This window comes from Xyrauchen texanus, chromosome 4 (genome assembly GCF_025860055.1).
Source record: "Xyrauchen texanus isolate HMW12.3.18 chromosome 4, RBS_HiC_50CHRs, whole genome shotgun sequence".
Taxonomy (NCBI): domain Eukaryota; kingdom Metazoa; phylum Chordata; class Actinopteri; order Cypriniformes; family Catostomidae; genus Xyrauchen; species Xyrauchen texanus.
This window is the reverse complement of record NC_068279.1, coordinates 2,885,679-3,028,376: the sequence shown is the minus strand read 5'-3', so window position 1 is coordinate 3,028,376 and position 142,698 is coordinate 2,885,679. Positions and strand designations below refer to the sequence as shown.

Genomic DNA, 142,698 nt, shown 5'->3' with positions numbered 1-142,698 from the left:
GGGTAGGGGGGTGAGTTTTTTTTGTTGTTACTGACATTCACTCTGATAAGTTGATAACCTGTAACCATGGTTACACCGGTGGTACTCAAGCCATCAGATTCATCAGTGCCGAAGAGCAGAGTCAAAGCCCGACTGGCGTAATTACCAAAACAGTGTTCCTCCGCAAGTAACTTGCAGTTCTATGCTTAAACCACTAGAGGGCCAAATTTAAGTCAACATTTGTAAAAAAAATATATAACACTAAATGTGAAAAATGTTGAACAGTTTAATGGGGGAAAATATTGACCGATTTATAATACCAGTATTGACTAACAGCATCAGAACCGTTTAGTCGACTAGTCTTTGCACATCCCTATTGAAAAGATATTTCTGGAGATTTGCATGTAGAAATGAGATCGTCTATCCCACAGGAGATATTCTAGTATTTTTTTTCTCCTGAGTATTCCATTTAGTTGTCCCATCTGAATGTTCATTGGCTGGCTGAATCTGGTCACCTGCCCCTAGCAGTAAACGTTATTAAAGGGCTCCTGGGGGTTGAGAGGGGCCCATTCTCTTTGACTCATTTAAGGGCAAAGGGAACTGGAATGGGCCCTAACATGGGCTGAAAAAACAAATCCACACATCTCACAGCCGACAGGAGGCAGCGATCATTCAGTGCAGACTCAGACTTGGCATCAGAAAACACAATGATGAACTGCAGTCTCTGAGTAATGCTTTGAAAGGGGGATTGAACTGCCTCCTGGGGCTTTGCTGCCAGAGTTCTGTTTCTACTGTAGTAGTGCTTGTTAAGACAAGCACTATTAACATTGCTTATACTTAGGCTTATTGATTTTAAACAAACCCATAACTATAAGTATTAAACTTGTTGCATAATTGGTTCTGCAACATTTGAGCTACAGACATGAATGATACCTCAATATATGTGGCTTGTTGAGGAGAGATGTGCTGTTGCATTTCTAAGTGATCAAACTCATGATTTTTGCCTGCTGCAAAATAACACATGTAAAAATAAATCGCAAATACTTAAATTGAAATCAAGGGGGAAATTCTCTCTCTCTCTCTCTCTCTCTCTCTCACACACACACACACACACACACACACACACACACACACACACACACACACACACACACACACACACACACACACACACACACACACACACACACACACACACACACACACACATCTCTCTATCTCTATCTCTACTGTGTGTTGGTGGCATAGTGGTCTAAAGCACATAACTGGTAATCTGGTAATCAGAGCTCGCTGGTTCGATCCCCACAGCCACCACCATTGTGTCCTTGAGCAAGGCACTTAACTCCAGGTTGCTCTGGGGGGATTGTCCCTGTAATAAGTGCACTGTAAGTTGCTTTGGATAAAAGCGTCTGCCAAATGCATAAATGTAAATGTAAATATCACCCATGTGAAAAACTGCCCCCTTAAACTTAATAGCTGGTTGTGCCACATTTAGCAGCAACAACTGTAACCAAACGCTTCTGATAACTGGAGATCAGTCTTTCACAACGCTGTTGGGGAATTTTGGCCCACTCTTCTTTGCAGAACTGTTTTAGCTCAGCCACATTGGAGGGTTTTCGAGCATGAACTTTTTGTTTAAGGTCCTGCCACAAGCATCTCAATTGGGTTCAAGTCAGGACTTTGACTAAGACACTCCAAAACTTTAATTTAGCTTCTTTTGAGTCATTCAGAGGTGGACTTACTCCTATGCTTTTGATCATTGTCTTGATGCATAATCCAGTTGCGCTTGAGCTTCAACTCACCGACTGATGACGGGACGTTCTCCTTTAGTATTTTCTGGTCGAGAGCAGAATTCATGTTTCTCTCAATTATTGCAAGTCGCCCTGAAGCAGCAAAGCATCCCGACACCATCACACTACCACCAGATGTAATGGGACCCCTGTCTTCCAAACAGTTCCACTTTGGACTCATCAGTCCACAGAACATTCTCCCAAAAGTTTTGAGAACCATTAAGTTGTGTTTTGGTAAAATTCAGACGAGTCTTAATGTTCTTCTGGGTTAGCGGTGGTATTTGCCTCGCCACTCTTCCATGGATGGCATTTTTGCCCCGTGTCTTTCTGATAGTGGAGTCATGAACAGTGACCTTTATGCGAGAGATGCCTGCAGTTCCTTGGATGTTGTCCTTGGCTTTTTTGTGACTTCCTGGATGAGTCTGGATGCTCTTGGAGGAATTTTGGAAGGACGGCCACTTCTGGGAAGGTTCACTACTGTGCCAAATGTTCTCCATTTGGAGATAATGGCTATCACTGGTGTTCTTCAGAGTCCCAGATCCTTTAAAATAGCTTGTAACACTTCCCAGACTGATGTATTTCAATCACCTTTTCCTCATCATTTCTGGGATTACTTTCGACCTTGGCATAGTGTGCTACTGGGTAAGACTTTTTGCCAACTTCATGCAGCTGAAAAAGTTGTATTTAGGTGTTGATTTGATTGAACAGGGCTGTCAGTAATCAGGTCTGGGTGTGTCTAGCCCAGCTGAACCCCATTATGAATGCAGTTTCTTATGCAGTTAGATTTGGGGATTTATATATTTAAAAACTGTATTTTGTGTTTACGCAGATTGCCATTGTTTTAATATCATCACCAGATGATCTGACTAAATGTAATATAACACAATGGTCTGGAATATTGGTAGTATTTGGCTTTTTATTAGTCATGTCCACATATCGTACCCTTTTCACTTTCTTATCAACTGTATGTACTTAGTTGAACTAATATCAACTTTATTTGGCATATGTAAAATATTTTTCCTACATATGCACTACCTGTCAAAAGTTTGGACACACTTGACTAAACTTATGTTTCTCACGATCATAAAAGAATAGTTCACCCTCAAGTGGGAATTGTATAATTTATTCACACTCATGTCGTTCCAAACCCTCATAACTTTCTTCACTGCAATACAAAAAGCTTAAATATAAGATGGATGATTCTTACGAAACCTGCCAAGACAATGTCTGGTTCTTATTTTACTCCAAAATCAAAAGAAACAATAAAAAATTATATTTTGTATATAGAAAATAAAGCCTATTTTAGGGCCATAAAGATTTTTACATTGTGACATTATTATCATGACAGTTGCGCACATTTTACTCCCCAGTCCTCATTACTGCAATGCAAAAAAAGAGCGTGATATTCTCATTACCGCAACATGAATAAAAATGTATTATTGAAATCGAACATTGTGACATTATTTTCATAACAGTTATACACATTTTACCCCCAATCCTCTTTACGGCAGCACGAAAAAAAGATGGCCATTATTATATTCTCATTACCGAAACATCAAAAAATGTATTATTCAAGTTGGACATTGTGACATTATTTTTATTGTTAAGCACATTTAACCCCAAATTGTCATTACCAAAATGTGAAAAAGATATATTCTTTAAACTGTACATTGACATAATTTTCATGGCAGTTACACACATTTTAACCCCTCATCCTCATTACCGCAGCACAAAAAAAGATGGTCATTATGATATTTTCATTACAGCAACACAAAAAAATATTATTTATTAAGTCATACATTGTGAATAATTTCATGACAGTTTCGCACATTTTTCCCCAATCCTCATTACCACTACGTGAACAAAATTGAATTATATAAATCATTATATAAATCATTATATAAATCAAAAGATGGTCATTATGATATTCTCATTACCGCAACATGAAAAAAGATGGTCATTATGATATTCTCATTACAGCAACATGAAAAAAGATGGTTATTATGATATTCTCATTACCGCAACATGAAAAAAGATGGTCATTATGATATTCTCATTACCGCAACATGAAAAAAGATGGTCATTATGATATTCTCATTACCGCAACATGAAAAAAGATGGTCATTATGATATTCCCATTACCGCAACATGAAAAGAGATGGTCATTATGATATTCTCATTACCGCAACATGAAAAGAGATGGTCATTATGATATTCTCATTACCGCAACATGAAAAGAGATGGTCATTATGATATTCTCATTACCACAACATGAAAAGAGATGGTCATTATGATATTCTCATTACCGCAACATGAAAAAAGATGGTCATTATGATATTCTCCTTTAACACTTGTGCCGAAATCCGGGAAGGAGGAGGGATACGTCGTAGTAGAGTTCTCGCTACTACCGTCCACCCCAATGGAGCAGCCGCGGGGGACGAAGAGCCCGGCCGCCTGGAAGCGGAGGAATGGCCGCCGACCGTGAGGGGAGAAGGTGCTCCTAACCGACTGCTTGGAGTGGTCAGGGCCGCTGCCAGGGGCGGAGGAGTCCCCTACCAGCCGCTGAAACGGGGAGGGGCTCGATGCCGACCACCAGGGGTGGGAGAAACGCTGCCAGGGGCGGGGAGACCCCTTCTGTTTTCCAAGAACGTGGCGAGGCATTCTGTCCACAAGGGGCTGGAGGACTGCCTCCGATCCGCCCGGGGAGGTGCGGCTGTCGTCCATTGGAGGGTGGAGGAGTGGACGGGGACCAAGCTACGGCGTATCGGAGCACTGGCGAGTAAGTGTTTTTTTTTTGGGGGGGTGTACTACACTGTTTCTGGAAGGGAAAGGGGGGGTGTACATCATGCCGGGGGCTCCCCAGCCTGAGAGAGCGAGGGAGGAATATGACAGGGCGGAGGGTGGGGCCGGGTCGTGATTATACACACCCGGTCCCTTATCGGGCTAACTGAGCCTCGGAGAGGGATAAAGGCTGATTGCGGACGGTGGTGCGGGAGAAACCGAAAGATCGGTTACGACCAGCAAAACACACGTCATGTGTGTGTTTTGTCTTTTGTTTAAGTTTATCATCAAAATATTATTGTTCTCGCCGCCTCCTTTCCATAGAACTGCGTTACACACTACTAATTCTCTGATTTTATCACACTGAAATCATGTTAACAAGTTTAATGTTTACATCTTTTAATGTTTTTGGACTGACCCCATTCACTTCTATTGCTATGGCAAAGGGGAGGTTATTTCAGTGAGTAATGAAGCAAGTTCATGTGAACTAACCCCTTTAATGACATGTTTTACTTTTAAAAGGTTTGACGTGGTAAATGCTTGTGGAAACTGTGTATTAGATTATTAGAGAAATAATTATAAATAGGCTACAAAGCAGATCTGAAACAAACCAGACTTTCCTTTCAAAGTGACAAGACAAATGACCGACCTTTAATGGCCTCCGTCAATTGTGCTAACAGATTCTTCTAAGAGTTTCGTAAAAAGAGTCGTAAAGGGTGAAAATATACTCTTCTCTTTCCAGAGGAGCCTGCATAATATCATCATATCTCAGTAATCTGACTGCAGTTAGTAGAGGACGTCATTGACAGTGAATGGTGATTTGACCAATTGACACAGCTGGACTGTTCTCGCCCCAAATGCAATCAGCACATTTTTCCATAACGCTCCAAACGTTCCCTGAAAATGATGTGTGATGGTGTGGAAAACACGTGAGATGATTGCACAAACGTTTTGGCCCTCTAAAGTAATTTTGCCATTTTTTAGATGTTAACATACTTTCACCTCTCATCAGTTTTAAAGGGGTCATGACACGAGGAGTTTAATTTTCCTAGTTATTTTAACATATAATAGGTAATTGTACTATAAAAACATACTGTAAGTTTCAGAACTCAAAACTTCCTCCTCACTGCCAAAAGAGCATTTATTGAAGCCAAGCTGCCAAAATGATTCGTTCTACTTCCTCCACATTGTGATGTCACACTGTGGTAAACATTTGCATCTGACCGACTCAACAACAACACATCACCACCTACTTTAGCAGAGATTCTTTTATATATATGGAGATAACAACCTTCGTGGCTCTATCATAGGAGAGAACGGCCTCTTGTTTCCTCACCAGTGTACCGCCATTAGAACGTACATGGGAGCGCCAATGTTACGTCCCTTTTTATGTTGTCTAGGGAATAAGGGAATAACACTTTTAAAAATAGTGTGTGTGTGTATCTCAATGGGCAGGACAAGGTCAAGACGCTCTAACCAAAACTACGCTAACTATATTATAACAAAACTTACAAGATGGGCACTCTCCTAAACTAGAGTTTCTAACATTCAAAACATCCTAAATAGTGCAAAGTGTATATCGCGCGACCTACTAACCCGCTCCCTCCTTCCCAGCCTTACACGCTCCGTGTTAACTGAGCGGGACGAACAGTATAATGACAACACTTAACACCATTTGAGAATAGATTGAACAAACAATAGACACACAGACTGTCAGTGACAGCGAGTCAAACAAGTATGCCAAAGTGAGCAAAAAGCTGTCGACATGGAAGTGATCACGGGTATTTGAATGAAGTGGTGAGATGTGATTGGATAAGTTGAACCGAAACGTCATCGTCCTTCATGAAGATTGACAGGTGGTAGATTGAACCAACGAACACCTGAAACACACGCACCACAACAACAACAACAACCCCACATTTCCATATTGCAACACTTTGAATACGTACGAGTACGTAACAGCCAAGTAATGCTATTTAAGGCTAAGCTTGTAGGCTCCCCTATTAGAAGAGTTCTTGCTTTACCTTATCACCTCCGTCACCCCACCCAGTAGCAGTGGGCAATAAGATGGTATGTCAGTCAATGAAGAGAGCCAATCAGAACAGTGAGCATTTAGTGTCAAATCTTAAAGGAGAAGCAGCACCAAAACCGAGCGCTTCTGACATAGAATCATGGTCAGAATGAGTCTGGGAAATTAACATTTTCTACAAATATATGACTGTTTATGTGCACAAAAAACTTGACTAATATTATAAGTGAACTTCAAGAAACATTTTAAATTAATAAAAAAAAACAAAGCATGTCATGACCCCTTTAAGACTGGTTTAATCCATGTCTTCTGAAGAAATCTAATCAGTTTTGGGTGAGAACAGACCAAAGTATAACTCCCTTTTCACTATTAACCTTGACATTAGCAGTCTCCTTGGTGATCATGCCGTCTCAATATTTTTTATTTCTCAAAAGCACATTTAGCCCATTTACAGCTTGCTATCTTCTAAACTAACTTAAAACACACAGCAAACCATTAGTAGGCTTCAAAATTGTCAACTGAACACGAAAGGGACAAAAACTGCCTTTCTATATTCAATGCTATATATTGGACAACATTACTCTCCATGTTTTTTCTCTCACTGGACCAAATACATTAAAATTTTACACTTATGCATTTGGCAGATGCTTTTATCCAAAGCGACTTACAGTGCACTTATTACAGGGACAATCCCCCCGGAGCAACCTGGAGTTAAGTGTCTTACTCAAGGACTCTCTCTCTTCGGGAGGTTTAATCGATGGCCCACATGCCTGATGCCACTGTGGGGGTCCATCTAATAATTGTTTTGAGTAAACAGACAGTGCTGTGTAGATTACTTCTGAATTGTAATCTGATACCGATTACAAATTACAGGACTAAAATTGGAGTTAGTAATCGTAGTCTTTTGGAATACATTTGAAATGTAATCTAATCTGATTGCTTTGTATTACTTATGGATTACTTGTGGATTACTTATGACCTAATTTACATCAATTTGAGTAGGATTAGTTTGGACAGTTTGTTGCTTAAATACATTAACGAAAACTTAAAAGAATATCTGTTCAATACAAGTTCATCTTAATCAACAACATTTGTGGCATAATGTTGACTACCACAAAAATGTATTTCTACTTCTCCTTCATTTTATTAAAAGAAAACAAAAAGAGCAAAAACTGGTGATACAGTAAAGTATTAAAATGAATTAAGTAAATACTGTGTCAAAAGTATAGCCACAAGACATCCACAAAACACATGTTAACATGATTTTAGTGTTATAAAATCGCTTACTAACTGTTTCTGTATAAAGTTTTTGCCAATTTGACTTTGTTGGCATGACGACGTAATGCTGTAAACCCTAAAACAATCGTAAAAATTACGTTTTAAACAACTTATTTATACATCTTAAATAATACACAAGTTTTAACAGAATATTTAATGTAAGTGCTTTTATTCAATTATAAGCTTTGAAAAAGGGAGACGGTGGGCCTGGGTAGCTCAGCGAGTAAAGACGCTGACTGTCACACCTGGAGTCGCGAGTTTGAATCCAGGGCGTGCTGAGTGACTCCAGCCAGGTCTCCTAAGCAACCAAATTGGCCCGGTTGCTAGGGAGGGTAGAGACACATGGGGTAACCTCCTCGTGTTCGCTATAATGTGTGGTTCCCTCTTGGTGGGGCGTGTGGTGAGTTGTGTGTGGATGCCGCGGAGAATAGCGTGAAACCTCCACACGTACTACGTCTCCGCGGTAACACGCTCAACAAGCCACATGATAAGATGCACGGATTGACGGTCTCAGACGCAGAGGCAACTGAGATTCATCCTCCGCCACCCGGATTGAGGCGAGTCACTACGTCACTCCAAATTGGGGAGAAAAGAAAAAAAAGAAGAGACGATTAATTTTTTGTGGTAATCAACACTATACCACAAATACCCTTGATTGAGCTCAACTTGGATTGAACCCGGTATTTTCCTATAAGTGTTAGTTTTCTTTAATGTGGAATATACCTTTAAATTATCAAAATATGCGAATTGATATGATTTTTGGTTTTTCTATTCGCTTTTTGTCTATTCCTCTATTTGAAAACACTCTAAGACTTATCAAATGTATATCAGCTGTAGGCTGAAACATTTTAAATATTTAAAAAGAAGAATTTGAAGGTTTAAATAAATTATGAAAAATGTTCTGCCTTTGCTTGATTAATATGCAATCATGTAATCCATAAAAAAGTCCATTTAATCTAACTAAATTCTTAATTGTTGTAATCTGTTACATATTTCAGATTACATGTAATCTGTTACTATCCAGCACTGAGTACCGACAGATCAATTCATTTTCACTGATCAGGACACTTTTTACCCTATCTAAAACATAATGATGGATGTCTGATTCTCTTTCAGGATGATGGGACAGTTTGGTTTGGTGGAGAGTAAAAGTGCAACATTTCCCACAGAGGAACCTCGCCATCTGCTGGACGACAGCTTCTTTGAGTCACAGAGTCCAGCCCGGAACAATCCACACACTTCGTCTGTGTCTAAGGGCATATCTATAGGTACCAGCACAACCTTTAGGATTTTACTGATGTCCAGGGTCAGATATATAGTTACAGCTTTGTTGTAAAACACCTGTTGTGTATATCACTGCACAGCACGCATAGAGACCAATTGTTAGTTCACATGTCAGAGACTAAATATCTTAGTGGAAGAATGCCACTTATGAATTTTCATAAATATTGTTTTAACGAAAATTGGTGCCTTTAAAATTTGTATTATGCACTAAAGAGTTTATAAAAGCATTTGAGGTTGTGATATATTGTGCACAGGGTCTCTCCGCTGTGTGTCGCCCTTTAGCTGTGACTATATTCACAATAGAGCACAATGTATTGAGTGTATTTTAATTAATTACATTGGCTATCACTATAAATGATGAAAAAATAATTTGGTAGATTTGGATAGAAGTAAACGTTGTTGAAAGGTTTATGTGATTTCTCTTTTGTCAGGCAGAATTCATACTGTGATGACCTTTCTCCAGGGGTCGAGAGGTGAGACTGTCTCCTTTGCATATAGTTGTGTCTATATAACACCTGCACAACATTGCAACTTTTTTATTGGTTTCTCAGGTGATTCTATTGAAGAACCGTTTTGGAGATTTTTAAATCATCTGCTCAATTAGAAATACAATGTATTGTAAATTAGGAAAAAATAATGACTGGGTTGTTTTTTCATTTATCATTATAACATTGTTCTTGGCATGTTTTGTTATAAATGTTTAACATATATATGTGTCCATTTCACTGCAAAACATCTAGACTGAATGCATAAACATAACTGAAACGAAGAGTCGTACCAGAACATTTTAAGCTGTAGAGGAGTAATGCACCCCAAAATGTACATTTTATCATCTATTTTTAACCCTCTCTTTGTTCCAAACCTTCATGACTTTTCTTCTTCCTTGGAAAACCTTGTGTTTTCAGTCTGCTTTCATTGTATTTGATATTGGAATATTCTGTTAAATGAATATTCTGGGTTCAAAACATGGTTAGCAAAATCAAAAGCATTTGTGGCACAATGTTGATTACCACAAGAAATTGTTTAGACTCCTCCCTCATTTTCTTAAAAAAAAAGGTACAAATCGAGGTAACTATTTGGTTTAGTCTAGACCAGGGGTTTTCAAATTGGGTGAAGGTGAGCCTCCCCCTAGATAACTTGAAAACTCTCTGTCACCCCCCAGGGGAGGCGCAACTCATCAACTGAAAACCTCTGGTTTAGACTAAATCTGACCCTATTTAATAGACCTCGAATTTAGACTAAGGTTCCAATCAGTTTCTGATCATCATTAGATATAATCATAATTTGGTTTTTAAAACAATAGTGCATTATAATAGTAATAATAACTTTTTTTTTGGTATAATGGAGTGGTGGTGGCATAGTGGGCTAAAGCACATAACTGGTAATCGGAAGGTTGCTAGGTTCAATCCCCACAGCCACCACCATTGTGTCCTTGAGTAAGGCACTTAACTCCAGGTTGCTCCGGGGGGGATTGTCCCTGTAATAAGTGCAATAAATTTGAATAAAAGCGTCTGCCAAATGCATAAATGTAAATTTTGTATAGCACCTTTTAGCAACTTAAGCAAAACGTAATTTAAAATATAAAATTAAATAAAAAACACTTAATAAAATATAACACATTCACATAGTAGTAATAAAAGCAACATGTAATGCTTTATAAATGAGTTAAGCAACACTTAAAAACAGACACAGATTCAGCAGATATGGGACTCGTGAGCGCGGAATGCACAGCGCTATGCGCAACATCTTATCCAATTTTCGTGAGAACGCTAATTCTAATCTATTTTATCGTGCCAGTGCAAAGCGCAAGTGGCCGTGGGTGGGAGTGTTTGCGCTATTGTGGGTGTATGCCTGCAGACAGTGCGTGTATTGTTTGTTAATGAAGTGTCGCAAACGCAATTTGCTATATTCCTGAGAAATATGTCGATGAGCTAAGACGTTTGAAAACCACAACTTAACTCTGCAGTTTGGACATTCCAAAAGCAGGTGATAATAAAGTTCATGTCCAACATGCTTGCCTGGGCCGCCGTTCAGTGCATGGCGTGATTTAAATTGGACCCCTAGTGTCACTTCTTCGACACATCGTCGAAGTGAGCGACAGACGGGGAATGTCTAGGTTAATATTGTAACCTCCATTCCCTGATGGCGGGAACGAGACGTTGTGTCCTCCCGGCCACGTCGCTGAAATAAGTGGCCGAACCTCATCGTCGGCTCCTCAGACAAATCCTGAATGAAACGCATGATGCATTTCCCTCCCTTTTTACCCATATGTCCAGGGTCGGGACATGCAAATTCTGTCTGCCAATTTCTCATTGGCCTATTCTCAAAGTTCAGAGATGCAAAAGGCTCTCAAGAGAGACCCCTAGTGTCGCTTCTTCGATGCAACGTCTCGTTCCCTCCATCAGGGAACAGAGGTTACAACAGTAACCTAGATGTTTCCATGTGTAACATATCTTTAAAAAATTTACACCAAGGGGTCAGGAAAGGCCTACCCATTAGTATTTCAAATGGAGAGATTAACAACAGAGGATGGTGACATTCTGAGTTCAGTCAACACAGCCGGTGGAACATCAACCCATGTTCTTCCAGTTTTGGTGCAGGCTTTGTTTAAGTGGCAGTGGTGGCTCAGTGGTTGAGGCTCAGGATTACTGACCAGAAGGTCAGGGGTTCAAGCCCCAGCACCACCAAGATGCCACTGTTGGGCCCTTGAGTAAGGCACTTAACTCCAGGTTGCTCCGGGGGGATAGTGCACTGAAAGTCGCTTTGGATAAAAGTATCTGCCAAATGTAAATGTAAGTGCTCTTTTAATATTCGATTTGTCCGTTCAACCACGCTTGCCAACTGTGGGTGATACAGTATGTTGAAATGCCAATTTATGTTCAATTCCTTTGCGAGTAGTTGCGTAACTTTGGATGCTAACAGAGTGCCATTGTCACTTTCAATAATGGTTGGAATGCCGAATCTCTGTATTATTTATTTTGCCAGAATTTTCACCACGGTTTTAGCATTTTCCCTCACACACAGGAAAGCTTATGTCCATTTAGAAAAACGGTCCACAATCATGAGCAATAATTTGTTATTCCTGCATGGCACCATATATGTAAAATCTATTTGCTGGTGTTGGAACGGCAGTTCCGAGTGTGGTAATGAGTCGTGCTTCGTAGACTTGTGTCTGTTATTATGTGCGCACATTAGACATGAGTTCAGGATTAGTTTTACTGCATTTCGTACCCCATTTATGCAATAAGTGTGATTTATTGACTGAGTAACTTTTTCATTTGAAACGTGTGAAATACCGTGATAATGTCAACAGAGTATTACTATTGCGGACTTACGCCCTTGTTTATCCTTTAACAAATTATTCTAGTCTGGTTTCATTTCATTTGAGGCCCAATGTTGAATGTCAGCTTCAGATGGATTTGCCTGTAACAATTTAATGTAAGTGTATTTTACTAGTGTTGATTTTATCATGGGAAAATCTCTTCAACTTGATTCTCTTCAGAAGGTCTGGGCTTAACACAACTTCCTTTGCAGCCTACTTTGCTACTTCATCAGCATACTTCGAGTCTGTGCATATATTGATTGATTTAACTTTAGCCAATTGGCATGGTTCGATAAATGCAAACAATTCATCAGCTTGTGCAGACTTATATGGGAAAGAATAAACTTAATTCGATTCGGGAGTTCCGTTACAGCATAACAAAACCAGTATAGGGAATCATTTGGCTTGGAACAGGACCCGTCAAGTCAATGTATTAATGGTCCCCCTCCTCCAGGTTGGATGATAAAACATCCAGCCTGCATAAAGTGATATGATTTTTAGGTGATCGATGCAATCATGTGATTCATTGTAAAATTCACCTTTAGTTAGTAGTTTGTGTAATGATAAAGTTGGGGCATGTACAACGGAGGTTGGTTTAATGGTCAGATTAGCAGTAGCCAATAAAATAACTTCATACCACAATCGACGTTGTGCTGTCATGTGTTGTGTGGTAATGTTGTGCATGATTGCTCCTACCTGTTGAGAAGTGTGCTCGAGCAATGGATGTGAGAGAACAATACGTTCTGCAAGCCGTCAACGCCGCAGCGGTCACTGCTCGCAAATATGCAGGGAGGCCTTTGGTGACTGCATCTAAAAAACAATTACAATTACACCATTGGTCTATATGTTCAGCCATGGGACTGATCGAGGATCGCTGCTGCTGTGACTGCCGCCTCATGCAGGTACAGATGAAAGGGTTCACCATAATTGGATAGCCATGTCCAATTCAGCAGTCCACTTGATAGGTTCCTCAGCCCTTGAGAGCGTTGCTTCTCTCAGGATTTTGTCATATAACGAGCAGTTTGGCACCCATGCTCGACAATAGTTCACTAAACCCAAGAAGCTTTGCATTTGAGTCTTTGTTTCAGGGTGTTGGAAAGTAGTAATCATCTTCACTCTGTCTGTGGAAAGATGAACTGCTCCTCTCTGTAGCTCTTGACCCAGATAGTTAACTTTCAGTTTCACCCATTGCAGCTTTTCTTTTGATGCCTTGAAGCCAGCCTTCGCTAATATATTGCATAATTACATATATACTGTTTGCAGTATACTGGCAAGTTAGGGCGGAGTTTGGCAACATATGGTCTTACGTCAATGAGGCCCGCCTCATCTTTGTGGGCGGCCCATTGCGCTGGGTCGACATTGAGCATTTCCTGTTTTGCAGCAGAAGTGTTGACAGACGTTGAGCTGAAAACTTCTCAGGAATGTCCTGTATACACAGACTGACAGTATACTGAGGGAAACAGTAATTGTAGTAAGTTAGAATCAAGTTATTTTTGCCCCAATTTTATGCATCGGATTATGACCCAATAGGCCAAACGGAGAGTCAGGCAAAATTACAAAATCATGCATTTTAAACAAGTTTGGGTTATCTGGAGGTGCCACAGGCAACATTGTTGTCACATGACACCCAACGGGAACACCACCGATTCCCACAGAGTTTAAAGTGCGTCCCATAATATAGCCCTCATAACGATGCACTGTTAATTTACTTTTAGATGTGCCAGTGTCGATGATAAAGGTTTGCCGTTTATATATGGTAATTTTTTGCATATAGCCAGTGCCTCTGACAATGTTAGTGAAATGATTTTATATCTGTCTGGGCACTGGCTAAAAGGAAATGCAGCTGTTGTACCTTCGCTCGTATCTTTCTTTCACTCTGAATCAGATACGGCAATGGCTGCAGCGAATGTGCTGCCTTTAAATTGTGTTAAGTCGGGATATAATAGTGTGCGTGGTGTCGTTGGGGTATTAGGGGTTAAAGCTCTGTTCACGACAATATCATATTTAGGCGGTTGGTCTTTTCATTCAGGACCTTTGTTCCAGAATGTGTTCATTTTCTTCCACACCTCGTATGACTCTTTTATGTATTTATAATCCCACTGAGGGTTTTTACCCTTTTTAACCATAGATTTGGATTTGAATAGGGCAAAAATCATCTCAATGAAGAGGCCCCCGCTTGCAGAGTTATAAACAATACTGAGCCAAATTAAACTACATTCTCTTCAATCTCTCATCAGACAGGTAAAACTTGATAATGAAATCAGTCTTATCCGTCTGGAGAAATCCCACTTCTGACACCATATCTCTAGGGAATTTTAGAATTGGCCCTAAGTATCAAGTCAGGTCTGCAGTCGCTGTCTCAATCCGGATACTCGCGAGGGAAGAAAGAAGTGACACACCAGAGCATGTCAGATCATTCTTCAATGTGTATTGTACAGCACTTCATTATATGGTCCATTATAACAACGTTCCATTATACCCTCCAATGAAATAGTTCTTTACAATATATGGGGTAACAGATATGTTTGAGCTATGTGTGAAACGTGAGAGTACTGACACAGAAATACATTCATATAGATACATTCTACAGCTGTGCTTTGTGATGACACAGCAAGCTAAACCACCCAGAGAAGAAGTTGTTGAGAGGCCTTTATTATTTTACACAATGTAAACAATAATAATATGTTGCCACAAAACATGCAGACCAAATTTAGAGATAATGAGAGGAAATGATAACAGGTGATAAAAAGATAATGAGATTTATACAGGATTAAGTCACTCTAAGAAGAGATATTGAGGTCACCTGTTGAATTCCAGGGTGATTCTTAATGCGGCTCACAGTCAGACCCCATGTTAAATATGAGCTGGTGTTGCTCAGTGGGATATTTCTTGCCTGAAAGCTGCATTGTGTAATTTCTCCACCATATGCGTCAAAATACCGAATTGCAAAAATAAACATTATTTTCAAACAGCTTACCTGAATTTTTTCCTCCATCTTTCATTGGTTAAACAAATAGCCACTCCCCAAACTCACACCATTGGTTTGACAACAACAAATCAAGTCACTGTACTCAAAATGTATTGAGCTGAAGCAGCTGAACATGGACAGCATTAGTCCAAAAGAAAAGAAAATCACACATATTTCAACACACTGGACTCTTTTATGAAACTTGTATTCTCCTGCAATGTTTTTAAAGATTTGTTTAAAAGTCTTTAGCTCTTTTGTTTTCCTCCTTTTAGGAGATTTACCTTCTAAGTCAGTTACTTTTATAAGTTATAAGGTTTGCTTTGAGGGGTGATCCATGAACTAATATTGTCCATTTAACGTGCTTAGGTGTAGAAGTGAATATTTTTTCCTACTGTAATTGCTAAACTATTAAATAGACATAAATGAATAGTATTTTTGAAAAACATGTTTAAAATGATGTACTCACATGAGATGAAGCCTCAAGTCATATCAGTCTTAAAGAAAAAGCTGCTTTATTCATTCATTCATGTTGAGATGAGATCACACGACCAGCTGAATATTGTCGGCTTTATCTCAATAATCCACTGTAATTAAACACTTTTACTCATGGAATAAATTGATCATGACTGACTGTGAATAAAGCATTTTTTCAATGACATAATATATGACATTATAACTTTTGCTCTTGTGTGACGCTGCATCTACACCACCTGTAGATGTCAGCACAACTTAAACTAAAATATTACAGACTGCACCTTTAAGCCCATTCAGACTGTTCCATGACGACCTGCTCTCACACCCAAGGTGTAAAATACTGCTACTTGGGAACATTGAAACTAAAGGTTTTAATCTCTTAAAATCTTCCCCCACTGTGAAGGCAGTCTCATCTCATTCAAAAGATACGTCCCAAATATAGAACATATGGTAACAAAATGCACAAGAGCTTTTACGAGTATTTATCCCCAAGCAACAGAAAGTTTTATCCAAAAGTTTGTGTCCAGGAGTGGTGATTATACATGGTTTTTGAGATGTTACAGACATTACAGCTTATTTTCTATAAAGCTGAATAAATCTTATTCAAATTAATGTCCAGCATCATCCAATCACAGCCAACCATGTTAAGATTAAAATGATACATTATGAATTCTGAATCTATGTACTGATTATCATTGTCCCATGTCTGCCAAACATGTTGAGTGATCCAAACATCATCTGCAGCCTGAAACTGAACTTTTGATCAGATTTTAGGAGTGAATGCCCTTCGCTGCAAAGAAAGCTATAGGATGCTCCCTATTTAGTGAATGACTTAACCTCTAGTGTGCTGTCTATCTGCACTGGTCTCAGAACAGTTCGAAATGCCCCTTACTTTAATCTTAACTCCATATAAATCATCTGAAAACAACATTTTTAATCTTTTGGATGAATACATTTATTCTCAAAGTGAAAATACACAGTGAATATATAGACACGCATTTACTTAATGAACAGAACCGTATTGTACAGTGATAACAACATAGAGTATAAGAGAATTATAAGTATAAGTAATAAAAGTATAACTCCAAAAGGCAGATTAGGTGGAATGTGATATGCTTTAAAGTTTAAGTAAATAACAAAGAGAGATGTGATAACGAGCAGGAAAGAGATTCCAAGTAAGAAAAGGGCAGATGATTGACATAAGATAACGACACTCCTTTGTGTTCAGGCATTACATTTAGTTGCATTTAACGGACAAAAAATATGGATTGATAAAACATGATTCAGAGTTCCAAGGTATTCGAATATGAAGTTGTCCTTATTGTCATTGCCAAAAACCAAACTGTAAGCCATTTATAAATCACAAATCATCTTGTTATTGTAGGGCAAGTATATATGCGATCAGGTGGTTCACAGAAATGATCATGTAAGGGAGATTGGGGAAAGATGAGCTGATTTTTAACACAGTCGTCTGTAGGCAAAAAGAAATAAAACTAGTACATCTAATATATCAGGGTGTTTTCTATAAGGCCACAATGAGTCAGCATATATTTACAAATAAATGATAATTTTGCAATGAATTACTGCAAAACAAAATTACAAAATCGTATTTATAACAATTCTACGTTTTAAAAATTGTTGATTAGAGGATATAAAATGTGAAGATATAAAACTTAAGAAACATACAGATCACCACTTAAAGTATATTTAGGTCACTGCTTAAGACAGGATTTAACCAGTTAAAATGACAATTGGGGGCTTCTGACACTAACATCAGGGCTGTGTTGAAAAAAATCGATTCACCAATTCTGAATCGATTTTCATTTTAATTTCAAAAGATCGATCCATAACTCAGAGGATCGATTTTTTATTTTTTTTATTTTTTTTTCACAAAATCACAGTTATAATAGGCCTACATTTTCCCCGTGAACTTTAACTTGAATTCACGCATGCGCTGAGGTGGAAGGACATTAAAACAACGAATATGGCGGTCAGTGACGTTAAGCAAGCGGTTGCTTTGAAAACTCCTGAAACGCTCAAAGCTCCGATCTGGCACCATTTCGGGTTCAGAACAAGAAATACAGAGAACGAGCTTGACAAAAGCAAAGCAATTTGCAAAGCCTGCCAAATGGAGGTGAAGTATTGTGGAAATACTACTAATCTCAGGAACCACATGATGCGACATCATCAAGACATCATATTATCCAAGCCTGCCACCGGACCGCAACAGATGACGCTGAAAAAAACTCTACAACTGCCAACTAATTCTGCTCGCTCTGTCAAAATAACTGAGGCGATTGCGGGCTTCATTTGTAAAGATATGCGCCCGTATTCTGTTGTTGAGAACGTGGGATTCAGGCGGCTAATGAAGGTAATGGAACCAAATTATGTCATTGTGTCTCGCAAACGTCTGTCTGAAGAAGTGATCCCCAACATGTACCAGACAGTAAAAGATGGTGTAATGTGTAAGCTTAAGACCGCAGAGAGGGTGGGCATTACGAGTGACACATGGACATCTGTAGCTACGGAATCTTACATGAGTGTGACAGTACACTACATAGACGAGCTCTGGAACCTCGTGTCTTACGTGCTGCAGACAACAGAAGTTGAAACGAACCATCGCTCTGTCTGTTTAGCTGAAATGTTAACCAAAGCTATGGAGGAGTGGGGGCTGATGAGTAAAGACCCAGCCATAGTCACTGACAACGCGGCGAATATGGTCCGTGCGGTTGAGATTACGGGGCTAACCCACGTCGGCTGCTTCGCGCACATAATCAACCTGGCCTCGCAAGCCGGTCTCAAACTGCCGAATGTTGCACGACTTCTTGGGAGAGTAAGGCACATCGCAAAGTTCTTTCATCGCAGTACAACTGCCACCCGTATCCTCAAAGAAATGCAGAAGCTACTGCAGCTGAATGCACACAAGCTCAAAATTGATGTGGTGACTCGTTGGAACAGTGCACTAGAAATGCTTGAGCGCTTTTTAGAGCAGCAACCCACGATCTCTGCCGCTCTGCTCTCACCTGATGTGCGGAGAAATGAAAAGGATCTTTGCAGCCTGAAGGAAGAGGACATAACAGATGCAGAAGATGTGGTTAGAGCTCTAAAGCCAATGAAGACAGCCACTCAAGTAATGTCAGAAGAAAAGTGCCCAACTCTCTCAGTGATAGCACCTCTGCATGCTCAGCTGCTGAAAGAGATGACCAGTCTCCCAGAAGACTCCAGAGTTGTTAAGGACATGAAGGATGAGATCAAGAAAAACTTAAGCACAAGGTAGGCCTGTGTGTGTGTGTGTGTGTGTGTGTGAGTGTCTGAGTGAGTGTGTCTGTTTGTGTGTGTGAGAGTGTGAGTGATATGAGACTATTTTACTGTGTATAAATATATATATATATATATATAAGGACACTTCATTATAGAAAGACATTGTCCTCCTCAGGGGGATAAATTGATCAAAATGTGTGAAATTTTAATTCCAGGTATGTAAACCAGAAGGACATGCTGTACATAGCTTCAGCTATTGATCCACGCTTCAAAGCTCTGCCATTCCTGAATGAGGAGGAGCGAGACAAGACCTTCTCCAGACTCCAGACTGAAGCAGTGTGTGGGATGGAGGAAGATCCATGTAATGTAAGTAATCATTTTAAAAAGAAACTCAGTGGAAAAAGTCCACTCTCTCTTTCACTCACACACACACAAATTCTCTTTCTCTTTTTACACAGCAAGATGATGCTGCTGATGAAGTTGATGGAGTGGAGGAAGAGGTGGAACCCCAACCTCCGGCACCCAAGCAATTCAAGCAATCCAGTGCTTTGGAGTCTCTCCTTGGGGAAGCCTACAGACCACAACAGGAAGTAGGACCACAGAAAACTAAAGCGGCAGAGGCAGAAGACGAGATCAAAAGGTACAGGGAAAGGAGACCTGCAGGACTGCAGGACAATCCTCTCATCTGGTGGCGGGAGAATGAAAAGGAGTATCCTCTTTTGGCTTGCATGGCAAAGCGATATCTCTGTGTCCCAGGAACCAGTGTCACATCTGAGAGGGTTTTTTCAACTGCAGGTGACATCATTACTGCCAAAAGAAGTTGCCTTACACCTGGGCATGTCAATGAGCTACTGTTCCTGCAGAAGAATCTTTCTATTCCTGATCCTGAGTGATGGTAGTTCATACTCTGGGTTAAGACAAGTTTAATTTCCAGTTTTATTTTTATTTGCACTTTAATAGGCAAGGCCTTTTCCAGTTTTTATTTATTTTTGTATCTACTATTTTAGTTTTAAATGACCAGTTTACACAAATACACTTTAAAGGCAATTTAATGTCTTATACCTGGAGTACTTGAAGGTTTTACACACTACTGTGACACACTTGTGTTTTCTAAAGGTTTTTAAGTTCAAATTTTATTTACATTCTGTGTAATGTTGTCTGTTTACTGTGAAGCCAAGCCAGTAACAAACAATCTGTTTACATTTGCACAGGCTTAGAACAAAAGTGTTCTTAAATGTTGAAATGTTAAAATAAAAAATAAAGGTGCATCTGAACTGTAGGAACTTTTTGGAAAATTCTTAATGTCATTTTAATAATACTTCAGGTTCAGCGTCTAAATAATCGGTCTACTGCTGCTGATATACCTCTGCGCCTTCTGTCGTCTACACCAGTACAAGTTTGTGAAAGCAGTTGTATCAACACTCTGGAAGGGGATTGTTCTTTACAAAGATCAGTACTCCATTAATTTGCAGTTGAATGTCTATAATAATAGTATCAATATGTTGCATAACTACAGTCCTGTAATTCAGGTAACAGCTGGAAAAAAAATGCTTTTTTCAAAAACGCTTATCTAAATCTCGAAGATCAGATCGGATCGAATCGAATAATGATAATCGATTCAAGATATTGAGAATCGGAATCGAATCGATTCTTGAAATTTGAATCGAAACCCAGCACTAACTAACATCCAGACACATTTAGGGCAGAAAAAGAATAATTATAAGAATATCAGTACAAATACAAGAGGGTTTCAGCTCCTTCAGTGCTTGGACTCTTAATTGGGCAGTGGTGGCTCAGTGGTTGAGGCTCAGGGTTACTGATCAGAAGGTCAGGGGTTCAAGCCCCATCACTGCCAAGATGCCACTGTTGTGTCCTTGAGCAAGGCACTTAACTCCAGGTTGCTCTGGGGGGATTATCCCTGTAAATTGCTTTGGATAAAAGTGTCTGCCAAATGCATAAATGTAAATGTAAACTTGGTACATTCCAGTGACGGCTCAGGTCATGTGTTCTTGGCCACATAAATAGTGCAGTAGTGTCATTGTGAGAGTTAGTCTGATTGATGACACATTGATATTTCATCTACTCATGGATCAACAGCTGCCAGGAGGATGGAGTGTGGTGGAGCCCGCCACACCAGAGGTGCAGAACATCTGTGATGTGGTAGGAGATTATTTATTAACTTTTCATGGTTTTAGCAGCCACCTTTACAGTATTTAATCAGTTTACAAGCATTAAAGGCATACATTTTTAAATAAGTATGTATAATCCCTGAGAACTGAATATAAAATATCAAATGTGCTGTCTGTTTATTCAGGTAAAGACACAAGTTGAAGCGTTCATACCTGGAGCCAACTTTGAAGTTTTCACTGCTGTAAGCTTTGCTTATCAGACTGGGAACAGAATGAATTATGTAATCAAGGTAAGTTAGTGGGTAATATAAGATATATATATATTTAAGATTTTGTTTGTTTGTTTGTTTTTAAAAACATTTTTTAAAGATATAACAGATTAGGGTAGTTGATATATGGACATGGGTCCAAAAGTATTTCATGTAAACTAAGTTCTTGCAAAGTGCTTAACATGTATTGTTGTTCATTATCTCTCTCTCTCTCTCTCTCTCTCTCTCTCTCTCTCTCTCTCTCTCTCTCTCTCTCTCTCTCTCTCTCAGGTGGATGTCAAAGGAAATGTAAGTGTTCATGTGATGGTAGCAGCAGCTCTACCTTGCTATCCAGAGGATCTGAAGGTGCTGAGAATCCAGTACCCTAAAAGCTCCAGTGACCCTCTGCAACCCTTTTGAATAAGCACATACAAACATCTACAGGCGCTCTGTTTGATAGTGTAACAACACCGTAACAATATTAAACATTCTGACACTCCAGTGCCTGTGTAAATGTGTATTAGTGTGAACAACAAATCAAGTCACTGTACTCAAAATGTATTGAGCTGAAGCAGCTGAACATGGACAGCATTAGTCCAAAAGAAAAGAAAATCACATATTTCAACACACTGGACTCTTTTATGAAACTTGTATTCTCCTGCAATGTTTTTTAAGATATATTTAATATTTAGTCTTTAGCTCTTTTGTTTTGCTCCTTTTAGGAGATTTACCTTTTAATCAGGTACTTTTATAAGTTATAAGGTTTGCTTTGAGAGTAGATCCATGAACTACTTTTGCACATTTTGAGGCACTTAGAAGTGCATTAAGTGATGTGTTTTCCTTCTTTATGCCCCAGCACTCTACTGAACCTGTACATTGATATTTATTAGGAAATGTAAGCTGTTTTTTACCAGCGGCATGTTGTGGGAGCAGTTTTTATTGACCTGAAAAAGGCATTTGACACAGTTATCCACGCTATTCTTTTCTCGAAATTGACTGATTTTAATTGTAATAAACAAACATCTGAGTGGTTTGCATCTTACCTACAAAAAAAAGTGTGTTATATTTGAGCAGGAAAAATGAGGGAATACCCCAAGGTTCAAATTTAGGTCCATTTGATTTTTAGTTCATTTATAAATTATTTGCCAAGTTGCTGCCCAGATATTAAGTGTCAGCTTTATGCTGATGACACCGATATTTATACATCAGTTATGTCACCAGGAAAGGCAGCTGAGATTTTAAAAGCTAACTTTGGGAATATCTCAGAGGCTCTAAAATAACCATCATTGAACGTCAGAAAAACAGTTTGTGTTTCTCTAATAGAAAACAAAAAGGAACATCACAAATGAAGATTCTCAGGAATAATTTTAGATTCTCATCTCACATTTCATAGACATGTAAAGAAACTTAAAAAAAAAGATTAACATACATTATTTCAAATGAATTAGACATTTTCAAACATTTAAAAGCAGGCGGCTCAGCTTTATATGCATGCAATAATTTTGTCTCATTTCATATTGAATTACAGTTTGGGCTCAAACAAGCGAATCCACCGTAAATCATATAATGTCACTTTACAATCAGACTTTAAAAATCATGGACAAAAATACCAAATCATGTGCATCATTGCAATATATATATATATACATATATTTGGTGTTTAAATGTCTGCACAATAAAGCCCCACGGGTGTTGTGTAAATTGCCAAATAGACAGGATGGTATGAGAACATTAAGGAGTAGTGAATGTATCTGTAGGGTTGACTATCACAGAACAACTCAAAGTTTTTTTCTGTGAAGGGTTCCCAACTCTGGAACATGCCACCATCTGAAATAAAATCAATAAAATCTTTTAATTTAATTTAAAAATGTTATTTCTCAATGACTTTTTGGTCTAATCTTTTATACAATATGTTACCAGGGTTGTGAGCAACCTTAGTATTTATTTAGCCATTTACGTGTCTTTTTTCCCTTATACGATTAATTTATTTTCTGTGACATTACCGACTGGAGGGAAACGCAAATCAAAATTAAACCCGACTACGCCACCCTGGGGGAGAGCCAGGGAAATACTCCCAATAAAGGGCACACAGGTAAGTTGTAACAATTGAAGGCAAAGAAATAAGCAAAAGGGAGACGCGAGTACAAAAATATAGCTTTTATTGACACTTCAGCATTACTAAAAAAAATAAAAAATAGGTTTTCTCTCCCTTGAAGCACAATAAATATTTAAAAACAACCAACAATTCTCCAGGGCCAGGCTTAGGAGCAAGGCAGGCCAGCCGACTCGGGAGATCATCAAAACTAAGGGTGCTCCGATCGATCGACCGCCGATCGTTATACAAACCACTTGACTTAAGGGATAATGCCAAGAACATGGTAAAGGCCATGAGGGATGCGGATCTACCCAGTCTGCCGTGCATGGCTCATACACTCCAGCTCGCCGTGGCCAATGGAGTTGTCACAACGCAGCATCGCTGATATAATAGCCTCTGGAAGGCACATCGGTCATTTTAAACACTCCCAGCTAGCCTACTCCCGACTTCAAAGTATTCAGAAACAACTTGGCCAGCCTATCAATAGGCTACAGCAAGATGTACCTACAAGGTGGAACAGTACTGTATATAGGTTACAGAGTCTGCTGGAACAGAAATGTGCCCGGTGTGCTTATGGAGCCACCTATGACTTGCCTTCCATGTTCACCGGTAGCCAGTGGAAAAATATGATTTCTCTACTCGCCCCATTTGAAGAGTTCACGCAACAGAACAGCTCATCAACCGCATCGGCTGCAGATGTTATACCGTCCATCAGAGCTTTAACTCGCCTTCTTGAGAAAACGGCAGAGACTGATCATGGTGTAAAAACTTCGAAAGCCACGTTGTTGGAAGCGGTCCAGAACAGATTCAGAGACATTGAATCCGAGCGCCTATATACCATCGCTACAGTGCTCGATCCAAGGTGAGAAAAATTCATTCACACATTCCTATGTGTGTGTGTGTGTCGCTGTCAGAGCGAATTAAATCGAGAACGAAGGCAAATGAGTATTGAAAACACTAAATTCAGAATCGATATAAATTGAAAAATCTATATCTATAATCTATATTTTTGACAGCTCTAGTATGGCTCCCCAATTCATATCACAAGATTATCTAACATGGCCTAAATGATTGATAAAAGGAGCTTTTGCTGAAATGAATACGGTGTTGTTGTGCTATTCTATTGTGTAGGTATTAGGCTGGTTGGCATTTCCTTTAAATACAGCTAAATGTTCAGTAAAAACAAGCATTTGGAATAGTTTCAAATAAGACTACAGAATAAAAATGCAAATTTTGAGTACGCTATGGGGCCAAGACTATGACTAATCACAACAAGAGCCAAGCATAACCTATGAAATGCATTAAATAATAGAACATTTCTTATAATCAGTTTTGTTTTTTCTTATAATTTCTCTATGCTGTTACATGTTTCCCATCAGGGATCAATCAAGTATTTCTGATTCTGAATTTTTTTAAATAAATAAATTCATTAATGTTTTGTTTTTCCTGTTAATAAAGACAGATAGTTCCCTGATGCACTCGAGCCCCAGATACGTGGGCTGCTTTATGATGTCCTGGCCACTGGACTGGAGCAGCAGAATGGTGAGGTGAGTCCGGCAGCGAGCGGATCCGAGCCCCAAGAGGAAGTACCATGAGCTGGCTCCTTGCATGCCATGTATGCAGAGTTGTTGGATGAAGATGGGGAACATGGTGGCGGTGACATCAGCAGCTCAACAACATTGCATATGAACCTCTACCTATCGGAGCCAGTTATTCCACGGAGCGGACAGCAGCTTGTGTTTTGGCAGGACAATAAAAGCTGTTTTCCCGCTCTCGCACAAGCAGCACGAGCCTACCTCTGTGCACCGTGCACAAGTGTAGATAGCGAGCGACTTTTTAGCACAGCAGGGAATATTGTAGATGAGAAGAGGAACAAGCTGTCTGCCAAAAATGCGGAGATGCTTATATTTATAAAGAAAAACCTGCCATTGATGCTTAAGAAGTAACCTTTGGGAGATCTGAACCTACTAATCTCTACCTGTCAGTTCATGATACTTTATCATCTCTTAATTTTAATACTTAATATACATTTTTGTTAAGAATAGTTAAATAAATAATGCTACATGATAAATAGAAGGCTCTAGAAATAGACTCTGTGATCGGTATCGGCCAATACTGATTCCAGCGATCGGCCCCCAAAATCCTGATCGGAGCACCCTTAATCAAAACCCACTTCAAATTCATGCCAAATCATCAAACACCACACGCACCATAAAGTTGTGCCGGCACACTTAACACACTTGTGAAGCACACCACTGAATCAAGACAGCTAGCCTCCCATGCTCCCCACAAAGAACTTACTGGCTCCTGGAGAAAAGAGAAACACAAATTATACCAAGATTATACAGGAATAACAATATACAATAACACGACATACACCACATCAGGTATAAAGTGACAGTGTGGGAAATACCAACCTGAAATAACAGGTTGGAGGCGGAGACATGCATCAATTTAACAAACCGCCTCCCACAATATATGTGGTCACAAAACAAATGTACTCAACTTAAATATCAAAACAATAGCCACAAGATAATGTAACACTATAACAACAATAGAGATTGCTAATGTGACGTCATCGTGACGTATTACCAGTGGTGAACGCAAAGCATTTTGGGAATCCGCGGCACAAACAGAAGGTGCCAGACTTGATTGCACGGAGGGAAGAACGCAGTGTTCAAGATGCCGTCTACCTGCTGTGTTATAAACTGCAATAGTCGTTCTCACGATAGAAGTGGCATAAAGCTTAAGAACGGAAAATCCTTTTATCGTTTTCCAGAGTGGAAAAATAATAGTACAAGCCATGTTTCAGAGGCGACAAAAAGGTGACGAATGGCATGGATAGCAGCAGTAAATGAAAACCAATGCGATATGATTAATGTCCAAAAGATGGAACCCACAGACTGTTTTGAAATGGGGTTGGATATATATGTTTTGCTTTTAAAACTGTGTGTGTGTGTGTGTGTGTGTGTGTGTGTGTGTGTGGTTGGGTGACAGTTGTAGGTTACAGTTTGACAAGAGTTTAGAGTGTGACAAAAGCACAATGTTGTGTTCTATTACGAGTGTACACAAATATAAGTAAACACTTTGCAGTTTGAATGATGTCCTCTATGAACAAAATGACCGAGTATGTTTTTATGTTTCCACTGTTCGATCGCGCCCGCGCGCCTCCCTCTCTCTCTCTCTCTCTCTCTCACACACACACACACACACACACACACACTCCAGCATTACAATCTTGACATGAATTCTGTTGAATTCTGACTGCATGCAGATAGATGAGAGAGAGCGAGGAGTGTGGTGCTTAAAACATTAGCATACCGTTGAACGGACAACAGTTCCCTTATCGAGAGGTCTCTCCTATTGCGTAAGTAGCTTACGCTATGGGAAAACTCCGTTTCTCGAGAAATATTGAAGTCTTTATGTAAAACGCATTGCAGCTGCACAGCAGACAGTGATGAGCGAGGCAGCTCGGTCATTGGCTGTGCTGCGGCAACTGCTCGAACCAATGACGGGGCGATTTAGAACGCGCCACCAATGGGGGCGCGCCCAGCTTTCGCACGCTCATAGCCTGCTGAAATTAGCATATGAGGGCTATATAATGAGCGTCCCGTCATTCCGGTTCTTTAGATTTAATCTCCTTCAGCGAAGACCTTTTCTTCGCTGGATCCTCCGGATTGTTGGAGTCTTTCGCCGCCATTGAAAAGCTACAGCGGGACTGCTAAGAGGACACCGGCACCTTCAGCCGCCTTCGAAGCCTTCTGCTACGCCATCCGGCGCGCATCCCATATCCTTTTACTAAGCATATCCTTTTACTGCAAGCGCTCACCCCCGCGACGCTTTTTTAAGTAAAAGAGTGATGTTTCTAAGGCGTTGTTTCAGATGCCTTCAGCCTGCGCCTCGTGCAGAGGCCCTCTTCCTGACGGGGATCATCACATCATTTGCACTCGCTGCCTGGGACCAGACCACTCAGAAGCTGCACTCATTCAGGGCGGATGCCCCGAATGCGACTCACTGGGCCTCGCCGGGCTGCGCGTTCGCTTTGCCGTTTTCACCGCAAGCGAGCCGGCTGCCACCGTGCTGCCACCTCTGTTCGAGCCGCGCAAGAAAAAGCGCCGCTCACAGAGGCTGCCAGAGCACGTAGACTTCGGTGACCAAATCACCAAAAGAGTCACCAAAAGAGTCATTTTCTGCCTGTGTCACTAAGGGTTCACATGTCCACACTAAAGTGCGCATTCCCACATATCAATACTGTCCAAACAGTGCCAAACACCTCCCCAGCTCAGGCTGGATGTCTCAAATATGTAGATCGTGTGCCTATTGTCATGTATGCACCACTACACACAAGCACTGTTCCCACAGTTATAAACACTTCCCCAGTAAAAACGGGAAGTGCTATAAGTGTAGCGCGTGTGCCTGCTGTATTGCACGCACCCCTACACACAGCTACCCACACAGTTTCAAACAGCTATGCCGCAAACATCACAGATGTAATGCGCGAGCTAAGAAACTCCCCGCTAAATGCGGAAAGCTTTATGAACGTGGCACGCATGCCCATAATGATGAATGCACCCCCACTTCAAAACACTGTTCATACAGTTTCAAGCACTCACGCTGTCAGCATTTCGGAAATAGCGCATGTGCCTGTACTCTCACACGCACCTCTGCACTTGGCACTCAATACAGCTGCTCAGCGCGCACCTGCGCCTCTGAGAGCCGTAGATTCTGTGTTAGCACAAAGCAATTTGCCGGCGGGGCCCATACGTCACTGCGACACAACCCCAGCCAGCATTCAGCCCATATCTGTGCGAGCAGAAGCCTGGGAAAAAATCCCCGACATGCCGAAATGGGTTTTTGAACATAATAAAACACGGATACTCACTTCAATTCGCTCGCAGACCACCCCGCTTTTCAGCGGTGGTCGAGACGAAAGTGAGGAAAGATGTGTCACATGTTCTACGCACCGAGGTGCTCAAACTGATAGAGAAGGGCTATAGAAACTGTTCCTCCCTCTTTGAGCGAGGCGGTTTTTACAGCCACTATTTTCTCGTCCGAAAAGGACGGTGGCCTTCGCCCCATCCTGGATCTCAGACATCTGAACAAAGCGTTAATGATTCTCTCGTTCAGAATGTTAACAACCAAACACATCCTCGCGCAAGTTCGCCCGGGATTGGTTTCTATCAGTGGATTTGAAAGACGCTTACTTTCACATCCCGATAGCGCTCATCACAGGCCCTTTCTGAGATTCGCCTGAGGGACAGTCATACCAGTACACAGTACTACCATTCGCCTATCATTGGCCCCCGTACATTCACGAAATGTATGGATGCAGCACTTTCCCCTGAGACAGCGGGAGTGCGGATACTGAATTACCTCGACGATTGGCTAATCATAGCACAATCAGAGGTTCAGTTAATGACACACAGATCTTGGACTATCAGCCATTTACAATGCCTGGGTCTGAGAATAAATTTTGCAAAGAGCATGCTATCCCCCAGCCAGAATATTTCTTTTCTGGGAATAGTGCTAGACTCTCATCAGAGCGCGCGCTTTCTATTCGACGCCTTGCAACATCGTTCAGAACGGGCGCGCACGCCCCCGTCAAACGATTTCAGAGAATGCGCGGCCTCATGGCCTCGGCATCAGCTGTACTCCAGCTAGGATTGTTGCACATGCGTCCTCTCCAGCGCTGGCTCAAGAGCCGCGTCCCCACTCACGCGTGGCGCTCAGGCCACTTTTTGATCAGAGCGAATCACGGCTGTATAAAAGCCCTGACGCCCTGGAACACAACACCACCTGCGCTCGCTAAGAGCAGCGCACGTGCCAGGCGTCCTGAACCAAGGAGCGGACATGCTATCCAGAGACAAAGTTCTCCCAGGAGAATGGTCTCTCCACCCTCTGACGGTTCAGTGGTTATGGCGAACCTTTGGCGAGGCGGAGGTTCGCCTCCAAGGAAAACGCGCACTGCCCTCTCTTCTCAAAAGCACGGATGCGCTCGCCCAAGTTTGGCCGAGCCGCCCCTTGTATGCTTTTCCCCGATCGCGATGCTGCCTCAGGTCATCAGTCGGATCAGGGAGGTGAAATGTGCAGTGCTCCTGGTAGCCCCACTCTGGAAAAACCAGGCGTGGTTTCCAGAGCTGGTACAGATGATGCAATCTGCCCCATGGCCGATTCCGCTGAGGCAAGACCTCCTTGGACAGGCCAGCGGGATGATTCTTCATCCCGCCCGATCTGTGGGCCCTCCATGCATGGCCCCTCAGCGGGTTCCGAGAACCTCCCCAGTGGAGTTCTGAAAACCATTGCTGAGGCACGAGCCCCCTCTGAGGCTTGTATGCCCAAAAGTGGAAAGTGTTCAGTGACTGGTGTGATACCAAGAGCTTGAACCCCAAAGCGTCGCGAGATACCGGCGTGCTACGCCTTTTGCAGGAGCTGCTGGAGGCGGGCCGCACACCCTCCACGCTCAAAGTCTATGTGGCTGCCATAGCGGCGTCACACAGTCCTGATAAAGGACATTCATTAGGAAAAAGCGATCTGATCGTTCGTTTCCTAAGAGGCTAGGAGGATGAACCCTCCTCGCCCACCTTCGGTGCCAATCTGGGACCTGGCCACGGTCCTGGCGCACTCAAAGGTGCCCCGTTCGAACCTCTCCAAACCGTGCACCTCAAGCAGCTCTCGCTCAAAACCACGCTCTTGCTGGCACTTCGCTTCAGTTAAAAGAGTGGGCGACCTGCAGCGCTGTCATCAAGCGCTGCTTGCCTGGAATTTGGACCTAACAACTGCAGAGTTGTCCTTAGGCCAAAGCACGGGTATATTCCTAAGGTGCTCTCCACTCCCTTCAGAGCACAGGTGATATCTCTGGCAGCTTATCGTCCTCAGCAGACGAAGGCGACGCAAATTTACTCTGCCCGGTCAGGGCGCTCAGAGTATATTTGGAATGTTCTGCCCTGTTCAGACAGACGGAACAATTATTCGTATGCTTTGGCGGCCGAACTAAGGGTCTCGCTGTTTCAAAGCAACGAATATCAGCTGGATAGTGGATGCTATAGCGCTAGCTTATGAAGCCAAGGGCCTTCAATGCCCCTTAGGCGTCAGAGCTCACTCTACGAGGAGCATGGCCTCCTCGTGGGCATGGTCGAGTGGGATACCCATTTAAGATATTTGTGCAGCGGCAGGCTGGGCCTCGCTTCGACATTTATCAGGTTTTATAACCTACAGGTCCCTCACTACATTCCAACATTCTATCAGTCTGACTGTGGAATGAGCTGGAGTATGTACATGCTGGGCATTATCTCCTCCCTTATAAGGTCCGTCTCTGACCGACTTAGAGGGTTTATTATGCGTACCAGTACACAAAAAACTCAGTACATAAGATGTGTACTTGTGTTTGTACAAAGAGCGCCCCACCTTGTAGGTAAGGGTGCCCTGTCATACCCCACTAAATAGCTCGCCTCTGGCCGGCTCGTGGAATAATCACTTTGCTTTAAGGCTCAGGCACCTGCCTCTGGCTTTATACAGCGAAGTCAGCACGCACGGCGTTTTACATGGGGTTCCCATAGCGTAAGCTACTTACGCAATAGGACAGACCTCTCGATAAGGGAACGACTCGGTTACTAATGTAACCTCGGTTCCCTGAGAGAGGGAACGACTATTGCGTAAGCTGCCGTGCCTGTGCTTGATCAGTCGCTTCAGTCGATTGAACCTAAAGAACCGGAATGACGGGATGCTCATTATATAGCCCTCATATGCTAATTTCAGCAGGCTATGAGCGCCTGAAGCGGGCGCACCCCATTGGTGGCGCGTTCTAAATCGCCCGTCATTGGTTCGAGCAGTTGCCGCAGCACAGCCAATGACCGAGCTGCCTTCGCTCATCACTGTCTGCTGTGCAGCTGCAATGCGTTTTACATAAAGACTTCAATATTTCTTGAGAAACGGAGTTTTCCCATAGCGTAAGCTACTTACGCAATAGTCGTTCCCTCTCTCAGGGAACCGAGGTTACATTAGTAACCGAGTCGTTTTCTGCCCCACTTTTACAATCTCCAGGTCCTGGACCCATCCATCTGTAAAAAAGACCTGGGCCTGCTGCAGCGAATTGAAGTTACTGAAAACTTCGTGTGTGTATGCACTAACAGTTAATATCATGTAGTTGTGTGTGTGTGTGTGTGATATATATATATATATATATATATATATATATATATATATATATATATGTATATATATATATATATATATATATAGGTGCTGGAAGTTGGGCAACAGGTTGACGTCCCCTGACCAGTCACTATGCTCGTAAGGATCCAGTCCTTTGATTCCCTTTATTTTCTCGTCATATCTCGTCTTTGCATTAGGATTTAGTTTTAGGGCGGTATGGTCCGACAATGTTTTCTTCAGCCCGCTGCATTTTGTAGGATTATATTCTGTTTTTCACACTAATTTTTTATTATTTTCATGCCAGAACAGACTGCTATGCGATGCCAGCCCATGTAAACGGGCCAAACATACCCATAATTCTTTGCGTTCTGATGACGTTGCAGCCCAGTTGGTCACATGTCTTAGCGATCTCTATAAAGACAACAAAAGACAAAACACAGCACAAAGCGGGAAACAAACTACACAAACAGGAGCTGATATGCAGCACAGCAAACGCGAGACGCTTAACCGGAGAGCCCAAGCGAGCAGCAAAGCAAAACAAAAGACATAAAATGCCAGTAAGCGAAACAAAAGAGATCAAATGCCAGTAAGCGAAACAAAAGAGATCAAATGCCCCGTAAGCAAAACAGCAGCAGCGTCACATGTAGCGATTTGTTTTAGGGTTAAAGGATCAACTCATGCTTACCTTAACAAAAAAGACAGCGTTAAATGACATCTAACGAGCCCCGATGTGGAAAAGGGAGAGGCGTACTTACAATTTGGTTGAGTAACCACCGACGCAAAGTTGTATGATTGTTCACAACCTCTGTGTACAGACCATCATTCACCCACCTGCTAAGGCTGCTGTTACTGTGAACATAATACAATAAATATCTCCGCAATATCAATATACAAACATAATATGTAAAGAAAATACTAGCTCCACTCTGAATGGAAACGAAACAAAAATGCCAGGAAGTGAGCAACCCAGACTCACCAGGACATGTCAAAATAAGGGTCCTTAAACGGTACGGTAGCACCCACCTCATTGGGCTGCCAAAACCATACTTCAACCAGGCCAATAGGATGGTAAAATCACTTATCCCGTCACATTTGCTTGATTTATGTAATTTGGTAATGAAACAAGCATGTACAATGCATCTTTTTTTAATTTGTGTGCTGCAACTTAAACCAAAATATTATAACCTTTAAACCCAGGTTGCTCTAGGACGGGGTGTCCACACTTTTTTGCGTGGTGATCTACTTTTAAATTACGAACTCAATAAGATCTACCAACTAAAAAAACTGTTTAATTAAAAAAAAAATGCTTGTTGGGAATACTGCGTGTAGTATCTGTCTGACCAGACGAGATTTTTGTTTATTCAGTTGCCGTGACAACTAGGTTCGCGCCTTCCAAGGGCTTCTGAGAAAAGAACGCGAAATTGCGATGCTAGCAGTGTTTGAGACTAGCTACCAGCAGCTACTGCCCGGATTATGCCAAACTGTCTGATTCATTCAGTGCAAATCATCAGAATAAGGTAAATGCCCTGGCTATTGTAATCTATTGTGCTGTTGGTGTGTTTGGGTTTAGTGTTAAAACTGAATGATATCAACATTGAACATTATTAAATATTGTTTAATTAATTAGAAGATGAATTCCATGTACGGCAGGGGTGTCCACAGTTTTTTGCGTGATGATCTACTTTTAAATGACCAACTCAATAAGATCTACCTTAGTTGTTTTTAATGAAACAGTTTCATTAAAAATAAATGCTTGTTGGGACTACTGCATGTATCCCTACATGGAATTCATCTTCTAATGAATTAAACAATATTTAATAATGTTCAATGTTGATTGGGCTTATTGTGTCCTTCCTTGTAACTCACTGTTCAGGGCTTCCGTAGAACAGAACTAAAAAGTTCATAAATGTGTATTTGCTCATGACATGCAGATAATCAGAGAACAGCCAGAAAAGAACGACACTCCCCTTACCTTCCACGACTTTATTCCACATCATGGCCGCCAAGCCAGAGTTCCTATAGAAACTATAGAATATGGGCACACAATTTATGAGAGCCAATCGCACATCACATCACTGACACAAATCGGGCTCAGCGGTTGAGGCTCTGGGTTACTGACCAGAATGTCAGAGGTTCAAGCCCCAGCATCGCCAAGGTGCCACTGTTGGGCCCTTGAGCAAGGCCCTTAACCCTATCTGCTCCAGGGGTGCCGTATCATGGCTGACTCTGCGCTCTGACCCCAGCTTAGCTGGGATATGTGAAAACAAATACATTTCACTGTATATATGCAAAAATGTATGTATAATGTGTGACCAAAATTAAGGCTTCTACAAATCTGTTTTAAATCTTATTTTGGTTTTAAATCAAAATTTTTGAATCTTTAAAAGATTGTGGGATTTGTTACGTCAGACGCTGGAGGAACATGATCATTGAAGAAAGCTTACATTTGGGTTTCTTCTTCATATTAACCGATCGGAAGACTTGGAATACAGCCGGAACAAACCGTCACTTTATCAGAGTGAGCCCAGAAAATCCCAGATTAAACATTAAACACTGCAGAATAATCCCACACTTTTATTATTATTATTTTTAGCACTTTCACAAGTCAATCTCTTAAGAGACGAGACAGTCTCTTAAAGCCTGGATATACTTCGTTTTTCACCATTCTGGATCGAATCTCACCAGGTCAACCCCAGAAGCTTTTCAAAGTATAATCTTGATGGTTAATGGATACAAGCGTGTTTGATGCATGCACAATACGATGGCTTTGTGATACACTTTATACAATCAACGGCAGGCATATGCACTAAACTATTTACAGTTTCTAACATCCAGACACATTTAAGGCAGAAAAAGAATAATTATAAGAATATCAGTACAAATACAATAGGGTTTCAGCTCCTTCAGAGCTTGGACTCTTAATTCATACTCTCACTTTATGTATATTTAATTTGCACCCTTTGTTATAATAACTTGGTACATTCCAGTGATGGCTCAGGTCATGTGTTCTTGACCACATAAATAGTGCAGTAGTGTCATTGTGAGAGTTAGTCTGATTGATGACACATTGTTATTTCATCTACTCATGGATCAACAGCAGAATGGAGGATGGAGTGTGGTGGAGTCTGCCACACCAGAGGTGCAGAACATCTGCAATAAGGTAGGAGTTTATTAAATGTTTATGGATATGGCAGCCACTTTTACAGTATCTAAAACAATTTACAGTGTGTTCAAGGTATACATTTTTTTTAAAGTATATATATTCCCTAAATTTAACCCATTATGAGTTGTGTGACTTGTAACTCCCTAGATTTACCACTTATTGTAGATGTAATGTATGCAAATTTAATAACAAATAAATGACTAATAATTCATCTGAATAATCAATTGTTTCTCATGGAGTTTTTAACATAGAATCTGAACAAATCAAATACTGTGTATAATCACTTTTTAACCAACTGAATCTACTCAATCTATTTTTATTTTCAAAACATTCCTACTAGTGTGACAACTACAACTAATAAAATATAGACAATATAAAATGTGCTGTCTGTTTATTCAGGTAAAGACACAAGTTGAAGCGTTCATACCTGAAGTTGCATTCGATCATTTCACTGCTGTAAGCTTTGCTCATCAGACTGGGAAGAGAATGAATTTTGTAATCAAGGTAAGTTAGTGGTTTTGTTTGTTTGTTTTGGCAAGCTTAAGATATCTGGGTTGTTGATGTATGTCGATGTACTGTATTTTATTTATTTTTTTACAGATATAACATAGTTTGGAAGTTGATATATGGGCATGAACTTCTCTTTTTTTACATCAAGATTTTAGGTGAAAATCTAAATATTTAAATTAGGGAAAGTGTAGATTTTTAGATGTCATCATTTACGTTTTTCACCACTTTTAACCAACTTTATTATTTCACTTGATCATTTTAAATGGTTCGGCAGTTCTAAATTAATATGAATTTGTAAAAGCTGCATGCATAATAATTACAAAATAATGAGCAAAATGTGTTTTAAAATGTTTTAGATTAGAGTACAGCAGGACATGTCAACTTTCCAAAAGTATTTCATGTCAAGCACGTATCTAGATCTTAACATGTATTGTTGTTCATTATGTCTCTCTCTCTATCTCTCTCTCTCTCTCTCTCTCTCTCTCTCTCTCTCTCTCTTCTCAGGTGGATGTAGAAACGAGTGTAAGTGTTCATGTGATGGTATCAGCAGCTCTACCTGGCTATCCAGAGGATCTGAAGGTGCTGAGAATCCAGTACCCTAAAAGCTCCAGTGACCCTCTGCAACCCTTTTGAATAAGCACATACAAACATCTACAGGCGCTCTGTTTGATAGTGTAACAACACCGTAACAATATTAAACATTCTGACACTCCAGTGCCTGTGTAAATGTGTATTAGTGTGAACAACAAATCAAGTCACTGTACTCAAAATGTATTGAGCTGAAGCAGCTGAACATGGACAGCTTTAGTCCAAAAGAAAAGAAAATCACACATATTTCAACACACTGGACTCTTTTATGAAACTTGTATTCTCCTGCAATGTTTTTAAAGATATATTTAATATTTAGTCTTTAGCTCTTTTGTTTTGCTCCTTTTAGGAGATTTACCTTTTAATCAGGTACTTTTATAAGTTATAAGGTTTGCTTTGAGAGTAGATCCATGAACTACTTTTGCACATTTTGAGGCACTTAGAAGTGCATTAAGTGATATGTTTTCCTTCTTTATGCCCCAGCACTCTACTGAATCTGTACATTGATATATATTGGGAAACGTAAGCCGTTTTTTAGACCAGCGGCATGTTGTGGGAGCAGTTTTTATTGACCTGAAAAAGGCATTCGACATTATCCATGCTATTCTTTTCTCGAAATTGACTGATTTTAATTATAGTAAACAAACATCTGAGTGGTTTGCATCTTACCTACAAAAAAAAGAGTGTTATATTTGAGCAGGAAAAATGAGGGAATACACCAAGGTTCATCTTTAGGTCCATTTGATTTTTAGTTCATTTATAAATGATTTGCCAAGTTGCTGCCCAGATATTAAGTGTCAGCTTTATGATGATGACACCGATTTTTATTATTAGCACTTTATTTTATTACCTTTATTTAGGCTCCAAAATAACCACCTCACATTGAACGTCAGAAAAACAGTTTGTGTTTCTCTAATAGAAAACAAAAAGGAACATCACAAATGAAGATTCTTAGGAATAATTTTAGATTCTCATCTCACATTTCATAGACATGTAAAGAAACTTAAAAAAAAAGATTAACATACATTATTTCAAATGAATTAGACATTTTCAAACATTTAAAAGCAGGCGGCTCAGCTTTATATGCATGCAATAATTTTGTCTCATTTCATATTGAATTACAGTTTGGGCTCAAACAAGCGAATCCACCGTAAATCATATAATGTCACTTTACAATCAGACTTTAAAAATCATGGACAAAAATACCAAATCATGTGCATCATTGCAATATGTATATATATATATATATATATATATATATATATATATATATATATATATATATATATATATATACATATATTTGGTGTTTAAATGTCTGCACAATAAAGCCCCACGGGTGTTGTGTAAATTGCCAAATAGACAGGATGGTATGAGAACATTAAGGAGTAGTGAATGTATCTGTAGGGTTGACTATCACAGAACAACTCAAAGTTTTTTTCTGTGACGGATTCCCAACTCTGGAACATGCCACCATCTGAAATAAAATCAAAAGACATGAAATCTTTCATAATATTGGTTAAGCGCTGGTTTAAAAGAAAATAGAGCTGTACTTATTTTTAATTCTCAATGAGTTTTTGGTCTAATCTTTTATACAATATGTTACCAGGGTTGGGAGCAACCTTAGTATTTATTTACTTTATTATTATAGTATTATTTACTTTTTTTCTTATATGATTAGTTTATATTGCTTGATTTATGTAAAAAGCTAGTCTAGGGAACCGATATGCAAAACATTCTATTATCTCTCAATTATCAACTTTGCATCCGAGACTGTTTTCTGTTTCAATTAAGGTCCTAGAGAGGCTGATATTTCAGTATAAAAGAATCTCTGATTTAAATGTTGCAGTTAGTCACATGACATGTGAGAGCTAATGGCATGAGCCAATGGCAATGGACATATCTGACATGAAGGCTGCAATAATGCTTGTTGAGGCAGACATTTTTTATGTTTAAATTAGACTTGGGTAAAGTATTGAAAGACTTCAGACTGATATTTAAAATATCAACCTAGTGTAACGGTTACCCTCTCTTGTCCCTCTGTTGCCCTTTGTTTGTGATTTTGTCACTTTTGGTATTTCTTAGTTTTCACTTTAGTCCCTTATTTAACTCCACAGTCCTCTGTTAGCGTTCGTGTTCACTGTTCATTGTTTACACCTGCCCTTGTTAATTTGCCTTTGGTTTCTGTTAATCACCTCGTTATCTTGTTTGAGTTCTGTTCTTTCATTGGCCCCTTTTCCCATGTTTTGTGTATTTATACCCCGTGTCTTTGTTCAGTCTTTGTCGATCGTCGTTTGATGTTTAACCTGATGTTTCTTTCCTTCCCGAGTTCCCTGTTCGTGTCAACCTTGGTCAGCTCATTCAGTTTATGTTTCATTTCCCCATCGTGGGTTGTTGCTTTGTGTTTTTGCCCTGTTTATTCAGTTAAATAAAGTTCAACTGCGTTTGGATCCGCACCTCCTCGTCAGCCTCATTACTCAAGCGTAACACCTAGTCTCATAGAATACGCCAGGAGCAATGTTAGGCTTGGAAGAGATAATTGTCTTAGCCCCTTGTTCAAAATATAAACTTATCAGGTCACATTGTAAACTGTGAACAATTGTTAAGCATAGAAGATCTGAATTTCACTGAACAGTACCTGGATAAGCAATCATATAACCTGGTTAATTCTTTGAAACAATGACAGTTAGTTGAAACCTGCCCAGTGAAAACAGTCCCTAACATATGCTGTCCATAACATGTAGTGTTAAACAGCTGACTATAAATGTGTGGGCTTTAAAATCCAATTGATGGTCATTTCTGCAGTGATCTTGAATGGACACCCAAGCAGAAATCTACAATTGCCAGTGCCTGTTCCTGTTCCTTTTCATTATTTTCATTATAATGTATCTATTAGGATAACCTTACATTTCATTTAAGTTAGAATAACTAGAATACATTTAGAATAAAAGGTCAATCGTATTAATTAATTAATATAAAAAATTCATAGAATTGATATGTTCATGCTGTTCAGGTCTGAAAACTTGCCTTCCAGTGTGCAGAGCAATTTAATTGCACATACCCAGAGTCTTGGAAGGCATCTGAGATGACAGGAAAGAACTGGATGACATCTTTTCTTAAGCATAACATTTTGGCTTCCCCACATTGTCCATCAGGAAGCCAAAAGCAACCAGTCTGGCCAAGGCCTCAATACGGTCAATACGCAGGGGAATCCTATTCCACCTTTCTTTATCTTCCCTCGGAAGAAATGTCATGCACATTTCATCCGTGATGGACTCACTGGATCTGTTGGTGTAGCCAGTAGTTCAGGATGGATGCAGGAGGAGTAGTTTTTAGTTTTCCGACACAATTTTGCCCACCACACAAAGCCATCTGTAACCCGCACAAGAAGAGACAGTCACAATGTCGATGAAAACTGCTTTTATTTATTAGCAGCTAAAAGTACAACAGGGTAAATCCAGAAGAAGAGTGGTCAGGGGGAGCGCAAGGTCGAGGCCAGGATATGGTAAAGGGCAAATCTACGAAAGAGTGGTCGAGGAAAGCGGAGGGTCGAAGCCGGGGAAGTCAGAATAGTAGAACGGGTAAACAAGCGAGTTGAATAGACAGGGGAGCTAGGGGAACACTAGAGCTGGCAAAGCGAAAGGGTAAACTAAACAATAACCAACAAGCGTGAAACGAAAGGGTTGTGATATATATAGGGGAAAAACGAGTGGTGCAGGTGACACGAATAACCTAGTGATTGGGATGAGTGCGGGTGAAACTAATACTCTGGTGATTGGGAGCGAGCGTGAGAGCCCGAGGGGGGTGATTGGGAGCGAGCGTGTGAGCTCGAGGAAGCGGAGCGAACTAGAGGAGCGGGGTTCGTTACAGTACTCCCCCCTCTGCTCCGGACGGCCGCGCTCGGTTGCGAGGAGCGCGACCTCTGGGAAGCGGTGCGGGACGATTGGGATGCTGGCGATGGTAGTCTAGCTTGAGAGTTTGATCCAGGACATCTCTCGACTGTACCCACGACTGTTCCTCAGGTCCGTAGCCCTCCCAGTCGACCAGATACTGCAGCTCGCCCCCCCGACGTCGGAAGTCTAGCAAGGCCCGGACCGTATAGGCGGGTTGACCTCTGACATCGAGTGGTGGAGGAGGTGTTTGGGCTGCCGTGGGCGGGAACATGGGGCTATAGAACACGGGCTTCAAAAGGGAAACATGAAACACAGAACAGATTTTGTAGCGGGGTGGCAAAAGTAATTGGTAAGTGACTGGGTTAATACGTTTAATAATTTTAAAAGGGCCGACATATTTGGGGCTTAGCTTCTTACACGGGAGACGGAGGCGGATGTCTCGGGTCGAGACATAATTGTCTCTGACTCAGAAGATTCCGAGCCATGGTTGAAAAGGCGAGAGAGTGCGTCCGCCTTGAGGTTCTGGGAGCCCGGACGAAAAGTAACGGAAAAGTTAAACCGGGTAAAGAACATCGCCCACCTGGCCTGTCGAGGGTTCAACCTCTTGGCTGCGCGGAGGTACTCTAGGTTCTTGTGGTCGGTGAAAACGACAAAGGGGAACCTAGAGCCCTCCAGCCAATGGCGCCATTCCTCTAGGGCCAGCTTGATGGCCAGCAGCTCTCTATTCCCGACGTCGTAGTTCTGTTCGGGGGAGGACAGCTTATGGGAGTAGAATGCACATGGGTATAGTTTAGTGGGTGTCCTGTGTGGTTGGGAGAGTACAGCTCCCACCCCTACCTCTGAGGCATCTACCTCTACCACGAACGTGAGAGTGGGGTCGGGCTGCCGAAGGACTGGGGAGGTCGTGAAGGCCTCCTTTAGGGCCTGGAAGACCTGCTGGGCGGGTGCGTTCCAGGTGAGGAACTTCGGGTTGCCTCGTGTGAGAGACGTGAGGGGCGCGGCGATCTTGCCTAAGTCTCTAATGAAACGCCGGTAATAATTGGCGAAACCCAGGAACCGTTGGAGCTCCTTGAGCATACTTGGCTCGGGCCAGGATAGGACTGTGGCGACTTTGTCGGTCTCCATCTCCATTGTTCCCGCAGACAGGACGTAGCCCAAGAAGGAGACGGAGGGGCGGTGAAAGGCACACTTCTCTGCCTTCATGAACAGGTCGTGCTCTCGCAGTCTCTGTAACACCTTTGAGACGTGGATGGTGTGTTCAGAGAGTGTGGCGGAGTAAATTAAAAGGTCGTCTATGTAGACGACGAGGAAGAGGTCCAGCATGTCTCGGAAGACGTCGTTCATAAATGACTGGAACACTGAAAGGGAGTTGGCGAGGCCGTACGGCATCACCAAATACTCGTAGTGCCCCCTGGTGGTGATGAACGCAGTCTTCCATTCGTCCCCCTTGCGGATGCTTACAAGGTTGTACGCACTCCTGAGGTCGAGCTTGGTGAAGATCTTCGCCTTACTGACCTGCTCGAGGGACGGTTGGATGAGAGGTAGTGGGTAGGCGAACTTCACCGTGGCCTTATTTAGGGCCCGGTAATCGATGCAGGGGCGAAGCCCGCTGTCCTTTTTGCCCACGAAAAAGAAGCCGGACGCCACTGGGGAGGTGGACGGCCGGATGATGCCTAGACTGAGTGCCTCGTCAATGTAGTCCTCCATGGCCTTGGTTTCGGGTAATGTTAAGTGGTACACTCGGCTCTTGGGGAGTGGGGACCCCGGAAGGAGATCGATGGCGCAGTCCACGCTACGATGGGGGGGAAGACTAACCTGGGTCTTCTCGAACACATCAGCGTAGGAAGAGTACTCAGGAGGGATGGAGACAGGGGAACTCACTTCGGGGCTCTCTACGGAGGTGGAGGACACCGGAAGGGAAATACAGTGTGATAAACAGTGGTTGGTCCAGCGCAACAGCTCCCCCATGCACCAGGAAATGTGGGGGTCATGAAGCGCTAACCAGGGGTGGCCTAAAACCACAGGGTCTCTGGGTGAGTGCACTATAAAAAACTGGATGAGCTCCGTGTGAAACAAGCCCACTTGGAGGGACAATGGCATGGTCCAGAAGGAAATGAGACCCGATCCAAGAGGTGCCCCATCTAGAGAGTTAACTCTGAGAGGTGGCACGACAGGACTGAGTGGGATGGATAGTTTCTGGACCAAGCCATCGTCTAAAAAATTTCCCGCTGCCCCGGAATCCACTAGGGCTGGGGTAGAAAAAGAGACATTGTTAAAAGTCAACATTACTGGGAGGCAGACCTGTTTCTGGGTAACGTTGAGAAAGACAGATGTTCTCACTTGACTTTTGGAGAGGGAAGGCCGGGGACCGGCTGGGCATGAGTCAATTCGGTGACCCGGGGTGCCACAGTATAGGCAGAGGCTCTGTGTCAACCGTCTAGCTCGTTCTGCTTGGGTTAGTGGAGCGCGACCAAGTTGCATGGGCTCGGATGTGGAAGAGCGCTCGGGAGTAACGAGTTTGGGCGGGTTGAGACCCGTAGAAGGCTCGTGGACGACAGAGGGGCTCCGACAAGCACGGTCCTGAAGCAGGTTATCCACAGTGATGGAGAGCTGAATATAGTCCTCCAGTGACAGCGATTCTCCTCGGCATGCCAATTCCATTTGGAGCCGGTCATTCAAACCCAGGCGGTATACAGTCAACAAAGCGGGGTCGCTCCACCCGCTACCCGCGGCAAGGGTGCGGAAATCTAGTGCGTAGGCAGCGGCTGTGCGTGACGCCTGTTTTAAAAACACGAGGCGGCTGCCTACATCTCTGCCAGCTGCCGGGTGATTAAAAACCACGGCAATCTGGTGACAAAACAGATCATATGACATCAAAAGGGGGCTGTCGGCGGTCCATAATGCAGTGGCCCATTGCCGTGCCTTGCCCGAGAGCAGGGAGATAACAAAGTGTACTCTCTCACTGTCAGTGCGCAAAAGGGGGTGGTATGTCATATAAACAGTGCATTGCATTAAAAACCCCTGACAAGCTTCCGACGAATTGTCAAACCGCTCGGGGGGTTGAAAGCTTGGGCGCTGGGAAATGCGGTGGAAACATCAACGGGCACAGGGACAGACACAGGAGGAACTGGTAAAAACTGATCGGAAATAGTACATACCGTATGCAGTATTTCTTGTATTTGCTGTCCCTGAGCCGTGAGTGCCTGGTCGTGTTTCCCAACCGTAGATCCTTGGGCAGAAAGCGCCGTGCAAATCCGCTCTAGCGAGCTGCGGAAATCCTCCGTGGCTTCCATTGTGACTGTCTTCTGTAGGGTTGGTTATTCTGTAACCCGCACAAGAAGAGACAGTCACAATGTCGATGAAAACTGCTTTTATTTATTAGCAGGCAAATACAACAGGGTAAATCCAGAAGAAGAGTGGTCAGGGGGAGCGCAAGGTCGAGGCCGGGGAATCAGGATATGGTAAAGGGCAAATCTACGAAAGAGTGGTCGAGGAAAGCGGAGGGTCGAAGCCGGGGAAGTCAGAATAGTAGAACGGGTAAACAAGCAAGTTGAATAGACAGGGGAGCTAGGGGAACACTAGAGCTGGCAAAGCGAAGGGGTAAACTAAACAATAACCAACAAGAGTGAAACGAAAGGGTTGTGATATATATAGGGGAAAAAACGAGTGGTGCAGGTGACACGAATAACCTAGTGATTGGGACGAGTGCGGGTGAAACTAATACTCTGGTGATTGGGAGCGAGCGTGAGAGCCCGAGGGGGGTGATTGGGAGCGAGCGTGTGAGCTCGAGGAAGCGGAGCGAACTAGAGGAGCGGGGTTCGTTACACCATCGCAGCAGTCCAAGGTCTTCCTTTTGTTAGATAACCATGCTGCCCATGTGACCTTCCCCGCTCACTGCACTCAAGTCAAGTCAACCTTTATTTATAGAGAACATTTAAAAACAACAGAAGTTGACCCAAGGTGCTTTACAGATCAAACAAACAAAATATATAAAAACAGACAGATTTAAATATATATAACATAATAAATAACAAAAAAGAAACATTTAAATACAACATCATATATTTATCCACTTCAACTAATTCAATTATCTATTTAAAAGCCATAGAGTAAAAATACATTTTCAAAGAATATTTAAAAATTGTTAATGATGAAGCTGACCTCACATGTAAAGGGAGACGATTCCATAGATAGGGCCTTGTGGCAGGGTGGGTCGTGATCCTACACACCCGGTCCCGTATTAGACTAATCAAGATGGGATAAAGGTCGATATTTTGGTCTAGCTCCGCAGTACTTAAGTGACCTTCTGTCACGCTATATTCCATCATGTTCATTACGATTGCAAAATTCTGGCCTGTTAAAAGTTCCTAGAATATCAAAATCCACAAAAGGAGGAAGATCATTTTCATATTTGGCTCCTAAACTATGGAATACTCCCTCAGTTTAAGTCTAGACTAAAGACTCATCTATTTAGCCAAGCATACACCTAATTTATCCTCCAACCCACAATTAGGCTACTTATTTACCTCTTACATAAATCCTTAAGTCATTTAGAGACCCCGGACTTCAGTTAGAATTACATTCTTTGATTTCCCTAGTGCATTTAACACTATTCAGCCTTCACTTCTATGAAGTAAGATGGAAAATGTTGCAGTACATCAGGGTATGGTCAATTGGACAACTGATTATCTCTCTAATAGACCACAGTATGTGAGGATGCAGGACTGTGTGTCTCAAATAGTGAAGTGCAGCACTGGAGTCCCTCAAGGAACGGTTTTAGCACCATTTTTGTTCACGTTTTATACATCAGATTTTCAGTATAATTCTAAATCTTGTCATCTCCAGAAATTTTCAGATGATTCTGTAATAGTTGGCTGTATAAAGCACCATGACGTGAGTGAATATAGGGAGCTAATAAAGAGTTTTGTGGACTGGTGTGATAAAAATGGCCTCAGGCTAAATGCTAGTAAGACAAAGTAAATAGTGGTTGATTTTAGTAGACTTCCCCAGAAAGCCGTACCAGTAAATTTAAGAGAGTCAGAAGTTGAGATTGTAACAACTTACAAGTATTTGGGTGTATATCTCAACAACAAGCTCAACTGGTCTGATAATATGATGTATGTTTATAAGAAGGGTCAGAGTCGTATCCATTTGTTAAGACGACTGAGATCCTTTGGGGTACGTCAGGTACTACTTAAGATATTCTATGATTCTGTAGTCTCATCTGTGATTTTGTACTCTATCACATGTTGGGGAGGGGGATTGTTGGAAAAGGAGAAGAATAAGTTAAATAAACTCATTAAGAAGGCAGGCTCTGTCGTGGGGTGTGTTACCCACTTTAGAGGAGATAGTGCAGGATAAAATGATTGAGAAACTTTCTCTTATGATTAATCATGACTGTCATCCTCTTAATGAAATATTTGGAGCTTTTGTGAGTACCTACAGCTCAAGATTAATTCATCCACGCTGCTACAAAGAGCATTTTAGAAAGTATTTTTTCCCAACTGCAATTAGATTTTATAATCAGTGTTATATAAGATGATATACAGATAATGGTCGTATATAATCATAATCATAATGCTTTGAAGAAATTGATATTTGAGAACAAGAATTGTTGTTGTTGTGTATGTTGTCTGTTGTTGTTGTTGTTGCTTATTTATTCATTGTATTTTTGTGCTGTTGTGACATATAAATTTCCCCTTGGGGATTAATAAAGTAAATCAAATCAAATCAAATTTAGTTGGGTCTGCCGGAACCACAAACAGTGATCATGATCTAGATCTCTGCAATAAATTTAATGGCATCTACGCTAATATTATTTTATTTGTTTCCCTGTCTCAAATTCTGGACTCCTATCCTGAGGTCACCAGAACCGGCTGGATCCAGCACCATTCCTGCTTCATATTGGTCTCCACTGCTACGTGTCGCTGAGTGATGATGACTAACTGCAGCCTGTGCCAGCCAAACATCACTTCAGTCTATTACGATGGACTTCAGAGGATGAATTGATGCTAGCACCAACCGCAAGACATGGGATACTTCATATTCCATTGCCTGAACCTTGGACTTAGGATAGATTAAATATAAATCCTAATATTTAGATGCATTAACAGGCTCCCCACCTCCATTGATTAAATTGCCATTCATTTGTTTAAGTCACACAAGGCTAAAAAGTATTTAGAGCTGAAAAGAAATTCATGTGCTTCAAGTTTTCCCTTGGGACACCCAAAGACTGGTTCTGGATATGCCACTGATGTAAACAAAGAAAAAGCATGTTGAATTTTCAATGTTTTGTAAAATGTATAGACCGCCTTCAAAAATGATTGTCCTATAGCTCCAAATGTTTAACAAATCATTGAGTTTGTTGGAAAAACAAATAACTTATAGCCTATAGCACATCATCATCTTAATTTTAGATTGGTTCATTGCTATGGAATTTATGGTGACAAAGTCATCATCTGAAGATTGAGGGTAGCAGAGGTGTGCCTGTTTTTGGATAATATATTTCAATTGCCTGCACTTTGCTTTCATGGAATTAAGACAACCACTCAGTATCATAAACAATGCAATATTTACTGCGCTTTTGCAAAAAATATATAGAGACGACATATGAAATATTATGTATAACACATCTTTGGTTTGTGTTGTCATTTTAACACTTTTGCTGTTTGCATTCCTTCACTGAGCTGAAACAGGCTTAATGTCGCTGGATTGGTGAATTGTTGTGACGTTTCAGGTTGTTTGAAGTTTCCGTCTTGACCCTCGTCGCTTATTGACCTTCACGCTGAAGCCACTCGTTATATCCGCCTGCGTAATGACGAGCCCTGAGAGACACAAAAAGAGACTCTGTAAAACATAGATTTGTATAGAAATTGCTCTTACAAAGAGCAACTTCTAGCCATGAAATATTGTAGTTCATCAAGTGCATTTCCTTGACATTGCCTTGAAATCAACATTTTAAAATGTAACTATATTGCCAGCTGCCAGCACTGATGTGTCACGCCATTGGTTCCCATTTAGCACGCTCCATTGACGGCACGCCATTTCTATTAAGTGGGATAAAAAAGTTTTTTAGAGCAGCAGGGGAGGGGAAGATTTTCTGTGAATAACAACTTAAATTTTGATCAGTTCCTCACACAAAGCTGGGTTATTCTAAGTAATCGGTGCTGTTTCCATTTCAAAACGGGGATTTGAAATTAAAGTTCTTAAAGACAAAGATGTCTTTAATTGTACACATTACTAAATTGCACTGTGCCATTTAAAATTTATATATATATATATATATATATATATATATATATATATATATATATATATATATATATATATATTTGTTTTTTATATATATATGTTGTGATATACTGTAGCTATACCTTTAAAAAGGTAACAGGCTTGCCCAGTTTTACTCTTCATTAGGAGGTACTAGATGTACGCTCAAAGTGTTTTAAGAAAGAGAATTTAATGCAGATATTTCTACAAACTTCCCCTATTTAATTATCAGTTTAAATGTATCCATTAATCACAATTCTCTGCACAAAATCACAGTAACAGGGTTAACTATTTATGACCGTACCCTATTGACAAACCTAACAAAATATAAGATAAAGTGATAAAAACAGAGGAGAGACTTCTAATGTTGATTACCACAAAAATAATTTTGACTCACCCTTTTTTTCCAAGCAAAAATCGAGGTTCCAGTAAAGCACTTTCAATGGAAGTGAATGGGAAATCTGAAGCTTATAAATTACTAAAAGCACTTACATTGATTCATCTGTTAAAACTCGTGTGTTATTTGAGATGTAAAGTTGTTTACATGGCAACTTTACACTGAAAAGGTTGGTAGGCCATTTTATCACACTAAATAATGTTAACATGCACATTGTTTACATCTTGTGGCTATACTTTTAAAACAGTGAGTATTTTAATGTTTGCATATTGGTCCCATTGACTTCCATTGTCTGTGCCTCACTAGAACACCAATTTTTACTTAGAAAAGGAGGGAGAGAACATATAATTAACGTGGTACTCAATATTATGCCACAGATGCTGATGATTGAGCTTAAATAGTATTGAACCTGGAATATTCCTTAAATAAATTCCAAGATGGCAGCGCGGTAGCACGCAGCGGCCACTCCGGATCCACAATGGTGCTATTTTTGTTAAAAAAGCCCGACTTTTGCAACACATGGACATCGGAGCAACCGGTGTTCGTGTCTACCATCGCCAGACACTACTGAAATATAAGACTCATGCAAAAACCAAGCTGCATGATGACCTGCAGGAGGCGCTACGCGTACTCGGCTTGCTGCGGAGACCAGTCCTCCAGCCCTCGGCGTCGCCTGATGCCGGTGGCCGGGAGAGGACGTCGTAGCGGTGTCGTGAAAGCGAAGCGGAAAGAGGGCGGGGTCCATGCTAGGCTAAAACAAACCCTAGCCGGCCGGCTCTCCCGCCTATCCTGCTCTCAAATGTTTGCTCCTGGACAATAAACTGGACTATATCCGACTCCAGCAGGCTACGCAGCGTGAGTTTAGAGACTGCTGCGTCTTTGTTTTCACGGAGACGTGGCTCAGCGACAGAGTTCCGGATGCCGCCATTCAGCTAGACGGGCTCGCCTCATTTCGTGCCGACAGAAATACAGCTCTCTGCGGTAAGACTCGCGGTGGTGGCTTGTGTGTTTACATCAACACGGAATGGTGCAAGAACTCTATGCAGAACGCTCACCCCGACGGACTGTTTATTGTCGCCGGAGATTTCAACCATGCGAATCTCAAGACAGTGCTCCCTAAATTCCATCAGTATGTGGACTTTGCAACGAGAGGGGCGAACACGCTTGATCTTGTTTACACAAACATCCCAGGCGTGTACTGGGCGGAGCCCCGCCCCCACCTCGCTACTCAGACCACATCTCTGTTATGTTAATTCCAGCATACAGACCGCTCGTCAGATGCACAAAACCGCTTCAGAAGCAGGTGAAAACCTGGCCAGCAGGAGCCATCTCTGCTCTTCAGGACTGTTTTGAGTGTACTGACTGGCACATGTTCAGGGAGGCTGCAACATATGGCGATTCTACCAACTTGGAGGAATACACAGCATCAGTGACCAGCTACATCAGCAAGTGCATTGATGATGTCACTTTCTCCAAGACCATCACCACACGCCCAACCAGAAGCCGTGGATGACTGCGGAGGTGCGCACGCTGCTGAGGTCCCGAGACTCCGCCTTCAGAGTAGGCGATAAGGCAGCCCTAAAACAGCTAGGGCCAAACTGTCACGGGCAATCAGAGAGGCAAAGCGCACGCACGCCCAGAGAATCCACAGTCACTTCCAGGACAGCGGTGACACGCGCGCATGTGGCAGGGCATCCAGGCCATCACCAACTTCAGGACAACATCAGTTGCCTGTGACAAAGATGCCTCCCTTCCAGATGTGCTGAACGACTTCTACGCTCGGTTTGAAGTGCAGAACGACGTGATGGCGAGGAAGACCACCCCTCCTCCCAACGACCAGGTGCTCTGTCTTACCACGGCAGATGTGAGGAAAACTCTACGTAGAGTCAACCCACGGAAGGCTGCTGGACCAGACAACATTCCTGGCAGAGTGCTCAGAGGATGTGCAGACCAGCTAGCAGAAGTTCTTACCGACATCTTCAACATCTCTCTGAGCAGCGCCGACGTTCCAACGTGCTTCAAGGCCACCACCATCATCCCCATGCCAAAGAAGTCTTCAGTGTCCTGCCTCAACGACTACCGTCCCGTCGCACTTACACCCATCAAGAGGCTCGAGAGGCTCGTCATGAGGCACATTAAGACCCAGCTGCCCCCCTCACTAGACCCACTGCAGTTTGCGTATCGTTCAAACCGTTCAACGGACGATGCCATCGCCACAACACTCCATCTGGCCCTCACCCACCTAGACAATAAGGACTCATACGTTCGAATGCTGTTCATAGATTTCAGCTCAGCATTCAACACAATCATTCCCCAGCACCTGATTGGAAAGCTGAACCTGCTGGGCCTGGACACCTCCCTCTGCAACTGGATCCTGGACTTCCTGACTGGGAGACCTCAGTCAGTCCGGATCGGGAACAGCATCTCCACCACCACCACACTGAGCACTGGGGCCCCCCAGGGCTGTGTGCTCAGTCCAAGTCAAGTCAAGTCAAGTCAGTTTTATTTGTATAGCGCCTTTCACAACACACATCGTTTCAAAGCAGCTTTACAGAATATCAGCATTAACAGACGATTAAAAACTGTAATTTCTATAAAGTCGATTAATCATCATTGTGTAATTTCGACAAAATACGATTTTTAATAGTGTTTAAAAATAATTAAATGATAATTGTATTAATAACCCCAGTGAGCAACTGTAGGCGACTGTGGCAAGGAACACAAAAATCCATAAGATGTTGATTAATGGAGAAAAATAACCTTGGGAGAAACCAGACTCACTGTGGGGGCCAGTTCCCCTCTGGCTAACATTTTGAATGTAATGTAAATATTAATTATGTATAGTTAAAATCATGGTTTAAAATTATTAAACTAAGTGTTAAGGGTCAGTGATTAAACATCGATTGTGTTTGAACTGTAAGATTAATGACAAAAGTCTTTGAAGTCCATCTTGATTAATTGCAGAAGTTCACATAGATGCAATTGTCCTTGTTAATTGGCTGATGAAGGCTTTTGTTGGCAATAGTTAGTCTATGCATTCCATTTCAAGATCGTAGTCCATCTATAATCCGAGGTGATGCAGGTTGGAGTTGGCATCATTTCATCCTCTGAAGTCCGTCATAATAGATTGAAGTGATGTTTGGCTGACACCGGCTGCATTTAGTCATCATCATTCTGCGACATGTAGCAGTGGAGTCCAACATGAAGGCAGGAGGGTGTAGCAGTGGAGTCCAACAATGGTGCTGGATCCAGCCGGTTCTGGTGACCTCAGGATAGGAGTCCCGAGGTTGAGACAGGGAAACAAATAAAAAGATGTAAGCGTAGATGCCATTTAATTTATTGCAGAGTAAGAGATCATGCTCAATGTTTCTGGTTTCTGGTTCCGGCAGACCCAACTAAAGCAGCCTAATTGTGGGTTGGAGGATAAATTAGGTGTATGCCTGGCTAAATAGATGAGTCTTTAGTCTAGACTTAAACTGAGAGAGTGTGTCTGCATCTCGAACAGTGTTTGGGAGACTATTCCATAGTTTAGGAGCCAAATATGAAAAGGATCTTCCTCCTTTAGTGGATTTTGATATTCTAGGAACTATTAATAGGCCAGAATTTTGCGATCTTAATGAACGTGTTGGAATATAGTGTGTTAGAAGATCACTTAAGTACTGCAGAGCTAGACCATTCAAAGCTTTGTACGTAGTTAACAGAATTTTAAAATCAATACGGAATTTAACAGGTAGCCAGTGTAATGATGATAAAATGGGGCTAATATGATCATATATCTTGGTTCTCGTCAGCACTCTGGCTGCTGCATTTTGAACCAATTGAAGTTTATTTATTGATCTTGCTGGACATCCTCCCAGTAATGCATTACAATAATGTAGTCTTGAGGTCATGAACGCATGAATTAGTTTTTCGGCATCAGCAACCGAGAGCATATGCCTTAATTTAGCAATATTTCTTAGGTGGAAGAATGCTGTTCTACAAACATTTGTAATTTGATTTTCAAAGGACAGATTGGTATCAAATATAACACCTAAGTTCTTCGCTGTTGAAGATGATGTAACAGTACATCCATCTAGAGACAAATTATATTTTAGTGGCTTATTTTGAGAGTTTTTGGTCCAATAATTAGAACCTCTGTTTTGTCAGAATTGAGTAGAAGGAAATTTCTGGCCATCCAATCTTTTATTTCATTAATACACTCTGCTAATTTTGAGAATTGTGAAATCTCATCAGGTTTTGAAGAAATATAAAGTTGTGTATCGTCAGCATAGCAGTGGAAACTTATTTCACGATTCCTGATAATATCTCCCAGGGGAAGCATATACATGAAGAAAAGCAGAGGCCCTAAAACTGATCCCTGTGGCACTCCATATTTTACTTTTGTTTGGTTTGACAATTCCTCATTTACATAGACAATGTGGTAGCGGTCTGCTAAATATGACCTAAACCATGCTAATGCCACTCCACAAATTCCAACATAATTCTCCAGCCTATTCAAGAGAATGTCGTGATCTATCGTGTCGAATGCAGCACTAAGATCTAAAAGCACTAGAAGAGAAATGCAGCCGCGATCAGATGATAAGAGCAAGTCATTTGTAACTCTGATAAGTGCAGTCTCTGTACTGTGATGAGGCCTAAATCCTAATTGAAATTCTTCATATATACTATTTCTCTGTAGAAATGAACATATTTGGTAGGATACTACATTTTCTAGTATTTTTGACATAAACAGGAGATTTGAAATCGGTCTATAATTAGCAAGTTCTCCAGGATTAAGTTGTGGCTTCTTAATTAGCGGTTTGATAATTGCCATTTTAAAGTTTCTTGGGACATGTCCTAAGCATAGCGAGGAGTTAATGATATTAAGAAGAGGTTCTGATATTACAGGAGATACCTCTTTTAAGAGCTTAGTTGGTATAGGATCTAACAAACAAGTTGTGGCTTTTGATGTTTCGATAAGATTTGTTAGCTCTTCATGACCTATGATAGCGAAGGATTGAAGTTGCACATGAGGGAAATTATTCGACATTGTTTTCTGGGGTGCTATGACAGATGATTGCATAATTTCAATTTTATTTCTGATTATTTCAATTTTATCTGTGAAGAAATTCATGAAGTCATTATTCTTGAGCTGTGACGTAATATCTGGTTCGGTTGAGGCTTTATTCCTAACCAATTTAGCCACAGTACTGAATAAACATCTAGGATTGTTGTGGTTATTTTCTATGAGTTTACTAAAATATGCTGACCTGGCAGCTTTGAGTGCCTGTTTGTAGCTACAGACACTATCCTTCCATGCACCCTGAAATAGTCCACATGCGCTCCATTTTCCGAGCTGCTCTCTTGAGAGCATGAGTGTGATCATTGTACCATGGTGCAGGGCTTATTTCTTTAATTTTCTTTAATCGAAGTGGGGCGACAACATCAAGGGTGCTAGAGAAGACTGCATTTAAATTTTTTGTTATTTCATCAAGTTCTTCTGGGCTTTGGGGTTTATTGAGTATATGAGATAGATCTGGAAGAGTATTAGTGAAGCTATCTTTAGTGGTCGAAAGAATGGTTCTACCTGAACGATAGCGTGGTGTAGATTAAGTAACATTAGCTGATTGCAGCATGCAAGAGACGAGGTAATGATCCGAGATGTCATTCGAGGTAAGGATCCGAGTCCATTGCTGTTCACTCTGCTGACTCACGACTGTGCAGCAATGCACAGCTCGAACCACATCATCAAGTTCGCCGATGACACGACCGTGGTGGGTCTCATCAGCAAGAACGACGAGTCAGCATACAGAGAGGAGGTGCAGCGGCTGACGAACTGGTGTAGAGCCAACAACCTGTCCCTGAATGTTGACAAAACAAAAGAGATGGTTGTTGACGTTAGGAGAGCACAAGGTGAACAAACTCCGCTGAACATCGACGGCTCCTCTGTGGAGATCGTCAAGAGCACCAAATTCCTTGGTGTTCACCTGGCGGAGAACCTCACCTGGTCCCTCAACACCAGCTCTATCACCAAGAAAGCCCAGCAGCGTCTCTACTTTCTTCGAAGGCTGAGGAAAGCACATCTCCCACCCCCCATCCTCACTACATTCTATAGAGGGACTATTGCGAGCATCCTGAGCAGCTGCATCACTGCCTGGTTTGGGACTTGCACCATTTCGGACCGCAAAGCCCTGCAGAGGATAGTGAGGACAGCTGAGAAGATCATCTCTCTCTTCCCTCCATCAAAGACATTTACAAAAAACACTGTATCCGCAAAGCAACCAGCATTGTGGACGACCCCACACACCCCTCACACAAACTCTTTACCCTCCTGCCGTCTGGCAAGAGGTACCGAAGCATTCGGGCCCTCACGGCCAGACTGTGTAACAGCTTCTTCCCCCAAGCCATCAGACTCCTCAATACTCAGAGACTGGTTTGACACACACACACGTGTCCTGAGTTGCACTTTAATTACTGTCACTTTATAACTGTCTGCTACCTCAATAACTGCTATGTCCATAGAACACTATCTCATAGTATGTTATGTTTACGTTTTTAGAAACTGTCATCTTTTTGCACTACTGAGTACTGGTCGGCGCTGCACTGTCTATTGTCCTGTTCATTGTCAGTAATTTGTTGTACTGTCCCATACTTTTTTCACATGTTTGCACGTGCACTTTATATAGGTATATATAGGTAGTTTATTTCGTTGTGTAGTCTCATGTGGTCCTGTGTTGGTCCTTTGTTGTTTTTATGTAGCACCATGGTCCTGGAGGAACGTTGTCTCCTTTTGCTGTGTACTGTACTAACTGTATATGGTTGAAACGACAATAAAAACCACTTGACTTGACTTGACTTGACTTGACTTGACTTGACTTATAAAAGTGATATAAAGTTATATAAAGTAATTGTTTACATGTGTTAATGAGGGACACAAAAGGCACCAACTTTATAAAAAAAAAAATTGGGAAGTTGAGATACCCTGTGTCAGTATGTTTTAGTCCAATATAATAACATTAACTAGCATTTTCATTCAAAAGAAAATCCTCTTCGGGTCAAAATGACCCACATGATGCACATTCAACACAACATGATGGTAAACACAATGACCCAGCTATTGTATCGCTATCGACTAGTGCATAAGCCACATGGACATGGACTATTTATTTGTCCTTTTAGGAACTTGACAGCCACTGGTCACTATGCACTTTCATTGTTTGGAAAAGAGTTGCATGAAGATTCTTCTCAAGTTCTCCTTTTGAGTTCCATGGAAAAAATAACAGCATACAAGTTTGTAACAACATGGGAGTGTTTTAATATTGAGTGAATTTTTATGTTTGAGTGAACTATTACTTTGGATTGAGAACAAAAGATGTGAGTGGGATGTCCCCCCAAAAATATACAGTACAAGGTTGCTTTGCTGTATGCTAGTTTGGATGTAAAATGAGTAAATGTAAATAATGTGTGTGTTTAGAATCCATACCTTGTGTAATCCAGAGCCCATGCTGTCTTCAGTGCAGTGAGGCTGCGTCGCCCCCTTTGACAATACAGCACAAAGTCTGAGTCCTCTATTTGAGGCTTGGCAACCCCATAACGCTCTCTAAATAGATGTGGGCTCAGTCTGAGGGCCTGCTCCACCTCTGCCACTACATAATAAAACATATTAGCAGTATTAGATAGTAAATCTGAAAACACATTGTGGGGAACAGTCTAACTAAATAATGCCTTAATGAAAATGTCACAATGCAGAACAGAGTTCTGTGATATTTAGATTGAGGGGATAGAAAATATAATAAATTTTTTTAAGGTTAGGGTTAGGTTAGTGTAACGGGAGCCAGCTGGTGGATAGCTGTGCAGTGTGTAAACCTCACTCTCCTGACCTCAAGTGGTGCGCTAGCGACTGACGCTAGAGGCTGTAACCTTTAGCCTCCTTGTTAGCGCACCCGCCTCCCACGCCGGAGACGCCGGTTCGAGTCCGGTTTGGAGCGGGGGCGAACAGGACCGGTTACAATGGTGCCGTGACCCGGATGGGAGTGAGGTTTAGGGGGTGAGTGTAACGGGAGCCAGCTGGTAGATAGCTGTGCAGTGTGTAAACCTCACTCTCCTGACCTCAAGTGGTGCGCTCAGCGACTGACTCTAGAGGCTGTAGCCTTTAGCCTCCTTGTTAGAGCACCCGCCTCCCACGCCGGAGACGCCGGTTCGAGTCCCGTTCGGAGCGGGGTGAACACAACCGGTTACATTAGGTTGTGTATGTGTGTAAATGTGACTTACAAGGAATGTTGGTGGCTCCTGGGATGAAACCTCCTTCAAGCTCGTCTGGTTCACGCACATCGTAGAGCTGGACACGTCCAGTGGACAACATGTTCTTCAACTGCTCATACGTGACGACACCATCTGACAAACACACACACACAATGTCCGTCCGTTAGGGACTTTCTCTGAGACCATACATACCACAGTTTAAAGTAGAGATGCACTGATATATCAGCCATACAACAATAACAGCCAATCAAACAAATTAACAGGCAATTGCTTAAAAACAGCAGATGATCAGGACCGATTCTTTTCTTATCTGAGTGTGAAAGAAAACTTCTCTTGTGTGGAATTACTTTCAATTGGGTGATAATGACAGAAGAGTTGCCGTTTTTATGCTTTGCACTGCTAGAATTTCACGAGGTGGATTGTATTGGTGTATCCCAAGTTTTAAGTTATGTTTGAGGGTTTGGTTATGAAACCCTCGGGAGGAACAAACGTTAAGATACCCCAGTTAGGTAGAAATTAAAGCCTAAGTTCTAAGGGGTTGGGGGGGAACAAATATTTTCAATGCCACCAAATATTTATTGACATTAGTTAATTATTTATTAGAGTTTGCAGTGACACCGCGGTCATAGGCCTCATCTGTGACGGTGACGAGTCTGCATACAGATGGGAGGTTGATCAGCCGGCTGTCTGGTGTGATCACAACAACCTAGAGCTGAACATGCTCAAAACAGAGGAGATGATTCCCTGCCCACTCCCTCTTTGATCTGTTGCCCTCTGGCTGGCGCTACAGAGCACTGAGCGACAGGACATCCAGGCAGTCCTGTAACCCAGTCCTGTTATTGCACACTTTCATTCATGGATTAAATTAAATGGTAAAATGGTAAATGGTCTGCACTTATATAGCACCTTTTTAACCTTAATGGTATTCAAAACACTTTACATTGTGATGCATTCACCCATTCATACATCAACGGCAGCAGAGTTGCCATGCAAGGTGCTAGCCTGCCATTGGGAGCAACTTGGGGTTCAGTGTCTTGCCCAAGGACACTTCGGCATGTGGAGTCATGTGGGCCAGGATTCAAACCGCCAACTCTGCGATTGGTGGCCGACCCGCTCACCCACCTGAGCCACGGGCCGACCCGCTCTACCAACTGGCTGGATGCTGCAACGAACGATGCAGCATCCAGCCATACTTTGACATACTGAGTGCACCTTTAAAATATTTGAGTGCACAATAAGCTCCCATTTATTAACATTAGTTAACGAGATTTGTTAACATGAATAACAATGCACAAATCTTTTGCAGCATTTTTTAATCTTGGTTGATGTTCATTTTAACATATATTAATACATATTTTAAATTGAAAGCTCTCAATACGTTAACAATTAACAATTGAGTTTTTATTCATTAATATGAACAAAGATGAATAAATGCTGTTTATGAATATTGTTCATTGTTAATTCATGATACCTGCTGCATTAATATATGGAACCTCATTGTATAGTCTAACTGTACACCATAACTCTATAAATTGTATAAAAATGATAGTATAGTATAAATATGTCAATATTTTGTTATATTTTGTTAAACTTTGTATAAATGTAAAACATTTTAATTACATGAATGATAGGAACTTGTATCATTGGCTTGGCTTAAACTGCGTGTAATGTATGTGTAATAATAACATTCTTATAGAGGTATTAATTAACTAATAAAAAACGAAAGTGTCAACCAACCCCACTCACACTCTTTTTGTACATGATGTCAGCCAGCAATATTATGACAGATTTACAAATCTTGTATCAAAATATAACTGATCCCTACCACTATGAACTAAAATTCACATATATATACATATATTTATATATATTAAACATCTTTCTCTGTATTATATCTATAACTTTTTAGAAGAGAGATTACATTTTTTTAACAGAGATTACATTTTTGTTTTGACAAAAAATACAAAGTTGCGTTCACTTTAACAGATTATCAGAGTAAGTCAAGAAAATTACCATCCAGATGTTACACTTTTGTGTAATTAAATTACTTTTGGGTGGGCTTAAGTCAAAATGGATGGGCCAAGTTTTCGCCCAACTTTTTTTTACCAAATTTCCTTTAACAACAGAGAAGCAGCGCACTAAAACAGTTCTTTCACACTTTCAAAAATCAGAATTAATGCATTTTTTCATTTGTATTTATTTATTTATTTAATATCAGCCCTTTTCTCCCCAATTTGGTATGGTCAATTCCCAATGCACTCGAAGTCCTCGTGGTGGCGTTGTGACTCGCCTTAATCCGGGTGGCGGAGGACGAATCTAAGTTGCCTTCTTGTCTGAGACCGTCAATCCGCACATCTTATCACGTGGCTTGTTGAGCGTGTTACCACGGAGACCTAGCGTGTGTGGAGGCTTCACGCTATTCTCTGCGGCCACGTGCCCCACCGAGAGCGAGAACCACGGTTACCCCATACCCTCCCTAGCAACCGGGCCAATTTGGTTGCTTAGGAAGCATGACTGGAGTCACTCAGCATGCCCTGGATTCAAACTTGCGACTCCAGGTGTGGTTGTCAGTGTCGTTACTTGTTGACCTACCCAGGCCCCAAATGTATGCATTTTTTTAACTATTTTATAAATATATATTTGAAGTCAAAGAATAATCTGGGTGGTCCTGGGCCCAACGTTTGCGACGCCACTGTTAATTACAGAATTACCAGAAGCACAGGGTTTCAGAAGGATATGGGCCCTAAAATGTATTCTAGTCCTCATGTTTTAGGCAGATGGTGATTTTGGGTCTAAAAGGGTGTTTAGATTCAGTTTATAATCAGTAGCCTAATATCCTCACATACCTGACAATTTCTAATTATGATGACATTCGATAACATTCAGATTTTAAATAAGTAATGCAAAATGTTTCATCTCATAAAGATCTCATGTGAGATATGACCAAAGTCCATCGTTCATCATATGATGCAACACTCTGTGTCCCACTGAGTCACTTCTGTACGTGCAGACCCGCATGTTACTTGTCATAATAGATGTTACATTCACCAGGTTCAATAAATGCATGGAATGTCTTTTGTCGCATAAACAGTGAGAGTTGGAGTACGTGTTTACCTGTATTTTGAGGTTCATCGTGAGATGTTTCAGTCCATTTATCGCAACTGTCAGATCCACTGGCGCAGAAGTCCGAATTCTCCTCCGCGGTAACAGAAAGCGATAATAGCGCCACTAGAGCGCACACACCTGACAGCAGGTACATCACTTTATTTATGCGTATCTTGTGATCTTAAAGAGGATATAAGTACTGTAAAGTACAGTCTATAAGTACAGGTAGAACAACAGAGTCTAACTTCAACAGGTCTATAGCAGCGTATTAATGTTACTTTCTGACTGAGGCTTGAATGGAACCGTTTTTATTGCATATTTCTCAGATACCGCCCCAGATTACCACACATTCGGGAGATTATCACACAGATCAGATTGTCCGATAACAGTTTGCTATAAGACATAAATAGATTATTCCTCTGTGGGGCGCAATTCGGCTCCGCTGAGCCGGTTTTATTTTCGATGTGCTCACTGAAAAGTGTAATCGTTTTAATCGTTTTATTCAAATGATTAGTATCAGACATAAAAATATAAATCTATGAATCTCTATACATTAATATAAAAAAAAGTAATCTAGTAATTAGAAACAACTTTGATTAGCCCACCGCTGATTACCGATGAGAAAAGTAACAGGTACCATGTGACAACGCCGACTTTGTTTTTTGTTTTTTATTTAAGCTTTTCAATTAAAAATACGTAAAGATTGAATATTAAAGGAATATTCTGGGTTCAATACAGGTTGAGCTCAATCCACAGCATTTGTGGCATAATGTTGATAACCACAAAAAAAAGTTATTTCGACTATTCCCTCCTTTTCTTAATAAAAAAAAACATAGGCCTACATACAAAAAAGGCAAAAATCTGGGTTCCAGTGAAGCACTTACAATTTAAGTGAATGGGGTCAATCTGTAAATGTTAAAATACTGTTTCAAAAGTATAGGGGGGGTTCATTCATTATTAAAAAAAATTATATAATTAATTGGCAGTAAATTACTGTCGAGGTCTAGACCGCTGCTAAAACAGCACATACACAGCTCTATCACGTTGCGCCTGTTACTTTTCTCAGCGCTGGTGTAACGGGAGCCAGCTTATATGCTAGAAGCTGTAGCCTTTTACCTCCTTGTTTGTGCATCCGCCGCTGCATGCCGGCTGATTTTTGAAGGTCCAAATTCACAGACAGTCAGCATAAACGTAATCAATACGACGCCAGCTGTTACATTAATGTCATCGTGCGATACAATTGTTTTTGGTGCAAAAATATACACATTTAAGTACATTTTAACTATAATCCAATGCTTCAGGAGAGGGTGGAGTCCAAGTGGTCCCTCATGTGACGTGTTCACGTTGCCATGGATACTGAGATAATCTCACATTCTCCACTTGGTTTAGACATCCAGGATGAGCACACAAACACACTACAGATCTAAACCACAATCAACCAAGCTAGCGTTCCTCCTTCTCACTTGTAAACAGCGCTGCTGTGACGCACCTGCGACAGTTCTCACGTGTTTCAAATGCCAATGTGATCACACGCGTACCGCTGCTAACCGGAAACATGATTTAGAGTTAAAAAAAGTACTTACATAATGATCTTTTTTGCATCAAAAGCAATCGTGTTGCTTTTGATGCAAATCGTGTTGCTTAGAAAAGTTTTTGCTGACTGTCTGTGATTTTTGGACCTTCAAAAGAGAAATCACCATCCACTTGCATTGTAAGGACCTTCTTAGCTGAGATGTGTTTTTTATTTTTCTTCAAATGTGTTCTGGTGAAGAAAGAAAGTCATACACACCTGGAATATCGTGGGGGTGAATAATATAATGAGATAATTGTCATTTTGGGGTGAACTATCACTTTAAACAACTTTGCTGCTCAAATGCTACTCACATTTTTAACAGAGAAAATGAATCTAAGTGCTTTTATGTAATTATAAGATTCACATTACTAACCTTGAGTTTTGTTTGTTTTTAAGAAGAAAAAAGGAGCGACAAGTATAAAAGTTTTATTATGATAATCAACATTATGCAACAAATGCTGTCGATGAATGTTTCTTTAAACCATCGTTATGGGCCACTAAGCCCCGCCTATTTTGACATTACTTTCATGCTTATAGCTATTCTACCCACATACATAATTTCTAATATGACGTTTTAGCAGTTCTCTTTTTTCATTGGTTGAGAGAGACGGCGACGCTATGGACGATTCCATTATCTCTTAGACTGCAGGTATTTATTTATAAACGGGTAATTAATTTAGACACTCACAAATGTATGAATGCATAACCTCGGTCTTCATGAATTTATAACAATAAGCCGTTTTTGACGTTCGAAAATGTGCTTCGCCTCAGATTAAACTAAAAACACGGGGAGGGGAGAGAAACATGAGTTACACGAAATCGATGACATCATAATAAATAAATGTGTTAAACCTTTCAACTACGCTTTTATATTTGAATATGATCTATTTTGGTCATATAACAATGTTTATAGATTCAATTATTGTCGTATAGCTCCTCACGCTAATAACTCCCCTTTTTTTGTTGATAATATGGTACATTCCACTGATGGCTCATGGTCATATGATCTTAGCCACATACATAGTGAAGTGTGGCATTTCTGGGAGTTGTACTGTCAGACGACACACTTATTTTATTACTTCTAAATATCACACATTACAGCAATGTCGAAACCAATGGTTGGGGGAACATGCAAGGTGAAGGACGCCACTCCAGAAGTGCAGAAGATCTGTGATGAGGTAAGAGACGGACAGATTTGCTTTTGTTATTGTGGTGTCAGCTGATCTGTGAGTGCGCGTGACGGGCATTCAGTAATAAGTGATGTGATAAATTAATAAATAATGTGGGATTGCTCTGATTCTTTCTGCTTATTCAAGCCAAGTCAAAGGCTATCAAATGCACAGTAATACAGCAGTCATTGCAGACAATTAAATGTGATTTCTGCAATCTCCAAATGAAAAAATAGTAAAAGAGATAGAAATAGCAACAATTTAAAACAAAGCTTAATAGCTAAGAAGTTACAGGCAGGAAGTTAGGTAGAAAAAAGCACATTTTTTTTTTTTTTTTTTTTTTTATGTGTTTCACAATACTTCATGACTCATGAGACACCCGAGATGTCTCGCCCAAAACATTTAATGCTGATTTATTAGTATTGGGTTATAGAGGTCGACTGATTTTGCCGATATAATTAAGGTGATGGGAAAGGCTGATAAACGATACATTGTCTGATAGTTTTTATAATCAATTATTAGAATGACAATTTTTTTTTTTTTTTAATATTGCAGACACAGAAAAATATTGAAAAATGAATAAAATCCTAGATGTGGTTTATTGTTCAACCCAAATTCCAATAATAACCATAAAAAAATATTTGGTGCATAACGCGGGATTTTAAGTATAAATAAGCCCGAAACACACCGAGGACTCTTATTTTGAAATGATGAAACACACTATCAGCAACTATTGTATAGATTGCAAAGATTTTTGCCGATAACGATTAATCGGTAGCTGATATATATATCTCGGTTTACCTCTAATGAGTTATCATCACATGGTGTTGTCAGTATTTGGGTGTTTTCATTATGTTTGTAAATAATTAACCTAAACACTTTATCTTTTAAAAAATGATTTCTACTTGTCTTCTTTCACAAAGATACATCATTTTACAATATAAAAATATATACATGAGTGAAAATCACAAGCTTCTGAAGAACATTTGCCGGTCATTTTCAAGGATGATTTAAATGTTTTGCATTATTTCCATTTTGAATCAAACATCACGTGCATCTGTTCATATAGCTGAAGCCACAAGCAGAAGAAAAAGCCGGAAAGACGTTTGATGTTTTCACTGCCAAATCTTTCACCACACAGGTTGTGGCAGGGACAAACTTTTTTATTAAGGTAAACATTTTGTGTGTGTGTGTGTGTGTGTGTGTGTGTGTGTGTGTGTGTGTGTGTGTGTGTGTGTGTGTGTGTGTGTGTGTGAGACTTCAGAGTATTTTCATTCTCTATTTGTTTTGTGTTTTTAGGTCCACGTCGGAGGGGATGAATTCATTCATCTGAAAGTTCATAAATCTCTCCCTCACAGTGGAGGAAAACTAGAGCTGAGTGGAATTCAGACCTCTAAAGCGCACCTTGACCCCATTGGATTCTTCTAATCAAACACAGAAATAATCCATCTTATCTTCTAATGGTTTCTCACATTCTCTCACCCAAAACAAGTTACTCAATGATTAATGTTACAGCATTTTTATTCAAATCTACATAATTAAAGTGAAGCCGATATTCAGCCATTCCAGTGCCTGTATATGTGAATGTTCTATGATCCACACACACAGCATGCCATGGTTTTCCTTACTGCACTAAAAATGTAAATCATTGTATTGTGGTGAATTAATTGCTCATAGATATTCCTCCTCATTCCAAATCTGTTTTTATAAAAGCAAATGCTACTTATAAAATAAAGGGAAATTTCAAATGATATGTCTTTGTTCTATTTACACCCTTTGTAAGAAAGTAACAGTAAAATATTTTTCAAAACACAAATTGTTGTAACTGAGACATCGTTACATGTGGGCCATTACATACTTTCATTTGTGTTTTTTAATGTTTTGATTACGATTTTCATACTAAAGTGTGGAAAATAACCGTAATAATGACTAAGCAGGTGTGTTTAATTGTCTGGCACTAATTACTACTGTATTAAGAGGACCGTTTTTGATCAAGGAAGCTTTGGTTGAGTCACATGTCAGTCTCTGATACAACCGGTTTAACAATAAAATCAGTGCTACTTTTTTGTGTGTATATAACAACAGGATGCCACATTAAAGATAAAGGAGTTAGGAGCTATAAAATGTCACATACCAAGACCTTAAAGCAGGGGTGCCCAATATGTCGATCGCTAAAGCAGTGCTGGTAGATCGCACAAAATGTAAATGTGCTTTCGTTCAATATTAATACAAATATAATGTCTTTCCTTCATTTAGTTTCTGTCTGATTTGCAATTGATGAGTACATTTTGACGAGGCGAGATTTTTGTTTATTCAGTTGCCGTGACAACTAGGTTCGCGCCTTCCAAGGGCTTCTGAGAACAGAGCGCGAAATTGCGAAGCTAGCAGTGTTTGAGACTAGCTACCAGCAGCTACTGCCCGGATTATGCAAAACTGTCTGATTCATTCAGTGCAAATCATCAGAATAAGGTAAATGCCCTGGCTATTGTAATCTATTGTGCTGTAGGTGTGTTTGGGTTTAGTGTTAAAACTGAATGATATCAACATTGAACATTATTAAATATTGTTTAAATGTAAATAACGCAAAAAAGTGTGGACACCCCTGCCCTACATGGAATTCATCTAATGAATTAAACGGTATTTAATAATGTTCAATGTTGATATCATTCAGTTTTAACACTAAACCCAACACACCTACAGCACAATATAAACAATAGCCAGGGCATTTACCTTATTCTGATGATTTGCACTGATTGAATCAGACAGTTTTGCATAATCCGGGCAGTATAGTAGCTAGTCTCAAACACTGCTAGCATCGCAATTTCGCGCTCTGTTCTCAGAAGCCCTTGGAAGGCGCGAACCTAGTTGTCATGGCAACTGAATAAACAAAATCTCGCCTGGTCAGTCAGATACTACACGCAGTAGTCCCAACAAGCATTTTTGTGTGGACACCCCTGCCTTAAAGGAATAGTTCACCCACAAATTTAAAATCTCATCATTTACTCGCTCTCATGCATCCCAGATATGAATGACTGACTTTTTCAGCAGAACACAAACTAAGATTTTTAGAAGGATATAAGGACCCAGTAGGGGGCGATATGCAGGAAGAATACAAATCACCATAAACAAAAGTAGAAGAATGTGAAAGTCGAGATTGTTAGTAAAACATTAATTAAATATTGATCTGTTTCTCACCCACATTTATCATATCACTTCAGACGACATGGATTTAACCACTGGAGTCGTATGGATTACTGTTATGCTGCTTTTATGTGCTTTTTGGACCTTCAAAGTTCTTACCACCATTCACTTGCATTGTATGGACCTACAGAGCTGAAATATTATTCTAAAAATGTTATTTGTGTTCTGCAGAAGAAAGTCATACACATCTGGGATGGCATGAGGGTGAAAACGCCAAATGAAAAAATAGTAAAAGAGATACAAATAACAATTTAAAACAAAGCATAATATAGAAACACTAAGCTAAGAAGTTACAGGCAGGAAGTTAGCTTAGAAATTAAAGAAAAATGCACAGTATTTTTTTTTTTAATTTTTTATGTTTCACTTCAAATGACTTCATGACTCATGAGACGACCGATGTCCCGCCCAATGCTGATTCATGAAAATTTCAATTTGGGGTGAACTGTCCCTTTAAGAAGAGGATATTAAGAAATCATCCAGTACAGGTGGTGGTGATTTACACCTAAAAATGTCTTTTTGCAACATTACATAAAAGACGAAGAAGCGACACTTGTTTTACAGTTATATTCTCTTAAATCAGGAGGTACTCAAGGATAAGATGATGAAGCTAAAGTCAGGTGTGTGCGCTCTAATGGCGGTATTTTTGCTGTCTGTCTATATTGCAGAGGTGAATTGCGTCGATAAATCTGACAACAACAAAGTGCGGAATGAAGCAGGTAAACATACGAAACATGCACTTAATATTAATTCAATGACTGTTGCTGTTTAGAGGTCCAGTAAAGTTCCATGTCTTGAGGTAAGTTTAATCAGAGACTATAATCAATAATGAAATATCTCCTACATGTTTGGGTTGCAATCGACGCTTTTTTTTTTTAATTTCTGTGAAGCACAACGGATAGCGGTAAATGGTGGCGTTTCCTCAAGAGATTAAAACATAGAAAGTGCTGGATTATGACAGTCAGAATAGTGAAAATGGCAATTTGTTTGGTTGTCAATCTTCGTTCTTGTCTCTTTCTTGATCCCCAATTAGTGCGCGCGCATAAATGCCCCAGTGTTTGACCATTCCTTTTGTCAAGTTTCTTTAGTTTAATGTGTTTCTTTAGTAAGTTGTCTGTTTCTTGTTTATTAAACTGTGCATCTGGGTTCTAGGGCCCCTTATTGGAGGGTTATCCAAGGTGACATATGCCACTTCAGAAGTGCAGAGGATCTGTAATGCGGTAAGTCGAGACAGGTTTTCATTTTGTTATGGTGGTGTTCGCTGATCTGCAAGTGAACGTGATAAGCATTTATTAGAAATAACAAATAAACAAATCCATATACTTGTTATTGCTTGTAGATGAAGCCATATGTAGAAAGACGTGTCGGAAAGAGGTTTGCTGTTTTCACCGCCAAAAGTTTCAGCACACAGCTTGTGGCGGGAACCAACTATTTTATCAAGGTAAACTCTTTTGCCAAACATGTTTGGAAGGCTGTGGGCTTGTTACTTTGTCATAAAGTCAATTTGCATTTGGGTCATTGACGTGGCTTTCATTCTTTAGTCCAGATCTATTAAATACAATTCATCCTGCAGAAAACACTTGAATACACCAATACTATAAATTACTGAGTTCAATGGCATTTTGATATTTTTCCTGGGACTTGAAGTAAAACATGTTTTAGTGGTGAAATGGAGACTGACATTTTTAAATCTGAAACTCTTGAAATGAGGAATGATGTCATGAGTAGCGCAGAATAATCTTCTTACAATGTATGTACAAAAATAAGCAGAAAAACAACTATGTAAAATATGATATTATTATTTGATCATATATTTGGTGTTTATTATATTTGGAAAAACGTTTGTTCACCAAATCAGTCAAGTGGTGTAACTACTTTTGAGACAAAAAAACCGATATGAGCCCTTCAGACCCTCAAGACTGCGTGAAGTTGTGAAAGATATATTTTTATGAAAAGGCAAATTTAGTTCAGGTCATGTGATGTAACCTTGAGAACTTGATATTTTTGGCTCCATAATGACAATAAAATAAAGAGAAAGTGCTTTGAAAAAATAATGAAACCACATTGGACAAAAGTACATTTAAAAAATGACATGTTTTAAACTTTATTTTTAAGAGATTTCTCATTTTTATTACCTCAATTGTCGTTCACACATGCATGTGTTTCATGGAAGTGGTGTGTCTAAACCACTAAACCTTTAATCCTTTGATTTCTTCAGGTCCACGTCGGAGGGGATGAATTCATCCATCTGAGAGTCTATAAATCTCTCCCTCACAGTGGAGGAAAACTAGAGCTGAGTGGAATTCAGACCTCTAAACGGCACCTTGACCCCATTGTATACTTCTAAACGAACGCCGACATTTCTCTCATCCAAACAATTTGATGCCGAACCTTTTGCAAAATAGTCACTATTAATATTGCAACACTTGTCATTCAAATATATATCCAATCTATATTAAAGTGAACCCAATATTCAGCCATTTCAGTGCCTGACTATGAGGTTTATATTGTCAACAACATGACTTTCCTGTACTATAAAGGTATTGTTGCTAAATAATTACTCCTAGATATTCCAAATCTGTTTTATAATAAAGGCAAATTTCATATATTAAAGGATATGTCTGTTTTATTTACACCCTCTGAAAGAAAGTAACAGTAAAAAATTGTTGTAACTGAGCCATCGTTACATGTGGACCATTACATACTTTAATTTGTGTTTTTTTTTTTTTTTTTCATGGTTTTTCTATTTTCATACTAAAGTGTGGAAAATAATAGTAATAAAGGGTAAGCAGGTGTGTTTAATTGCCTGGAACTAATTACTACTGTATTAAGAGGACGGTTTTGGATCAAGGACGCTTTGGTTGAGTCACATGGTAAATGCCCTGTCTATTGTAATCTATTGTGCTCTACACTGTAAAAAGTGTTATGTGATAACAACAAAAAGCATGGTAACAATATTACACGTAATATTAAGAACTTTTCAATCCTTGTTTTTCTAAACAATCTCCTTAATGAAATCACGTGAAATCCACCAAATTAGTATTTACTGCTTATTTTTTTTTTAATGAAATCTCCTTTAAAAAAAAAAAATCAGTCACCCAAATTTTAGTAATTAAGCCTTTTTTAAAAAAAAAAAAGAAATCGCACTAATTAAATCTACCATGATTTTTACTTTTAATGATTTTAAGCTAATTTAGGCACTTTTATAAGCTAAATTGCATTTTACCCTCTTTAAAACACTAAATGATTTTCACAATGCATTTAATGATTTATCAATTTATTTTTTAAATATCATTCCCACTCAAAGCATTTATACTGTACATGAATTGTATAGCCAGATCCATAACTTGTACAATAACACATGGTAAAGTGCTGTATGAAACAGTAAGCAGTGTACTAAAACTATTTGAGAAAATAAATACATAGTTTAAAGTACACAAAAGCTCCATTTAATGAAAAACAAAGTTACGGTCAAGTTTACAAATGTCAAATTACTGTCAAATATGTGCTGTAGTCAAAGTCTTATGACAAGCTTGCTCTAAAATGGATAGTTCACCCAAAAATGAAACATTTCTCATCAATGACACATTGCATGCAATCCCAGATGTGTATGACTAACTTTCTTCAGCAGAATACCATTTTATTTTAAAGACAATCTTAGCTCTGTAGGTCCTTACAATGCAAGTGATAGTTGACCAAAACTTTGAAGATTCGAAAAGCATAAAGACTAAAATGAATCCATATAACTCTAGTTCTAGTTTAATTCATGTCTTAAGTAATCCAATCAGTTTGGGGTGGGAAAATACCAAAATATAGCTCCTTTTTATACGAATCATGACATCAGCAGTCTTCTTGGCGATCATGAGCCAGGAGTTTTATTTTAGTCTGTTCTTACCCCAAACTGATTAGATACCTTCAGAAGTATTTTTAGTGAATTTATTATTTTAAAAAGGTATTCAAATACTGGAATGTATTTTTTAAATGTTTTAATAGATTAAACAACTGGAGTCTTATGAATTTTCTTTAATGTTTATGCTTTTTTTAAGCATTGCATGATTTACTTGCATTGTATGGACCTACAGGGGTGAGATCTGTGATTTGTATGCATGATTTGTATTCCTTCTTCTGCAGAAGAAGGAAAGTCTTAGACATCTGGGAAGGCACACATGTGAGTAAATTATGAGAGAATTAAAATTTTTGGGGGGAACTGTCCCTTTAGGTTTAATACATGCAAATATAACTTTTCAAAAATAACACATGCACAATATAAATCTTCCAGACATTCAAGACAAGGTAAAATCCTCAAACCTTTAAATGTTTTCCAAAAACCAAAATGTCATACATTACACTTGGCTAACTGTACAGGACTATACCCACACTTGCTGATAAGCTTAGCATTCTCAAAGATCATGTCTCTAAAAAGATTTGTGTTTGTGGGAAAAAAAATCAATTCTGGAATAAAACTTGTCTTGCAAAACCAATGACAGTTATGCTTGCTATAAGCTTGTATTATTGTTGAACTGTAAGAACATATTCTTCTTTTCAATGCATTCTGGACCAAAACCTGATCCAGAAAAACAAAGAAAAGGCTTTGATTTGCAAAACACAAGTTATACTATGGCTATGTATAAATGGTCCATGCTGTAATCTATAGTGTTTCAAAAGAGCTCACTTTGAAGATGCCTTCCATTGGCAAACCTTGCATAGCCACACCATGACTTCAGTCTACATTATCTATCTTACAGCATGTTCCAACCAAAAACAGTCTTCCGATGAAAGTAGAAAATATGAATGCTCACAAAAATGGAACTTCTAGTACTTCAATGCAGACTTGTAAAAAAAAATATATATATATATATATATATATATATACACACACATGTATATTATTAGTTTAATCTTTTTAATTACATCTGTAATTTACACTAACAAAAATGTATTATGCCTTGTAATATCTGTTCAATGTACACTTATTTCAACATTTGAATTGCAGCCTTTATGAAATGCAAGGCTCTCTATTGTTAGTTTTAAAGGTAAGAGAATATTTATAGGCAGCAGTATCAAAAATAAAACAAGTAGACCTTGTTGCTATTTCTATACAAGTCATGATCTAAGTGAAGTAATCATGTTACCCATTACACATTTTCATTTTGGGTCACTGAAGTTAACAAGTTAGATGGAAATGTTCATCCAAATATTGTGACGTTAAAGAGCAGGGGCCTGTTTCAGAAAGGAGGTTAAGTGAAACCCTGAAATGAGGGAAACTTTGGGTTTTCTGTTTCAGAATGGGAGGTATGTCAAACCCAAGAAAGCAGAGTAAGTCAAGCCCGTTTCTGAAAGAGAGGTAACTTATACTCAGAGTCAGTTACCATAGTAACTTACTCTGTGAACCTAACCTGGTCGGGAGCAGGTTTTCTTCGGTAAACCCAGAGTTTCTTTCGGTCTCCTCCCCTTTTTTAAAGAGGAAGTGGTGTTTTAACAGCTCATTCATTCTTTCGGTACGTTCATTCATTGCGCACATTTCCGTCACGCAGAGAGCATCAAAGTGAATGAAATGTCATGTCCTTTTATGGATGATCCTGTAGATGAAGAGGCTGCATTAATTCGTAGGGAGTTACATTTACGTCGGGAGAGGATTTTGAGGCTCAGAGTGGATTTTTTGTCGTATCCTTATGCATTTTTATTTGAGCGGTACCGTTTTTCTTTACAGTCAATTAGATACATCCATAATCTCATCCATCCTTACATCAGTAACGTCAGCCATCGTGGCCGTGCTCTTACATCCGAGCAGATTCTTTGAGTTGCTTTACGTTTCTTTGCAAATGGTAGTTTTCTGTATAACATTGGGGATGCAGAACACATTAGTAAGGCTGCTCTATGCAGAGCGGTAAGGAAAGTGTGACTCGCTCTTAAGCGCTTTCTGGGAATTTTTGTGTTGTTTCCTGGGCTCAAACCCGTGAGAGCTATCAAAGAGGAGTTTCACAGGATTGCAGGTCAGTGGTGTAGAAATCAGATTAAATTAGGCTAACCTGATGAATGACGATCAGTTAAGAACATCTTGCTGCGACCCCTGGAAGTAGCCTAATAATTAGAATTCCCTTTAGGATTTCCCAATGTGGTTGGATGCATTGATGGCACACATATTCCCATTATTGCACCTTCCGAAAATGAAGCTGACTATGTCAACGGGAGGTCCATCCACAGTATTAATGTGCAGGTACACTGACAGCCTACTGTTTCTAATGGTCAAAGACTACATCACAATACATGTCTCATTCTTTGCACTGTCAAGATCATATCTGATGCTGCACATATCATCAAAAATGTGGAGGCCAAGTGGCCCGGCTCTGTTCATGACTCACGAATGTATTGTGAGTCAACCCTGAACAACAGGCTGGAAAGGGGTAAGTAAATGTATGTCCTATACACTTATTTCAATGTATGCACTACACACTTACAGGGGCACTTCTATGCAGCACTAAAGCAATGTGAACTTTCTTACAGGAGAGATTGATGGCTTTCTGCTGGGAGATAGGGGTTACCCATGCCGACCAACACTAATTACCCCTTACCCAGAACCTGAATCAGGCCCTCAGCAGCGCTTCAATGTGGCACACTGCAGGACGAGAGCCCGGGTGGAGATGACCTTAGGCCTGTTGAAAGCACGTTTCCATTGCCTACGTCACCTCAGGGTAACTCCTGAAAGGGCCTGCGACATTATTGTGGCATGTGTTGTTCTCCATAATATTGCCATAATTAGAGGGGAGAAACACCCTGCCCTACAAATACAAGACCCTGAGGAAGACCCATCAACCCTGCAGATTTCCAGGATGGAATGGTAGTCCTAGATATGATATGCCGCAATGTCTTCTCAGATTAATACACATGATATCCTCCACCACAAAATGAAAAAAGAAACGAATAAACACAAAATCACAACAATTTATTTGGTGTTCTTTATTTCCTACAAATTCAAAAACAGTTAGATTTTCATATAGTTTCAATACTTCCTAGAATTAACCTGTGACCATTCACTCACCTCTAGCTTTAGTTTCAGAATCTCGATTTCCAGATCTGCCTTTTGGATCTGGCGATCCAAGTATATAAGTTCTTTGCTGTTTTGTTTTTTTTAATAAGATGAAGTCTATATAACTCCTTAACTGGCAACTGAAAATACAGTAGATTAGAGTTACATCATGTAGTTCTAAACAAATTCTACAGAATTAAACTGTGACATTTACTGAAAATCACTGAACTGTGTTCATCTGTGCACCAGAAGTCGATGGACCTTCCTCCTGCTGTTCTTCCACACTCTGGGGGGCGGGGGGAGAGATGAGAATGTCAGTTTATACTTACATATAAACTTAGATTCTATAGGCTACTCCACATAAAAATGTGAAGAAATGTGTAGATTGTTTGATGTGTAGACACATAATATGAACATTACCTCTGTAGGCCTCACTGTGGCAGCAGAAACTGTTTCTTCATCCCCATCATCCTGTGAAGATGAGCATTTGGTTGAGTACACTTTATAATACTATTTGTCATCATTTCTGGTGTATTGAGTAGGCTACTTACAACTGCCTGGGGTTCTGTTGGGACAGGAGGCTCCAAAAGACATATATTACCATCAGAATCTATTGGGACCAACGAAAAACCCAACCCAAAGTAAAATAAATGGAAATATCACAAATAGCCTATATAGAAAATAACACATAGGTAGACCTCTTACATTTTGTGAAGGCACTTAAATCTTCAGGAGTGACTGACTCCAGCAATTCCCTCAGCCATTGGCCTTCCAGCATTCAGGCTCAGGGCCATCTCTTCTGCATTTGTCAGAGGTGGTGGTGCAGGTCCTCCCTCTGTTTTACGGGCCTCTGCCTTCTTTCTGTTGGCTGAGTAGAAGTCAAATGAGAATGAACGTTTAGACCAAATGTCACAAATGCTGCTGCACTGCTAGACACTGGATGGCATTTAGTTATTTAATATGTCAAATGTTTGTAAAGTCAGGTACCCTACACCTATGTTATGCTCAAGCCTTACCTGATTGAATTATGTTTTTATATTTCATTTTCAGCTGCTGCCACGTTCTTTTAATGCCTGCAGGATTGCACCTACATGAAAATTAAAGGTTTATTACATACTGTTCTTCCAGTTTCACCTGGATATTTTAACAGTTGGGTACTCTAAAATAGTTATTAATTACTAACTACAAATGACATCTTCAACAGTGTAATTAGATTAATATAATAATTACTATCTCTAGAAAGTATTGGTCTACTTATTACTAATTACTTTATAAATCCCATATCAACCTCAACCACTTGAACAATACAAGAAGAGACAAGAAACTGCACTTTTAATGCTTTCAAATAAACAATATACAATTGCATGAATTATTCCTGAATTGACCAAAGTGTGTAGAGGGAGAAGGTTACATTAAAAATATACCTTTTAAAATGTGATGTTAAATCCACTATTGTTTTATACAGAATTGTTTTATAGTCTATGCAGCATTTAATGCAATTACATCAGATTTTACTTTAAATAACAGAAGAATTAAGAGTAACCCCTTTAAATAAATTACAGTATTTAGATTTCTTAATAATTAATTACACCCAACACTTTATAACAATAATTAAAATGTAAACTCACTTTTTAAAAAATATATGTTCGTACTCTCCATAAGCTTGCAGAAGCACTTCTAGTTCTGCTGGTGAGAAATATGCAGACCTCTTTTTTTCTGCCGCTGTTGCCATGGTGACTCATAATATCTGCGCTCAATTGATAATGGCTTTTTATAGTTGTGTTGCACTCGCTTAACTCAGAGTCAGTCAACTTAGAGTTGATTGAACTAACTCATTTCAGCTGTTCTGTAACTGAAAACTCAGAGTTTCCCATCTCAGAGTAAGTCAACTCAGAGTTCAAGTTTTTACTCAGAGTTGGTTGAACCTCCTTTCTGAAACAGGCCCCAGCTAGCCATGTTTCATGTTCTATTATACCCAATGTGCATAATTAACAGGAAAATACCGTGACAAGCATTTTGCTTGACAAATCATTAACTGTAGCGCATGTTGCTCATGTCACTTAGGGTGACCATATGACCATGACAAAAAGCCGGGACAACCCCCCTTAAATTATTAGTAGTTCAGATTATTTTTCATTACAGTTTACAGTGATTACAGTCAATTCGCACACGCAGAGTGATGTATGTGTGTCTGCTGCATTTACTTTTCCATCATACGTAATTAGAAAATGTATTTAGCTGTGCTGATTAATTATGTAGAAAAAATCAAACTTTATATTATTGGAAGAAATTGAGATCTGGTAATTGAAATGACATTATATTACTCTTAAATTAAAAGATGGAAAATCCATTCACATATATCATTTTATTTGTACTTCTGGAAAATATCCTTGAAATACAAGGCTGCGCTTTTCCTAACCAAAATAAAACACGATAATTTATTCCTTTATAAATAAATAAATGCTTGACCACATAAAATGCCTGAGAAAAACATGCATCAATCTATAAATAACAGTCAGCTTCTGTAGATTAGCAGCTTCCAAATTAAAAATAAATGAATACAAATATTTGAAAATAAATGTAAAACAAAATATGTATTTTTGTATTTTTTATTCACACATTCATTTCCAAATGTATGTGTTTCCTCATTATTTATGCATGTATATATTTCCAAATGTATCTCCACATTTATACATTTCCAATTTTCTTTCTGTATGCTAATGAGGGGCATGTTTTCTCCCTCAGACGGAGCAACTGAGCAGAGTGCTACAGAGTGAAGCTTGGAGGCCACAGTGCCATCTTGTGGTTGACAAAAAGAAATGGGAGTCTACAGAATTTAAATATTGCCACAGATGGTATGGATGTAAATTGTAAAATAATTAAATAAATAGAGGAAATATATACATGTGGAAATACATAACATAATACATAAATAAGGAAAGAAATGTATAAATACTCATTTGTCACAATTGAAAATAGATGTATATGTACACATTTTTTACATTTATTTGGATTTTTATTTATTTATGTTTAATTTAGGCGGTTTTGCTCCTCCATAAAGCTTCATCAGAGGTTCTGAAGCGTGTCTTTTAATATTCTAGTTTTCAATTTCTAGTCTTTAACAACCACTTTAAAACAGGGTTCAAGCACAATGGGGACCCACAGATTTGCATACTGTGTAAGTCCCGCTTATCTGACACTCGCAGATCAGGTCATGGAGCCTTTACTAACGATCTGATGATTTCAATCGGGTGTGTTAAATAAGGTTACATTAGAAATGTGCGTTGTGTGTCCCCAAGAGCATGTTTGAAAACTACTGGTTTAAAGGGTAACTAAACCCCTGCTCAGAGTCTGACTCCACCCACTAGCAATATTTGAAAAATGCTTGAAAAGTGGGCAGACCCCGGCGGGGATAGAGGGGACGAACCGCGGGGGCGTGCACCTGAGACCCGTAGTGACGGATTAATTGACAGCTGCTGTCGGACTCTAAAATGGAGAGTGACTGGAGTGACGCAAGTAGCTTTGCCACGGAGCGGCCTTTTGAAGTCGAGGACTTTTCTCCCCCACCTTCACCTGAAGTGGAGGAGGGTGAATTGTCTGTGGACATAGGGCCGGAGCCATATCAATTCGAGCCGCTGGCTCACTCTGCGGTTTTAACTCCCGCATCGCGATCGGCATCCGACGATGCTAGCGAAGCAGCTGCGCAAGTGAGAATGGGGCCAGTGTCTAGCTCGTACCAAGGGCGTGGTAAGCTGGAACCTGCTTACGTCAGCTCTCACCGCTTACGTCACGAAGTACCGCAAACAGCCAATAGGAAAATTCAACTGCAGTAGCCACCGTTCAACCTGAAGAGGGCAGCACTCAGACGTTTTTACACCATATATTGTAGAATTAAAACACTTTATACACAAATGTCAAAAAAATTACTTGAATCAATGACCAGTACTAATAAAGCCCCATTCTTACAGATCATTAACTAAAAAAAGTTGGTTTAGGGTTTAGTTACCCTTTAAGGTTATAGACTACTTTTACCGGTGCACCCCTCCCCCATCAGGGCATTTTATAGAAGATTCGACTCTAATCATTATCGGCGCGGGAACGCACAGTCCATAAAAAGTTTGGGGAAAACTCTTTGCTGACAGACAGCAGCAGAAGTGGGAGGGAACATTGAGGGGAAAAGATCAGTGCTACTGATTATGAGACTGAGGAATTCATGTTTCTGTCATTAGTTGTTGCAAGTTGCTCATGATAAAAAAAGCACAGCAAATTGAGGTTTTGTAACCTACCGAGACGCGGGACTATCCTGCGTCTATCCCGCGTCTCATATCAACACTTGAGATAAAAAAAAAAATTCAGAGTACAAAAACTGAGATAAAGCAAACAGTGACCATTTGTTTAGTCTGGTCACGTTTGGTTTCAAACCGTTTCTGAAGCACATCTTCCATTTTCTTTTTTTACGGATTACAATTAACATGGCATGACCATCCCCCATTTATGCGCCGTCACCGCGCGAACGGTGAAGAAAGGGGGTAGCGTTATAAAACAATCTTTCAAATTTTCTCCACAAATTTTTTTTTTACACACCTGAAACTAGCTCATCAGGACAGGCTTCGACATAAACTGGGAATATAAAATAAGGGAGCCATCCTAAATGTGTAATGTGGTGCTACATATCTGGATTGAACACACCTGGTCAACATTTAACGAGACAATTAAGAAATAAAAGGAAAGTACAAATTATTAAGGCTTACCTTTTAGCGTGCACTTGTGTCGACCAGTCTGCCAAAATGTCGTCAACTCAGCAGTTGTTCACTTTCAAATGAACTGGTGTCCATAAATTAAACCACAAAATTGCACAGATTTTCCCAAAATAATGTAGTTGTCTTCTCTCTTAAATTTATGAGTGAAATGCACCCAGTATTTTTTATAAAATGCAAAGTCATAATTTAAAATATAAAATATCCTTAATAAATATAAATTTCATGTTAATTTTTTTAGTCAAATTTACTTGACACATGAATCACTTTTTACAGTGAGGTGTGTTGGGTTTAGTGTTAAAACTGAATGATATCAACATTGAACATTATTAAATATTGTTTAATTCATTAGAAAATGAATTCCATGTAGGGATACACGCAGTAGTCCCAACAAGGATTTTTTTTTAATGAAACTGTTTTTTTAGTTGGTAGATCTTATTGAGTTGGTAATTTAAAAGTTGATCATCTCGCAAAAAGTGTGGACACCCCTGCCTTAAAGGAATAGTTCATCCAAAAATTAAAAATCTCATCATTTACTCACTCTCATGCATCCCAGATGTGAATGACTTTCTTCTACAGAACACAAAATAAGATTTTTAGAAGGATATAAGGACCCAGTAGGGGGCGATATGCATGAATAATGCAAATCACCATAAACAAAAGGAGAAGAATGTGAAAGTTGAGATTGTTAGTAAAACATTAATTAAAAATTGATCTGTTTCTCACCGACATTTATCATATCACTTCAGAAGACATGGATTTAACCACTGGAGTCGTATGGATTACTGTTATGCTGTTTTTATGTGCTTTTTGGTCCTTCAAAGTTATTACCACCATTCACTTGCATTGTATGGACCTACAGAGCTGAAATATTATTCTAAAAATGTTATTTGTGTTCTGCAGAAGAAAGTCATACACGTCTGGGATGGCATGACGGTGAATAAATTATGAGAACATTTTCAATTTTGGGTAAACTGTCCCTTTAAGAAGAGGATATTAAGAAATCATCCAGTACAGGTGGTGGTGATTTACACCTAAAAATGTCTTGTTGCAACATTACATAAAAGACGAAGAAGCGAGACTTGTTTTACAGTTATATCCTCTTAAATCAGGAGGTACTCAAGGATAAGATGATGAAGCTAAAGTCAGGTGTGTGCGCTCTAATGGCGGTATTTTTGCTGTCTGTCTATATTGCAGAGGTGAATTGCGTCGATAAATCTGACAACAACAAAGTGCGGAATGAAGCAGGTAAACATACGAAACATGCACTTAATATTAATTCAATGACTGTTGCTGTTTAGAGGTCCAGTAAAGTTCCATGTCTTGAGGTAAGTTTAATCAGAGACTATAATCAATAATGAAATATCTCCTACATGTTTGTGTTGCAATCGACGCTTTTTACATTTCTGTGAAGCACAACGGATAGCGGTAAATGGTGGCGTTTCCTCAAGAGATTAAAACATAGAAAGTGCTGGATTATGACAGTCAGAATAGTGAAAATGGCAATTTGTTTGGTTGTCAATCTTCGTTCATTGTCTCTTTCTTGATCCCCAATTAGTGCGCGCGCATAAATGCCCCAGTGTTTGACCATTCCTTTGTCAAGTTTCTTTAGTTTAATGTGTTTCTTTAGTTTAATGTGTTTCTTTAGTAAGTTGTCTGTTTCTTGTTTATTAAACTGTGCATCTGGGTTCTAGGGCCCCTTATTGGAGGGTTATCCAAGGTGACATATGCCACTTCAGAAGTGCAGAGGATCTGTAATGCGGTAAGTCGAGACAGGTTTTCATTTTGTTATGGTGGTGTTCGCTGATCTGCAAGTGAACGTGATGAGCATTTATTAGTTTTAGAAATGACAAATAAACAAATCCATATAGGCCTACTTGTTATTGCTTGTAGATGAAGCCATATGTAGAAAGACGTGTCGGAAAGAGGTTTGCTGTTTTCACCGCCAAAAGTTTCAGCACACAGCTTGTGGCGGGAACCAACTATTTTATCAAGGTAAACTCTTTTGCCAAACATGTTTGGAAGGCTGTGAGCTTGTTACTTTGTCATAGTCAATTTGCATTTGGGTCATTGACATGGCATTCATTCTTTAGTCCAGATCTATTCAGTTGTTCATAAATACAATTCATCCTGCAGAAAACACTTGAATACACCAATACTATAAATTACTGAGTTCAATGTCATTTTGATATTTTTCCCGGGACTTAAAGAATGTTTTAATGGTGGAAATGGAGACTGTGAAATGTATTTTTAAATCTCATTAAAAGCTGAAACTCTTGGAATGATGTCATGAGTAGTGCAGAATAATCTTCAAATGTTTTTACAAAAATGAGCAGTAAAACAACTATTTAAAAATATATTATTTGGTATTTATTATATTTGGAAAAACATTTGTTCACCAAATCAGTCATGTGGTGTAATGACTTGAGACAAAACCGATATGAGCCCTTCAGACCCTCAAGACTGAGTGTGAAGTTGTAAAAGATATATTTTTATGAAAAGGCAAATTTAGTTCAGGTCATGTGATGTAACCTTGAGAGAACTTGATATTTTTGGCTCCATAATGACAATAAAATAAAGAGAAAATGCTATGAAAAAATAATGAAACCACATTGGACAAAGTACATTTAAAAAATGACATGTTTTAAACTTTATTTTTAAGAGATTTCTCATTTTTATTACCTCAATTGTCGTTCATGCATGTATTTCACGGAAGTGGTGTGTCTAAACCACTAAACCTTTAATCCTTTGATTTTTCTTCAGGTCCACGTCGGAGGGGATGAATTCATCCATCTGAGAGTCTATAAATCTCTCCCTCACAGTGGAGGAAAACTAGAGCTGAGTGGAATTCAGACCTCTAAACGGCACCTTGACCCCATTGTATACTTCTAAACGAATGCCGACATTTCTCTCATCCAAACAATTTAATGCCGAACCTTTTGCAAAATAGTCACTTAATATTGCAACAGTTTATTCAAATATATAGCCAATCTATATTAAAGTGAACCCAATATTCAGCCATTTCAGTGCTTGCATATGAGTTTTCTATTGTCAACAACATGACTTTCCTGTACTATAAAGGTATTGTTGTGAAATAATTACTCCTAGATATTCCAAATCTGTATTATATTAGAAAATGCTTCTTTTATAATAAAGGCAAATTTCATATATTAAAGGATATGTCTTTGTTTTATTTACACCCTCTGAAAGAAAGTAACAGTAAAATATTGAGCAATGAGCCATCATATACATATAAAATATATAACCGTAATAATTAAAGTCTTTGTTGGGGGGGGGAGGAGCTCCCGGTGCTGTACATCAGCCACAAGCTCTCCTTGAGGGGAACAATGTACAGCACTGTGGGAAAGGAGTGTCTGGAAGTAGGTGTTCCTCACTCTCCGTTACTTTTTGCTGGGGCGGATCTTCATCCTCTGCTCAGATCACACCCCACTCCAACCTGCGGATCACATGGTGGTATCTGGGTCTTTAGCCCTTTAAATTCTAGGTGGTCCACTGACCGGGGCGCTGAAGGCTGTCGCCGACTTCCTTTCCGGTAGGCCGGATGGCTCCCCAGCCCGAGTCGGGCGACCGAGATAAGCGGCAGCGGGGCCGTGGTCGAGCTTCTGTCCAGAGAGAGAGAGAGAGACTGGCACAAGGAAGCCTGCTGTTTTCGTGAAACTAGGATGCTTTTGTGATTACTGCGTACGTGAAGCTAAAGAGTCTGAGAGTCTACATGCCTGTAAAACTGCTGAGTTGTGAAGCTATAAGTGTTGAAGTTGTCACTTAAACAGTATCTGTGACTTGTGTGGTCATGGCAATAGTTGTAAAATTAAATAACTTTACACAGGAAAGGTTAGTAAGCTGTTATCTCACTAAAATAATGTAACATGCTTATTTACGTCTTGTTCTATGCTTTTAAAACTTTAAATATTTTTATGAGTATTGTGCATTATAGCTGCACAAATCGTGAGAGAACATGGTATTGCAAAAAAAATTGTATGCAGCTAGAAACCATCAAATACTCACTAAGCACAAAACAGACAGGAATATTATCCAGAGTGTTGGCATGTGACTAAAACAAGCAAGATTAATCACACAAACATAACTTTCTATTAAATATTAGAGTTATAAATTCAAGAGTTGATTACTTTTTGTATGTTTGTACAGTCGATACAGTGATCAAAATCAGAAATCAAATTATCCCTCCATTCAAGTAAAAAAAAAGGAAAATTGTTCTTCTGGTTTTACAAGAAAGTCTATATTGAAATACAAGACAAATAAAGCATACTATATTAATTTCAATAAAATCCAAATGTAGGTCGAATTAAACACACACAGTAAATATTATATGGACTCTTGCCCAGAATTCTTGAATATTAGCGCAGAACCACAGTTCTGTCAGACGACACACTTATTTTATTACTTCTAAATATCACACATTACAGCAATGTCGAAACCAATGGTTGGGGGAACATGCAAGGTGAAGGACGCCACTCCAGAAGTGCAGAAGATCTGTGATGAGGTAAGAGATGGACAGATTTGCTTTTGTTATTGTGGTGTCAGCTGATCTGTGAGTGCGCGTGACGGGCATTTAGTAATAAGTGATGTGATAAATTAATAAATAATGTGGGATTGCTCTGATTCTTTCTGCTTATTCAAGCCAAGTCAAAGGCTATCAAATGCACAGTAATACAGCAGTCATTGCAGACAATTAAATGTGATTTCTGCAATCTCCAAATGAAAAAAATAGTGAAAGAGATAGAAATAACAACAATTTAAAACAAAGCTTAATAGCTAAGAAGTTACAGGCAGGAAGATAGGTAGAAAAAAGCACTTTTTTTTTTTTATTTATTTTTATTTTTTTTTTATGTGTTTCACAATACTTCATGACTCATGAGACACCCGAGATGTCCCGCCCAAAACATTTAATGCTGATTTATTAGTATTGGGTTATAGAGGTCGACTGATTTTGCCGATATAATTAAGGTGATGGGAAAGGCTGATAAACGATACATTGTCTGATAGTTTTTATAATCAATTATTAGAATGACAATTTTTTTTTTTAATGTTGCAGACACAGAAAAATATTTAAAAATGAATAAAATTCCAGATGTGGTTTATTGTTAAACCCAAATTCCAATAATAACCATAAAAAATATTTGGTGCATAACGCACGATTTTAAGTATAAATACGCCCGAAACACACCGAGGACTCTTATTTTGAAATGATGAAACACACTATCAGCAACTATTGTATAGATTGCAAAGATTTTTGCCGATAACGATTAATCGGTAGCTGATATTATATATCTCGGTCTACCTCTAATGAGTTACCATCACATGGTGTTGTCAGTATTTGGGTGTTTTCATTATGTTTGTAAATAATTAACCTAAACACTTTATCTTTTGAAAAATGATTTCTACTTGTCTTCTTTCACAAAGATACATCATTTTACAATATAAAAATATATACATGAGTGAAAATCACAAGCTTCTGAAGAACATTTGCCGGTCATTTTCAAGGATGATTTAAATGTTTTGCATTATTTCCATTTTGAATCAAACATCACATGTGCATCTGTTCATATAGGTGAAGCCACAAGCAGAAGAAAAAGCCGGAAAGACGTTTGATGTTTTCACTGCCAAATCTTTCACCACACAGGTTGTGGCAGGGACAAACTTTTTTATTAAGGTAAACATTTTGTGTGTGTGTGTGTGTGTGTGTGTGTGTGTGTGTGTGTGTGTGTGTGTGTGTGTGTGTGTGTGTGTGTGTGAGTGAGACTTCAGAGTATTTTCATTCTCTATTTGTTTTGTTTTTTAGGTCCACGTCGGAGGTGATGAATTCATTCATCTGAAAGTTCATAAATCTCTCCCTCACAGTGGAGGAAAACTAGAGCTGAGTGGAATTCAGACCTCTAAAGCACACCTTGACCCCATTGGATTCTTCTAATCAAACACAGAAATAATCCATCTTATCTTCTAATGGTTTCTCACATTCTCTCACCCAAAACAAGTTACTCAATGATTAATGTTACAGCATTTTTATTCAAATCTACATCATTAAAGTGAAGCCGATATTCAGCCATTCCAGTGCCTGTATATGTGAATGTTCTATGATCCACACACACAGCATGCCATGGTTTTCCTTACTGCACTAAAAATGTAAATCATTGTATTGTGGTGAATTAATTGCTCATAGATATTCCTCCTCATTCCAAATCTGTTTTTATAAAAGCAAATGCTACTTATAAAATAAAGGGAAATTTCAAATGATATGTCTTTGTTCTATTTACACCCTTTGTAAGAATGTAACAGTAAAATATTTTTCAAAACACATTGTTGTAACTGTGAGCCATTGTGGGCCATTACATACTTTCATTTGTGTTTTTTAATGTTTTGATTACTATTTTCATACTAAAGTGTGTAAAATAACAGTAATAATGACTAAGCAGGTGTGTTTAATTGTCTGGAACTAATTACTACTGTATTAAGAGGACCGTTTTGGATCAAGGAAGCTTTGGTTGAGTCACATGTCAGTCTCTGATACAACCGGTTTAACAATAAAATCAGTGCTACTTTTTTGTGTGTATAAAACAACAGGATGCCACATTAAAGATAAAGGAGTTAGGAGCTATAAAATGTCACATACCAAGACCTTAAAGCAGGGGTGCCCAATATGTCGATCGCTAAAGCAGTGCTGGTAGATCGCACAAAATGTAAATGTGCTTTCGTTCAATATTAATACAAATATAATGTCTTTCCTTCATTTAGTTTCTGTCTGATTTGCAATTGATGAGTACATTTTGACGAGGCGAGATTTTTGTTTATTCAGTTGCTGTGGCAACTAGGTTCGCGCCTTCCAAGGCCTTCTGAGAACAGAGCCCGAAATTGCGAAGCTAGCAGTGTTTGAGACTAGCTACCAGCAGCTACTGCCCGGATTATGCAAAACTGTCTGATTCATTCAGTGCAAATCATCAGAATAAGGTAAATGCCCTGGCTATTGTAATCTATTGTGCTGTAGGTGTGTTGGGTTTAGTGTTAAAACTGAATGATATCAACATTGAACATTATTAAATATTGTTTAATTCATTAGAAGATGAGTTCCATGTAGGGATACACGCAGTAGTCCCAACAAGCATTTATTTTTAATGAAACTGTTTTTTTAGTTGGTAGATCTTATTGAGTTGGTCATTTAAAAGTAGATCATTACGCAAAAAAGTGTGGACACCCCTGCCTTAAAGGAATAGTTCATCCAAAAATGTAAAATCTCATCATTTACTCACTCTCATGCATCCCAGATGTGAATGACTTACTTTCTTCTGCAGAACACAGACTAAGATTTTTAGAAGGATATAAGGACCCAGTAGGGGGCGATATGCATGAAGAATGCAAATCACCATAAACAAAAGTAGAAGAATGTGAAAGTTGAGATTGTTAGTAAAACATTAATTAAATATTTATCTGTTTCTCACCGACATTTATCATATCACTTCAGACGACAACCACTGGAGTCGTATGGATTACTGTTATGCTGCTTTTATGTGCTTTTTGGACCTTCAAAGTTCTTACCAACATTCACTTGCATTGTATGGACCTACAGAGCTGAAATATTATTCTAAAAATGTTATTTGTGTTCTGCAGAAGAAAGTCATACACATCTGGGATGGCATGAGGGTGAAATCTCCAAATGAAAAAATAGTAAAAGAGATACAAATAACAATTTAAAACAAAGCTTAATATAGAAACACTAAGCTAAGAAGTTACAGGCAGGAAGTTAGCTTAGCAATTAAAGAAAAATGCACAGTATTTTTTTTTTTACATTTTTTTATGTGTTTCACATGACTTCATGACTCATGAGACGACCGATGTCCCGCCCAATGCTGATTCATGAAAATTTCAATTTTGGGTGAACTGTCCCTTTAAGAAGAGGATATTAAGAAATCATCCAGTACAGGTGGTGGTGATTTACACCTAAAAATGTCTTGTTGCAACATTACATAAAAGACGAAGAAGCGAGACTTGTTTTACAGTTATATCCTCTGAAATCAGTACTCAAGGATAAGATGATGAAGCTAAAGTCAGGTGTGTGCGCTCTAATGGCGGTATTTTTGCTGTCTGTCTATATTGCAGAGGTGAATTGCGTCGATAAATCTGACAACAACAAAGTGCGGAATGAAGCAGGTAAACATACGAAACATGCACTTAATATTAATTCAATGACTGTTGCTGTTTAGAGGTCCAGTAAAGTTCCATGTCTTGAGGTAAGTTTAATCAGAGACTATAATCAATAATGAAATATCTCCTACATGTTTGTGTTGCAATCGACGCTTTTTTACATTTCTGTGAAGCACAACGGATAGCGGTAAATGGGAGTTTCCTCAAGAGATTAAAACATAGAAAGTGCTGGATTATGACAGTCAGAATAGTGAAAATGGCAATTTGTTTGGTTGTCAATCTTCGTTCTTGTCTCTTTCTTGATCCCCAATTAGTGCGCGTGCTTGTGCGCGTGCATAAATGCCCCAGTGTTTGACCATTCCTTTGTCAAGTTTCTTTAGTTTAATGTGTTTCTTTAGTAAGTTGTCTGTTTCTTGTTTATTAAACTGTGCATCTGGGTTCTAGGGCCCCTTATTGGAGGGTTATCCAAGGTGACATATGCCACTTCAGAAGTGCAGAGGATCTGTAATGCGGTAAGTCGAGACAGGTTTTCATTTTGTTATGGTGGTGTTCGCTGATCTGCAAGTGAACGTGATGAGCATTTATTAGTTTTAGAAATAACAAATAAACAAATCCATGTACTTGTTATTGCTTGTAGATGAAGCCATATGTAGAAAGACGTGTCGGAAAGAGGTTTGCTGTTTTCACCGCCAAAAGTTTCAGCACACAGCTTGTGGCGGGAACCAACTATTTTATCAAGGTAAACTCTTTTGCCAAACATGTTTGGAAGGCTGTGAGCTTGTTACTTTGTCATAAAGTCAATTTGCATTTGGGTCATTGACGTGGCATTCATTCTTTAGTCCAGATCTATTAAATACAATTCATCCTGCAGAAAACACTTGAATACACCAATACTATAAATTACTGAGTTCAATGGCATTTTGATATTTTTCCTGGGACTTAAAGAATGTTTTAATGGTGGAAATGGAGACTGTGAAATGTATTTTAAATCTCATTAAAAGCTGAAACTCTTGAGAATGATGTCATGAGTAGCGCAGAATAATCTTTCACAATGTATTTACAAAAATAAGCAGTAAAACAACTATTTAAAATATGATATTATATGATCATATTTGGTATTTATTATATTTGGAAAAACGTTTGTTCACCAAATCATTCAAGTGGTGTAACGACTTTTGAGACAAAAAAAGCCCTTCAGACCCTCAAGACTGAGAGTGAAGTTGTAAAAAATATATTTTTATGATAAGGCAAATTTAGTTCAGGTCATGTGATGTAACCTTGAGAGAACTTGATATTTTTGACTCCATAATGACAATAAAATAAAGAAAATGCTTTGAGAAAATAATGAAACCACATTGGACACAAAGTACATTTAAAAGATGACATGTTTTAAACTTTATTTTTAAAAGATTTCTCATTCTTATTACCTCAATTGTCGTTCACACATGCATGTATTTCACGGAAGTGGTGTGTCTAAACCACTAAACCTTTCATTCTTTGATTTTTCTTCAGGTCCACGTCGGAGGGGATGAATTCATCCATCTGAGAGTCTATAAATCTCTCCCTCACAGTGGAGGAAAACTAGAGCTGAGTGGAATTCAGACCTCTAAACGGCACCTTGACCCCATTGTATACTTCTAAACGAACGCCGACATTTCTCTCATCCAAACAATTTGATGCCGAACCTTTTGCAAAATGGTCACTATTAATATTGCCACACTTTGTTATTCAAATATATATCCAATCTATATTAAAGAACCCAATATTCAGCCATTTCAGTGCCTGACTATGAGGTTTATATTGTCAACAACATGACTTTCCTGTGCTATAAAGGTATTGTTGCTAAATAATTACTCCTAGATATTCCAAATCTGTTTGATAATAAAGGCAAATTTCATATATTAAAGGATATGTCTTTGTTTTATTTACACCCTCTGAAAGAAACAGTAAAATATTGTTGTAACTGAGCCATCGTTACATGTGGGCCATTACATACTTTGTGTTTTTTTTTTTTTTCATGGTTTGATTTCTATTTTCATACTAAAGTGTGGAAAATAATAGTAATAAAGAGTAAGCGGGTGTTTAATTGCCTGGAACTAATTACTACTGTATTAAGAGGACCGTTTTGGATCAAGGAAGCTTTGGTTGAGTCACATGGTAAATGCTCTGTCTATTGTAATCTATTGTGCTCTACACTGTAAAAAAAATGTTATGTGATAACAACAAAAATCATGGTAACAATATTACACGTAATATTTTAAGAACTTTTCAATCCTTGTTTTTCTAAACGATCTCCTTAATGAGATCACGTGAAATCCACCAAATTAGTATTTACTGCTTATTTTTTTTAATGAAATCTCCTTTAAAAAAAAAATCACGAAGTCACCCAAATTTTAGTAAGCCTTTTTTTTTTAAAAAAAAGATCTGTGAGGTAAGAGACGGACAGATTTGTTATTGTGGTGTCAGCTGATCTGTGAGTGCGCGTGACGGGCATTTAGTAATAAGTGATGTGATAAATTAATAAATAATGTGGGATTGCTCTGATTCTTTCTGCTTATTCAAGCCAAGTCAAAGGCTATCAAATGCACAGTAATACAGCAGTCATTGCAGACAATTAAATGTGATTTCTGCAATCTCCAAATGAAAAAATAGTAAAAGAGATAGAAATAACAATTTAAAACAAAGCTTAATAGCTAAGAAGTTACAGGCAGGAAGTTAGGTAGAAAAAAGCACTTTTTTTATGTGTTTCACAATACTTCATGACTCATGAGACACCCGAGATGTCTCGCCCAAAACATTTAATGCTGATTTATTAGTATTGGGTTATAGAGGTCGACTGATTTTGCCGATATAATTAAGGTGATGGGAAAGGCTGATGAACGATAAATTGTCTGAAAGTTTTTATAATCAATTATTAGAATGACAATTTTTTTTTTTAATATTGCAGACACAGAAAAATAATTCAAAATGAATAAAATCCCAGATGTGGTTTATTGTTTAACCCAAATTCCAATAATAACCATAAAAAATATTTGGTGCATAACGCGGGATTTTAAGTATAAATACGCCCGAAACACACCGAGGACTCTTATTTTGAAATGATGAAACACACTATCAGCAACTATTGTATAGATTGCAAAGATTTTTGCCGATAACGATTAATCGGTAGCTGATATATATATCTCGGTCTACCTCTAATGAGTTACCATCACATGGTGTTGTCAGTATTTGGGTGTTTTCATTATGTTTGTAAATAATTAACCTAAACACTTTATCTTTTGAAAAATGATTTCTACTTGTCTTCTTTCACAAAGATACATCATTTTACAATATAAAAATATATACATGAGTGAAAATCACAAGCTTCTGAAGAACATTTGCCGGTCATTTTCAAGGATGATTTAAATGTTTTGCATTATTTCCATTTTGAATCAAACATCACATGTGCATCTGTTCATATAGGTGAAGCCACAAGCAGAAGAAAAAGCCGGAAAGACGTTTGATGTTTTCACTGCCAAATCTTTCACCACACAGGTTGTGGCAGGGACAAACTTTTTTATTAAGGTAAACATTTTGTGTGTGTGTGTGTGTGTGTGTGTGTGTGTGTGTGTGTGTGTGTGTGTGTGTGTGTGTGTGTGTGTGTGTGAGTGAGACTTCAGAGTATTTTCATTCTCTATTTGTTTTGTTTTTTAGGTCCACGTCGGAGGTGATGAATTCATTCATCTGAAAGTTCATAAATCTCTCCCTCACAGTGGAGGAAAACTAGAGCTGAGTGGAATTCAGACCTCTAAAGCGCACCTTGACCCCATTGGATTCTTCTAATCAAACACAGAAATAATCCATCTTATCTTCTAATGGTTTCTCACATTCTCTCACCCAAAACAAGTTACTCAATGATTAATGTTACAGCATTTTTATTCAAATCTACATCATTAAAGTGAAGCCGATATTCAGCCATTCCAGTGCCTGTATATGTGAATGTTCTATGATCCACACACACAGCATGCCATGGTTTTCCTTACTGCACTAAAAATGTAAATCATTGTATTGTGGTGAATTAATTGCTCATAGATATTCCTCCTCATTCCAAATCTGTTTTTATAAAAGCAAATGCTACTTATAAAATAAAGGGAAATTTCAAATGATATGTCTTTGTTCTATTTACACCCTTTGTAAGAATGTAACAGTAAAATATTTTTCAAAACACATTGTTGTAACTGTGAGCCATTGTGGGCCATTACATACTTTCATTTGTGTTTTTTAATGTTTTGATTACTATTTTCATACTAAAGTGTGTAAAATAACAGTAATAATGACTAAGCAGGTGTGTTTAAATGTCTGGAACTAATTACTACTGTATTAAGAGGACCGTTTTGGATCAAGGAAGCTTTGGTTGAGTCACATGTCAGTCTCTGATACAACCGGTTTAACAATAAAATCAGTGCTACTTTTTTGTGTGTATAAAACAACAGGATGCCACATTAAAGATAAAGGAGTTAGGAGATATAATATGTCACATACCAAGACCTTAAAGCAGGGGTGCCCAATATGTCGATCGCTAAAGCAGTGCTGGTAGATCGCACAAAATGTAAATGTGCTTTCGTTCAATATTAATACAAATATAATGTCTTTCCTTCATTTAGTTTCTGTCTGATTTGCAATTGATGAGTACATTTTGACGAGGCGAGATTTTTGTTTATTCAGTTGCTGTGGCAACTAGGTTCGCGCCTTCAAGGGCTTCTGAGAACAGAGCCCGAAATTGCGAAGCTAGCAGTGTTTGAGACTAGCTACCAGCAGCTACTGCCCGGATTATGCAAAACTGTCTGATTCATTCAGTGCAAATCATCAGAATAAGGTAAATGCCCTGGCTATTGTAATCTATTGTGCTGTAGGTGTGTTGGGTTTAGTGTTAAAACTGAATGATATCAACATTGAACATTATTAAATATTGTTTAATTCATTAGAAGGTGAGTTCCATGTAGGGATACACGCAGTAGTCCCAACAAGCATTTATTTTTAATGAAACTGTTTTTTTAGTTGGTAGATCTTATTGAGTTGGTCATTTAAAAGTAGATCATTACGCAAAAAGTGTGGGCACCCCTGCCTTAAAGGAATAGTTCATCCAAAAATGTAAAATCTCATCATTTACTCACTCTCATGCATCCCAGATGTGAATGACTTACTTCTTCTGCAGAACACAGACTAAGATTTTTAGAAGGATATAAGGACCCAGTAGGGGGCGATATGCATGAAGAATGCAAATCACCATAAACAAAAGTAGAAGAATATGAAAGTCGAGATTGTTAGTAAAACATTAATTAAATATTTATCTGTTTCTCACCGACATTTATCATATCACTTCAGACTGACAACCACTGGAGTCGTATATGTTACTGTTATGCTGCTTTTATGTGCTTTTTGGACCTTCAAAGTTCTTACCAACATTCACTTGCATTGTATGGACCTACAGAGCTGAAATATTATTCTAAAAATGTTATTTGTGTTCTGCAGAAGAAAGTCATACACATCTGGGATGGCATGAGGGTGAAATCTCCAAATGAAAAAATAGTAAAAGAGCTACAAATAACAATTTAAAACAAAGCATAATATAGAAACACTAAGCTAAGAAGTTACAGGCAGGAAGTTAGCTTAGAAATTAAAGAAAAATGCACAGTATTTTTTTTTTACATTTTTATGTGTTTCACATGACTTCATGACTCATGAGACGACCGATGTCCCGCCCAATGCTGATTCATGAAAATTTCAATTTTGGGTGAACTCCCTTTAAGAAGAGGATATTAAGAAATCATCCAGGTGGTGGTGATTTACACCTAAAAATGTCTTGTTGCAACATTACATAAAAGACGAAGAAGCGAGACTTGTTTTACAGTTATATCCTCTTAAATCAGGAGGTACTCAAGGATAAAATGATGAAGCTAAAGTCAGGTGTGTGCGCTCTAATGGCGGTATTTTTGCTGTCTGTCTATATTGCAGAGGTGAATTGCGTCGATAAATCTGACAACAACAAAGTGCGGAATGAAGCAGGTAAACATACGAAACATGCACTTAATATTAATTCAATGACTGTTGCTGTTTAGAGGTCCAGTAAAGTTCCATGTCTTGAGGTAAGTTTAATCAGAGACTATAATCAATAATGAAATATCTCCTACATGTTTGTGTTGCAATCGACGCTTTTTTTACATTTCTGTGAAGCACAACGGATAGCGGTAAATGGGAGTTTCCTCAAGAGATTAAAACATAGAAAGTGCTGGATTATGACAGTCAGAATAGTGAAAATGGCAATTTGTTTGGTTGTCAATCTTCGTTCTTGTCTCTTTCTTAATCCCCAATTAGTGCGCGTGCATGTGTGCGCGTGCATAAATGCCCCAGTGTTTGACCATTCCTTTGTCAAGTTTCTTTAGTTTAATGTGTTTCTTTAGTAAGTTGTCTGTTTCTTGTTTATTAAACTGTGCATCTGGGTTCTAGGGCCCCTTATTGGAGGGTTATCCAAGGTGACATATGCCACTTCAGAAGTGCAGAGGATCTGTAATGCGGTAAGTCGAGACCGGTTTTCATTTTGTTATGGTGGTGTTCGCTGATCTGCAAGTGAACGTGATGAGCATTTATTAGTTTTAGAAATGACAAATAAACAAATCCATGTACTTGTTATTGCTTCTTGTAGATGAAGCCATATGTAGAAAGACGTGTCGGAAAGAGGTTTGCTGTTTTCACCGCCAAAAGTTTCAGCACACAGCTTGTGGCGGGAACCAACTATTTTATCAAGGTAAACTCTTTTGCCAAACATGTTTGGAAGGCTGTGAGCTTGTTACTTTGTCATAAAGTCAATTTGCATTTGGGTCATTGACGTGGCATTCATTCTTTAGTCCAGATCTATTAAATACAATTCATCCTGCAGAAAACACTTGAATACACCAATACTATAAATTACTGAGTTCAATGGCATTTTGATATTTTTCCTGGGACTTAAAGAATGTTTTAATGGTGGAAATGGAGACTGTGAAATGTATTTAAATCTCATTAAAAGCTGAAACTCTGAAATGAGGAATGATGTCATGAGTAGCGCAGAATAATCTTATTGCAATGTATTTACAAAAATAAGCAGTAAAACAACTATTTAAAATATGATATTATTATATGATCATATATTTGGTATTTATTATATTTGGAAAAACGTTTGTTCACCAAATCAGTCAAGTGGTGTAACTACTTTTGAGACAAAAACCGATATGAGCCCTTCAGACCCTCAAGACTGAGAGTGAAGTTGTAAAAATATATTTTTATGAAAAGGCAAATTTAGTTCAGGTCATGTGATGTAACCTTGAGAGAACTTGATATTTTTGGCTCCATAATGACAATAAAATAAAGAGAAAATGCTTTGAAAAAATAATGAAACCACATTGGACACAAAGTACATTTTAAAAAATGACATGTTTTAAACTTTATTTTTAAAAGATTTCTCATTTTTATTACCTCAATTGTCGTTCACACATGCATGTATTTCATGGAAGTGGTGTGTCTAAACCACTAAACCTTTAATCCTTTGATTTTTCTTCAGGTCCACGTCGGAGGGATGAATTCATCCATCTGAGAGTCTATAAATCTCTCCCTCACAGTGGAGGAAAACTAGAGCTGAGTGGAATTCAGACCTCTAAACCGCACCTTGACCCCATTGTATACTTCTAAACGAACGCCGACATTTCTCTCATCCAAACAATTTGATGCCGAACCTTTTGCAAAATAGTCACTATTAATATTGCAACACTTGTCATTCAGTATCCAATCTATATTAAAGTGAACCCAATATTCAGCCTTTTCAGTACCTGACTATGAGGTTTATATTGTCAACAACATGACTTTCCTGTGCTATAAAGGTATTGTTGTGAAATAATTACTCCTAGATATTCCAAATCTGTTTGATAATAAAGGCAAATTTCATATATTAAAGGATATGTCTTTGTTTTATTTACACCCTCTGAAAGAAACAGTAAAATATTGTTGTAACTGAGCCATCGTTACATGTGGGCCATTACATACTTTGTGTTTTTTTTTTTTTTCATGGTTTGATTTCTGTTTTCATACTAAAGTGTGGAAAATAATAGTAATAAAGGGTAAGCAGGTGTGTTTAATTGCCTGGAACTAATTACTACTGTATTAAGAGGACCGTTTTGGATCAAGGAAGCTTTGGTTGAGTCACATGGTAAATGCCCTGTCTATTGTAATCTATTGTGCTCTACACTGTAAAAAAATGTTATGTGATAACAACAAAAAGCATGGTAACAATATTACACGTAATATTTTAAGAACTTTTCAATCCTTGTTTTTCTAAACAATCTCCTTAATGAAATCACGTGAAATCCACCAAATTAGTATTTACTGCTTATTTTTTTTAATGAAATCTCCTTTAAAAAAAAATCACGAAGTCACCCAAATTTTAGTAATTAAGCCTTTTTTTTAAAAAAAAAGATCTGTGAGGTAAGAGACGGACAGATTTGCTTTTGTTATTGTGGTGTCAGCTGATCTGTGAGTGCGCGTGACGGGCATTTAGTAATAAGTGACGTGATAAATTAATAAATAATGTGGGATTGCTCTGATTCTTTCTGCTTATTCAAGCCAAGTCAAAGGCTATCAAATGCACAGTAATACAGCAGTCATTGCAGATGTAACCCTGGTTAAATAATTGTTTTACAGATATTATTTATTTTTATGTAGCTTGAATGGAATGTTATGATTATTCATACATGTGAAATTCTAAAAGAAAATATATTTATAAATATATATCTGAATTGAGTTAAGAGATGAGTATCCACCAATCGGAGAGTTTGGTTGCTGGCTCCGCGCCCTTGCTTGCGAATAGCATTGTGCAGATTAGACGAGAGATGCAGAGCGACAGAGATATCTGATCTGGCGACGAGAGTGTGTTAAAATTGAACAAATATAGTTCTTAAACTGTTCAAAGTTCACAAAAACTGAATAAATCAGAGGGTAACTACAAGATAGTGGATGATCCAGTGTGATTGTGTCAATCGGGCACTTCAGAGTTTACATTTTGACTCGGTGAGTTTACCAATGTTATAAATAGTCTTAAAAGCGAATGACAACACATTGTATGTAATAGCTGTTTATTTGTTTTATGCATATGAGACAAAATTGTGTTATATTCTGATGTTGTATGGGTTGGATTGTTCATTTGCAGTGTGGTTGTGTCAGACCGCATGGTGTATTAAGTGTTCACTGCTGACGCCATTTTGGTTGCTGCGTGCCTGTGGAAGAATAAAAAAGAGGAAAAAGTGAATAGACAGGTAATTGAGTACAATGTCATTTGTTAGGATGATGGTATGCATATATATGTATTTTATTTGTTTCCTGTGTTATATATTTAATTGTAAATCATTATTGATATACAATATTGAATGCATATTCTGGTCTGTGATCAGGCCAGGTTTTTTTCTTGTGTGTGAATGTTCTTTCAAGATGGATTTCCCTAATTGATGGCGAGCCTCCCACTTCGATTCTGAAGGATCACGAACTTAGAGGAAAGGACAATTTTTCATTTCGTTATTTCTACTCAGATAAGTAAGAGAACATTTTCAGAGACTGATATATTTTTTTTCCCTTGGGACTGAAGCATCTCAAGAGTGCAATTGGGAAAGTTTAACACTGATCAATATTCCAATTGATATTCCATCTGAACTTGAAGAAATTATTTCAGTGGGTTATATGTAATACCACTGGTGATTTTGTTTTGTTTTGTCTTTCATTTGTGTTCACTTGAATACATTGGATGTGATTGTGATTATTGATATACGAAAAGTTATTTAGAGGGTGCACCCAGGAGATATATAGCTTATTGTATTTTTTTTTTCCTGTCATTGTGTTTTGTTATTTTGTGATTGAGGTAAAAAGAAAAATACTAAAGAGGAAAAAACACTAAGTACTCAAAGTAAAGCTACCTTTTATGGTTCAACTTACCTTTTGTCTCTGACTGTTTGTCAGCATCACCACCACCTCCGTTACGTATCGTGCAGTCTTCTGATTTTATTTTCCTGGTCCATTAGTGAGTTATTACCCGCTACAACTGTGGCGAGCCAGCCAGGAGGTGGCGCTGTGTCTGAGTATTAACAGCTGTGATTTAAACGATTAAATTAGCATCTTTTGACCCTTAACGAACAAAAATGGATATAGTTGAGGCCGAGGGTATTAAAGTTCCCAACTCTGTGATTGTTAGTGGCTTGACGAAAACCGAAAGTGATGATGAGTTAATTGACATCCTGAAAAGGTATGGTTCTTTTGCCAAAACCATTTTCATTAGTGACAAAGAATCAGAGTTTTACCAGAGCACAATAATTGAATATAACAGTGGTCAAGCCTTGGAAATGTTAGAACCCCAGCTGCCTTATACTCACCAGCTGTCCAGTGATATAGATATCACTTATCATGTGAGGGCATTATCTAGTGTCTTTACACACCAATTGGGCAGTACTGTCACTAAATCTTACCTTGAAGAACTGAAAGAAATAGCAAAACTGAGTGGAACCAATTTTGAGGCTGTGTTGAGTCAGATGCTATCTCAAATGAGCGCAGAGCTCACACCAGCATCCACTGAACTTGAGGCTGGAGATGGAAACCCTAATGGGCAAAAACTCCCTGGCGAGTGTGTTGAAGCAGCACCTGTTAAGCCAAGTCAGGTAGAGGAACCACAGTCACAGCACAGAACTGTTAAATCGAATGGTCCACCTCTCTTTCCCTCTCAACAAATACTCAGTCCACCTGAAGTTCAGAAGCTCATTGTCGAACATGTTGTGAGGAGTGGTGAAGTGGCTGCCCAAGGGCCAGTACAGTCAAGGCTCAGGGTGTTCTCCGGTAAAGGTCCTAGACCTGGAAATGAGGTTGATTATGATACTTGGCTCCAGTGTTGAGCTTGTTCTGAAAGACCCTGGTTTATCTGATCTGCATGTGTCCAGGAAGATAGTGGACAGTCTTTTGCCACCTGCAGCTGATATCATAAAACATCTAAGCCCTGAAGCTCCATCTTCAGCTTACCTTCAGTTGCTAGATTCTGCTTTTGGCATTGTTGAAGATGGGGATGAACTCCTAGCAAGATTTATGAATACCCTCCAGGACGCCGGTGAGAAACCATCCGCTTACCTGTATAGATTGCAGACAGCCTTGAGGGTGACTATCAAAAGAGGTGGTATTACTCCTGATGAGGCAGACCGGCACCTTCTCAAGCAGTTTTGTAGAGGCTGCTGGGATAATGATTTGATTACTGATCTGCAGCTAGAGCAAAAGCGCAACCGTCCCCTCCTTTTGCGCAGTTTCTGCTCATGCTACGCACAGAAGAGGACAAGCATACAGCAAAGGTCACTCGTATGAAGCAGCATCTTGGGTCTTCTAAACAGAGAGCTCTGATGCATTCCCAACGAACGTGGGTCTCTGCAGAACCTGAGCAAAGAGAAGTTCCAGGAGTGGTTTCACTTGCCACTGAAACACAAGAGCTCAAGAAACAGATTGCTAAGCTACAAAGTCAGTTAACCAATCTTATGACCAAACCAAAAACCCAGAAGAAATTCCCATTGCAAGAAGCAGCAGACAAACAGTACAAAACGAAGGTAGGAACTGCCGGTAATGTGAGTGCTGAATCCAGTCAATAAGAAACCAACAGGCAGGCCGAGGCCATGGTACTGTTTTACATGTGGCGAGGATGGCCACGTTGCATCTTCTTGTACTTCTGAACCTAACCCTGCACTTGTCATTACCAAACGCAAGCTCCTAAAAGAGAAGCAGCTTCAGTGGGACGCTCAGAACCCCACACCCAACCTTGATTTAAACTAAAGCCAGCCCTTGTTGTGGGACAGACAGGGGCTGAATTTAAAGTAAACCGTCCCACTGTTAAACATGTTTCAAACAAATATCAGTCTTCTAGTAAGCAAAGCCTAGCCTGCCAAAGGGTTTAGTCGGTGCTAGGTGCATTGCAGAGGTCAGCATAGCCGGTGAAAAGTGTCATTGTCTATTGGACACTGGATCGTAAGTCACAACAGTCCCCAAGTCCTTTTATGAGCAGCATCTCTCAGAGTACTCCATTAACTCCATCAATGACATCTTGGAAGTAGAAGGCGCCAATGGTCTATTTGTCCCATATGAAGGCTATATAGAAGTAGACATTACCTTTCCTGAGGAGTTCCTGGGTGTGAGTGTTGAGGTTCCTACCGTAGCCTTAGTAGTACCTGATGTGAAATCTCACAATCAACCATTGGTTTTAATAGGCACAAACACCTTGGATGTTCTCTATGAGCAACATTTGAAAGCAAACTCCCCAACGTACCAACCGTCTTCATTTGGTTACAGAGTGGTTTTGAGCACACTTGAAACAAGACGGAAACAAAACTCAAATGGTGTTCTTGGTCATGTGCGGTTGAAAAGTAAAGTACCTGAGGTCATGGCTGCAGGTCAGAGAGTAGTTGTGGAAGGTTCCGTTGCAGTATCCTGTGGGGTTGATAAGTGTGTTGTGGTGGAGCATCCATCTAACTCATCTTTGCCTGGTGGGGTATTTGTGAAACGCTGCCTACTTACCCTTTCTAAGACTCAGCCTTACCATTTACCAGTGGTGCTCACAAATGAAACCGAACATGATATAGCTATCCCACCAAGGTGTATAGTGGCAGAACTTCATGCGATCAAATCAGTACTTCCTCCTCCAAACACCTCTGTGAGGGACCGCACAGTCAAGGAATAAGGGCCGTAACAAACTGTTTCCCAAAATAATCTTTTAATTAATCAGACCAAAATAATTCAAATAGAAACAAAAAAACAAAGTCCAGATAACCCAAATCCAGGCAAATAAAAGAGGTCAACAGAACAAAATTAAACTCCAATAACAGAATATGAGAGAACTGAACTGACCTCTTGAATAAAACAACTGGGACACATTTATACAAACGGACTAGTCCACATGAACACACAAGGGGAAACCAAAAACACAAACTTCAAATACAAATAACAAAATTCATAACCAGGCCAGTTAAAGAATCAGAATAAAATGAAAAACATATCTTGAAGAAATAAACAAATATCAATTAAGAAAACCAACAAATTAGAAACGAAAATCCACAACACATCCACCCCATTTCCCCACAGTCAATCTGCTTGTTGGTAGCGGCAAGTGGAACTAAAGCAGCGGTCGAAGTGCCATGCCGGTCCTTAAAACACTCGGACCAGGAACGCGGAAACTCCACCACTATTCACAGCCAACAGCTCCAGCCATCCACTCCTCAGCACCACAGCGGTAACTTAAACTCAGAAAATGCAATATTAATAAAAGTATAAACCGTACACCATAAACTAGAATGTGTGCACTCCAACTAGTCAATGATGCACTAGAACTTAAATAACTAAATATAATTACCATAATACCTGCGATATGAATACAGGCCCTTAAGAGAATGAACATAAGCTCAAAAATGTGCCGGATAAATTAGAGCCAGCATGTACATGTGTATGTGCGCGTGTGTGTGGTATGTATGTGTGCATGTGTAACATTACCGCTCATTGATGTGTGGCTGCCTCGTGGGCCATCACATACTCCCCCTTCACACATGTCACTGGCACAGCGGGAAAGATAGTCTGCCGTTAGGTTCTCTTTGCCAGGGACATGTTGGATGGAGAAGCGAAAGGGCTGCATGGCCAGGTACCAACGGGTTATTCGACTGTTGGTATCTTTCATTTTTGGAGCCACTGCAGAGCCTTGTGGTCGGTTTCCAGAACAAATTCCCTTCCCAAGAGGTAATATTTCAGGGAGTCCAACGCCCACTTCACAGCTGAGACATTCCTTTTCCACAATGGAATAACGGACTTCTCTGGGAAAGAGTTTGCGACTGAGGAAAGCAATGGGATGTCGGGCATCAGGAGGACCCTGCAACAATACTGCTCCTAGGCCTCTATCAGAAGCGTCTGTCTGAAGAATAAAAGGTTGGTTAAAATCAGCATTATGCAATAAAGGGTTCCTGCTCAAGGCAGTTCGAAGGTCTTTGAATGCCGCTTCTGCTTCTTTCGTCCAGCTGAACCTGATTCGGACACTTTGAACCCACCATATCGGTCAACACTGCAGCTCTACTAGAAAAGTTGGGGATAAATTTGTTGTAAAATCCAGCCATGCCCAGGAATGATCGCAGTTCCTTTCGTGTCCGTGGCTGAGGGCACGCTTCAATGGCCCGGACCTTTCCCACCTGCGGCCTGATCACTCCACCACCAATTACAAATCCCAGATACTCAGTCTCAGTCTTTGCAATGGCACACTTTTGTGGGTTAACCGTCAAACCAGCTCTCTGGAGACGTTGCAGAACCAGCTGGATGTGTTTCAGATGTTGCTCCCACGTGTTGCTGTAAATCACAATGTCATCCAGATAAGCAGCGGTAAAGGTTAATCCTCGTAATACTTGGTCCATGAGTCTTTGAAAACTGGCGGGTGCCCGTGTAATCCAAAAGGAAGGACCTTGAAATGGAACAAACCCAATGGGGTCTTGAAAGCGGTGAGCTCCCGGGACTCACAAGTCAGAGGGATCTGCCAATAGCCTTTTGAAAGGTCGATGGTCGTCAGAAACTGTGAGTTACCCAGGCGGTCGATAAGGTCACCTATACGTGGAGTGGGATAGGCATCAAATTTTGTCACAGAATTGAGGTAACGGAAGTCTATACAGAATCTTATGGTACCATCCTTTTTGGAACCAGGACCACAGGATGGCACCATTCGCTTCTGGATGGCTCGATGATCCCCAGCCTCAGCATCAAATCGACTTCCTTCTTTAGGGACTCTTGGAGACGCTCGGGGACCCTGTAGCTCATTCTCCTTACAACCGCATCAGGCTTCAACACAATGTTATGTTGTATTAAAGTTGTGAATCCAGGATATTCTGAGAAAACCCCAGCTAGATCAAGGGCCCTCACCTCATGCTGACACTGTGGGGACAAATGATGCAGACTGACATCTCCTAGAGCAGGCTGGGGTAAGTATTGGTCATCCAATTCCTCTTCTTCCTCCACCTGCCTAATCATCAAGATTTGTACAGTCGGATCAGGGCGGGGGACCCATTGCTTAAGGAGATTAATATGCAAAATTCGGGTCGACCCATCTTTGCCCAACGTTGAAATTTCATAGGTGGTAGGCCCAAGTTTCCTTCGGACTTCAAACGGGCCTTGCCATTTGGCCAACAACTTACTTTCTTTACTGGGTAGCATCACCAGGACCTTCTGACCTGGTTCAAAACTTCGCTCCCGAGCAGACTGATCGTACCATGTTTTCTGGCGCGTTTGTGCCTCAGCCAGGTGAGATTGGGCCAATGAAGCCATCTTTCCCAAGCGCTCTCGCATCTGTACCACATAGGACACAACGTTCATCGGTTCATCCCTTGTCTGGTCCCCGTCCCATATTTCTCGAAGCAAAGCCAGAGGACCCCTTACCTCGTGTCCATATAGGAGTTCAAAAGGGGAAAAACCAGTAGATGATTGTGGCACCTCTCTATAGGCAAAGAGAAGGTAGGGAAGCCATTGGTCCCAATCTTTACCTGAATCACAGACAAACTTGCGAAGCATCTGTTTAAGTGTCTGGTTAAATCGTTCTGTAAGCCCATCCGTCTGGGGGTGGTAAGGGGTTGTTCTCAAACTTTTAATACCCAGCAGCTTGTATACCTGGTTCAAAAGGGTGGACATGAAGTTAGTCCCCTGATCTGTCAAGATCTCACAAGGAAATCCAACTCTGGAGAACAATTGCACAAGACAAGTCGCCACATATTTTGCTTTGATGGACTTTAATGGGAACACTTCTGGATACCTTGTAGCATAGTCTGTTACAACCAGCATAAATCGGTTACCTGCGTAACTTCTTTCCACAGGCCCGACCACATCCATTCCCAGTCTTTCAAATGGAGTGCCAATGATTGGAAGTGGCTGAAGAGGAACCTGACAAGGGCCATGTGCAGAGACTTTTTGACATTCTGGGCAACTTCTACAATACTGGGTTACCTCTGATTTCAGGCCGGGCCAATGAAAGTATTTCCTAATCCTAGCAAGGGTTTTACATTTCCCCAGGTGGCCAGCCCAGGGAATCGAATGGCCCAGGATAAGAATCACTTTACGGACACACTGCGGTACCACCAGCTGTGTCACCAACCCAAGTCGACGGTAGAGTATCCCCTGTTGAAGAAAGTATCTTTCCTTTGTGAGGTCACCATCAATATCCTTCTCTACATCCTCTTCCTTTACCTTTCCCAAGTAAGGGACAAGACTGGCATCATCCTGTTGTAACTGAGCGATGTTATTGGGCAGCTTAAATTCAGAGGAAAAGTTAGAGAGGGAGTCATCTGGCATTTTAACAGCATTATACTTTATTTTTTCCAACCTTTTCTGTCGACCGAGATTTCCTGGGCTTAACGGAGTCAACGATTTCCTCTTCATTATTAAAGAAAGGTAGGGCACGAAGCAACTGTTCCCCTTCTTCCTCTTTGCTTGCTTTAGCCCGGGTGACAACCATACTACATAAAGGTACGGGCTGCAACAAATCACAGAGCACGGGCAAGTCATGACCCAAGACCACAGGAAACGGCAAGTTGTCCGCTACGCCCACATCCAGGAGATAAGCTTGTCCTCTCACCTTGATATACACATCTGCCGTAGGAAGCAGTTTTTCATCACCGTGAACACAGCTGAATAGCTTTCCTGTCGCTGAAGTTAAGTAGGGCAGGTAGTATATATCTGTGATGTACCAGCGTCTGATCACTCCCAGTGTCTACCAGGGCCTGCAACTCCTTTCCATTCACCTCCACCGTTATCATCTGTGGTGACCACTTAGCTTTTCCTGGTGGCCCCGTACCACCCCTGGGCACATAACAAAGGTGAGTAGTCTTGACTGTATTTTTAGGACACATTGGTTTCAGTATGGCCTTCCTGACCACACAAATAGCAGATTGGCACTCTTTTGTGACTCTTGAGAGAGGTTGCAAATGCAGGTTCTCCTCCAGCAGGCTTACCGGCACTGGAAAAACTTCTCTGGCTTTGCTGGGGAAGGTTTAATCTGCGGTCATCTCTGCTGGTTTTCCAAGCCCATGATTGATTCCTCTTACGTGCAGCCACGAACACATCCGCCAGGGTTGCAGCTTGTGCGGCAGTTTTAGGATCATGTTCCCGCAGCCAAACCTGGAGCTCAGGAGAAAGCATTCTTAGATATTGCTCAAGAATTATAATTTCACCAACTTCCTCAACCGACTTAGCTTTTGGTTGGATCCACTTCCCATAAAGTTCCTTTAACCGCACATATAATTCTTTGGGACTCTCAAGGGGTTCAACATCCAGAGAACGAAACTGTTGTCTATACGTTTCCTGGTTGATGTCATATTTTCTTAAGATGACGGACTTAACTTCCTCATAGTCAAGAGAATCATCCACATCCATATGTACATAAGCCGCTCTGGCCTTACCTGTCAAGAGAGGAATTAAACGGAAGGCCCAATCCTCCTTCGGCCACCGGCAAACAGCTGCAAGTCTCTCAAAGGTAATTAAATAATGTTCAATGTCATCAGCTTCCGATAACTTCTCAAGTCTTAGCTCTTTAAACTGATACTGACCTGCAGCACGAATTTCTGAACGATCCTTCTGACAGGTAGTAGACTGAGACAGCAGGCGGCTAGGGACAGCTTCCTCATCATCAGGACCTTCCAAGGGGTCTCCAGCCATCAGCAGTGGATTGGGAGTTGGAGTCGTACGAGCCTGCACCTCCAGCTGCAACAGACCAAACTGGTGTTGAAGGACTTTAAGCGACGCTCCTGCTGAGAATACTCTTGAGTCCTGTGAGCTTCTTGGGCATCCATCTTCGCCATATGAGCTCGAAACAAACCAGTCAAGTCTGCAAGTGTGGGCTCTCGGCTTCCAGGCTCCATATCCTCCACCTCACTCACTTTCTGTACTGCTCCATCTTCCCCAGCTCTTGGAACACTTCCTCAGGTTGCTCTGTTGGAGAAGTCTTTGGGGCTGCCTTCCTTCCCCGGTTCATGGCACATGGAGTTTAAGTGGACAATTTTTTTTTTTTTTTTTTTTTGGAGAAACTAGGCCCGACTGGCTTATCCCACCGCTGCCACCACTTGTGAGGGACCGCACAGTCAAGGAATAAGGGCCGTAACAAACTGTTTCCCAAAATAATCTTTTAATTAATCAGACCAAAATAATTCAAATAGAAACAAAAAACAAAGTCCAGATAACCCAAATCCAGGCAAATAAAAGAGGTCAACAGAACAAAATTAAACTCCAATAACAGAATATGAGAGAACTGAACTGACCTCTTGAATAAAACAACTGGGACACATTTATACAAACGGACTAGTCCACATGAACACACAAGGGAAACCAAAAACACAAACTTCAAATACAAATAACAAAATTCATAACCAGGCCAGTTAAAGAATCAGAATAAAATGAAAAACATATCTTGAAGAAATAAACAAATATCAATTAAGAAAACCAACAAATTAGAAACGAAAATCCACAACACATCCACCCCATTTCCCCACAGTCAATCTGCTTGTTGGTAGCGGCAAGTGGAACTAAAGCAGCGGTCGAAGTGCCATGCCGGTCCTTAAAACACTCGGACCAGGAACGCGGAAACTCCACCACTATTCACAGCCAACAGCTCCAGCCATCCACTCCTCAGCACCACAGCGGTAACTTAAACTCAGAAAATGCAATATTAATAAAAGTATAAACCGTACACCATAAACTAGAATGTGTGCACTCCAACTAGTCAATGATGCACTAGAACTTAAATAACTAAATATAATTACCATAATACCTGCGATATGAATACAGGCCCTTAAGAGAATGAACATAAGCTCAAAAATGTGCCGGATAAATTAGAGCCAGCATGTACATGTGTATGTGCGCGTGTGTGTGGTATGTATGTGTGCATGTGTAACATTATCGCTCATTGATGTGTGGCTGCCTCGTGGGCCATCACAACCTCTTTGACAGATAAGCACCCACCTGCCCAGGAGCTCAATTTCACCTTAAATTTTGGTGAGTCCCCATTATCACAGGAATGGAAGGACCGTATCACTAACAAGCTCAGAGAAATGCCAGAAGTTTTCAGTCAGCATGATTTGGACTTTGGGCACACCCAGAAGGTGAAACATCGCATAAACCTGAACAATGAAACTCCTTTTAAACACAGAGCACGACCAATCCACCCACAAGATATTGAGGCAGTCCGCAAGCATCTGCGTGACCTGCTAGCAAGTGGAGTCATACGAGAGTCCGAGTCACCCTTTTCCTCACCCATAGTGGTGGTGAGAAAGAAAACGGAGATATACGGCTGTGTATTGATTATAGGAAGTTAAACCTCCAGACAGTGAAGGATGCGTATGCACTACCCAATCTTGAGGAAACTTTTTCTGCTCTGACAGGTTCCAGATGGTTCTCCGTACTAGATTTGAAATCGGGATATTATCAGATAGAAGTTGAGGAGTCTGACAAACCCAAAACCGCCTTTGTCTGTCCATTGGGGTTTTGGGAATTCAGTCGTATGCCCCAAGGTGTCACCAACGCACCAAGTACTTTCCAAAGATTGATGGAGAAGTGTATGGGGGACATTAATCTAAAGGAAGTATTGGTCTTTTGGACGATCTGATAATATTCTCTGACACTCCAGAGGAGCATGAGAGACGGCTATTAAATGTTCTATCTCGCCTCAAGGAGTACGGACTAAAACTTTCTCTGGAGAAATGTAAATTTTTCCAAACCTCCGTTCGCTATCTAGGACATATTGTGTCGGAGCAGGGAGTAAAAACAGATCCTGAAAAGATACAAGCCTTAAAAACCTGGCCGAGTCCCATGAATCTAAAAGAACTGAGATCATTTTTGGGTTTTTCCGGCTACTATCGCCGGTTCATTAGGATTATTCAAGGATCGTGAAACCACTCAATGATCTTACTTCAGGGTATCCACCGTTAAGGAAAAGTGGTAAAAAGAGTGACAAAAAGGGTCAGTACTACAATCCTAAGGAGCCCTTTGGGAGTCGTTGGACGCCTCTTTGTGAGGAAGCTTTTCAGTCCATTATTGGGAAGCTAACTAGCGCACCTGTTCTGGGTTATGCTGACCCCAAACTCCCCTACTTTCTTCATACAGATGCCAGCACCAAGGGTTTAGGAGCTGCACTGTATCAGGAACAAGGTGGGCAGATGCGTGCAATTGCATTCGCGAGCAGAGGGCTGTCGCACAGTGAGTCAAGGTATCCTGCTCACAAACTTGAATTCCTTGCTCTTAAATGGGCAGTAACTGAAAAGTTTTGTGATTACCTTTATGGCAGCCAATTCACTGTCATTACTGATAGCAACCCTCTCACGCATGTTCTTACCACTGCAAGATTAGATGCTACTAGTTATCGGTGGCTTGCAGCTCTTTCCACTTTCTCCTTCAAGTTGCAGTACAGGGCGGGCAAGCTGAACATTGATGCCGATAGCCTTTCAAGGCGACCTCAGGAGCCTTTTCCAGAAAACCCCTTGTCACAAAAGGAGCATGAAAGGATCCAACAGTTCATACAGCATCAGCTTACCGCCACAGAAGATTCTGTCAGCGCTACTGAATGATGTAGTCAAGGCCATCTGTGAGAAGCACCTTGTTAGGCAATCAGCTGATGTCGGGCCAGGCATTGCTCTCGTAAACTCCCTTGCACTACGTTCCGATGCTGTACCCGACTGTTATGAACAAGAAGATAGTTCTGATTGTTTCCCTGTTATACCTCACCTTTCAAAAGACCTTGGTGATAAACAAAGAGCCGATCCAGTTCTTCAAGAGGTGATTTTGCACTTGGAGTTGGGAGAGAGACCTTCACCAACGGTAAGGAAGGAACTTCCTGGTCTTTCCTATTTCCTAAAAGAATGGAACCGCCTTGAGGTAAAGGACGGAACACTTTACAGGAGACGGATAGATAAGGATTCCGTCACTTACCAGCTAGTGCTTCCTGAAGAGCTAAGATCCACTGTGATGAGCAGTTTACATGATAGTATGGGTCACATGGGGATGGAGAGAACCTTGGATCTGGTCAGATCCCGGTTCTACTGGCCAAAAATGGCTGCTGAGGTAGAACAGAAGGTCAGGACATGTGGTCGTTGTGTGCTGAAGGAAGTCCTTACCTCAAAAAGCTGCACCCTTGGTCAACATCCAGGCCACCAGACCATTACAATTAGTTTGTATGGACTTCCTCTCATTGGAACCAGACAGAAGCAACACAAGAGATATCTTAGTGATCACAGATTTTTTCACTAAGTATGCTGTGGCAATCCCTACCCCAAATCAAAAGGCGAGAACAGTAGCAAAGTGTCTTTGGGAGAATTTTATTGTGCACTATGGGTTCCCTGAACGCCTTCATAGTGACCAGGGCCCAGATTTCGAGTCCCGCACAATCAAAGAACTTTGTGAGATATCAGACATTAAGAAAATTCGAACAACGCCTTACCATCCTAGGGGAAATCCTGTGGAACGCTTCAACAGGACTCTGCTGAATATGCTTGGCACATTAGAAGAGAAAGACAAAACTCATTGGAGGGATTTTGTCAAACCATTAGTCCATGCATATAATTGCACGAAGCACGAAGTTACAGGGTTTACCCCTATGAATTGATGTTTGGAGCCAACCTCGTTTGCCTGTTGACCTTGTCTTTGGGTTGCCATATCAAGACAGTCCACAGAAATCCCATTCGAATATGTCAAGCATCTAAGGTCTCATCTGGAAGAAAGCTATTTGCTTGCCTCCCGTAGAGCATTAAAGAGTGCAGTGCTGGAACAAAACCAGGTTCGACAAAGGTGTGACAAATTCCTCCTTGGAAGTCAATGATCGAGTGTTGGTGAGAAATGTTCGGCCAAGTGGTAAGCACAAGTTAGCAGACAAGTGGGAGTCCGAGGTGTATGTAGTAGTAAAGCGAGCAGCTGACTTGCCAGTCTACACAGTTCGTCCTGAGAGCAAGGATGGTCCTCTCCGTACACTTCACAGAGACCTTCTGCTCCCTTGTGGGTTCTTACCAACACCAGAAGTTTCAAGCCCTACCTTGCCCAAACCTACTTCTAAACCCAGAACACGCCAGAACCCTGGTGTTCCACCATCGGATGATGACTCATTCAGCTGACCCAGAGGAGGAAGATCTTAATGGAAGGTATAATGCTTTACCAGTTGTGGAAACAGTACGGTTCTCTACAGTCCATGACATCTATAGATCAAAGGAAACTGTGGATGTTCCTTTAGATGCTGACTCAACTAGACAAGAACCTTCTGATGTTGATAATCCAGTGGAACACTCACCTGTTGATGCCCCAGATGAATACTTACCTGTTGATATTCCAGTTGACGATTCACCTGTTGATGCTCCAAGGGGTCCTGAAACAAGTAATATACTTGACGAGGACCAAACTGAAACAGAAAAGAACCTTCCTGTCCAAAGTGAAGATGAAGTTGAAGTGACAAACTATGCTGAAATATCAGATGTTCCTGTTGAAGGGAGAGAACAACAGCCAGAAATTGAGGGGGGCATAATTCGGATATTCCGCTCAGATGCTCTAGTAGGCAGAGAGGGGAACCTGAGAGACTTACCTACTTTCAACTTGGAAACCCCCTGTCGTTTGTTGTTCAGTCTTTGTTTCAGGGTTTAAGCACTGCCCTTGTTAGCTCCCTCAATGGTGTTGAAAATCCAGGTGCCCTTTCCATTTTACCTGATGTTTCACCAAATGTAGTGACTAATCAGCCACTCAGAGCATGCAAAGGGGCTTGCATGATTTCAGGGGGAAAGTGTAACCCTGGTTAAATAATTGTTTTACAGATATTATTTATTTTTATGTAGCTTGAATGGAATGTTATGATTATTCATACATGTGAAATTCTAAAAGAAAATATATTTATAAATATATATCTGAATTGAGTTAAGAGATGAGTATCCACCAATCGGAGAGTTTGGTTGCTGGCTCACGCCCTTGCTTGCGAATAGCATTGTGCAGATTAGACGAGAGATGCAGAGCGACAGAGATATCTGATCTGGCGACGAGAGTGTGTTAAAATTGAACAAATATAGTTCTTAAACTGTTCAAAGTTCACAAAAACTGAATAAATCAGAGGGTAACTACAAGATAGTGGATGATCCAGTGTGATTGTGTCAATCGGGCACTTCAGAGTTTACATTTTGACTCGGTGAGTTTACCAATGTTATAAATAGTCTTAAAAGCGAATGACAACACATTGTATGTAATAGCTGTTTATTTGTTTTATGCATATGAGACAAAATTGTGTTATATTCTGATGTTGTATGGGTTGGATTGTTCATTTGCAGTGTGGTTGTGTCAGACCGCATGGTGTATTAAGTGTTCACTGCTGACGCCATTTTGGTTGCGCGTGCCTGTGGAAGAATAAAAAAGAGGAAAAAGTGAATAGACAGGTAATTGAGTACAATGTCATTTGTTAGGATGATGGTATGCATATATATGTATTTTATTTGTTTCCTGTGTTATATATTTAATTGTAAATCATTATTGATATACAATATTGAATGCATATTCTGGTCTGTGATCAGGCCAGGTTTTTTTCTTGTGTGTGAATGTTCTTTCAAGATGGATTTCCCTAATTGATGGCGAGCCTCCCACTTCGATTCTGAAGGATCACGAACTTAGAGGAAAGGACAATTTTTCATTTCGTTATTTCTACTCAGATAAGTAAGAGAACATTTTCAGAGACTGATATATTTTTTTTCCCTTGGGACTGAAGCATCTCAAGAGTGCAATTGGGAAAGTTTAACACTGATCAATATTCCAATTGATATTCCATCTGAACTTGAAGAAATTATTTCAGTGGGTTATATGTAATACCACTGGTGATTTTGTTTTGTTTTGTCTTTCATTTGTGTTCACTTGAATACATTGGATGTGATTGTGATTATTGATATACTGAAAAGTTATTTAGAGGGTGCACCCAGGAGATATATAGCTTATTGTATTTTTTTTTCCTGTCATTGTGTTTTGTTATTTTGTGATTGAGGTAAAAAGAAAAATACTAAAGAGGAAAAAAACACTAAGTACTCAAAGTAAAGCTACCTTTTATGGTTCAACTTACCTTTTGTCTCTGACTGTTTCTCAGCATCACCACCACCTCCGTTACGTATCGTGCAGTCTTCTGATTTTATTTTCCTGGTCCATTAGTGAGTTATTACCGCTACACAGACAATTAAATGTGATTTCTGCAATCTCCAAATGAAAAAATAGTAAAAGAGATAGAAATAACAATTTAAAACAAAGCTTAATAGCTAAGAAGTTACAGGCAGGAAGTTAGGTAGAAAAAAGCACTTTTTTTTTTATGTGTTTCACAATAATTCATGACTCATGAGACACCCGAGATGTCTCGCCCAAAACATTTAATGCTGATTTATTAGTATTGGGTTATAGAGGTCGACTGATTTTGCCGATATAATTAAGGTGGTGGGAAAGGCTGATGAACGATAAATTGTCTGAAAGTTTTTATAATCAATTATTAGAATGACAATTTTTTTTTTTATATTGCAGACACAGAAAAATAATTCAAAATGAATAAAATCCCAGATGTGGTTTATTGTTTAACCCAAATTCCAATAATAACCATAAAAAATATTTGGTGCATCACGCGGATTTTAAGTATAAATAAGCCCGAAACACACCGGGGACTCTTATTTTGAAATGATGAAACACACTATCAGCAACTATTGTATAGATTGCAAAGATTTTTGCCGATAACGATTAATCGGTAGCTGATATATATATCTCGGTCTACCTCTAATGAGTTACCATCACATGGTGTTGTCAGTATTTGGGTGTTTTCATTATGTTTGTAAATAATTAACCTAAACACTTTATCTTTTGAAAAATGATTTCTACTTGTCTTCTTTCACAAAGATACATCATTTTACAATATAAAAATATATACATGAGTGAAAATCACAAGCTTCTGAAGAACATTTGCTGGTCATTTTCAAGGATGATTTAAATGTTTTGCATTATTTCCATTTTGAATCAAACATCACATGTGCATCTGTTCATATAGGTGAAGCCACAAGCAGAAGAAAAAGCCGCAAAGACGTTTGATGTTTTCACTGCCAAATCTTTCACCACACAGGTTGTGGCAGGGACAAACTTTTTTATTAAGGTAAACATTGTGTGTGTGTGTGTGTGTGTGTGTGTGTGTGTGTGTGTGTGTGTGTGTGTGTGTGTGTGTGTGTGTGTGTGTGTGAGTGAGACTTCAGAGTATTTTCATTCTCTATTTGTTTTGTTTTTTAGGTCCACGTCGGAGGTGATGAATTCATTCATCTGAAAGTTCATAAATCTCTCCCTCACAGTGGAGGAAAACTAGAGCTGAGTGGAATTCAGACCTCTAAAGCACACCTTGACCCCATTGGATTCTTCTAATCAAACACAGAAATAATCCATCTTATCTTCTAATGGTTTCTCACATTCTCTCACCCAAAACAAGTTACTCAATGATTAATGTTACAGCATTTTTATTCAAATCTACATCATTAAAGTGAAGCCGATATTCAGCCATTCCAGTGCCTGTATATGTGAATGTTCTATGATCCACACACACAGCATGCCATGGTTTTCCTTACTGCACTAAAAATGTAAATCATTGTATTGTGGTGAATTAATTGCTCATAGATATTCCTCCTCATTCCAAATCTGTTTTTATAAAAGCAAATGCTACTTATAAAATAAAGGGAAATTTCAAATGATATGTCTTTGTTCTATTTACACCCTTTGTAAGAATGTAACCGTAAAATATTTTTCAAAACACATTGTTGTAACTGTGAGCCATTGTGGGCCATTACATACTTTCATTTGTGTTTTTTAATGTTTTGATTACTATTTTCATACTAAAGTGTGGAAAATAACAGTAATAATGACTAAGCAGGTGTGTTTAATTGTCTGGAACTAATTACTACTGTATTAAGAGGACCGTTTTTGATCAAGGAAGCTTTGGTTGAGTCACATGTCAGTCTCTGATACAACCGGTTTAACAATAAAATCAGTGCTACTTTTTTGTGTGTATAAAACAACAGGATGCCACATTAAAGATAAAGGAGTTAGGAGCTATAAAATGTCACATACCAAGACCTTAAAGCAGGGGTGCCCAATACGTCGATCGCTAAAGCAGTGCTGGTAGATCGCACAAAATGTAAATGTGCTTTCGTTCAATATTAATACAAATATAATGTCTTTCCTTCATTTAGTTTCTGTCTGATTTGCAATTGATGAGTACATTTTGACGAGGCGAGATTTTTGTTTATTCAGTTGCTGTGGCAACTAGGCTTCAAGGCTTCTGAGAACAGAGCCCGAAATTGCGAAGCTAGCAGTGTTTGAGACTAGCTACCAGCAGCTAATGCCCGGATTATGCAAAACTGTCTGATTCATTCAGTGCAAATCATCAGAATAAGGTAAATGCCCTGGCTATTGTAATCTATTGTGCTGTAGGTGTGTTGGGTTTAGTGTTAAAACTGAATGATATCAACATTGAACATTATTAAATATTGTTTAAATGTAAATAACGCAAAAAGTGTGGACACCCCTGCCCTACATGGAATTTATCTAATGAATTAAACAGTATTTAATAATGTTCAGTGTTGATATCATTCAGTTTTAACACTAAACCCAACACACCTACAGCACAATAGATTACAATAGCCAGGGCATTTACCTTATTCTGATGATTTGCACTGATTGAATCAGACAGTTTTGCATAATCCGGGCAGTATAGTAGCTAGTCTCAAACACTGCTAGCATCGCAATTTCGCGCTCTGTTCTCAGAAGCCCTTGGGAGGCGCGAACCTAGTTGTCATGGCAACTGAATAAACAAAATCTCGCCTGGTCAGTCAGATACTACACGCAGTAGTCCCAACAAGCATTTTTGTGTGGACACCCCTGCCTTAAAGGAATAGTTCACCCACAAATTTAAAATCTCATCATTTACTCGCTCTCATGCATCCCAGATATGAATGACTGACTTTTTCTGCAGAACACAAACTAAGATTTTTAGAAGGATATAAGGACCCAGTAGGGGGCGATATGCAGGAAGAATGCAAATCACCATAAACAAAAGTAGAAGAATGTGAAAGTTGAGATTGTTAGTAAAACATTAATTAAATATTGATCTGTTTCTCACCCACATTTATCATATCACTTCAGACGACATGGATTTAACCACTGGAGTCGTATGGATTACTGTTATGCTGCTTTTATGTGCTTTTTGGACCTTCAAAGTTCTTACCACCATTCACTTGCATTGTATGGACCTACAGAGCTGAAATATTATTCTAAAAATGTTATTTGTGTTCTGCAGAAGAAAGTCATACACATCTGGGATGGCATGAGGGTGAAATCTCCAAATGAAAAAATAGTAAAAGAGCTACAAATAACAATTTAAAACAAAGCATAATATAGAAACACTAAGCTAAGAAGTTACAGGCAGGAAGTTAGCTTAGCAATTAAAGAAAAATGCACAGTATTTTTTATTTTTTATTTTTTATGTTTCACTTCAAATGACTTCATGACTCATGAGACGACCAATGTCCCGCCCAATGCTGATTAATGAAAATTTCAATTTGGGGTGAACTGTCCCTTTAAGAAGAGGATATTAAGAAATCATCCAGTACAGGTGGTGGTGATTTACACCTAAAAATGTCTTGTTACAACATTACATAAAAGACGAAGAAGCGAGACTTGTTTTACAGTTATATCCTCTGAAATCAGTACTCAAGGATAAAATGATGAAGCTAAAGTCAGGTGTGTGCGCTCTAATGGCGGTATTTTTGCTGTCTGTCTATATTGCAGAGGTGAATTGCGTCGATAAATCTGACAACAACAAAGTGCGGAATGAAGCAGGTAAACATACGAAACATGCACTTAATATTAATTCAATGACTGTTGCTGTTTAGAGGTCCAGTAAAGTTCCATGTCTTGAGGTAAGTTTAATCAGAGACTATAATCAATAATGAAATATCTCCTACATGTTTGTGTTGCAATCGACGCTTTTTTACATTTCTGTGAAGCACAACGGATAGCGGTAAATGGTGGCGTTTCCTCAAGAGATTAAAACATAGAAAGTGCTGGATTATGACAGTCAGAATAGTGAAAATGGCAATTTGTTTGGTTGTCAATCTTCGTTCATTGTCTCTTTCTTGATCCCCAATTAGTGCGCGCGCATAAATGCCCCAGTGTTTGACCATTCCTTTGTCAAGTTTCTTTAGTTTAATGTGTTTCTTTAGTAAGTTGTCTGTTTCTTGTTTATTAAACTGTGCATCTGGGTTCTAGGGCCCCTTATTGGAGGGTTATCCAAGGTGACATATGCCACTTCAGAAGTGCAGAGGATCTGTAATGCGGTAAGTCGAGACAGGTTTTCATTTTGTTATGGTGGTGTTCGCTGATCTGCAAGTGAACGTGATGAGCATTTATTAGTTTTAGAAATGACAAATAAACAAATCCATATACTTGTTATTGCTTGTAGATGAAGCCATATGTAGAAAGACGTGTCGGAAAGAGGTTTGCTGTTTTCACCGCCAAAAGTTTCAGCACACAGCTTGTGGCGGGAACCAACTATTTTATCAAGGTAAACTCTTTTGCCAAACATGTTTGGAAGGCTGTGAGCTTGTTACTTTGTCAGTCAATTTGCATTTGGGTCATTGACGTGGCATTCATTCTTTAGTCCAGATCTATTAAATACAATTCACACTGCAGAGAACACTTGAATACACCAATACTATAAATTACTGAGTTCAATGGCATTTTGATATTTTTCCTGGGACTTGAAGTAGGCCTAAAACATGTTTTAGTGGTGAAATGGAGACTGACATTTTTAAAGCTGAAACTCTTGAAATGAGCAATGATGTCATGAGTAGCGCAGAATAATCTTCTTACAATGTATGTACAAAAATAAGCAGGAAAACAACCATTTAAAATATGATATTATTATTTGATCATATATTTGGTGTTTATTATATTTGGAAAAACGTTTGTTCACCAAATCAGTCAAGTGGTGTAACGACTTTTGAGACAAAAAACCGATATGAGCCCTTCAGACACTCAAGACTGCGTGAAGTTGTAAAAAATATATTTTTATGAAAAGGCAAATTTAGTTCAGGTCATGTGATGTAACCTTGAGAGAACTTGATATTTTTGACTCCATAATGACAATAAAATAAAGCGAAAATGCTATGAAAAAATCATGAAACCACATTGGACAAAGTACATTTAAAAAATGTCATGTTTTAAACTTTATTTTTAAAAGATTTCTCATCTTTATTACCTCAATTGTCGTTCACACATGCATGTATTTCATGGAAATGGTGTGTCTAAACCACTAAACCTTTAATCCTTTGATTTCTTCAGGTCCACGTCGGAGGGATGAATTCATCCATCTGAGAGTCTATAAATCTCTCCCTCACAGTGGAGGAAAACTAGAGCTGAGTGGAATTCAGACCTCTAAACGGCACCTTGACCCCATTGTATACTTCTAAACGAACGCCGACATTTCTCTCATCCAAACAATTTGATGCTGAACCTTTTACAAAATAGTCATTCTATTAATATTGCAACACTTGTCATTCAATATCCAATCTATATTAAAGTGAACCCAATATTCAGCCTTTTCAGTGCCTGACTATGAGGTTTATATTGTCAACAACATAACTTTCCTGTACTATAAAGGTATTGTTGCTAAATAATTACTCCTAGATATTCCAAATCTGTATTATAATAAAGGCAAATTTCATATATTAAAGGATATGTCTGTTTTATTTACACCCTCTGAAAGTAACAGTAAAAAATTGTTGTAACTGAGCCATCGTTACATGTGGGTCATTACATACTTTAATCTGTGGTTTTTTTTTTTTTTTTTCATGGTTTGATTTCTATTTTCATACTAAAGTGTGGAAAATAATAGTAATAAAGGGTAAGCGGGTGTTTAATTGCCTGGAACTAATTACTACTGTATTAAGAGGACCGTTTTGGATCAAGGAAGCTTTGGTTGAGTCACATGGTAAATGCTCTGTCTATTGTGATCTATTGTCATGTCGTATCCTCATATGTTTTGCTCTTGTTCTTTCCTTCTACTCTTATGCCATCTATTGGCTCTCTTTTGTTACTTCTCTCCTTTTCCCTCGCTCCCCAGCTGTCTCGTCTCCCCATAATTCTTCGTCAATTTCCTTCCCACCTGATTCAGTTTTCCCCGCTGATTAGCGCTCTACTGCTTTCTCTGCCTTCATTGTCTGAGTCTCACTTGAGAACGCTACACGCTGTTACTATCCACAGTCAGAATTGTCGCTGTCCTGTCCCGTATTTGTTTCCGCTCCTCTGCACCCCTCTCTCCGTTAACAACCTGGATTTGTGTTCTATTCAGTTCGCCCCTCGCTGCTAGAGGTCTGGTTGTTAATGTTTACCTTTCGCCTCTAGGAGAAGACTTTGTGTTCTGTTGTGATCTAATTACGAACTTTCATTAAAGACTGCTTTTTGTTATATCGCTTTTGGGTCCTCACTTACCGCACAACAATTGTGCTCTACACTGTAAAAAATGTTATGTGATAACTAAAAGCATGGTAACAATATTACACGTAATATTTTAAGAACTTTTCAACTTTTCAAGTTTTTTTTTTTTTATGAAATCTTAAAAAAAAAAAAATCACAAGTCACCCAAATTTTAGTAAGCAAGCCTTTTTTTAAAAAAAAAGAAATCACATTAATGAAATCTAACATGATTTTTACTTAATGATTTTAAGCAAATTTAGGCACTTTTATAAGCTAAAAAATTCTAACTCTCTCTTGATCCCCAATTAGTGCGCGCCAGGGGCAGATCTACGGGGGGCAAGGGGGCAGGTGCCCCCACTCTACAGCCTTGCCCCCAGCTGCCCCCTAACTTTGATGATCCAAAATCTGTACTTGTAAAAACAACCCGCTATTATGTCCACAAGCTTCTCAAAACAGTGAACTAAACAATACATTTACCAAAAGTGAACAATTTAATTTTTAATTTTAAATGTAGTCCTATCGTCAGCCCCTCCCCCTGCCTCTCACTGATTCAAACGTACAGAGCGCGACAAGCGCGTTCGCTCGCAGTCTGGCTCACTCACACAGCGAGTCTGCTCTGCTGCGGTGTCCCTGCAACCCGACTGGACTGGAGAGACTGAGCTGCTGCCCCACTCAGAGCCTCTGAACAGGTGAAGTGAGTTTCCAAAGGCGTAGTTTAAACACACGTTTAACTTGAACTTGAAGTTACATTTGTAATGAATGTATTCTGTATGGTAAATAGGATACTACATCATCAAAACAGCGAGTCTATTACGTTAGCCATTATCAGCGGTCAAATCGCTCCCTCGTGATTTATAAGAGCACTCTTCCCTTTGATTAGCCTAATTTTGATTTTAGTAAAGACAATAACAGCTTAATAAAGAATATAAATTGTTTGTATTCATAACGTTTACTGATGGTCGCCGTTACACAACAGCACACAATACAGTTAGGAGATCGATCAGTTGATTAGCTAAGCAGTCCTATAGTATAAATCATATAAATTCAATTCCTTCTCAGACATCACAGCAATGAAACCAGGTTACAACTGGGTTGGGAAATAACAAATATACAAGTAATCTAAACATAACGTGTGTGCATCATAGACTGTAAAAAAATAGGTGTGCATATAGACTCAATGATCAGTGAAGTGGACAGGCGCTTTTCAAACTCTAGTAGCAAGATAATGAGGGGTATACAAGCTTTAAACCCATCAAACAATGACTTCTTAAAGGAAGAATTGGTTTTGTTAGTGGCTGAGGAATATGGCTCTGACTTGCAAGACTTGAAAACTGAGATACACTAGGCAAAAAGACTTCTTGAAAGAAACAGAGCAAATGGCAAAGTAAACCCGTCCAGTTTGACTGAGTTTGTGACGTTCTTGGTGCCTTTTAAAAGAGGTTTTCTTTGAGCTTTTTCGCCTGTGCAAGATCGCTATTGTTTTGCCAGTGAGTACTGCTGGGTGTGAGCGAAGCTTTTCAGCTTCAAAGCTTGTAAAAACTCACCTGCGCTCAACCATGGCAGATGACCGTCTGAGAAATCTGGCTGTTCTCAGTATCGAGAAACAGCGTGCAAAAGCACTAGATTTAGATTTGTTTGTGAAACGTTTTGCTGCAAAAGCACAACAACCGTCGCCTTAAGCTTTACTAAAAAAGATAGGTGATCATGGGTCATTTGTGGACTATAATTATACGTTTTTAATTATAACTTTAGTATTGCCCACTGTTCTTTACTTGTAGTCCACTGCATCTTGTACTTTTCTTTTTATATTTTAATTTTTCTTGTTATACTTTTAATTTTTAAAAAGATGCATTTTTGTTGTGTTTGAACACTGCACTGGGCTTATTCATGTTGTGTTAAAAACCTTTGTAGTGTGTACGGTCATGATTAAACTATAACTACTGTGTTTTTGTGTTTGTTTTGCTAAAGCAAGTCACACATAGTGATTCCCATGTACAGGAAAGTCATGTTGTTCACTATAAACCTCAGTCAGGCACTGAAATGGCTGAATATTGGGTTCACTTTAATATAGATTGGATATATATTTGAATAACAAACGGTTGCAATATTAAGTGACTATTTTGCAAAAGGTTCGGCATCAAATTGTTTGGATGAGAGAAATGTCGGCGTTCGTTTAGAAGTATACAATGGGGTCAAGGTGCCGTTTAGAGGTCTGAATTCCACTCAGCTCTAGTTTTCCTCCACTGTGAGGGAGAGATTTATAGACTCTCAGATGGATGAATTCATCCCCTCCGACGTGGACCTGAAGAAAAAGGATTAAAGGTTTAGTGGTTTAGACACACCACTTCCATGAAATACATGCATGTGTGAACGACAATTGAGGTAATAAAATGAGAAATCTTTTAAAATGTGTCATTTGAGATGTACTTTGTGTCCAATGTGGGTTCATAATTTCTCACAGCATTTTCTACAAAAAAAAAAAAAAAAAAACACAATCATTTAATGACACTAAAAATGCAATGTGGTGTAAACATCAAGTAAAGTGTATAAACGTACTCTCCTTGCACCTTCAATCCATGAGTGTATATAACTTAACCATTAAACTCAAATTATAAAACACCTTAAATACAAATATCATGAATTTTTTTTAGTCAAAAATATCAAGTTCTCTCGGTTACATCACATGACCTGAACCAAATTTGCCTTTTCTCACAAAAAAAAAAAAAAAAACACACCACTTCACACTCAGTCTTGAGGGTCTGAAGGGCTCATATCGGTTTGTTTTTGTCTCAACAAAAGTGGTTACACCACATGACCGATTCGGTGAACAAACGTTTCTAAATATAATAAATACCAAATTTATATGATCAAATAATAATATCATATTTTAAATCGTTGTTTTACTGCTTATTTTTGTAATGAAATTTTAATAAGATTATTCTGCGCTACTCATGACATCATTCCTCATTTCAAGAGTTTCAGCTTTTAATGGGATTTAAAAAAATAAATTCACAGTCTCCATTTCACCACTAAAACATGTTTTACTTCAAGTCCCAGGAAAAATATCAAAATGCCATTGAACTCAGTAATTTATAGTATTGGTGTGTTCAAGTGTTTTCTGCAGTATGAATTGTATTTAATAGATCTGGACTAAAGAATGAATGCCACGTCAATGACCCAAATGCAAACTGACTTTATGACAAAGTAACAAGCTCACAGCCTTCCAAACATGTTTGGCAAAAGAGTTTACCTTGATAAAATAGTTGGTTCCCGCCACAAGCTGTGTGCTGAAACTTTTGGCGGTGAAAACAGCAAACCTCTTTCCGACACGTCTTTCTACATATGGCTTCATCTACAAGCAATAACAAGTACATGGATTTGTTTATTTGTTATTTCTAAAACTAAAAAATGCTCATCACGTTCACTTGCAGATCAGCGAACACCACCATAACAAAATGAAAACCGGTCTCGACTTACCGCATTACAGATCCTCTGCACTTCTGAAGTGGCATATGTCACCTTGGATAACCCTCCAATAAGGGGCCCTAGAACCCAGATGCACAGTTTAATAAACAAGAAACAGACAACTTACTAAAGAAACACATTAAACTAAAGAAACTTGACAAAAGGAATGGTCAAACACTGGGGCATTTATGCGCGCGCACTAATTGGGGATCAAGAAAGAGACAATGAACGAAGATTGACAACCAAACAAATTGCCATTTTCACTATTCTGACTGTCATAATCCAGCACTTTCTATGTTTTAATCTCTTGAGGAAACGCCACCATTTACCGCTATCCGTTGTGCTTCACAGAAATGTAAAAAAGCGTCGATTGCAACACAAACATGTAGGAGATATTTCATTATTGATTATAGTCTCTGATTAAACTTACCTCAAGACATGGAACTTTACTGGACCTCTAAACAGCAACAGTCATTGAATTAATATTAAGTGCATGTTTCGTATGTTTACCTGCTTCATTCCGCACTTTGTTGTTGTCAGATTTATCGACGCAATTCACCTCTGCAATATAGACAGACAGCAAAAATACCGCCATTAGAGCGCACACACCTGACTTTAGCTTCATCATCTTATCCTTGAGTACCTCCTGATTTAAGAGAATATAACTGTAAAACAAGTCTCGCTTCTTCGTCTTTTATGTAATGTTGCAACAAGACATTTTTAGGTGTAAATCACCACCACCTGTACTGGATGATTTCTTAATATCCTCTTCTTAAAGGGACAGTTTACCCAAAATTGAAATGTTCTCATAATTTATTCACCGTCATGCCATCCCAGATGTGTATGACTTTCTTCTGCAGAACACAAATAACATTTTTAGAATAATATTTCAGCTCTGTAGGTCCATACAATGCAAGTGAATGGTGGTAATAACTTTGAAGGACCAAAAAGCACATAAAAACAGCATAACAGTAATCCATACGACTCCAGTGGTTAAATCCATGTCTTCTGAAGTGATATGATAAATGTCGGTGAGAAACAGATCAATATTTAATTAATGTTTTACTAACAATCTCAACTTTCACATTCTTCTTCTTTTGTTTATGGTGATTTGCATTATTCATGCATATCGCCCCCTACTGGGTCCTTATATCCTTCTAAAAATCTTGTTTTGTGTTCTGTAGAAGAAAGTAAGTCATTCACATCTGGGATGCATGAGAGTGAGTAAATGATGAGATTTTAAATTTTTGGATGAACTATTCCTTTAAGGCAGGGGTGTCCACACTTTTTGCGAGATGATCAACTTTTAAATGACCAACTCAATAAGATCTACCAACTAAAAAAAAACAGTTTCATTAAAAAAAAATGCTTGTTGGGAGTACTGCGTGTATCCCTACATGGAATTCATTTTCTAATGAATTAAACAATATTTAATAATGTTCAATGTTGATATCATTCAGTTTTAACACTAAACCCAACACACCTCACTGTAAAAAGTGATTCATGTGTCAAGTAAATTTGACTAAAAAAATTAACATGAAATTTATAATTATTAAGGATATTTTATATTTTAAATGATGACTTTGCATTTTATAAAAAATACTGGGTGCATTTCACTCATAAATTTAAGAGAGAAGACAACTACATTATTTTGGGAAAATCTGTGCAATTTTGTGGTTTAATTTATGGACACCAGTTCATTTGAAAGTGAACAACCGCTGAGTTGACGACATTTTGGCAGACTGGTCGACACAAGTGCACGCTAAAAGGTAAGCCTTAATAATTTGTACTTTCCTTTTATTTCTTAATTGTCTCGTTAAATGTTGACCAGGTGTGTTCAATCCAGATATGTAGCACCACATTACACATTTAGGATGGCTCCCTTATTTTATATTCCCAGTTTATGTCGAAGCCTGTCCTGATCCCAACAAAAAGAAGTTTAAACGAAAGTTGGGAAAGCAGTAAAATTAAAAAGGAGGTATTTAGTAGGGGAATTATAGAGATAACTAAGGAGCTAGGAATCAACAATTGGGTAATTAGTCCAACTGCCGTAATACCAGCTGTTCCATCATGGTTACTATCTCAACCTAGAGTTGATATTTCTCTATTAAAAAAGGTTAGTTCAAGCAAAAGCATGTTTAGTATGCAAGCTTGTGTGAACACTGTGCTGCTTGAGAGATATTGGTATTATGTACAAGTATTCACGGATGGGTCAAAAAATCCAGAGAATGGAAAATCAAGCTGTGCATTTTACATTCCTGAACTAAAAATTAAGGTGTTTAAGAGAATAACTGATCATTTGTCAGTATATGCAGCAGAAATGATGGCAATCATGTTTGCATTACAATGGATAGAGGAAGTCAAACCCTTGAGAATACTAATTTGTTCAGATTCAAGAGCAGCATTGGAAAGTCTCAAAAGTGCGTCATCAAAATGTAGGGAGGATATTATGTTTGAAAGTTTGTTATCACTATATCGAGTAAATAGTCTGGGTATAGATGTTCAGTTTTTATGGATCCCAGCACATATTGGCATCCAAGGAAACGAGATGGCAGATTCTTTAGCTAAGGAAGGGTTAAAGATAAATCAGGTAGAAGTGGCAGTACCAATTAGCAAAGCAGAGATTAAATCATACGTACGAAGCAAAATTAAGATACAGTGGCAAAAATTATGGGATAATGGAAGTAAAGGAAGACATTTATTTAAAATACAGCAGAAGGTGGGGGAAGAAAAGACTCTGGGGAAGAGCAGGAGAGAGCAGGGGATGATTAGCAGAATCAGGTTAGGTCACACAAGGTTAAATGCATCTCTGCACATAATAGGGAAGCATCCAACGGGAAAGTGTGAGATATGCAGTCAATCAGAAACTGTGGAACATGTGCTGTTTGAGTGCACTAAATACTCAAATCAAAGACTGGCTCTAAGGAATGGACTGGAACATGAAGGAATCAAATAAATGGATATTACAAATATTTTCTCAAATAATTCCGGAAAGATGGTGCTTAAAATTGTGTCATCGTATCTACAACAAACTGGACTGAACATAAGGATTTAAACAAATGTAACTAAGATACAGTAGGTGGCGATAATGCTCCATATGGTTGCAAGTCGCCAGTAAAAAAACGAAGAAGAAGAAGAAGAAGAAGAAGAAGCCTGTCCTGATGAGCTAGTTTCAGGTGTGTAAAAAAAAAATTTGTGGAGAAAATTTGAAAGATTGTTTTATAACGCTACCCCCTTTCTTCACCGTTCGCGCGGTGACGGCACATAAATGGGGGATGGTCATGCCATGTTAATTGTAATCCGTAAAAAAAGAAAATGGAAGATGTGCTTCAGAAACGGTTTGAAACCAAACGTGACCAGACTAAACAAATGGTCACTGTTTGCTTTATCTCGGTTTTTGTACTTTGAAAAATTTTTTTTTATCTCATGTGTTGATATGAGACGCGGGATAGACGCAGGATAGTCCCGCGTCTCGGTGAGGTTACAAAACCTCAATTTGCTGTGCTTTTTTTATCATGAGCAACTTGCAACAACTAATGACAGAAACATGAATTCCTCAGTCTCATAATCAGTAGCACTGATCTTTTCCCCTCAATGTTCCCTCCCACTTCTGCTGCTGTCTGTCAGCAAAGAGTTTTCCCCAAACTTTTTATGGACTGTGCGTTCCCGCGCCGATAATGATTAGAGTCGAATCTTCTATAAAATGCCCTGATGGGGGAGGGGTGCACCGGTAAAAGTAGTCTATAACCTTAAAGGGTAACTAAACCCTAAACCAACTTTTTTTAGTTAATGATCTGTAAGAATGGGGCTTTATTAGTACTGGTCATTGATTCAAGTTATTTTTTTGACATTTGTGTATAAAGTGTTTTAATTCTACAATATATGGTGTAAAAACGTCTGAGTGCTGCCCTCTTCAGGTTGAACGGTGGCTACTGCAGTTGAATTTTCCTATTGGCTGTTTGCGGTACTTCGTGACGTAAGCGGTGAGAGCTGACGTAAGCAGGTTCCAGCTTACCACGCCCTTGGTACGAGCTAGACACTGGCCCCATTCTCACTTGCGCAGCTGCTTCGCTAGCATCGTCGGATGCCGATCGCGATGCGGGAGTTAAAACCGCAGAGTGAGCCAGCGGCTCGAATTGATATGGCTCCGGCCCTGTGTCCACAGACAATTCACCCTCCTCCACTTCAGGTGAAGGTGGGGGAGAAAAGTCCTCGACTTCAAAAGACCGCTCCGTGGCAAAGCTACTTGCGTCACTCCAGTCACTCTCCATTTTAGAGTCCGACAGCAGCTGTCAGTTAATCCGTCACTACGGGTCTCAGGTTCACGCCCCCCCCCCCGCGGTTCGTCCCCTCTATCCCCGCCGGGGTCTGCCCACTTTTCAAGCATTTTTCAAATATTGCTAGTGGGTGGAGTCAGACTCTGAGCAGGGGTTTAGTTACCCTTTAAACCAGTAGTTTTCAAACATGCTCTTGGGGACACACAACGCACATTTCTAATGTAACCTTATTTAACACACCAGATTGAAATCATCAGATCGTTAGTAAAGGCTCCATGACCTGATCTGCGAGTGTCAGATAAGCGGGACTTACACAGTATGCAAAGCTGTGGGTCCCCATTGTGCTTGAACCCTGTTTTAAAGTGGTTGTTAAAGACTAGAAATTGAAAACTAGAAAATTAAAAGACACGCTTCAGAACCTCTGATGAAGCTTTATGGAGGAGCAAAACCGCCTAAATTAAACATAAATAAATAAAAATCCAAATAAATGTAAAAAATGTGTACATATACATCTATTTTCAATTGTGACAAATGAGTATTTATACATTTCTTTCCTTATTTATGTATTATGTTATGTATTTCCACATGTATATATTTCCTCTATTTATTTAATTATTTTACAATTTACATCCATACCATCTGTGGCAATATTTAAATTCTGTAGACTCCCATTTCTTTTTGTCAACCACAAGATGGCACTGTGGCCTCCAAGCTTCACTCTGTAGCACTCTGCTCAGTTGCTCCGTCTGAGGGAGAAAACATGCCCCTCATTAGCATACAGATAAAAATGGGAAATGTATAAATGTGGAGATACATTTGGAAATATATACATGCATAAATAATGAGGAAACACATACATTTGGAAATGAATGTGTGAATAAAAAATACAAAAATACATATTTTGTTTTACATTTATTTTCAAATATTTGTATTCATTTATTTTTAATTTAGGAAGCTGCTAATCTACAGAAGCTGACTGTTATGTATAGATTGATGCATGTTTTTCTCAGGCATTTTATGTGGTCAAGCATTTATTTATTTATAAAGGAATAAATTATCGTGTTTTATTTTGGTTAGGAAAAGCGCAGCCTTGTATTTCAAGGATATTTTCCAGAAGTACAAATAAAATGATATATGTGAATGGATTTTCCATCTTTTTAATTTAAGAGTAATATAATGTCATTTGAATTACCAGATCTCAATTTCTTCCAATAATATAAAGTTTGATTTTTTCTACATAATTAATCAGCACAGCTAAATACATTTTCTAATTACGTATGATGGAAAAGTAAATGCAGCAGACACACATACATCACTCTGCGTGTGCGAATTGACTGTAATCACTGTAAACTGTAATGAAAAATAATCTGAACTACTAATAATTTAAGGGGGGTTGTCCCGGCTTTTTGTCATGGTCATCTGGTCACCCTAAGTGACATGAGCAACATGCGCTACAGTTAATGATTTGTCAAGCAAAATGCTTGTCACGGTATTTTCCTGTTAATTATGCACATTGGGTATAATAGAACATGAAACATGGCTAGCTGGGGCCTGTTTCAGAAAGGAGGTTCAACCAACTCTGAGTAAAAACTTGAACTCTGAGTTGACTTACTCTGAGATGGGAAACTCTGAGTTTTCAGTTACAGAACAGCTGAAATGAGTTAGTTCAATCAACTCTAAGTTGACTGACTCTGAGTTAAGCTGAGTGCACCACAACTATAAAAAGCCATTATCAATTGAGCTCAGATATTATGAGTCACCATGGCAACAGCGGCAGAAAAAAAGAGGTCTGCATATTTCTCACCAGCAGAACTAGAAGTGCTTCTGCAAGCTTATGGAGAGTACTGAACATATATTTTTTAAAAAGTGAGTTTACATTTTAATTATTGTTATAAAGTGTTGGGTGTAATTAATTATTAAGAAATCTAAATACTGTAATTTATTTAAAGGGGTTACTCTTAATTCTTCTGTTATTTAAAGTAAAATCTGATGTAATTGCATTAAATGCTGCATAGACTATAAAACAATTCTGTATAAAACAATAGTGGATTTAACATCACATTTTAAAAGGTATATTTTTAATGTAACCTTCTCCCTCTACACACTTTGGTCAATTCAGGAATAATTCATGCAATTGTATATTGTTTATTTGAAAGCATTAAAAGTGCAGTTTCTTGTCTCTTCTTGTATTGTTCAAGTGGTTGAGGTTGATATGGGATTTATAAAGTAATTAGTAATAAGTAGACCAATACTTTCTAGAGATAGTAATTATTATATTAATCTAATTACACTGTTGAAGATGTCATTTGTAGTTAGTAATTAATAACTACCCAACTGTTAAAATATCCAGGTGAAACTGGAAGAACAGTATGTAATAAACCTTTAATTTTCATGTAGGTGCAATCCTGCAGGCATTAAAAGAACGTGGCAGCAGCTGAAAATGAAATATAAAAATATAATTCAATCAGGTAAGGCTTGAGCATAACATAGGTGTAGGGTACCAGACTTTACAAACATTTGACATATTAAATAACTAAATGCCATCCAGTGTCTAGCAGTGCAGCAGCATTTGTGACATTTGGTCTAAATGTTCATTCTCATTTGACTTCTACTCAGCCAACAGAAAGAAGGCAGAGGCCCGTAAAACAGAGGGAGGACCTGCACCACCACCTCTGACAAATGCAGAAGAGATGGCCCTGAGCCTGAATGCTGGAAGGCCAATGGCTGAGGGAATTGCTGGAGTCAGTCACTCCTGAAGATTTAAGTGCCTTCATAAAATGTAAGAGGTCTACCTATGTGTTATTTTCTATATAGGCTATTTGTGATATTTCCATTTATTTTACTTTGGGTTGGGTTTTTCGTTGGTCCCAATAGATTCTGATGGTAATATATGTCTTTTGGAGCCTCCTGTCCCAACAGAACCCCAGGCAGTTGTAAGTAGCCTACTCAATACACCAGAAATGATGACAAATAGTATTATAAAGTGTACTCAACCAAATGCTCATCTTCACAGGATGATGGGGATGAAGAAACAGTTTCTGCTGCCACAGTGAGGCCTACAGAGGTAATGTTCATATTATGTGTCTACACATCAAACAATCTACACATTTCTTCACATTTTTATGTGGAGTAGCCTATAGAATCTAAGTTTATATCGAAGTATAAACTGACATTCTCATCTCTCCCCCCGCCCCCCAGAGTGTGGAAGAACAGCAGGAGGAAGGATGCACAGATGAACACAGTTCAGTGATTTTCAGTAAATGTCACAGTTTAATTCTGTAGAATTTGTTTAGAACTACATGATGTAACTCTAATCTACTGTATTTTCAGTTGCCAGTTAAGGAGTTATATAGACTTCATCTTATTAAAAAAAACAAAACAGCAAAGAACTTATATACTTGGATCGCCAGATCCAAAAGGCAGATCTGGAAATCGAGATTCTGAAACTAAAGCTAGAGGTGAGTGAATGGTCACAGGTTAATTCTAGGAAGTATTGAAACTATATGAAAATCTAACTGTTTTTGAATTTGTAGGAAATAAAGAACACCAAATAAATTGTTGTGATTTTGTGTTTATTCGTTTCTTTTTTCATTTTGTGGTGGAGGATATCATGTGTATTAATCTGAGAAGACATTGCGGCATATCATATCTAGGACTACCATTCCATCCTGGAAATCTGCAGGGTTGATGGGTCTTCCTCGGGGTCTTGTATTTGTAGGGCAGGGTGTTGCTCCCCTCTAATTATGGCAATATTATGGAGAACAACACATGCCACAATAATGTCGCAGGCCCTTTCTGGAGTTACCCTGAGGTGACGTAGGCAATGGAAACGTGCTTTCAACAGGCCTAAGGTCATCTCCACCCGGGCTCTCGTCCTGCAGTGTGCCACATTGAAGCGCTGCTGAGGGCCTGATTCAGGTTCTGGGTAAGGGGTAATTAGTGTTGGTCGGCATGGGTAACCCCTATCTCCCAGCAGAAAGCCATCAGTCTCTCCTGTAAGAAAGTTCACATTGCTTTAGTGCTGCATAGAAGTGCCCCTGTAAGTGTGTAGAGCATACATTGAAATAAGTGTATAGGACATACATTTACTTACCCCTTTCCAGCCTGTTGTTCAGGGTTGACTCACAATACATTCGTGAGTCATGAACAGAGCCGGGCCACTTGGCCTGCACATTTGTGATGATATGTGCAGCATCAGATATGATCTTGACAGTGCAAAGAATGAGACATGTATTGTGATGTAGTCTTTGACCATTAGAAACAGTAGGCTGTCAGTGTACCTGCACATTAATACTGTGGATGGACCGCCCGTTGACATAGTCAGCTTCATTTTCGGAAGGTGCAATAATGGGAATATGTGTGCCATCAATGCATCCAACCACATTGGGAAATCCTAAAGGGAATTCTAATTATTAGGCTACTTCCAGGGGTCGCAGCAAGATGTTCTTAACTGATCGTCATTCATCAGGTTAGCCTAATTTAATCTGATTTCTACACCACTGACCTGCAATCCTGTGAAACTCCTCTTTGATGGCTCTCACGGGTTTGTGCCCAGGAAACAACACAAAAATTCCCAGAAAGCGCTTAAGAGCGAGTCACACTTTCCTTACCGCTCTGCATAGAGCAGCCTTACTAATGTGTTCTGCATCCCCAATGTTATACAGAAAACTACCATTTGCAAAGAAACGTAAAGCAACTCAAAGAATCTGCTGGGATGTAAGAGCACGGCCACGATGGCTGACGTTACTGATGTAAGGATGGATGAGATTATGGATGTATCTAATTGACTGTAAAGAAAAACGGTACCGCTCAAATAAAAATGCATAAGGATACGACAAAAAATCCACTCTGGGCCTCAAAATCCTCTCCCGACGTAAATGTAACTCCCTACGAATTAATGCAGCCTCTTCATCTACAGGATCATCCATAAAAGGACATGACATTTCATTCACTTTGATGCTCTCTGCGTGACGGAAATGTGCGCAATGAATGAACGTACCGAAAGAATGAATGAGCTGTTAAAACACCACTTCCTCTTTAAAAAAGGGGAGGAGACCGAAAGAAACTCTGGGTTTACCGAAGAAAACCTGCTCCCGACCAGGTTAGGTTCACAGAGTAAGTTACTATGGTAACTGACTCTGAGTATAAGTTACCTCTCTTTCAGAAACGGGCTTGACTTACTCTGCTTTCTTGGGTTTGACATACCTCCCATTCTGAAACAGAAAACCCAAAGTTTCCCTCATTTCAGGGTTTCACTTAACCTCCTTTCTGAAACAGGCCCCTGCTCTTTAACGTCACAATATTTGGATGAACATTTCCATCTAACTTGTTAACTTCAGTGACCCAAAATGAAAATGTGTAATGGGTAACATGATTACTTCACTTAGATCATGACTTGTATAGAAATAGCAACAAGGTCTACTTGTTTTATTTTTGATACTGCTGCCTATAAATATTCTCTTACCTTTAAAACTAACAATAGAGAGCCTTGCATTTCATAAAGGCTGCAATTCAAATGTTGAAATAAGTGTACATTGAACAGATATTACAAGGCATAATACATTTTTGTTAGTGTAAATTACAGATGTAATTAAAATGATTAAACTAATAATATACATGTGTGTGTGTGTATATATATATATATATATATATTTTTTTTTTTTTACAAGTCTGCATTGAAGTACTAGAAGTTCCATTTTTGTGAGCATTCATATTTTCTACTTTCATCGGAAGACTGTTTTTGGTTGGAACATGCTGTAAGATAGATAATGTAGACTGAAGTCATGGTGTGGCTATGCAAGGTTTGCCAATGGAAGGCATCTTCAAAGTGAGCTCTTTTGAAACACTATAGATTACAGCATGGACCATTTATACATAGCCATAGTATAACTTGTGTTTTGCAAATCAAAGCCTTTTCTTTGTTTTTCTGGACCAGGTTTTGGTCCAGAATGCATTGAAAAGAAGAATATGTTCTTACAGTTCAACAATAATACAAGCTTATAGCAAGCATAACTGTCATTGGTTTTGCAAGACAAGTTTTATTCCAGAATTGATTTTTTTTTTCCCACAAACACAAATCTTTTTAGAGACATGATCTTTGAGAATGCTATAAGCTTATCAGCAAGTGTGGGTATAGTCCTGTACAGTTAGCCAAGTGTAATGTATGACATTTTGGTTTTTGGAAAACATTTAAAGGTTTGAGGATTTTACCTTGTCTTTAATGTCTGGAAGATTTATATTGTGCATGTGTTATTTTTGAAAAGTTATATTTGCATGTATTAAAGGGACAGTTCCCCCAAAAAATTTTAATTCTCTCATAATTTACTCACATGTGTGCCTTCCCAGATGTCTAAGACTTTCCTTCTTCTGCAGAAGAAGGAATACAAATCATGCAAATCACAGATCTCACCCCTGTAGGTCCATACAATGCAAGTAAATCATGCAATGCTTAAAAAAAGCATAAACATTAAAGAAAATTCATAAGACTCCAGTTGTTTAATCTATTAAAACATTTAAAAAATACACTCCAGTATTTGAATACCTTTTTAAAATAATAAATTCACTAAAAATACTTCTGAAGGTATCTAATCAGTTTGTGGTAAGAACAGACTAAAATAAAACTCCTGGCTCATGATCGCCAAGAAGACTGCTGATGTCATGATTCGTATAAAAAGGAGCTATATTTTGGTATTTTCCCACCCCAAACTGATTGGATTACTTAAGACATGAATTAAACTAGAACTAGAGTTATATGGATTCATTTTAGTCTTTATGCTTTTCGAATCTTCAAAGTTTTGGTCAACTATCACTTGCATTGTAAGGACCTACAGAGCTAAGATTGTCTTTAAAATAAAATGGTATTCTGCTGAAGAAAGTTAGTCATACACATCTGGGATTGCATGCAATGTGTCATTGATGAGAAAGGTCTCATTTTTGGGTGAACTATCCATTTTAGAGCAAGCTTGTCATAAGACTTTGACTACAGCACATATTTGACAGTAATTTGACATTTGTAAACTTGACCGTAACTTTGTTTTTCATTAAATGGAGCTTTTGTGTACTTTAAACTATGTTTTTCTTTTCTCAAATAGTTTTAGTACACTGCTTACTGTTTCATACAGCACTTTACCATGTGTTATTGTACAAGTTATGGATCTGGCTATACAATTAATGTACAGTATAAATGCTTTGAGTGGGAATGATATTTAAAAAATAAATTGATAAATCATTAAATGCATTGTGAAAATCATTGTGTTTTAAAGAGGGTAAAATGCAATTCAGCTTATAAAAGTGCCTAAATTAGCTTGAAATCATAAAGTAAAATTCACGTTAGATTTAATTAATGTGATTTCTATTAAAAAAAAAAAAAGCTTACTTACTAAAATTTGGGTGACTTCGTGATTTTGTTTAAAGGAATGAAAAAAAAATATACTAATTTGGTGGATTTCACGTGATTTCATTAAGGAGATTGTTTAGAAAAACAAGGATTGAAAAGTTCTTAAAATATTACGTGTAATATTGTTACCATGCTTTTTGTTGTTATCACATAACACTTTTTACAGTGTAGAGCACAATAGATTACAATAGACAGGGCATTTACCATGTGACTCAACCAAAGCTTCCTTGATCCAAAACGGTCCTCTTAATACAGTAGTAATTAGTTCCAGGCAATTAAACACCCGCTTACTCTTTATTACTGTTATTTTCCACACTTTAGTATGAAAATACACCACAAATTAAAGTATGTAATGGCCCACATGCAACGATGGCTCAGTTACAACAACAATTTTGTTTTGAAAAATATTTTACTGTTACTTTCTTTCAGAGGGTGTAAATAAAACAAAGACATATTCTTTAATATATGAAATTTGCCTTTATTATAAAAGCAGCATTTTCTAATATAATACAGATTTGGAATATCTAGGAGTAATTATTTAACAATACCTTTATAGTACAGGAAAGTCATGTTGTTGACAATATAAACCTCATAGTCAGGCACTGAAATGGCTGAATATTGGGTTCACTTTAATATAGATTGGATATATATTTGAATGACAAAAGTGTTGCAATATTAATAGTGACTATTTTGCAAAAGGTTCGGCATCAAATTGTTTGGATGAGAAAATGAGAAATGTCGGCGTTCGTTTAGAAGTATACAATGGGGTCAAGGTGCCGTTTAGAGGTCTGAATTCCACTCAGCTCTAGTTTTCCTCCACTGTGAGGGAGAGATTTATAGACTCTCAGATGGATGAATTCATCCCCTCCGACGTGGACCTGAAGAAAAATCAAAGGATTAAAGGTTTAGTGGTTTAGACACACCATTTCCATGAAATACATGCATGTGTGAACGACAATTGAGGTAATAAAAATGAGAAATCTTTTAAAAATAAAGTTTAAAACATGACATTTTTTAAATGTACTTTGTCCAATGTGGTTTCATTATTTTTTCAAAGCATTTTCTCTTTATTTTATTGTCATTATGGAGTCAAAAATATCAAGTTCTCTCAAGGTTACATCACATGACCTGAACTAAATTTGCCTTTTCATAAAAATATATTTTTTACAACTACACTCTCAGTCTTGAGGGTCTGAAGGGCTCATATCGTTTTTTTTGTAACAAAAGTCGTTACACCACTTGACTGATTTGGTGAACAAACGTTTTTCCAAAATATAATAAATACCAAATATATTTTTAAATAGTTGTTTTACTGCTCATTTTTGTAAATACATTTGAAGATTATTCTGCGCTACTCATGACATCATTCCTCATTTCAAGAGTTTCAGCTCTTAATGAGATTTAAAAATAAATTTCACAGTCTCCATTTCCACCATTAAAACATTCTTTAAGTCCCAGGAAAAATATCAAAATGCCATTGAACCCAGTAATTTATAGTATTGGTGTGTTCAAGTGTTTTCTGCAGTATGAATTGTATTTAATAGATCTGGACTAAAGAATGAATGCCACGTCAATGACCCAAATGCAAATTGACTTTATGACAAAGTAACAAGCTCACAGCCTTCCAAACATGTTTGGCAAAAGAGTTTACCTTGATAAAATAGTTGGTTCCCGCCACAAGCTGTGTGCTGAAACTTTTGGCGGTGAAAACAGCAAACCTCTTTCCGACACGTCTTTCTACATATGGCTTCATCTACAAGCAATAATAAGTACATGGATTTGTTTATTTGTTATTTCTAAAACTAATAAATGCTCATCACGTTCACTTGCAGATCAGCGAACACCACCATAACAAAATGAAAACCGGTCTCGACTTACCGCATTACAGATCCTCTGCACTTCTGAAGTGGCATATGTCACCTTGGATAACCCTCCAATAAGGGGCCCTAGAACCCAGATGCACAGTTTAATAAACAAGAAACAGACAACTTACTAAAGAAACACATTAAACTAAAGAAACTTGACAAAGGAATGGTCAAACACTGGGGCATTTATGCGCGCGCACTAATTGGGGATCAAGAAAGAGACAATGAACGAAGATTGACAACCAAACAAATTGCCATTTTCACTATTCTGACTGTCATAATCCAGCACTTTCTATGTTTTAATCTCTTGAGGAAACGCCACCATTTACCGCTATCCGTTGTGCTTCACAGAAATGTAAAAAGCGTCGATTGCAACACAAACATGTAGGAGATATTTCATTATTGATTATAGTCTCTGATTAAACTTACCTCAAGACATGGAACTTTACTGGACCTCTAAACAGCAACAGTCATTGAATTAATATTAAGTGCATGTTTCGTATGTTTACCTGCTTCATTCCGCACTTTGTTGTTGTCAGATTTATCGACGCAATTCACCTCTGCAATATAGACAGACAGCAAAAATACCGCCATTAGAGCGCACACACCTGACTTTAGCTTCATCATCTTATCCTTGAGTACCTCCTGATTTAAGAGGATATAACTGTAAAACAAGTCTCGCTTCTTCGTCTTTTATGTAATGTTGCAACAAGACATTTTTAGGTGTAAATCACCACCACCTGTACTGGATGATTTCTTAATATCCTCTTCTTAAAGGGACAGTTCACCCAAAATTGAAATTTTCATGAATCAGCATTGGGCGGGACATCGGTCTCCAAATGAAAAAATTGTAAAAGAGATACAAATAACTATTTAAAACAAAGCTTAATATAGAAACACTAAGCTAAGAAGTTACAGGCAGGAAGTTAGCTTAGCAATTAAAGAAAAATGCACAGTATTTTTTTTTTTTTACATTTTTTATGTGTTTCACATGACTTCATGACTCATGAGACGACCGATGTCCCGCCCAATGCTGATTCATGAAAATTTCAATTTTGGGTGAACTGTCCCTTTAAGAAGAGGATATTAAGAAATCATCCAGTACAGGTGGTGGTGATTTACACCTAAAAATGTCTTGTTGCAACATTACATAAAAGACGAAGAAGCGAGACTTGTTTTACAGTTATATCCTATTAAATCAGGAGGTACTCAAGGATAAAATGATGAAGCTAAAGTCAGGTGTGTGCGCTCTAATGGCGGTATTTTTGCTGTCTGTCTATATTGCAGAGGTGAATTGCGTCGATAAATCTGACAACAACAAAGTGCGGAATGAAGCAGGTAAACCTACGAAACATGCACTTAATATTAATTCAATGACTGTTGCTGTTTAGAGGTCCAGTAATGTTCCTTGTCTTGAGGTAAGTTTAATCAGAGACTATAATCAATAATGAAATATCTCCTACATGTTTGTTGCAATCGACGCTTTTTTACATTTCTGTGAAGCACAACGGATAGCGGTAAATGGTGGCGTTTCCTCAAGAGATTAAAACATAGAAAGTGCTGGATTATGACAGTCAGAATAGTGAAAATGGCAATTTGTTTGGTTGTCAATCTTCGTTCATTGTCTCTTTCTTGATCCCCAATTAGTGCGCGCGCATAAATGCCCCAGTGTTTGACCATTCCTTTGTCGTGTTTCTTTAGTTTAATGTGTTTCTTTAGTTTAATGTGTTTCTTTAGTTTAATGTGTTTCTTTAGTAAGTTGTCTGTTTCTTGTTTATTAAACTGTGCATCTGGGTTCTAGGGCCCCTTATTGGAGGGTTATCCAAGGTGACATATGCCACTTCAGAAGTGCAGAGGATCTGTAATGCGGTAAGTCGAGACCGGTTTTCATTTTGTTATGGTGGTGTTCGCTGATCTGCAAGTGAACGTGATGAGCATTTATTAGTTTTAGAAATGACAAATAAACAAATCAATGTACTTGTTATTGCTTGTAGATGAAGCCATATGTAGAAAGACGTGTCGGAAAGAGGTTTGCTGTTTTCACCGCCAAAAGTTTCAGCACACAGCTTGTGGCGGGAACCAACTATTTTATCAAGGTAAACTCTTTTGCCAAACATGTTTGGAAGGCTGTGAGCTTGTTACTTTGTCATAAAGTCAATTTGCATTTGGGTCATTGACGTGGCATTCATTCTTTAGTCCAGATCTATTCAGTTGTTCATAAATACAATTCATCCTGCAGAAAACACTTGAACACACCAATACTATAAATTACTGAGTTCAATGGCATTTTGATATTTTTCCCGGGACTTAAAGAATGTTTTAATGGTGGAAATGGAGACCGTGAAATGTATTTTTAAATCTCATTAAAAGCTGAAACTCTTGGAATGATGTTGTTATGAATGAGGCTGGAGTGAAGACAGACGAGGAGGTGCGGATCCAAACGCAGTTTTAACTTTATTGAAATAAATGGACAAACAAAGGTAAACCCACGATGGGGAAACAAACATAAGCAGGGAACTCGGGAAGGAAACACAGAGCAGGCTTAACAAACATTACCAACATTCAACGATCGACAGGGACTGAACAAACGGGCAGGGTATAAATACAAGACAGGACCAATGAACAACCAGAACTCAAAATGACATGAGGTGATGAACAGAAACCAATGGGAAACTAACGAGGACAGGTGAGAACAATGAACAATGAACACAATGGCTAACAAGACTATGGAGGTACAGAAGGTTCAAAAGTGAAAACTATGGAGTGACGAAAGTATCAAAATGGGAGACAAAAGGGAAACCGTAAAACAGGACAAGGTCATACGTTACAGATGTCTTGAGTAGCGCAGAATAATCTTCAAATGTATTTACAAAAATGAGCAGTAAAACAACTATTTAAAAATATATTATTTGATGATATATATATTTGGTATTTATTCTATTTGGAAAAACATTTGTTCACCAAATCAGTCATGTGGTGTAACGACTTTTGAGACAAAAAAAACGATATGAGCCCTTCAGACCCTCAAGACTGAGAGTGAAGTTGTAAAAAAATATATTTTTATAAGGCAAATTTAGTTCAGGTCATGTGATGTAACCTTGAGAGAACTTGATATTTTTGACTCCATAATGACAATAAAATAAAGAGAAAATGCTTTGAAAAAATAATGAAACCACATTGGACAAAGTACATTTAAAAAATGACATGTTTTAAACTTTATTTTTAAAAGATTTCTCATTTTTATTACCTCAATTGTCGTTCACACATGCATGTATTTCATGGAAGTGGTGTCTAAACCACTAAACCTTTCATTCTTTGATTTTTCTTCAGGTCCACGTCGGAGGGGATGAATTCATCCATCTGAGAGTCTATAAATCTCTCCCTCACAGTGGAGGAAAACTAGAGCTGAGTGGAATTCAGACCTCTAAACGGCACCTTGACCCCATTGTATACTTCTAAACGAACGCCGACATTTCTCATTTTCTCATCCAAACAATTTAATGCCGAACCTTTTGCAAAATAGTCACTATTAATATTGCTACACTTTGTTATTCAAATATATATCCAATCTATATTAAAGTGAACCCAATATTCAGCCATTTCAGTGCCTGCATATGAGTTTTCTATGGTCAACAACATGACTTTCCTGTGCTATAAACATATTGTGAAATAATTACTCCTAGATATTCCAAATCTGTATTATATTAGAAAATGCTGCTTTTATAATAAAGGCAAATTTCATATATTAAAGGATATGTCTTTGTTTTATTTACACCCTCTGAAAGTAACAGTAAAATATTTTTCAAAACAAAATTGTTGTTGTAACTGAGACATCGTTACATGTGGCCATTACATACTTTAATTTGTGTTTTTTTTCATAGTTTGATTTTAATTTTCATACTAAAGTGTGGAAAATAGTAATGAGTAAGTGGGTGTGTTTAATTGTCTGGAACTAATTACTACTGTAACCCCTTCAGACCTGAATTATGTTTCTGAAAAATATAAAAGTACATTTTCCCAGCTCATGAGGCTTCTATAAATGAGACCAAATAAAAATATTACAAATTTCAACACTTTAATTGTAATTTTGTTTTGTCCATTTCAATGGACGTCAGGTCAAAACAGAGGTACTTCAAAAAAATATACCAACATGAAATAAAAACATAGCAATTGTTGGTCTACTTTAGTTTATACGTTTTTTTTGTTTGTTTTTTAACCCTGTGGCTTCCCAGAACGCACAAGCACTTCGGCCACATTCATTTTGAATTCAAGGACTCAAAATCAAGAATTTTCTGTGGCTGAGTTCCTTTGTATTCATTGTCCCTGCGATACTCAAGCCAGCTATTCACTACAACAACATCAAAAGCATGAGTAATCATGTGCAGTGGCCATTTGCGGGACTTGATGTCAATCCTGTAAAGGCTGATTAGCTGATCAAGCTTATCCACCCCTCCCATGCCCTTGTTGTATTTCTTCATAACCTCTGGACGCTTGACCTTCACAAACTGCATCTCTTATCCATCTTCATCTCCAACAAAGTTGGAGGCCAGTACCACAGAGCGGTTATCAAACCGCTTCACTAGAACAAATTTTCCATCCCTACTTCTAACTTCATCATGGTTCCCCCGCGTTTTCTTAGACATTTCCTTGTCTGTCTTCAGTGGCGGATTTGCAAAGCGGCAAAGCCTTGCTGTTCCAGCAGCAATGGATTTCCTTTTCTGCAAGAACTTCAAGGACATTGTAGGTGGTGAAATAGTTGTCAAAAAAGAGCTTGTGGTTGGGATCCTGGATTCTCTGGCACAGGTGGAAGACAACAGAAGCTCCATGCCCTAGAACCTTTTTGCTTTGCTCAGAAAGCTCTGTTGTGGCACCTTGATAGATGAGGAAATCCTAAGCAAGCCCACTTTTGCCACAGAGGAAATACATCTTCACTCCCCATGGTGTAGGTTTCCCTTTGATATACTGGAGCACAGAGAGTTTTCCTCTGAAAGGCACAATCTGCTCATCAATACGGAGATCTTCCTCCAGTTGTAGCTGCAGACAGCGTTTCCTTATGGACTCATAGATTGGTCTGACCTTGAAGAAAACATCAATGTCTCCAGGAGGCCTCTCATGGTTGTTCACAACATGCAGGTTGGAGCGGAATTGGAAAAAAACGATCTTGAGTCATGGTTTCCTTGAAAATTCCAATATTGATACTGGAGGACCAGTACATTCTCACTCTTGGAAGACCAAGAACTCCCATTGCCATATGTAGACCAACAAGGACTTCAATCTCAGAAGCTGAGGCATGTTTATACCCCCGACTCCATTTTGTTCTGCATATATGTTGGTCATTGTGCTCATCAGCTCAAACATCTGACTTGGAACATACTGCTTGAAGTAGCCGTGTGGTGTTAGTGGCTCAGGTGGGTCAGTGGTGGGACTTACCCACGTTGTTTCTACTGGGGTAAAGCAGGTGTGACGACACCACTGAATATCACTCTTTTGTGTGATTTTTGTAAAAGGATCATCACCAAGTACTGGTTCTACATCTGCCTCATGCTCATAATCTTCTCTGTCTTCTTGATTTTGACTTTCCTCTGCCTCAATCTCAATTTCTTCCCCTACTACGGGTAGTGGCTCATCTCTGTCCTCCCCTGAAATTATTACCAAAAACTGTCCCTTACAAACAACTTCATACAAGTTTTATATTGTAATTTATTTACAATATAAAAAATATTAATGTCTGAACTAACTAACTATCCCTAATTTTCATTCTACACTTACCAATTGTTGGAGATCTAGCATCATCTGCATTTCCATCTCCATCTTCCTCATCACTCCACGTAAAGTCAACATCTGAGATATTTCCATCAGCTATATGTTCAAGCACTTCAAGAACTGTATATTCTGCATATTAAATAGTTAAAAAATGTTCAAAAATGTATTAGTACTGTGATATAGATATTTTTATATATATATAAGAAATTTCAATCAGCATTACTGGACATGTGCTTTCAGAAACAGGTGTTTGAACCCACTGTACATTCTAATGGACAGACACATTTGAAAAAAATCCTGCTTTAAAACTTGCAATTCTACAAATGTTTTTTAACTTTAATAAGTTCAATCCTTCTGCTTAACAGACAAACTATAAAATACTGGCAAACATATACATTTTTTTAAATAAAACCATAGAAAATGTTGCTCACTTCTGTGTTTGGAGTGCTGCCATGCTTCTCTTCAATGTAGAGTTTTTTTTTTAATTACCACATGCAGAGCTTTACTGCAATTTGATTGGATGACAAACGTCCAATCTCATGGACTGTAGGCTTTAAACTAGGTGAAATGCTCCAGAAGTGGAAAAAAAGGGCTGACATGTGATGTCCATTGTAATGGACAAAGGGTCCGAATGGGTTAAGAGGACCGTTTTGGATCAAGGAAGCTTTGGTTGAGTCACATGTCAGTCTCTGACACAACCGGTTTACCAATAAAATCAGTGCTACTTTTTTGTGTGTATAAAACAACAGGATGCCAAATTAAAAATAAAGGAGTTAGGAGCTATAAAATGTCACATACCAAGACCTTAAAGCAGGGGTGCCAATACGTTGATCGCGATCTACCAGTCGATGGCAAAAGCAGTGCTGGTAGATCGCACAAAATGTAAATGTGCTTTCGTTCAATATTAATACAAATATAATGTCTTTCCTTCGTTTAGTTTCTGTCTGATTTGCAATTGAGTACATTGACCAGGCGAGATTTTTGTTTATTCAGTTGCCATGACAACTAGGTTCGCGCCTTCCAAGGGCTTCTGAGAACAAAGCGCGAAATTGCGAAGCTAGCAGTGTTTGAGACTAGCTACTATACTGCCCGGATTATGCAAAACTGTCTGATTCATTCAGTGCAAATCATCAGAATAAGGTAAATGCCCTGGCTATTGTAATCTATTGTGCAGTAGGTGTGTTGGGTTTAGTGTTAAAACTGAATGATATCAACATTGAACATTATTAAATATTGTTTAATTCATTAGAAGGTGAGTTCCATGTAGGGATACATGCAGTACTCCCAACAAGCATTTTTTTTTTAATGAAACAGTTTTTTTAGTTGGTAGATCTTATTGAGTTGGTCATTTAAAAGTAGATCATCACGCAAAAAACTGTGGACACCCCTGCCGTACATGGAATTCAACTTCTAATGAATTAAACAGTATTTAATAATGTTCAATGTTGATATCATTCAGTTTTAACACTAAACCCAACACACCTACAGCACAATAGATTACAATAGCCAGGGCATTTACCTTATTCTGATGATTTGCACTGAATGAATCAGACAGTTTTGTATAATCCGGGCAGTAGCTGCTGGTAGCTAGTCTCAAACACTGCTAGCTTCGCAATTTCACGTTCTGTTCTCAGAAGCCCTTGGAAGGCGCGAACCTAGTTCCCTATCAAGAGGTCTCTCCTATATTGCGTAAGTAGCTTACGCTATGGGAAAACTCAGTTATCGAGAAATATTGAAGTCTTTATGTAAAACGCATTGCAGCTGCACAGCAGACAGCAATGAGCGAGGCAGCTCGGTCATTGGCTGTGCTGCGGCAACTTGCTCGAACCAATGACCGGGCGACTCTGAACGCAGCGACCAATGAGCGTGCAGCCGCGCCAGCGCTCAGAGCCAGCCAAGATTAGCATGGCTAAGGCTATATATTAGGCGCCCGTCATGAGAGTTCTTTAGATTTTATCTCCTTCAGCAAAGACCTTCTCTTAGCTGGATCCTCCGGATTGTTGGAGTCTTTAGCCGCCGTCGAAAAGCCTACAGCAGGACCGCTAAGAGGACGCCGGCGCCTTCAGCCGCCTCGAAGCCTTCTGCTACGCCATCCGGCGCGATCGCTATATCCTTTACTGCAAGCGCTTCGCCTCTGCGACGCTTTTGATTGAGTAAAGAGTAATTTTTCAAGGCGTTGTTGCAAATGCCTTCAGCCTGCGCCTCATGCAGAGGCCCTCTTCCTGGCGGGGATCGTCACACCATTTGCACTCGCTGCCTGGGACCTGACCACGCAGAAGCTGCTCTCACTCGAGGCGGATGCCCCGAATGTGACTCCCTGGGCCTCACCGAGCTGTGCGCTCGCTCGCCGCCTTCACGCTGAGCGAGCCTGCTACCACCGTGCTGCCGTCCCTCTGTTCGAGCAGCGCAAGAAAAGCACCGCTCACGGAGGCCGCCAGAGCACGCGGACTTCAGTGACGTCACGCTGGGCCAGTCCCGCGTGCTTCACCACTACCCGAGAACTCCCGCCGCCAGTCCATTTCAACGCAGGCGGACCAGCACCCTCCAACAGAGCGGTGGGTCTCGTCTCGTTCGGGCGTCAGGGGCGGCGGTGAAAAGGATGACAGCCTTTCCATTGGCGCTGCATCCGGCGACTGGCCGGGCTCAGCCTTCGCCAGAGCACGCGGACTTCAGTGGCGTCACGCCGGGCCAGTCCCGCGTGCTTCACCACTACCCGAGAACTCCCGCCGCCAGTCCATTTCAACGCAGGCGGACCAGCACCCTCCTACAGAGCGGTGGGTCTCGTCTCGTTCGGGCGTCAGGGATGACGGTGAAAAGGATGACAGCCTTTCCATTGGCGCTGCATCCGACGACTGGCGGGCTCGGCCTTCGACCCTGCGCTGTCGACATTAGCAGACACGAGCACGGGCACCAGCATGGACTCAGAGATCGTCCGCATCCTGTCTAAAGCGGTAAGAGAGTTCACTGAGCGCTTCACTGAAGCTCGGAAGGATTCGCAGGCTATGCGTCACTTCCTGCCCAAGCGCTCCAGCTCGTCACAGAGCCGCCAGAGACTGCCTCAGCAGCAGCAGCGAGCCAGGGCGGCGCCTCCGACTCCAAAGCGTGTAAAACATTACCCAGTCCCCTTACAGGTGGCTGGAAATGTCTGTACAGCAGTCAATGGGCCAGTCACAGAACTCGCTCACCTGCAATCAAACGCCGTTTTAACGGCAACACACAGAAATCACATTTTCTGCCTGTGTCACTAAGGGGTCACGTGTCCACACTAAAGTGCGCATTCCCACATATCAATACTGTCCAAACAGTGCCAAATACTTCCCCAGCTCGAGCTGGACGCCCCATGTAGATCGTGTGCCTATTGTCATGTATGCACCACTACATACAAGCACTGTTCCCACAGTTATACACACTTCCCCAGTAAAAGCGGGAAATACTATAAAGGTTTGAGCGTGCCTGCTGTGATGCATGCACCCCTACACACAAACACTGTATGCATGGCCAAAAACCCCGCCACGAGCGGGAGGCTTTATGAAAGTGGCGCGCGTGCCTACTACAGTATATGCACCCCCACCCATAAGCACTGCCCATACAGTTCCAAACAGTTCTCTAGCTCATGCCATGAGCATCACAGATGCGACGCGCGAGCCAAGAAACTCCCCGCTAAGAGCGGGAAGCTTTATGAAAGTGGCACGCGTGCCTATTACAATGTATGCACCCCCACCCGTAAACACTGTCTATATAGTTTTCAAACATTTCTCCAGCTCATGCTGCGAGCATTACGGAGATAGCGCGCGTGCCTGTGATTTCACACGCACCCCTGCACTCGGCACTCAACACAGCTGCTCAGCGCGCGCCCGCGCCTCTGAGAGCTGTAAGCTCAGTGTTAGCACATGTTCTGCCTGTGTCACTAAGGGGTCACGTGTCCACACTAAAGTGCGCATTCCCACATGTCAATACTGTCCAAACAGTGCCAAATACTTCCCCAGCTCGAGCTGGACGCCCCATGTAGATCGTGTGCCTATTGTCATGTATGCACCACTACATACAAGCACTGTTCCCACAGTTATACACACTTCCCCAGTAAAAGCGGGAAATACTATAAAGGTTTGAGCGTGCCTGCTGTGATGCATGCACCCCTACACACAAACACTGTATGCATGGCCAAAAACCCCGCCACGAGCGGAAGACTTTATGAAAGTGGCGCGCGTGCCTACTACAGTATATGCACCCCCACCCATAAGCGCTGCCCATACAGTTTCAAACAGTTCTCTGTCTCATGCCGCAAACATCACAGATGTGATGCACGAGCCAAGAGACTCTCCGCTACGAGCAGGAAGCTTTATGAATGTGGCGCGCGTGCCTATTACGATGTATGCACCCCCACCCGAAAACTCTGTCCATACAGTTTCAAGCATTTCTCCGACTCATGCTGCAAGCATTTCGTGCCTGTACTCTCACACGCACCCCTGCACTCGGCACTCAACACGGCTGCTCAGCGCGCACCT

General features: G+C 39.4%; 10 protein-coding genes, 2 long non-coding RNA genes and 2 pseudogenes across 17 annotated transcripts; 10 read left to right on the top strand and 4 right to left on the bottom strand.

Moving 5' to 3' along the window:
* Positions 1 to 17,889: 17,889 nt before the first annotated feature.
* On the top strand, positions 17,890 to 20,244 carry LOC127637000 (E3 SUMO-protein ligase ZBED1-like). The gene is made up of 3 exons (XM_052117834.1): positions 17,890 to 19,178; positions 19,382 to 19,532; positions 19,625 to 20,244. Exons 1-3 carry the CDS (start codon positions 17,890 to 17,892, stop codon positions 20,057 to 20,059), a joined length of 1,875 nt encoding a protein of 624 aa, XP_051973794.1. The 3' UTR covers positions 20,060 to 20,244.
* A 958-nt stretch (positions 20,245 to 21,202) lies between these two features.
* Positions 21,203 to 22,192, top strand: LOC127643036 (uncharacterized). The gene is made up of 3 exons (XR_007970449.1): positions 21,203 to 21,326; positions 21,481 to 21,585; positions 21,835 to 22,192. It is a non-coding gene; the product is annotated as an uncharacterized LOC127643036 (long non-coding RNA).
* A 581-nt stretch (positions 22,193 to 22,773) lies between these two features.
* On the bottom strand, positions 22,774 to 32,743 carry LOC127643037 (uncharacterized). Its single transcript, XR_007970450.1, has 3 exons — positions 32,141 to 32,743; positions 25,849 to 25,945; positions 22,774 to 23,370 (listed from the first exon to the last, which is right to left on the bottom strand). It is a non-coding gene; the product is annotated as an uncharacterized LOC127643037 (long non-coding RNA).
* A 2,093-nt stretch (positions 32,744 to 34,836) lies between these two features.
* LOC127643033 (cystatin-B-like) lies at positions 34,837 to 36,176 on the top strand. Its single transcript, XM_052125561.1, has 3 exons — positions 34,837 to 34,949; positions 35,352 to 35,456; positions 35,967 to 36,176. Exons 1-3 carry the CDS (start codon positions 34,875 to 34,877, stop codon positions 36,093 to 36,095), a joined length of 309 nt encoding a protein of 102 aa, XP_051981521.1. The 5' UTR covers positions 34,837 to 34,874; the 3' UTR covers positions 36,096 to 36,176.
* A 10,319-nt stretch (positions 36,177 to 46,495) lies between these two features.
* Positions 46,496 to 59,295, bottom strand: LOC127643024 (thiosulfate:glutathione sulfurtransferase). The gene is made up of 4 exons (XM_052125550.1): positions 58,965 to 59,295; positions 55,860 to 55,982; positions 55,072 to 55,234; positions 46,496 to 46,767 (listed from the first exon to the last, which is right to left on the bottom strand). The coding sequence occupies exons 1-4, from the start codon at positions 59,107 to 59,109 to the stop codon at positions 46,713 to 46,715; spliced, it is 486 nt and encodes a 161-aa protein (XP_051981510.1). The 5' UTR covers positions 59,110 to 59,295; the 3' UTR covers positions 46,496 to 46,712.
* Positions 59,296 to 61,527: 2,232 nt separating this feature from the next.
* Positions 61,528 to 63,448, top strand: LOC127643034 (cystatin-B-like). Its single transcript, XM_052125562.1, has 3 exons — positions 61,528 to 61,706; positions 62,767 to 62,868; positions 62,997 to 63,448. The coding sequence occupies exons 1-3, from the start codon at positions 61,632 to 61,634 to the stop codon at positions 63,123 to 63,125; spliced, it is 306 nt and encodes a 101-aa protein (XP_051981522.1). The 5' UTR covers positions 61,528 to 61,631; the 3' UTR covers positions 63,126 to 63,448.
* Positions 63,449 to 65,389: 1,941 nt separating this feature from the next.
* Positions 65,390 to 92,558, top strand: LOC127643031 (cystatin-B-like; annotated as a pseudogene).
* Positions 77,671 to 86,762, top strand: LOC127643027 (cystatin-B-like). Of its 2 annotated transcripts, XM_052125554.1 has the most exons (5): positions 77,671 to 77,691; positions 84,634 to 84,860; positions 85,299 to 85,366; positions 85,492 to 85,593; positions 86,367 to 86,761. In XM_052125554.1, the coding sequence occupies exons 2-5, from the start codon at positions 84,743 to 84,745 to the stop codon at positions 86,493 to 86,495; spliced, it is 417 nt and encodes a 138-aa protein (XP_051981514.1). In that variant the 5' UTR covers positions 77,671 to 77,691; positions 84,634 to 84,742; the 3' UTR covers positions 86,496 to 86,761. The 2 variants fall into 2 exon arrangements, with proteins under 2 accessions (XP_051981514.1, XP_051981515.1); XM_052125555.1 differs by lacking the exon at positions 77,671 to 77,691 and having other exon boundaries at positions 84,637 to 84,761; positions 86,367 to 86,762.
* Positions 77,678 to 79,615, top strand: LOC127643028 (cystatin-B-like). The gene is made up of 4 exons (XM_052125556.1): positions 77,678 to 77,927; positions 78,374 to 78,441; positions 78,573 to 78,674; positions 79,443 to 79,615. Exons 1-4 carry the CDS (start codon positions 77,810 to 77,812, stop codon positions 79,569 to 79,571), a joined length of 417 nt encoding a protein of 138 aa, XP_051981516.1. The 5' UTR covers positions 77,678 to 77,809; the 3' UTR covers positions 79,572 to 79,615.
* On the top strand, positions 80,315 to 89,017 carry LOC127643035 (cystatin-B-like). Of its 3 annotated transcripts, none has more exons than XM_052125566.1 (4): positions 80,315 to 80,381; positions 81,125 to 81,201; positions 88,317 to 88,418; positions 88,548 to 89,017. In XM_052125566.1, the coding sequence occupies exons 2-4, from the start codon at positions 81,127 to 81,129 to the stop codon at positions 88,674 to 88,676; spliced, it is 306 nt and encodes a 101-aa protein (XP_051981526.1). In that variant the 5' UTR covers positions 80,315 to 80,381; positions 81,125 to 81,126; the 3' UTR covers positions 88,677 to 89,017. The 3 variants fall into 3 exon arrangements, with proteins under 3 accessions (XP_051981526.1, XP_051981525.1, XP_051981523.1); XM_052125565.1 differs by lacking the exons at positions 88,317 to 88,418; positions 88,548 to 89,017 and adding exons at positions 82,270 to 82,371; positions 82,501 to 82,962 and having other exon boundaries at positions 80,364 to 80,381; XM_052125563.1 differs by lacking the exons at positions 80,315 to 80,381; positions 88,317 to 88,418; positions 88,548 to 89,017 and adding exons at positions 82,270 to 82,371; positions 82,501 to 82,962 and having other exon boundaries at positions 81,061 to 81,201.
* Positions 92,559 to 101,780: 9,222 nt separating the features above from the next.
* Positions 101,781 to 102,912, bottom strand: LOC127636992 (zinc finger and SCAN domain-containing protein 12-like). The gene is made up of 3 exons (XM_052117822.1): positions 102,818 to 102,912; positions 102,488 to 102,714; positions 101,781 to 102,397 (listed from the first exon to the last, which is right to left on the bottom strand). Exons 1-3 carry the CDS (start codon positions 102,910 to 102,912, stop codon positions 101,781 to 101,783), a joined length of 939 nt encoding a protein of 312 aa, XP_051973782.1.
* A 9,692-nt stretch (positions 102,913 to 112,604) lies between these two features.
* LOC127643032 (cystatin-B-like) lies at positions 112,605 to 114,459 on the top strand (annotated as a pseudogene).
* A 3,061-nt stretch (positions 114,460 to 117,520) lies between these two features.
* LOC127643029 (cystatin-B-like) lies at positions 117,521 to 133,183 on the bottom strand. 3 transcript variants are annotated; one of them, XM_052125557.1, is made up of 4 exons: positions 132,940 to 133,180; positions 118,905 to 118,972; positions 118,678 to 118,779; positions 117,521 to 117,729 (listed from the first exon to the last, which is right to left on the bottom strand). In XM_052125557.1, exons 1-4 carry the CDS (start codon positions 133,055 to 133,057, stop codon positions 117,601 to 117,603), a joined length of 417 nt encoding a protein of 138 aa, XP_051981517.1. In that variant the 5' UTR covers positions 133,058 to 133,180; the 3' UTR covers positions 117,521 to 117,600. The 3 variants fall into 3 exon arrangements, with proteins under 3 accessions (XP_051981517.1, XP_051981518.1, XP_051981519.1); XM_052125558.1 differs by lacking the exon at positions 132,940 to 133,180 and adding an exon at positions 119,403 to 119,544; XM_052125559.1 differs by lacking the exons at positions 117,521 to 117,729; positions 118,678 to 118,779; positions 118,905 to 118,972 and adding exons at positions 131,296 to 131,443; positions 132,217 to 132,318; positions 132,444 to 132,511 and having other exon boundaries at positions 132,940 to 133,183.
* Positions 133,184 to 133,604: 421 nt separating this feature from the next.
* LOC127643030 (cystatin-B-like) lies at positions 133,605 to 135,908 on the top strand. Its single transcript, XM_052125560.1, has 4 exons — positions 133,605 to 133,768; positions 134,232 to 134,299; positions 134,425 to 134,526; positions 135,761 to 135,908. Exons 1-4 carry the CDS (start codon positions 133,651 to 133,653, stop codon positions 135,887 to 135,889), a joined length of 417 nt encoding a protein of 138 aa, XP_051981520.1. The 5' UTR covers positions 133,605 to 133,650; the 3' UTR covers positions 135,890 to 135,908.
* The last annotated feature ends 6,790 nt before the right edge of the window (positions 135,909 to 142,698 follow it).

Bases quoted from the DNA above. Each gene is read 5' to 3' on its own strand.
- LOC127637000 (XM_052117834.1), top strand. From the start codon at position 17,890: ATGGCGGTCAGTGACGTTAAGCAAGCGGTTGCTTTGAAAACTCCTGAA. The intron at 19,179-19,381 runs GTAGGCCTGTGT...TTTTAATTCCAG, and splicing joins AAGAAAAACTTAAGCACAAG to GTATGTAAACCAGAAGGACA. The intron at 19,533-19,624 runs GTAAGTAATCAT...CTTTTTACACAG, and splicing joins TGGAGGAAGATCCATGTAAT to CAAGATGATGCTGCTGATGA.
- LOC127643033 (XM_052125561.1), top strand. From the start codon at position 34,875: ATGGATCAACAGCAGAATGGAGGATGGAGTGTGGTGGAGTCTGCCACA. The intron at 34,950-35,351 runs GTAGGAGTTTAT...CTGTTTATTCAG, and splicing joins TGCAGAACATCTGCAATAAG to GTAAAGACACAAGTTGAAGC. The intron at 35,457-35,966 runs GTAAGTTAGTGG...CTCTCTTCTCAG, and splicing joins GAATGAATTTTGTAATCAAG to GTGGATGTAGAAACGAGTGT.
- LOC127643024 (XM_052125550.1), bottom strand. From the start codon at position 59,109: ATGTACCTGCTGTCAGGTGTGTGCGCTCTAGTGGCGCTATTATCGCTT. The intron at 55,983-58,964 runs GTAAACACGTAC...TGTGTTTGTCAG, and splicing joins CGATGAACCTCAAAATACAG to ATGGTGTCGTCACGTATGAG. The intron at 46,768-55,071 runs GTATGGATTCTA...TGTGTCTCTCAG, and splicing joins TGGGCTCTGGATTACACAAG to GGCTCGTCATTACGCAGGCG.
- LOC127643034 (XM_052125562.1), top strand. From the start codon at position 61,632: ATGTCGAAACCAATGGTTGGGGGAACATGCAAGGTGAAGGACGCCACT. The intron at 61,707-62,766 runs GTAAGAGACGGA...CTGTTCATATAG, and splicing joins TGCAGAAGATCTGTGATGAG to CTGAAGCCACAAGCAGAAGA. The intron at 62,869-62,996 runs GTAAACATTTTG...TTGTGTTTTTAG, and splicing joins GGACAAACTTTTTTATTAAG to GTCCACGTCGGAGGGGATGA.
- LOC127643028 (XM_052125556.1), top strand. From the start codon at position 77,810: ATGATGAAGCTAAAGTCAGGTGTGTGCGCTCTAATGGCGGTATTTTTG. The intron at 77,928-78,373 runs GTAAACATACGA...TCTGGGTTCTAG, and splicing joins CAAAGTGCGGAATGAAGCAG to GGCCCCTTATTGGAGGGTTA. The intron at 78,442-78,572 runs GTAAGTCGAGAC...TATTGCTTGTAG, and splicing joins TGCAGAGGATCTGTAATGCG to ATGAAGCCATATGTAGAAAG.
- LOC127643035 (XM_052125566.1), top strand. From the start codon at position 81,127: ATGTCGAAACCAATGGTTGGGGGAACATGCAAGGTGAAGGACGCCACT. The intron at 81,202-88,316 runs GTAAGAGATGGA...CTGTTCATATAG, and splicing joins TGCAGAAGATCTGTGATGAG to GTGAAGCCACAAGCAGAAGA. The intron at 88,419-88,547 runs GTAAACATTTTG...TTTGTTTTTTAG, and splicing joins GGACAAACTTTTTTATTAAG to GTCCACGTCGGAGGTGATGA.
- LOC127643027 (XM_052125554.1), top strand. From the start codon at position 84,743: ATGATGAAGCTAAAGTCAGGTGTGTGCGCTCTAATGGCGGTATTTTTG. The intron at 84,861-85,298 runs GTAAACATACGA...TCTGGGTTCTAG, and splicing joins CAAAGTGCGGAATGAAGCAG to GGCCCCTTATTGGAGGGTTA. The intron at 85,367-85,491 runs GTAAGTCGAGAC...TATTGCTTGTAG, and splicing joins TGCAGAGGATCTGTAATGCG to ATGAAGCCATATGTAGAAAG.
- LOC127636992 (XM_052117822.1), bottom strand. From the start codon at position 102,912: ATGAACCGGGGAAGGAAGGCAGCCCCAAAGACTTCTCCAACAGAGCAA. The intron at 102,715-102,817 runs GTGAGTGAGGTG...ATGCCCAAGAAG, and splicing joins AAGATGGAGCAGTACAGAAA to CTCACAGGACTCAAGAGTAT. The intron at 102,398-102,487 runs GTCAGTATCAGT...AGAGACTTGCAG, and splicing joins TTCAGAAATTCGTGCTGCAG to CTGTTTGCCGGTGGCCGAAG.
- LOC127643029 (XM_052125559.1), bottom strand. From the start codon at position 133,057: ATGATGAAGCTAAAGTCAGGTGTGTGCGCTCTAATGGCGGTATTTTTG. The intron at 132,319-132,443 runs GTAAGTCGAGAC...TATTGCTTGTAG, and splicing joins TGCAGAGGATCTGTAATGCG to ATGAAGCCATATGTAGAAAG. The intron at 131,444-132,216 runs GTAAACTCTTTT...ATTTTTCTTCAG, and splicing joins GAACCAACTATTTTATCAAG to GTCCACGTCGGAGGGGATGA.
- LOC127643030 (XM_052125560.1), top strand. From the start codon at position 133,651: ATGATGAAGCTAAAGTCAGGTGTGTGCGCTCTAATGGCGGTATTTTTG. The intron at 133,769-134,231 runs GTAAACCTACGA...TCTGGGTTCTAG, and splicing joins CAAAGTGCGGAATGAAGCAG to GGCCCCTTATTGGAGGGTTA. The intron at 134,527-135,760 runs GTAAACTCTTTT...ATTTTTCTTCAG, and splicing joins GAACCAACTATTTTATCAAG to GTCCACGTCGGAGGGGATGA.